Source organism: Anguilla rostrata, chromosome 5 (assembly GCF_018555375.3).
Source record: "Anguilla rostrata isolate EN2019 chromosome 5, ASM1855537v3, whole genome shotgun sequence".
Lineage (NCBI taxonomy): Eukaryota > Metazoa > Chordata > Actinopteri > Anguilliformes > Anguillidae > Anguilla > Anguilla rostrata.
In genome coordinates, this window is record NC_057937.1 from 52,152,371 (window position 1) to 52,276,564 (window position 124,194).

Here is a 124,194-nt window from a genome sequence, read left to right on the forward strand (position 1 = left end):
AGATACTTGGACAGTAACCAAGCACTTTAGGCAGGGCATCACACAATCAGGCCTGTCAATGGGCCAAAAACAGAACTTCTTCATCTTGCTTGAATCTGACAAACAACCAGACAACTATTTAAAAAAATGTTCACCAGTGTCGAAACAATACATTGAAAAGCATGATAAACATGATTTTTTAAAATCATGGTTTTTAATGTATTCATTAAATCAACAAAGTTTAGAAACCTGTTCTCTTCACTAGTTTGTGCAGCATAAACTACAGACTTAACTATTTTAAAACCTACAGTGGAGGACCTACTCTAGAGAGAGAGAGAAAGAGTGAGAGAGAGAAAGCAGTAAAAATATGAAACTTCCCCCTCTGTGCCTGCAGGGGGCACCATCTCTGCTGTATCCGCAGGGATAATGAGTCTGTGTTCTGAAGGCCATGAGGGACTCTGGGTTTCTCTGGTTGCAGGCAGTCAGACTGGCTGGCACCCTGAATGCTGCTTCTTCATCCCGGAGACAGCTGTTGTCTCCGTGACGACACAAGCAGCCAATGGGAAGAGGGGCTGGCGGTGGGGAAGCCAGTTAGGTGGAGCGACCTCGGATTGGGGCTGTGTTACACGGCCAGTTGGCTCCGGACAGTAAACACCATTCCTAGGCCTGCAGTGACTGGGCCAGCTCTGTCCACTCAAACAGACCCACACACAGAGAGAGTATGTTTCCCCACACTGTCAGTTAACAACAAAACCCACACACAACAGCATAAGACACTGATCTTCATTTCTGGTCTGGGCAGCCTGCAAGGTCTGCTGGTTTTTGTTTTTACCTTAATATCAGCAACTAATTCAGACCCAAGAAACCAGGTGAGGTGAGTTAACTGAGTAATTCACTGTTTTAATTGATCAATTAAGTACCAAGTAACAACAAAAACCAGCAGAACCTGCGGCCCTGCCAGGACCAGGAATGAAGATCAGTGGTATAAACACACCCAGTATGTATCACTCCCCCTGTCCACTTGTACACAAGCTTACACACTCCCAGTGTCACCCCGCTGTTTTAACTAAGGATCCCATCATTTTAGGGGATGCCCATTGTGTGGACACTCACTGTGTGAAGCCTGTGTCCTGCCAGAACTTGATTTCTTAATTTTGCCCTCTCCTTCCCTCAGGTCAGATTTTTTTATACTTCTCAATCATGCATGCATGATTTATGTGTTTGTTTATATGCATTTTTAAATCTAAGTATAAAGTTATCATTAGAAACATAATAAATGAATTAATTAATAATTAATGAATTGTTTAACCAGTGTTACTTGTTATTTAGTAACACTACAGCCCAAAGGAAACACAATGGGTGATGGGTCTGAATATTAAAGCAAATTCACTGTAAATTTGCATGGCAATCTCAGGGGGCCAGAAATACAGACTTAAGGAACGATGCTCGTATCCATGGGACTGAGTGGCTCCAGGGCAAAGGCAGCGCCATGGAAACAGGTGGCGTTAATTGGCAGGAGTGTCACTGTGATAAGCACACACAAATAGGCTGCTGACAGGCCATCTTTACTAGGAAATTGCTCTGGTTATAGAAAACCTGTGGCATTTATTACCTGCTTGTACACTGGTCCGGTCGCAGCCAAGGATGCGAGCAGTTGTGCCAGGGCGATGCTGCACGTGCTCACATCGAGGCACTCACGCTGTCTTTCGAGGTACACAGCACCTCGCGGCTTTCCCACAGAGGCGAGCAACCTGTCTGTGGTGGATTCAGTACTGTCATCCAGCAGGGAACTGCATGTGCTTTCTGAGTGTGAGTGTGTGAATTCATGGAGAGGAGACGAGAGGAGCGGGGAGGAATGCAGATGAGATGAAAGGAGCAGAGAGGAGAGAAGAGGACAGGAATCGAGAGGAGAGTTGAGTGTTGCTGGACACAGAGAAAGGTGCTCCCTCCTTCAGTCACACTCAGAGGCCTCTGGGGCCCAAACAATCCAACTCCACCGGCCATGAAGAGCCAGCAGCAGGTGCACCGAAAGAGAGGGGGAGAGGGGGAGAGAAAAACAAGGGAAAGGAGAAAAGAGACAGAGGACAAGAGAGTCAGAAAGAAAGAATGGGTGGAAGCGAGGGAAGAAGGGAGGGACAAATATGGAGAGGGACAGAGAGCAGCTGTAGCTCTGAACCAGGTCAACCCGATGAGGACTGCTTGGAAAGTGACCGACTGCCATCCAGGACAGAGAGAGGAATGACACCAATGCAGGAAGAGGAAGAGAGAGCTTTGAAGGGACGGACGGCGTGTGCTGAGTCCACGCAGGTACAACATGTTCTGTACCGCACGACCAGGTCACCCTGGTGAAGGAACGCACGCTCCATAAAGCTACTGTCACAACTTCATAAATAAGACATTGTGAGAGCAGCCTGTCTATTTTCATTGCCATTGTCTCCACCTCAGGGTGCTGTCATCCGGGACCCTGTAGCATACTTTATCACACCATACCACTGAAAGGACACGTGTCTAATTCCATGCCTGGAAAACCTTTCTGAATTCTTTGAACCTGTTCTCACACTTGTCTATGTAGGGGAGATCACATCTTTACACATTTTTATATCCATCTGTGGTTGTTATTGATTGTGCCCTTACTCCTTGTTTCCAGCAAAACCCTCTATTTTGTGTAAAATAAAAAGTATGCATCCCAAATAAATAAATAAATAAATGAATAAATAAATAAATAAATAAATAAATAAATAAATAAATAAATAAATAAATAAATAAATAAATATCCCTTTTGATGATCCAGTACTGAACTAGCAGGCAAATATCAAGTTACCTTTGACGGCAGAAAGTGTTTATGTGGAAAAACATCACAGGTTTTTGATTGTGCAAGACCCAGGGTCCTCTCAATAACAGAGCATTTCCCACACTCTCTCAAGTAGGGCCGACTGGCAGTGAGCAGCACTGGGGTTCTGCCAGCGTGGCAGTCCTGGGGTTTGCAGGCCCAGAACAGAGAAAGTGAACCCTTCAACTCCAAAAAAAAGGTTGTTTTCAGCTCATTCATTACCAGTTCTCTTACATTTTATCCTGACTACAATGCGCAACTTGGAAGTTTCATGTGCTGCAAGTACGTTTGCTTGATTTACAGAAACAAAATGGTAGTACTGTACAGGACATAGGCTTGTAACAATGGGTACCACACTGTTAACCTTATAAGATATTAGTACTGTAATAAAAGGCATGTACACCAATTGTTGGGAGTGTTGCTCATGGACAATGAAATTAAAACAACAAAATATACCACTTATACTGCTTGCAGAGTGCTACATTCACCAGGCATATGAAAAAGCAGGGCTGTCTTTTTCAGTTACATCGCATTGCATTAGCAGACACTCTCATCCAGCAAACATAAAATAAGCGCATCCACCAGTCATGTGAGCAACAGTGCCATATCTGGCTAACAACTTGGCCAGACAGCAAGCACACGTGCAACAGTATTAAAGTACTGAATTTAACTTAAGATATGCCAATCATACGAAGATTAATGAAACTAAGCATCTCTAAAAAAAACCACACAGCATGCAACAACAATCTTAAGTAATTACACAACATAAGAAAAGAGTGCTAGGGGATTGGAAAAGGAGTAAAAAACACAGTCTAAAGAGGCAGGTCTTCAGATGTAAGAGTGTGGAAATGTGGTAGCCTACAGCACAAGAGCGAAATGCTCTTGCTAGAGTTGCAAGCCCCAGGAGAGGGGGACACTGGAGACACCCTGGGAGCCTCTCCACAGGCCCACCCTCCCTCTGCACTATACTGACCCTGAGCACTGCACTGTCCATGGACCTCACTGCTGTGCACTATTCTGACCCTGAGCACTGCACTGTCCTTGACTCATCGTGCACTATTCTGACCCTGAGCACTGCACTGTCCATGGATCTCACTGCTGTGCACTATTCTGACCCTGAGCACTGCACTGTCCTTGGACCTCACTTCTGTGCACTATTCTGACCCTGAGCACTGCACTGTCCATGGACCTCACTGCTGTGCACTATTCTGACCCTGAGCACTGCACTGTCCATGGACCTCACTGCTGTGCACTATTCTGACCCTGAGCACTGCACTTTCCATGGACCTCACTGCTGTGCGCTTCCCCACAGTAAACCCATCAATGTCAATTAAGCTCTGCAACTTCAATTTCGGGTCGAGTTTATGGAAGACCCACAGGGAAACGATCTGTCCCGCGAGAGTGAAAGGTGTGGAGCGGGGTGGCCTGACTCCCGGGACTATCGTGACAGCTGTACGGAGCGCACTCCTGCTAGAGCCCATAAATCTCACCGTCACCAGACCGAGGGTACGGCCAGTGGGTATTACGCTTTACCCCAAAATAAAGCCCCCATTTTCTGTTCCTTTAAGAAACCCAAAGACCTTGGAGATTCTGGACAACCACCAAATAATAATAATAATAATAATAATAATAATAAACAAGGAGCACTTTACACTGTAAAGATGATTTAAGTCAAAGCAACAACCAATAAAGTATAAAAGTGGCATAAGCAGGGATAGAATACCAGTATAGTAACAGATCACTTGGGAAACATAGACAACAGAAAACAGAAACAGAAGAGAAGCATAAAGCAGGTTACCGGAGATGAGAGTGGACAGATGAGTTTTTAATAGTGTTTTGAGAAGAGAGAGAATAATCCTTCAAAAATTGAAGACATACTGCATGAAAAAATAAAATAATGCAAAATTATTTATTTAAAGTTCAGATACACTGCATTGAATTATTTTATATTTGCAGTTTCAATTTCAAGTTTTTTTTGTTTGTTGTTGAAATACATTCACTCATCTGGTTTTGAAATCCCCCTTTAATTTTGTTTTGCTTTCCCCCTTCACTTCCTCTGGGTCATTGGCTATTCAAAAAACTCATCAGCATTTCAGTTGCTTCAATCATGTCCTTGTTGTCATTACCTCTTTCACAGGCCTTAAAACTGTGAGAGTAATTTACTGTCGCTATAATTTAGTTTCCAGTGGGCAGGGTGGGAACACTTCCTAATGTCAGAATCATATGAACCCCAAGCCTTTTATGACATCAGCAACTACAGGCAGAGGGGGAGGGGCAAGTGGGGAGGGGGGGTGGGGAAAGTGATTGGCCATGTGACATGACATCAGTGAGAGAGTGCATGACATTTGTCCCCAAACACCTTTTCAGGAAGTGATCCCGAGGTAGATTAAGGGACTTGGGGTTCCTTGTTTGGTCATTTAGCCATCGTCAGCTTAACCTTTGGAACCTCTGGACCAGGAGAAACGCTGATCTGTTTTCAACTGTGGACGGCAGGGTCACTGTTAATATGTTCTCAAGATCCTTCTTCAAAAAGGAGGAAATGGCAACAAAAACAACAAACAAAACAAAATCAAGCAAAGATGCAATCCAAAGTACAATCCATGCTAAAGCGAACTGTATAAATGAATACAGTAATACTCTAACAAATAGTGTAGTTTTAGGGATGTGTTAAATGGTTCAGGTGTCTTTATCAATGTTGCCATAAGGTTACTAATGTGCATTACTTTGAACCTTTATGCTTCTGACAATGACTTCCTCTTTTTAGGAGGGGTGAAATTGGGGAAATCTGCATCATGTGCTGCAAATGGGGTGTAACCTCATCATGTTTAACCTGTTTCAGACAACAGTGAACAAAAAAAGAAAGCAGGGATTTAGCATTTCAGTAAAACAGAACCTCAAACAGCCTGGAGTCTCTGGACTGGATCACAATTGCAGATAATCTGCAATATCCACGCCCCCCCCCCCAACACTGCCCCCCTCCCCCAGACATCTGTATGTCTGTTAAAGTCAGTGTGTGGGAGTCTCATTACCACTTGCTGAGACTATCGGAGCAAATCTGTCAGCGCCACCAGGATTTTAAGGCACAGGAGACTAAAACACAGCCCATCCCACTGGCTGCACATCCTGGGTGCCTCAACCATCCAGTAGTATCACACATCCACCATGGACACAGAAAGCCAACATGATATTGTATAGCCCTCACTGTGGAATAATCATACATTCTATGTTCCACAAAATCAAGTATGAAAAATGGAACATGGAACATAAATACCCTTAAATAAAAGCTGAGAATGCACTTTGGCCACATGTGATTTGTTTTATTACAAATATAAAATCGTGGAGTACAGAGCCAAATCAAGAAATAAATATGTCTTTGTCACTGTACATGTATGTATAATGTATTAATAAATATACACGTATAACTACATATAATTTGGAAATGTATAAAAGATGTATATCTAAATATAATTTAGTCAGTCAAACCCCTGACAAACAAACAGTAAAATTTTTATCTACAAAAACAGATATTGCATTTCATAGGCTGGGATGGAATTGCACCTGGTGGCAAGGATAAAGTTGTTGGCACTCCCTGTGGACATCATGCATGACAGCAAGGCAAAAAACTGAAAGAAAAAAAAGGTGGAGAAAGGGGGGGAGGCGGACACAGCTGACATGAGAGGTGGATGTCCGTGACATTTTCATACCTGTAAAGAAAACCAGCAGGTGTAAGTAATAGCATATTGGGTTGTCTGTAAATTCCTCTCCGTTCCTCTCCTCTCCTCTTTTTTCAAATTCTAATTAGCACATGCTGTAGCCTAGTCTTCATGGACACAATGGTGTTACAATAGGGGCAGGTTTTTTTTTGTTGCCTCGGTGAGCTCATCCACACGGCATGTTAAAAAGCTGGAAGCACGTTATACAGGCAGCTGAATAACCTCAGCCCCAGAGATGGTATGTTTTTTCACGCCGTCAACCGCTGTCCCGTAAATCCATGCCTTTAAGTGACCTCTGACAAGCCAGGACCAAGGAGCTCACTGGGGTTACAGTGAGAGGTACGGTTATTGTGCAGTTACCTAATCTGGGGCGTAAGCCATGGGGCTTCAAAACTGTGGCAAAGTGGCCAGATTTTTTTTTTTTTACAAAATAACTTTTGCACACAGAAAAATAAACAGGTTTCTAAGGCATACTATGCAGGATTTAGGCTTGCTGTGATGCTTTGTTTACAGTCAAATAAGTCTCCTCTTCCAACTTTGACACAGCTCACTTACCTCGAGTATCTTACTTCTGACATTATTTTCTAGGACATTTTATGTGAGCCGCTCCTGTAATATAGAGGGAGAGATTGTGATTGTGGACTGGGGGGTGGGGGGATAGCAATCATAGACCAGGGAGGATGGTTTAGGCCTAGAATGTTACACAAAAAATATTTTCCGGGACGTTTCGACAATTTTCTCATTCGCCAAGACTGCAAAATTGCATCACAAAATTCCCAGGTTTTCCAGGTTTTCCAGGACGTGTGGGAACCCTGGCTGTGCGCTCACTTACTGGATTTCTTCTGAGATGCGTTTAATAAAGCCGATGACAGACACAACTGCAAGTAACCGGCCAGAGATGGACCACCTTTCTCTCTGTGGCGCCCTGAGATTATTTTATTACATTCAAGGGACGTCCAAGACACCAGATCCCCTCCCTGTGCCCTTTGATCTTTAATGAACGATGGGACGATGGATTTCAGAACGCTGCAGCACGCTATAAGACGTCTTGGCAACAGAGTTTTGAAGAGGGTGTCGTAATCTCGCATGAATATGTTTTCATGCTGGTACATGACCCCACAACCAGCTGGTTGCTGACATTGCACCTCTAATTTATCATGGTTTAGTTACGAAGGAAGGAAATAAAAAGGAAATAAAAATCAGGCATATGCACTGCGTTGTTGTGGAGGAAATGCTGCATGCACTGCAAAACAAACAAACAAACCATGGACCTCAGTAGCAAGTGTGTTAAGCACTGAGATGTAATTTTTTCAAAATAAAAAGGGGAAATATTTTGTATTCAACATTTAAAATGGAACAAGCAGTGTAAAACAAATATAAACAAACATAAGCTCACAGCTATATTTGGGTGTACTATGTGCATATTGAATACGAAGAACAAATATGAAAATTCACTGCACAACAGGAACAAAATGCAATATTAGGAGGCGATGTCTGTTCATTAGAAAGCTTCCCCCAATGTAGTACTTATTAGCAACATTTACAACTTGAGTTTTTTTCTGATGAGGTGTCCTGTGACCTGAGATTTGGACCACAGATTGAATGTCACTGATTGATTTTACGCTTAACCTACAGTTTTAAAACAAAAGTTTGTGAACTTTACTAGGAATTTGGGAAGGTTCACTTCTAGACCCTTTTACAAGTGTACTGTATTTATCTATGAAAGTTATTCATTGTATTTTATTGCAATGTTTATCTCTCTATACAGGTATTGTTACTCTTGTATATGCAGTGCTTTTTCTTTTGTAAGTGCTATGATCGAAACGTGTTTTTAATTTTTGGATGTAGAGCAAATTGAGTCGAGATCAACTCGACGGACTGTCTGCAGAAGTTGAAAAGTTTTAATATTCTGCCATTTCAGATCCTGAGGTATTGCTTTTACCAGATGAGCTGCCACTCCTGGGTCTTTATATTTATCACCTTTTCGCCAGCTCATCCCATAAAACTCAGACCTTTTTCACGGTGCAATTACACGGGCAGCGTGCCCCCCACGGTGCCCTGGCTTCCTGGTCAAAGAGTCATTTGTCAGCATTAACATGGATCAGGCAGAAAAACCACCCATCCACGTTAGGTTTAAGCACAGCAGTTGGGTAAATAAAGAGCACGCTCTGGCCTGCATATCGATTACTGTAAGACACAGGGCTACTGTTCTTACCTGAACGTGTAAACATTTAACCCACCAAACAGAAGGCATTTAGAAATTATAAAAAGGTATTATATCTCTTGTGTATAGATAGGTATTTGGCAGCTTAAATGAATATGTACAGTACATGTCTTCTTAAAGAAGAGAAGACTGTATGAAATTAAAAGCATAGGTATTGAGCCATATTGTTTGCTCAAAAAAGAGAAAAGTTATTTTGTACTAATAATAATACTTATTTCTCAGAGTAAAATATTGTATTTCACGAGTAATGTTTTCTCCAGTAGTTTGCCATCAGTAGAAAGATACATTTTAGAAAGATGGTATACCTATGATTAAATATGGTGGTGGATCTTTGATGTTATGGAGTGTTAATTGCATCTACTCATCCTGGTGATCTTGTTAAAATAAATGGAATGACATTTTATGTATTACTCTTAAACAACTTCTTTTTCTCTGAGCAGTTGCATTAGTATAAAGTAACATAGTCCCGACCTACCTGTAATGCTTATTTAATGCTGCCTACATTTCTCATGTTTTTCAAGAGTTGTAAATACAAACACACACACACACACACACTCACATACACACGCACGTACACACACACACGCATATACTTCACCCAGGTACCGTACTCTCTTTATTAACGTAACAACATCATATTGCATTCCATTTATGGTAGCTAATACTGTACACAAAATAATTTCCCAACAAGCGATCCTCCAAAAGCCAGGCCTGAAGCCTAAACTGAGAATATTATAACGATCAGCCAGCGTTTCATCCATTACCCTGGGCTGATCATCAAATCTTCCCTTACATGTGATCTGTTTGACAAACAAATCCCAGAAACAAATTCATTATTCTTATGTCCCTCAGCTAAGCCGTGTAATGAGAAATCCTCGCTCAGTTTTTCAACACGGTGCCTGGAAAGGCTTCCCCTCGTCTCAGTCTCGGGGTATCATCAGTGCTCGGCTATTTACCTTCAGATTATGGGGGATTGGCAGCCCTCGTCTCTGTCTGGAGCTCAGTGTATAGTCTGACCCCACCGCCCCGTTTCTGAACCTGCCCTTCAGCACCTCCACCACCAGAGATATTTGTGCTATGTGCAAATGGCCGCTCCCGTTGTTATTTTAGCATATTGCTATTAATCAAACAACTCAATGCAGGGGATGACCTGATCCTTGCGATCGCAAATCCTCCAACCCTCCCCCCCCCCCACGCCCCCCAACTGGGTAACATGAATCCAGGTTAACTCACATGTCACCCCCTCACGCCAACTGGATACACACGCTTCCCAAATGACCATGAACTGGTGCAGACTGGGATAGTTTTTCTTTTAGTTTTCCCTGTTCTCCTACCCCAAAGGATCAGTTTACCTGAGTAAAATAAAGACCAGGTATTAAAGTTCTGTGGAGATGTCTCCTGTGCTGTGCTGGAACAGAACAGTAGATCAGTTGTATATCTAGTAAAAAGAATATTACAGAGAAACATAAAAAACTTAAATATTAAAATAAAATCCAATAAAATCTGACTCTTCGGTGTTTTGTTATTCAGACCATCGAAGTCTGAGAGAATGAATAAGTGGACAATCTGAAACTATGAGTGCAGTGTCTCTCAAGCTAACCTGGCCTGCAGTGTTTTGAGGAAACGTTCACCGGCAAGTGGGTTGCAATACCACAGCAGAACCGTTTGCACAATAGCCCTCTGCACTTCCTGCATGAAGACCTCCATGTCTCCAAATTCATGAGAATTTGGTCCTTATCACTCTAGAACAGAACTCTAGAGTCTGCTGGTTTTTGTTTTTGTTTTCACCTTAAATACCACAATCACTGTAAACCCTAGAAACCAGGTGAGGTGAGTTAACTGCGTAATCAACTGCTTTAATTGATCGATTAAGTAGCAAGTAACAACGAAACATTTACCGAGGACATATTTATACTACTTTCCTCTCCCTCTGAAGGGAACGTATCTTTTCCACATCTTTGCCAAGTGTTAAAAGAGTCCAGTTTAAAAATTGAGTCCCCCCCCCCAGACTGGCCCCTCTTTTTAAATGCTGTTTTCATCAACTTCCAGCGAAATCACTCCCCTTACGGCAGGGCATTCCACGATGGGGCAGCTCGGCCGATGACAGCCCAGGAAGATCTTTGGTTTTCTGTTATGAGCAGAAATTACTGCCATTGATAGCTACTGGTTAATTAGTGCACGGACTGTTCAATGTCACGGCTTTCTGAGTGCTGGTGGGGGGTTCTATTGAGACTATGGGTAAAAGGGGTCACTGGCCTACAAATGAGGGTACACTCAATAGAAGCCATATGTGCTGGTGAACGTCGTAATGGGGGCTGAGCCATCCATGGAAGGTATGAGAATTCCCAGTGGAAAAAATGCGACTTTCATAAGCATTTTGCACTGGGGTGTCTCTAACATCAACAATGGCAAGAGTAATAGTGATAAAAGTCGTCTGCCAGAGCTGTGTGTAACTGCTTTGTGCACAGTCCACTATATGAACAACACAATTAATAAGAATGTATTCATTGCTCTGCGGCAGGCAAAGGGAACCAGAATATTATTGGGCATAAGCATTGCTGCTAAATTAAGTTCTAGGCTGTAATCATAGAAGTTACATTGCATTACGTTCAAGTAGCAGGCACCATTGTCCAGCTTGACATTGGAAAGAAAATGCAGAAGGGCTTTCCTCTAGGATACAAGGGTAATAGGCACACATTATTGAGTCAGTTACTGTACTAGACTCAATAGAGTTCTTGGTCAACTAACCTGGTAAACGTATTCAAAATATTCAACATATTCAAAGCATTCAGCTATTCTAACTATTCAAAATGCTCTTTGCACCATGCTAAAAGCATCCTATTTTAACAGTATGAGATATTCAGATTCATATTCATATGCGGATATACATTTTCAGATGCAGTTCATATTTTGATATATAAATGTATCAAATGGACAATGCCTCAAGTTGGCGATGACCTCTGCTCTGGGGTCACTGAATCGAGAGAAGCACGTGCGTGAATTTTTCACAAGGAGAGTGCAATGGGGCCCAGAGCTGCAGTTTTTTTGGTATGGCGGTGCATTGCTTTCTATTTTTACTGGGCTGCCTGGAATACAACAGCCAGACAGGATTCCGGCACGAGTCTGAGCTGCTCTGCTCCAGCGTGACGACTAAGATGAACTGGCCTCCCAATCGTCACTTGGAAATGGGCTGGCCTCCGCTGAGGTCTTCATTTTGTATTTCAGTTTTAAACCTGTATTCACATTGCAGAGTGCTGGGTAATTATTTGGTTTTAGAACAGGATATTTTTGACACAATGGTTCCATGGGCCTCTCAGTGACCTGATGTGGTACTCCACATCAGACAGGTAATGCCTACAGGTAATGCTCACCTATTTCTCGACCTATTAATGCTAAGTAATATTACTTTTCAAATTAATGGCAATAAAAAAACACCCTTTTTAGAGTTTATCAGTAATTCTATAAATTTGTACGTGAAATTGAAAGAATGCCACAGATTCTCAAAGACATTTCTCTCTCCAATTTAATCTACATCAAAGCAGCCAACTTTTCCAGAGCAGCTCAGTGGAACATTTCTGTGCATCTTCTGCGTTCTGTACTTTTAGAAAGAAATTTAGCAAATGTAAACTTGGCGGTCCAGGAAGTGGGGGTAAAAGGGACATGCAATGGGTCTGCTGGATGGCATAGACAAGGGCCCACATGGGGCCTTGCAGTAGTGGTTTTGTATCTGGACTAAGCTGGAAGCTGGTGTTGACTGTGGCAGCCATGATGGGCGATGCATGATGCACAGTAGTATAGCCCGGGGATGGGAGCGTTCCAGCGGGCTGGGATGATAGCATCTCATTGCTTGCCAGAAACTGTCGCTAGCCAGTCGGATGCTTACAACTGCACCTGTTAAGCAGCACGTGAAGGGACTCCCTCTGACTCATGTCTGTGCGAGGCTGAAATACTACCTGCAGTGCGATAAGAAGCGTCTGCTGACATCACATGCTTCGGGGGGAGAGCGCACGCTTGTCTGTGCTTTCCCAAATCGATAGCACAGTTTGCGTCATTGAGCACGATGTCTGGCCATTCAAAATTGGTGAGATGAAGGTGGAAAATCATCTGTGACTAAAGTGACAAACAAACCCCCAGACCTTCTGCATGCCCTCTTTTGCACTAGGGATCTCCCATACTGGTTACTCCAATTATGTTCTGTGTTGACAGGACAGGGGTTCCCCAAACCTGTTACATACCCTGTTCTGTGCTGACAGGACAGGGGATCCCCAAATCTGTTACATACCCTGTTCTGTGCGGAGACGACTAGGGATCCCCCAGACCTCTTACATACCCTGTTCTGTGCGGAGACGACTGGGGATCCCCCAGACCTGTTACATACCCTGTTCTGTGCTGACAGGACAGGGGATCCCCCAAACATGTTACATACCCTGTTCTGTGCTGACAGGACAGGGGAGTCTCCAAACCTGCAGGACTGGGCAGGATAAAAAAGAACGCGGACCTGTTTGTCCGACAGTGCACCGGAGGGTCCCTGCGAGTGAATGAAAAGCAGATTTCAAGCAGGACGGGTGTGAAAAGCAAAGGGCCGCGAGCGCAGCTCGGCAGAAAATAGCCGCGTGTAACACTAATCCCCAGGACACGGCCGAAAAATCTCTGCTATGAGTGTGTCTTACCAGCGAAGCACACCATCGCCCAGATTCCTGCTAAGAATAGCCCCCACGCAGGCCAAAGGACAGAGAGGATATCCAGTAAAGCGGTGATTCATGGGACCAATCGGCTGGCTGAGGGGCTGCAGATCACTATTAAGTTCTGATGATTCAATTCTTCAGTTACTGGTTGCCCCATCCCAATGCTACTGATCATGGTCGACATTTGCTAATAGCATTTTCAGATGTGTCCAGGTGGCAGTTGACTGCACAACACTCTACTTCAGTATCTGTATTATTCATTTACGTTAGTGATCAGTACGACTCTTCCACTACTGTTTAATAGTGATCTAAAAGCATTTATTGGGCTCTAATTTAATGATTTAATTTATTGGCCAGATCTAATTTAATGATGCCTGATTCTTTGGAACACAGCTACAAAGAGAAAAATGACCAAAGATTTTACAATATATTACATAGTCAAACTGAAGGTACCATACAATACAATACGTTTCCTCCTCACTGCCTCAGTTTCCTTGCCCGCATCATCCAGTGCAGTGCATAAGTACTTGGACAGTGATACAAGTTGTTTTAGTACAGAACATAGGTTTTGAAATTAAATGATGAATGTAAGGGTGTACTACTGTTATCTTAACATTTGAGGTCATTTATATCTGTATTAAGTGAACAGTGTATGAATTACAGTTCATTTTCCAAGACCAAATGTAATTGGAAAATTGGCTGCTAAGCTGTTTTTTTGGCCAACTGTGTGACTTTACATCATTAGGTCGGGCACAAGAAAGCTAACAGATGGGCTAGAGTTGGTTCTAGGTGTGACATCTGCATTTTCAGTCGATTGATGATGACTCTCAACATGAGAACCAAAGAAGTGTCAAAAACAGAATGAATCAATCAGAGACTAAATCAAACTCAACTGTTTGACACAATGTCAAGAAGCAAGAACGCAATGGTGAGCTCATCAATTGCAAACAACCTAGCACCTGGGACAACCTGGAATACCATAGAGGCCCACTGCAGTGGATGACCAAAGAATACTTTAAGAAGTGAAGAAAAACTGTTCTTGTGTCTGTGAAACATGAAAGAGGTAGTGTTATTGTTTTGGGCATGCCTGGCTATAACTGGAGCTGGCTCATTTGTCTTTATTGATGATGTGACTGCTAAAAGGAGCAACAGGATGAATTCTGAAGTGTACAGAAATAGCTTTGATTCAACCAAATGCCTCATCGGACAGTGCTTCACCTTGCAGCAGGACAATGACCATAAACATACTGCAAAAGCAATCAAGGGGTTTTCAAGACCAAAAGAGGAATGCTCTTGACTTGCAAAGTAAATCACCCACCATGAATCCAAGTGACAAGACTGAAGGAAAAAAGCCCCCTAAACAAACTGGAACTGTAGAAGGCCACAAGACAGGCCTGGCAGGGAAGATATCTAGCATCTGGTGATGTAATGGGTTTCAGGATTTCAAGCAGTCATTGAATGTAAGGGATTTGCAACCAAGTATTAAATATGAAAAGTTTAGTTAAGATTAAATAAAGTCTAATTATGCTCTCTCAATGGGCAACCCTATATCATCTTTGCATTGGTGTGGGCAAGAAAAAATTATGGTACATTGTTGTTTCAGTAAAAGGAACAGGAGATGGAGAAATGTATTTTTGCTCATTTAAGCTTGAGCAATACTTGGCACATGGCACTTCTGTTCCACATCTGGCTCTCTAAATCTAGGCTCCACATCATCTCCCCTTGCAGCTGAATAGCCACACAAACCCTTGAATTCTCGGCAGTATTTATTTCCTGTTATAAAATTCAATGCCACACAAAGTGCAAAACACACAAAAAACAAACTGCAACCATCTCCCTTCTCCTCTTCAACAAAAACATTGGACTTCTATGAAGAATATGGAGACATAGCTCTAGTATTTAATGATAGAGCGGACTTCTATAAGCAGTGTATTTTCTATAAGTACAGATACAGTCTTGCGTTCCGTGATACGGTGGACTTATCCCGTAAAGGCATCAGAGACAGGAAGAATGTCGGGGAGGGAAAAGCTCCACGTCTCAGGCTGTTGACAGAGGGAGATGGTGGCTGTGGGACGCGGCACAGCGCGAGGAGGAGTCAAACGAGGGGCAGAGGACGGAGGAGCCGGAGCTGGCTGCGGTCCGCTGGTAACCCAACCTGCCGCGCAGTTGGAGCGCTGCAGCGTGATAATTGGGGAATTACAGCTGTTAGTCACACAAAATACATTACAGTTTTTTGGGTCAGGAAACCCAGGGTCGCGGCACAGGAAGCAAACTTGTAATTTAGAGGCTGCGAGTGCCAAATTCAGACCCCTTTTCTTGCACTGAGGGAAACACTCCACCTGTCGACAGTGCCAGTGCCAATGAAGACTAAACACAATCAAAAGCTAATTAATATCAATTAATTTCCCCTTTCCGTTGTGCAGTGTTCGCCTTCGAAAGAAGATTAATTCGCAGAAAGCTCTGCATTGCTTCATAGTTTAAAAATGTTTTAAATATGCGCACAACTTTTATCCTGTGCTCCTTAGCCCAGTGGTGGGGAAAACAGAATCACAGTATAGCACCAGATTGAAATGGTCAATCTCACAAGCTCTCAATTAAACCTAATTGTGCCTCAAGAAAAGCCTGTGTGGTCAAATTGCAAAGTCACGCCTCATATTGGACACAGTAATACGATAAGCCCACCTCTGAGTAAGTATTAACATTGATATGGAGTTTTAACTATGATTTATTATAACTGTCTAAATGCAACTCAATACATTTCAAGCACATACATTTTAAAACTTAGGAATACATTTCAACCACACTGATGCAACCAGGTTTGCTCTTTAGAAACTTGAGGATCCTATTATTCTAACTTATGTGATACCATTTTCTTTTTATGAAACACTCACAAAATTAAACACTGCCCTTAGCAAAAATATTCATATCAAGCAATGACTTCATACCAGCAATAACTACATGCTATCTAACACTAATTTTTCAAATATGCAAGCCGTCTTTAAAATCCTCTCTGATATGCAGCGCACATGTAAAAATTAAAAGGCAAGATAATACTAACTGACAGATGTTATGACCTGATTATCAGAAGTAGATAATCAGAGAGATGTTCTTGTGTGCTGTTATTCAGTCTCGGGCTAATTACATGAGGTAACCACCTGTACTCATCCAAAGCACTATTCACAATACAGCAGACATGGCCAAGTATTACCTGTCACTTTTCTGGAAAAAGAAACAACCATCCAATGAGCATAATTACACTTCTGTGGGGTTTCACTGTAATCAGGGGGATAGGTACATTGATGTTTTGCTTCCAAGCAATTTTTTTAACCATGATTTCTAAATTTCCAAAAAATATGCATGATGCCTTACCAAAGCTGGGGAAAAGGTAATGAGAAAAAAAGCAAAAAAAAATAAATAAAAAGATTTATTTGTTGATATATACTGGTCAAGCTCCCATAGGAAAGTGAAGCTGAGTGAAGAAGCAGGCTTGGCTAACAGGAGCAGTGTGTGGGGAGAGTACCCTGTTCATCTGGAATCCACATCACCTGTGCCCCCCTGCTGGGGCTGGCCTGAGTGGGGACAGTTTAACATGATTAAGACCACTGTGAGAACCGCATGTCACAACATGCCCGCAATACTCCACCCAATACACACTCTCACACACACACTCACACACACACACACACACACACGCACACACACACACAGACACAGACACACACACACACAATCCCACTCCTCAACACTCCACCCAATACACACTCTCACACACACACTCACACACACTCACGCGCACACACACACACACACACACGCACACACTCTCACACGCACACACTCTCACACACACGCTCACACACACACACACACACACGCACACACGCTCACACACACACACACACACACACACACACCCCCACACTCTCACACACACGCTCACACACACTCTCACACACACACTCACACTCACGCGCACACACACACACACACACTCTCACACACACACACACACGCACACACTCTCACACACACGCTCACACACACACACACACACGCACACACGCTCACACACACACACACACACGCGCACACACACGCAGACACACACACACACAATCCCACTCCTCAACACTCCACCCAATAGTCTCTCTCTCCCGCTTACACACACACACACACACACATAGTTCCACTCCTCAATACTCCACCCAATACAAACTCTCTCTCTCACACACACACACACACACACAATCCCACTCCTCAACACTCCACCCAATACTCTCTCTCTCTCACACACACACAAACAATCCCACTCATCAACACTTCACCCAAAACACACTCTCTCCCTCCAGACACACACACACACGCACATGCCCACTCCTCAATGGTCCACCCAATACTCTCTCTCTCCCTCTCTCTCTCTCACACACACACATACAATCCCACTCCTCAATAGTCCACCCAATACTCTCTCTTTTATCTATCCTTATAATGATGTTATGAAAGATAGATAGTGTTGCATGCACATACATAGTGAAATATGCATTACATTTTTAAAATGCAGCCTGTCTTACCCGTGAGAACTAATAAAAGCACTCAGGACAGAATAGTTGATCCCAAGTAAACTAAAATAGCGAGACTGCATAAAAACCTAATGCGAATAGCCTGGTTTTTCTCCAGTGAAACACAATCCATCCACCGTATCACGAACAGACGGAAATGGAATTAAAGCTTTGGTTCCGTTTTTTTCTCCCATTAACACAGGCAGAGGAGGAAATAAACAGAGGTGTTTGTGGGAATCTCTCAGGAGACGGGAGGGGTTGTAAAGTATTTGAGCTGCCCGGGGAAAATCCCACCAACACTCACAACCCGACACCCAGAGACCCCTTTGCTTGAGCCCACTCAGGCCAGGCCCTCAAATACATTTTTTTTGTCCAAGGTTTATTATTTTCATTGAACTGACTTTTGTGGGTGAAACAAACAGCTGGTTCCTGTGGAAGCAATGAATTAGCGAAGGCCTTAGAGAACCATTGAGAGGCACCAGCCAATCAGAGGCCTCGCTGGAAAATCTAAATATACCTGGGTATGGGTACAATTATTCACAGACACTCAAATTCCCTCCGAGCTGGGGCACTACCAAATTACTAAGCCCCTTAGGTGCAGTGAACACACAATACTGCTGCCCAATGTTAAATATGATACTTGATGAATGCCACTGCCGTGTTTACATGGAACGGTAAGGCAATCTGGTGCAGGAAAATGCTGTTTTAAAATAAGCCCCAGTGATATGGTGCTCTATATTCACCTGTGGTGTGCATCTTCCACATAAATGCTTACTATGAACAAAAATAAATAGCAGTCAGATCCACTTTTTGGTTGGTCTTATGCACACATCAATGCTCTCAGACAAAATATTTATATATTTCCCCTCCCCCCAAATCTCTCCCAACCTTTGACCCAATTTGGAATCATCAGTTCCACTGAGGCGGCTGGAATGCATGCACTTCAGAAATATACTCAATTGCAAACCAGTGACAGCTGGACAGTATGATGGCACACAGTGTTGTACTGTCAGTAGCTACCTTTTTCATTAGAATGCCACAACAAATATACTGTACATTGGAATGCTAAAAACAGCCTCTTTTACTTGTGCACAAAACATGCACCAACATGTCTTCACATCAAACAAGCACGGTGATCAGCTTCTCATACACATTGGCCTGTCCATTGCAATGTTACAGTACACAGAAACTGGTTTATGGGATTTAGTTCATCATTAAATTACAGTGAATAGTGTGAGTAAGCAACACAAAATGACAGATGTACTAGCCTTCTGTGATGAGTACTGCATCGGTATATATTTGGCACTGTTAATGTCCAGCGTGAATGAAATTCCGTTTGTAAGCTCACAGACTGTGTGTTGGCGTGGGTAGCAATGAGAGGCATCACAGTGAGGCACTGCTGCTCACAGCTAAAAAAGCTTTTCAGTAAGAGGTAGAATACATATAGAACCACCTGAGCCAATACATGTAAATTTCATATTTTCTATGGTAAGGGTCCCATCCTGTTGTGCAAATGGTGCCGCATAGCTGGACGGAGCCCCTAAATGAGGTGCGATAAAGGCAGCGCTGACAGTTGGCGCTACAGGCTGGGCCTGGAGGGCGAAGGAGACCCCCTCCGGAGCGCTGCGGCCCCCAGCCCCGTTGCGTCTGTCATCGTCGGGGCCTGATTGTCCCGGCCCGCGCTTTGTTCGCCCAGAGTGGGCATGCTTTGTTTTACGAGGTCGGTGCCAATAAACCACCTGGCGTGGTGCCCGCGGTAAGTGCCGTGCAGGCAGGACGGCGCCTCCGATACTTAAAACAATATTTAATGTTTTACATCACTGGGGGACCGTGGATTATTCGCCGGAGTTCCTCTAAATCCGGGGAGCAGGAAGGAGCCCAGCATGTGGTTTTCCAATACCGAGCCAGAGAGAGCGATCCTGGGGATTACGCCCAGCGATAAAGGGGCTGGGTGGCGGTGACCCCAACACCTGATGCTCTCTGGAAATGAGCAGCGTGAACCCACAGCACTCTGTTAGCGTCGGATATCTGATAAAACCGGGGATGAAAGATGTGAAAGACGTTTCTATTAATTTTCATCTTTAAAAAGGTTTTTGAAAGTGATATTATTGCTCAGTGAAAGCCATGGCAATGGCACTAATGAGGGTCTCATGCATGCTGTTTTGAAAGAAAAGGAAATGACACGGACCAAATGGAGCCTGTCATGAGGAAGGCCCTTTTGCTTGTTCCAGAAAAGAATCTCACATCCTTAAAAAAAAAAAAAAACTTTTAAAATATTAAATAAAAAACCGTAAAGTCATAATAACAAATGGTACAGTGCTAAGCACAGTTTTTTAATAGGGCCTATGACCCCTGGATATAACTTCATGTTTTCCCGCAACATAACGATAATCACATTTTTCCCCCCTTTTTTACGAAAAGGTTAAATCATTTTGTTTTAAGAAAACAATGGTAGATCTTTCAATTTACAATGCCATGCCAATTCTGTTAATGCAGCACATTTGCTTTTATGTGCCAGCATCATTTCAAACTACCGTTCCTGAGAAGACCGTGTGTAATTGTGACCAGTCGGGGGAGATTTGGCAGGCCGGTCAGGTGATGACAGGGATATACCCCATGATGCAGCTCATGCACGCCAACCTTTTTCATTCAAATACGCTGCTGTGAAGCTCAAAGTTTTTATGTGGGAAACTGAACATTTGGACGCGATTCGGTTCAGTGACAAAGTCGGGATCTTTGCCCATTTCTCCATTTTTTCCCCCTAGAACCTTACATCACCGGTATCTGATTTGAGCCGGCTGTTTCTCTAATAGACTCTGAAATTCCTCAAAAAGAGCTTTATACTCCAGGGATTTCCTAACCTTGTTCGACCATGACCCAGCTGAAGAGCAAACACATTTCCGAATCTAACCGCAGACAACTGTGTTCAGGTAAGGAAATACAATGTTTTAACGGACATCAAAACAACCGAATGCACATCGCAACTAGCGCAGTGCTTGTAACAAGTGCATTGCTAATTTAAATTTGGAACATGTGTCTCACGACCATTCTCAAACGCTCTCACCACTGGGTCCTGTCCCACTGTTCCACTGATTCATGTTTTAAATTCAGTTGGACCGTGTAACTTTCATGCAGCTCGGAGACTGGCCGAGTAGAATATATAGGAATGTAAACAGAACATGCTAACACTTGAGGAAGAGAGGGTATAAAATCACGGAGCCCCTGTCTTGAAAAATAATCAGCAGTTGAATTGGAATGCACTTGTCTTCATAACCCGAAGAAATTGAGGTGTATCCTGCAAATGCACAAAACCCCATGCTCAAGTTTCACAAGGATTTGTGCGGTCGGAATTGACAGGGAGACTTTATTGCACTGCTAGCTATAAACACAGAGGCTGTCTTTTTTCTCTTTCCAACAATACGTGCCTGTGGCTGACTTTATCACGGCCACGCTTGAAACTGAATTTAGTAAATCTGGAAAATTTAAACAACACATTATTTCATGTATTGAGGCGAGACATCTCAAGCACTCAATGTAAAATGTCTGATGAGTTGAAATGTTGTAAATTATAATGTGTGCCTATGTTCGTGCCATAGAACAGTAGTTCAAACCTTAATCTGTATATATCATACAACAATTACCCACCATAAGCACAACTGTATTATCAAAGCTCAGCCTAGGGGCCAAAGAGGCTGTATCATATATTACCAGTACATGCATAAAAATAAGGGATAAATATCACTGCCTGCATATGCCTATGATGACTAGGTTTGGGTTTCACAATATAAAAATTGTGAAATTTCATAATTACTTTTTCTTGTGTCCATGATTTCACAAAAATATGGCAAAGCATTAACATCCTCTGGGAACAGCACAGTGGCAGTCATTCTGTGGGGTAGCCACTTTACATGGCAGAGTAAGATGTTTTAAGTGTACACTTCAAATTTACCTTTATTCAGTGCATCATACTGTAAGTATGCATCAGAAATAAGCAGTACCACAGAAACAAACAGCACAAAATATATTTATCTCATTGAGTATCATTCATTATAGGTTAGGAGATAGACACAGGTTGTTCTTCAAGTCCTATGTCATCAGCAGAGTTTGACTAATGGGGATTTGGCACTTAGTGTGACATTTGACATTTATGTGTGAAATCTGTTGATACGTTCTTAATGTCCCCTTCATCACCCGATAGACATGGATGCTAGAGATAGCTCAACAAGCATTTTGATTCAGATCAATTCTCCTGTAATGCATACATTTGCAATGTCCTCTCCCTGCCTCATTAAAGAATTGAATTGCCTCTTTCTCCTCTGATGCCTGATGAATGATTTACCAAATTGTCTGTAAGGGAGCCTCCCCAAAGTTGGTAAGGCCCCCCACTTACCGCTAACTGGCTGGCATAGGCTCACACAGAGAAGGAATTCCACCCATGAGCTACAGATTGCTACATCAAATGGGAACCTTCTTGTTTTGTTGATATTTACCGGCATCTAAAACAAGCCTGGTTACTTTAGCCATTTGTACACAACAAAAATGTAGCTAAATAGACCACCAGGAGAGGGGGGTAGGGGGAGGAGCTTTGTTTACCACCCATGAAACAGACATTTTGCATGCCTACCAGTGCCCCAAACTTTAACCACCTGAGCCAAATTTAGCTCAGCCAGAGTGTCCCCTGCATCACGTTCACACCTGCTGCACCCCTAATCCCCCAGAGACGTCCCGCTTCTGCGGGTTCGGACAGTTTAACGCCCCGTCTAACCCGCTCGCGCATCTGCGTGGGTGTCCTGCTCGCCTCCGCCAGAGACTCCGTGTGACACTGGCAGTTTAAAGGCCACTGTTTACAAAAAATATTGCATCACTGTGATCACAGAAAAGACCACAGCACTGGCCCCATTCCGTTGTTCTGTGACCACAGCGTCCTGCCCTACAGTCCCTTACGATTAATCTCAGGATGATTCAAGACCAGTGCTACGCTCTGTGATCTACTGTTTGTAAAAACTGTGATTTATCTGTTTAAAAGCTTTTATCACAGTACTGTCCTTCAACTTGTAATAGGTTTGAGGCAATGTCTTTTTGTTTTACAATTTGCCTTTTAACCCAGAAAGTTACTGCCTCACATCAAATAAGCTCCTGACTCCACACATACCAGCACTTAGCATCTGTGTTGCTCAAACATTCCCATTTTTACTACTAATTAATAGTGCGATCTCGGAATAACACTAAGATATAATTTCATTAATTGCTTTGAAAAAAAATAACTAAAATCACTCCAGAGAAATGGATGCTCCGACAGAGTTGAAACAGATGGTGGAAAAAGCAGATTAAACCCTGTGAGACAATTACGCAAAAAAAAACGGCTTAATAGTTTGGTGCAGAAAACAACGCGGCGCATAATGGAGATGAATGGAGAGCGGTGAACGCTGAGCGGTGTGAGCCGAGGTTCAGCGTAATTACGCCCAGGGAAAAGGTCACTGCGCAGCCCGGGAAGCGCCGTATCCCTGGGTTATGAGGGGAGGCCCCCGATTACTCCTCCATTTGGGCTCTCGGTAATGTCCGCTCCGGGTGTGCGGCCCAGCCCGACTGCGCTGGGGGATGGGTGGGGGGAGACCACACAGGAAGCCCAATTACACTCTCTGGTTTTTCCCCCGTTGTGTGTGTAACCCGGGGTGTAATAAAGCTCGTGAGGATCTCTCTCGCTCGTTTTTGAAGGTGAGGGTCGGATCCGTGAGGGCAGAGAGCAAACGTACACGCACGCAAAAAGGGGAATGCTCCAGCTTTGTACTGCAATGTAATGGTTGTGACAGAGAGTAATCTCTCGACTGTCCATCCATAACTATGCACTATGCACATTGCCAAAGAGGGAACCCTTTGTCTCTTTGGAGGAAGAGAATTCGTAGTATGGCTAGCACAGAAACAGGAGCGAAACAAATCAGTGGGAATCAAACTTTGGTTGCTCTCTAGAAGACATGCTACAGGCAGGTGAAATGAACATGAACATGAAATATGGTAAAATGCCTAACAAACAGTGCTACTGTCCTAATTCAACACAGCCCTCTTTTATCAGAAGGGAAGAAGAGAGGATGAGCCCTTCACAACTCATGGGCTTATCAAAAAGATCCACCTTTCCCCTTATGATATGACATTTATTAGAAATGAACTGAGCTGGGGTCAGTGTTTGTGCTCTGAGGTCTGAGGGCAGAAGTCGTGTTCAGTGTTAGCGGACTGGGGTCAAATTTGGTTTTAGTGATGGTTGTTTCTGCCGGACTCTGGGTGGGCTGTCGGGTGGAGTGCCCCCGTGTTTGTGTTGTCTTAGGGGCTCCTCTTAAAAGTGTATGTCGGGGGGTAAGGGTGGGGCCTCTCCAAGCCCCCCCCACCCCCAACAGACCGAACCTCGCTGTCAGGAGAGGAATGGCCCCCTCTGATCTACTGCCGGGCCTTGGTTACTCAGGTGGAGGGTTCTGGGGATGGGGAGGGGGCGGGGGGCTGGATCACAGCAATCCCATGGTGCTCCAGAGCAACCACCAACCGCTGAGAGAGAGGCGCTTAAGTAGTGTTTGGTTTCCTCTGCGTATCTCATAGAATTACATTGGCCTTTAAATGGCTGGATGTCTCCCTCCAGACCCCTTCCCCTGTCCTCATTGCCCTCCACCCCTGAAGGGGTCTTCCTGTGTTGCCCTGGCCTCTTCACGGGGTTGTCTGCTATCCTGTGACACACTGCGGGGATCGCGTTGCAAACACAACACAGGGGCACCTGCTACCTGCTTGTTCTCAGCTCCTGCATGACCAAATCCTGCATGACCAAACCAACACCAGTAGCCGATCTGGGCATTGCGTGTGTGTGTGTTTGCATGTGTGTGTGTGTGTGTGTGTGTGCACGCGTGTGTGCATGTGTGTGTGAGTATGTGTATGTGCAGGTATGCATATTAGTGTTTATGAGGACATGCTTGAATGCTTTCTATGTGTGTGCACTTTTCTGAAAACGTGTGTTTACACAGGTTTGCATGCGTGCATGAGTATGTGAGAGCGATTGTGAGAGGTCTGTGTGCATGAAGAGACAGTCTGTGTGTTTAATAGGTGCATGCATGTGTGTGTTCACATGTATATGTGTGTGAATATGCACATGTTTGTGCAAGCGTATGTGGCTGTGTGTACAGTGTGTGTATGATAGCCTGTTTTATTAGCATCGCCTCATCAGCTGAGTGTGGGAAGGCAATAGCAATCAAACTATTGCTCTGCAGCTGCATCGCAGGAACCAAAGCAGATGAAATAATGGAATAAGCATTTTTACAAAAAGCCAGTGAATAAAGCCAGAATATGTTTTATGGTAATATTTTAATTGTGATAAGGCTCATTTTATGTGATCCCAGCACTTTAGGTGAATTTGAGAACGCTGGCTCATTATACCCCTTTCCCACTGTAGAGCTATAACCAGGCTGGCTCATTATACCCCTTTCCCACTGTAGAGCTGGAACCAGGCTGGCTCGTTATACCCCTTTCCCACCGTAGAGCTGGAACCAGGCTGGCTCATTATATCATTTTTCTATCTTCTGGATAGCTGATTTTCATTTCACATTCTGAGGATTGAATTGGTTTAGTAAGCCACATTGATACATTTTCCGTTGTATGATGAAGGCTCGTTGGCTGGCTAGTCAAAATTAACCAATCAATGATCTCTCGTCATCAGTACATTCAGTGTAGGCCTGCTCAAGATTTGAGCAGTGTTTATACCTAAGCAAAGAGAACTGCAGAGTTTTCCACACAATGAAAGTTCAGCGTAAGGAAATATGAGATATAGCAGATGAATTGTGTGTGCTTGAAGAAAAATAATTTGGAAATGTATTCACTAAGTAATACAGGGGTGTAATACAGGGGTGGAAAAACACACATTGCTAGTGATCATGACTCTGCTCACTTTCGCAGGCATCGAGTTTATTTATCACTGTTTACAGAATTTGAAACAGAAGTGAAACCCCATCCACCGAAAAATCCTGCTGATATCGACACTCGGGCCTCAGGGCTCAGCTCACAGGCATTCACACCTCAGACCTGCAGGAGAGACATCTCCTCTGTCTGAGATGCTCGCGCTAGAAACATGACTATGGAACATTTCATCAAAGGGAGGGTTTTAATGTCCTTCCCCCCGCTCGGCGCTTGGCAGCACGCACGGTTCACCCTTCATCGCCGGCTCTTTTGCAGCCAATCAGTCGGCAGCAAACAAAGAGGGAAAACAACTAAATATAAACTGGTTGCTAATCCTTTTTGTATGGAGCTCGGGCAGACAGTGACGCTTCGAGTAATGGTTGATCCATTTCTGCCGCATAACACGGCAAATTGCATTAGACGCTGAAATAAGGCGGACTATATTTGTCTGCTTTTAATGAGGAATGAAGAGCGAGCTTAGCAGTGGCGTAGTTTTTTTGATTACGGAGTCTGGCAGAAAGGCATTGTGGGCTGTTACTAGTTACTACTTTGCACACACGTTTTTACCGGTCAGTGTCAGCATTTTTAAGAGTTTATGTATTTGATAAAAAGGTGTATCTAAACTGTCAGAAGTATAACAGCCCCTCTCACAGATCTACTAAACTGTCATGAAATGCCGGAGAGCAGCCCTCCAAACGTGACACAGCTATAAAACTGCACTATAAAACGGCAGCCAACTCCGGAGCAGAAGGCCTGTGGCGTCAGGTACCTGCAAGTGAAACGGGAAGGTCCGCAAAGCGAGCCCTCGGCCGTTCTGATCATTAATTGTATTTTCCCTGCTCCGTCCTCCCTGTCCTCAGCACAATTAGCAGAACTCAGATCTGGGTTCGAGGTCTGTTGATGACATTACAGAGCATCCTCATTAGACAGCTGTCGGCCTCGAGGGAGGGGGGCGGGGGGCTGGTGGGAGGGGGAGGGGGGGGGGAGCGGGATACGCTGATACGTTTCCCAGCTGTGCCGTCAACCGCAGGCGGCCTTCTTAGTATCGTCATTAAACAGGACCTGTCACTGCAGGACAACTTTCATCATTCGGCTTTAACCCAAAACACCGCTCCTGCAAGGGAAAGGGCTACAGACAAATAAAAATAACAAAGATTAAAGAATATAATCTCACGGGAGGGGTAGCAGGGTCTTTTTTTAATCAGATGAGTTTACTGCTTCACACATTTATAAACGGGGGATGTCAGCTCTTAATGCACGTTTCTCCTCTCTTTTTATCCACTCTGCCTGTTTCCTGCTCTCTGCGCTTTTAGTTTCAGTTTTCAAAGCAGTTCAATTTAGAGTTTTCAACCCACACTTAGCAGGCTCTGCACCCTCGCAGTTTCAGCGAAAAAACTAAAGGCCGCTCTGACCAGCAGATGTCTTTTGCTTTAATCTCTCCCGAATACGATCGGATTTCACGCTCCAGAACGAGCGGACATCGCCAAGGCGCTTCGCAGTGGCGTGCCCACGGTCGGCGGCGCACAGCTCAACCGCTGCACAGCCTCAACCGCTCAACCGCTGCACAGCCTCATGTGCGGCAGAGAGGAGTCGCGATCGCACAACGTTACAGGGAATGAATACAGGGCTCCCAGTACATCCACACAAAGTTAGCACAGGGGCACAAACCACCATTTTAACTGCCAGCACGCACCGAATCTGTGCCACAACGTGACCATGGGTATTTCCTAACTGAGAAAAAAAATTCATAAGCTTTTTACAAAAATGTTCAATTTTTATTGTTTATTGAAAATGTTCCGTATGAGAATACATTTCAACTTTGGGGCCTTCACCAGTGTCACATGGTGTCTTTACAGTTTTTCTTGAACAGGTCACAGGTACTACAATAAGTGAAGAGACAGGTGGTAAATATTGATGATTTTCCTCTTTAGAGTCCATCTCTGCCACTCTAAAAAGAGCAAGTCACTTAGAGCCCATCTCTACCACTTGAAACACTGTTTCAAGACTCCAGAGCTGTTAAATAAGGGCACTGTTTTGAGCTACATGGTTCTTTTTGCACACACTGTGTTTGACAACATATTATCACCACTCAACTTTTGGTGTTTAGTTTCATTCAGCCACTGAAATGTTTTCTGTGTGAATTTTATACTTTAAGCTTGCATAACGAAGGATGCGAAAGCATGTGCGGGACACCAAGACCTATTTCGGGTCTTGTGAAACAAAACAAACAAACAAAAACGGAGTACTTGGTTTCCTCGGCGTATCTCATAGAATTACATTGGCCTTTAAATGGCTGGATGTCTCCCTCCAGACCCCTTCCCCTGTCCTCATTGCCCTCCACCCCTGAAGGGGAAACAGAGTAAGGATCTGGGGCCAAATTATCAGGCATTGACATAGCACTAAAATCAGAATTCCCATTGCGGTTGTTGATCACCAGTGGTTAAAAAAAAAAAAAAGTATATATGTGTATGTGTTTGTGTGTGTGCGTCTATATGATGGTTCACACTTAATCTGGGACAAAAAAATGTTGATAGGGTTCAGTCTGGCCAAGATAGGCCAGGCTCAATCATAGTGGATTCACTGCATACAGGGTTATTTTAGTCGAATGGTATACAGTAGTTGGTTGGAGCGGTGATTGGAGTGGACACAGTCAGGGGTCTCTGCAGGGATCACCCATGCTGCTGCGGCTGGAGGCGTGCTCGAGCGCTCACGCCCAGCTCCCTGGGTCCCCAGCGTCCACGCTTCTGGAGGGGTGGAGGTAACCCAAGCCGTAATCTCTGTGTAATGTAATCCACAGCGGGACGGTGTCGCTGCACAATGCCCGTGTTGTAGTGGCGGGCCGAGGAGGACGCCTGCAGTCATTACACTCCGGAGCAGGTGTGAGGGGAGACACCCTGCCTGTTATACGCAAAGCGCCTCACAGTGTGTGTGTGTGTGTGTGTGTGTATTCATGCATGCATGAGCATTTTAAGATAAGGTAAGTCGTGTAAACCTTTTTTTCTCTTCTACACATTTACATTTCATAACCTTTATGAAATGATTATGAAGATGTACGTATTAAAAATATCACTGTAAATATGATTTTTGGTCCAAAATGAAAAACCTCAAAATGGCTGTGGACATATGAAAGACCTTTTAGGCCTGGATTCCATTAATTTTTTTCCTTAACTTTTCTCACAAAAGGGCATTTTCATTGTTTCCTTCAGAAACACAGAGTGGAAAATAAACTATGCGTACAGTATAATTGCAGTGAGTTGTGTTGTCTTGATTTCTTAGTGAATGAACTGCAGTCTTTGAAAAGTGTTCATTTTCATTATTAACATAGGTGGTCATTTTCTGAGATGCAGATGGGTAATTTGATTGTTATTGATGTATGGGATCATCAATCCACCCCTGAACATTTGTCCTCTGCATTGAAATGTGACAAGTAAGTGTGCTGAATACACATTTCCTTTCACATAAATTAATTTCTGACACCCAGTCCAGTCTGGGTAATTATCTCCATGCCCCCAGGGCCTCTGGGTCATGTCGGGGTGCAGGTTCTGTTGACCCCCCACTTGAGCCCGGGCCTGGTGTACCGCTTTTGTACCACCAGACAGCGGCCGTCCCTCAGGAGCCCTCAGCCCCTCCTGTCTGTCATCTCAGACAGAGCGAACAGACATGCAGGTCACCATGGAAACCTGAGAGTTGTTCTGGTGGTGGACACTGAGCCCCAATGACGCAGCCACTGACAGCACTATGGCAGGTCATCGCTCTCTATACCCGTGTATTACGTGGTAGAATGGCTTCACATGCCGCGAGCGCTGCAATGTCCTCGTGTGGCGTGTACAACGGCTGCTTGTGACATTCCCGTTGGGACATCGGCGTGTGGCATGTCGAACAGCTTCACACGCCATGAGAACTGTGATATCCATGTGTGATGCTGGAGAACGTGTTGTGTGCGTACTGGCGTGTCCAGTATCCATGTGTAGCCTAGTGTGTACAAGGACTTTGTCTGCTCGTTAGTTCCGGAGAATCTCACAAGCAGCTTTTGCACTGATATGCGGTGCAAGGTGTTTTGTCTAAATTTTAATAAATATGCTCAGACGTGTTCAGTTACATTCTCAAGACTTTTGTAACATGAGTCCTGGGGGCAGTTTTCTTTCAGTCAGTCTTCCAGAAAAAAACTTGTTTATTTGAGAAAATTAAGCTCTTTTAATATACGTCATTTTTTCCATGGCAATGGAAAAAAAATGTTTACGCCGTGAAATTGAACTTATTAACGTAGGCCTAATAAAACATCCGCATCCTAATAAAATATCCAGATTTGCTCAAACTATATGCAGGTTAGGCCTATGGGGCATATATGCCACTCCAGAACACTAGAAATTGACAGCAACATGCTACAGCAGTAATTTTTCGGATTTGGAGGACTTGGTTGACGCTTTACGTGCTTTGCATGTAAGTAGGCCCACAAGTTTATCTATTAGCGCAAATACGCAGACACAGAGAAGACCTTCCAGTAGGATTTTGACGTAAAAGTGATTAAACGTTCTACGTTTCTAAACTTATGCCTACTGCAAATAATATGAGAACAAAGCGCGCAGGTAAATAGTATACATGAAAATGAAAACTGAGACCGAGTAGTGAAAAATTAACAAGGCCAGCGAAACTCTGGAGTGATGTGAAACGTACTTGACCGCACGTTTCTGCGGCCTTGCTATCAGTCAAAAATATTTTACTCAAAGACTTGCCAGGCAGCTAACAGCATAATTATGGGAATGGTAAAACACGATGTTCATTTAAAGCATCAATTAAAAGCTCTGTATCGTCTAAACCGTTAAACGGGCTATCAAATTAATATTTAATATAGAAATGAACAGACACCAAATCAATAAAATTTAAATAAAAAAAAAATCAGATTATGGTGCTCGATAGCCTAAAACAAGCGAGACACCAGAACAAAAAATTTATCGTGAGAACTGGCTGTCCCTATGGCTGGCCGTATTGCTTACTGTACGCTACAGTGTCGATATCGCTTGTCAGCGCCAGCTAGGGGCTCTGCGTCCAAACGATCTTGCTGTGAGACTGTCTTCTTCCCCGTGTAATCTACTCCTACACCTATAGTACAGTGTTAAAATACTCTATATATAGTAGAATGTTGACGGGTATCGTGCTAGACTGAAATTTGGCTGTACTGCAAATTTTAAAAGTTCGACGTGTAACGATGGACGTGCATATGAGTCATTTATTAAATACGGCAAGAAAGCCCTCAAGAAAGATCCTCTTTTTCCCCCTCATGTTCCTATGTGGTCAACATTTGCATCTAAACAGGAGCACGTGCGTGTAAGTTGCAGGGCAAAGCTTTCTTCTCAAGGTTCATCACAAAATAATCATGTTAATAGAGAGACCTGCAAGTATGACGCCAATAGGTGGAATTTAGGTGGTCTGAATATTGTGCAGTGTCAGTACGGAAAAAAGCTAGTCTTTATTATCTGTGTGCCCATCGGCAGGTGAGGTCTATAGATGCAAGTGAATGGCACTGCAGGAGACAGTTTTTTTTTTTTGTAGAATTGGAGGAGCTGAAGCAGACGAGGCTGTACATCTACCTGTGCTGGGGATTTTAGGGTTAAAGATGCCCATGTCATATTGCAGGCACCAGTGTGACCTGAACTTGCTGCCAGTCTCTCCTGGTGAGACACCCACTTTCACCCTGTGTCTTTGCCAACTATGCAAACCAATCATAACTCTCACTCGTCAGTCTCAAATATTTTCCCTAAATACAATACTTTATGAGGCGTTCTTCGCATATAAATGCTAAACCCATCAACTTTAAATGTATGATGTGTTGCAAGCTGTCGCTGGTCCAGATTTTGTATTATTATTATTATTATTAAATAATAATATGGAATGGAAACAAATTAAGATATGTCCATTTTTAAACATTTTTAAACATCCTGTTTAGATGCAACATTTGCATCTAAACAGGAGCACGTGCGTGTAAGTTGCAGGGCAAAGCTTTCTTCTCAGTTTTCATCACAGAAATAGATTCATGTTAATAGGCATGGGAGGCCTGCAGTTATTGACGCGGAATAGGTGGGGAATTTAGGTGGTCTGCGTGTAATGTATTGCTGCAGTGTCAGTACCTGGGGGAAAAAAGCTAGTCTTTATTATCTGTGTGACCATTTCTGGCAGGTGGAGAGATCTGATTAGGATGGCATATGAAATGGCACTGCAGGGAGTGACAATGTTTTTTTTTTTTTTTTGGTCAGGAATTGGAGGGGAGCTGAAAGCAGACAGAGGCTGTATCAGTCTACCTGTGTGTGGGGGGATTTTAGGGTTAAAGATGCCCCCATGTCATATTGCAGGGCACCAGATGTGACCTGAACTTGCCTGGCCAGGCTCTCCTGGTGAAGACACACCACACCTCACCCTGCCCTGTTCTTTGCCAGACTGATGCAAAAACACAATCTGATTAATCTCTCACTCGCTCAGTCTCATATTTTTTTCCTAAAATACAATACTTTATGAGGCTGTTCTTCCGCATATAAAATGCTATAACACATACAACTTTAAATGTATGATGTGTTTGGCAAAGCTGTCGCCTGCGTCCAGATTTTGTATTATTATTATTATTATTAAATAATAATATGGAATGGAAACAAATTAAGATATGTCCATTTTTAAAATAAATATAATACATATAATATGAATGTTCATTCTTTTTATTTTCCTGCTTTTGGCTGAAGAAAACTGGTTGGGCATCTTGTAGATTTTTACATACCATCTCATTTTCAACATACCACCAAAAATCCCCATTTCAGAGGGATAGAGAGAGAGAGAGAGAGAGAGAGAGAGAGAGAGAACGAGAGAGAGAAGCAGAGAGAGAGAGAGAGAGAGAGAGAGCTGACCTCTTGAATGGACTTGAACGTGAGAGGGAAGTATGCGCGGGGTAAATATAAACCCGGGCTTTACCAGGATCTCTGCTCTAATGCCTGTCAGGGTGTGCATTACCTCTGAGTTCCGGAAAATTGGGGAGATTAATGTAAGAACGGAAGGACAGCGCATTAATTGTACAACCAGATGTACGATGCGGTATTTACTGCCGCACTCGCGTCCTTTTCTTCCCTGCTTTTTATTAGTCATGTTAAATCAATCATGAAGCGCTGCGATAGATCCATCAGCGGCGATGTGGGACGCCTCATTATCCATGAATACATATATGCATAAATAACATACATACATGCAAACATTCACATACATGCATACATACATACACCACATGCATATATACATACATACAGTACATGCATACATACATACATACTTGTATACTCACACACACAGTACTAGCATAAATTATGGAAACACAGCATTTATAAACAGTTTGAGTTTGATGATTAATGCAATATTTTGCAACAATTTATGTTTAACAGAGATAAATATGTAATGAATGTAATATCAATATAAAACAAAAACGAAGAGTGAAAAACAAAAATGAAGTGTCATTTCCATTCCTGGTCAAGAAAATAACTAATTTGAATACATTTTTACAGATGAAAATGGCACAGAGAAACAACTGCCAAAGAAAAGGCACATAACGATTTTAAGAACCTCTTTAAGCATATTATTTATGCCAGTACTGTAAATCTATGCATCTATCACATAAATTTTATGGCATTTTTACATAGTTAATTTTAACTGATCATTAAACATTTCTCCACAAAACACAATTTAGTTTTGTGAAAGAGAATTTGCGGACCAAGTACTTGCAGGCATTTGTGTAAGCAGGCAGGCAGTCCACAGAGGCCCAGAGCTTTTGTGGGTATTTTATTTGGGGCCCCCCTTTTCATTCCATGAGATAGTTGGGATGGGGGGGTTACATTTGCAGACTGGGGGTGGGGACATATTTCAAACAGTAGTTATTAAAAGAAGGAGGCGAGGCCTGTATACACTCAGTGGGTATCTTGCATAAAGAACAACAGCACAGAACTGTGAGGTGGGGGGGGGGGGGGGGGTTAGGATGATCCCAAGGGCCCTGACTGACAGGGGCCCTCAAAAAATATCAGAACATAGGATTAAAAACGTATTATTTGTCAGTTACTGAAGTAACTGGTGGTGGGGCCCAATGTAAGACATTTTTATGGGGTCTAAAATTCCTGGTGGCGTACCTGCATGGAATAAATGTAATTAGATGTGGCTAGTGAGCTTTGGCTTGGGTACTGTCTAGACTCTAGAGTGTATAAGTATATATTTGTTATTATTAGCAATGTGCATAAGCTTTTTGTCAATTTTGCATTTAAATGCCTCTCGAATATAAGGTAACTACTTTATTGCCTTTTCCTAAAATAAAATCAGTTCATAATTGATTCTTCTCAAATAATGATAATACATGTGCTGGACATACAATGAGGAACAGTAGTTTTATTGCATGGAGCTGGTCACAAAAAACATTACTTACACTCTTGTGTGCCTAAAAAGGCAGCTGTGTCAGTTGTGAAGGGACTGGTTCATTGTTTGCTTTTTGTGTTTTGTTTTTGTAATTAGTTCTGAGGTCTGAAATCGCAAGTGTCAATCCTAGAAAGGTGCTGTGAGAAGCTTTGCTCGAGAGTGCCTGTGGAAGTATTCACCAATGCTCTGTGGTTTTTATGTGTTACTCAGAAGGGTCCAGCTATTCCTCATTAAAACAATAGTCTAACAACAATTAACGTTATTCTTATTATTATTATTATTATTATTAATAATAATAATAATAATAATAATAATAATAATAATAATAATAATAATAATAATCATAATAAATAAAAACTGTAATTGTAATTGCTATGGTATTTCTTGCGTTGTTATTGACTAACATATATTCATTTCTCTAATCTGTTTCAGTTAATGACGTCCTTTTTTTCCGAGGCTGCAAATGCAAATTTTGTCATCATCACTCAAATATTCAAATGTCCTAATACTAATACCTCATCGTGATGCTCTGTGATAAGATACTAAGGCAAGCGCATTTTTGTTTTGTCTTTCTGTTTTGTCTGCATGATTGAAACTTTTGTATTGACAATAATTTCATGATTAACTGGAATATCATCTGTTCAAATGTTAGAAATAAAAATTTCTTTACTTCTCTTTTGTGTACATTGACGACGACTTACAAATGTTATTTAAACATATTTTAGCATATTATCTAGGCTACATTAGTGCAGGGGATACCTACCCAGTAAAATGTCCACTGTTAATTCAGCTCTAACAGAGTAGGTTACATATAAATCCAGTGCGGCCCATGTGCATTCTGTAAGGGTTGATTTAACACTGGACAGTTAACTGTGTTCGTAATTTATTTATGTATTCATTTATTTATTAGGACTGCTTGATTACATAGTTCATTGTGGTCATTTTAACGGGAACCCCCTCACACAGAAGCGCTAGATTACGAATTGTAAAGTAAATAAATAACAATTAACTACATTTAGAATTTAAGATTTTTGGAATTTTAAATTTTATTTAAAATAGTCTATATGTGCGCGGCTTTTGGTGCTGCGCAATTTCGGGAAGTTTAGGAAGTGGGCTATTTTGACTCAATATCGCCATCTTTCGTTTCATGATTAGTTTTCCGTCTCTCGTCGCCATAGATGTTGTCAACGATATTAATGATTACATAATTTAAAGTTAATGATACATGTATATTGTGTTCGTCGCCGTATAGGGCTACCTTGCGAAATAGCAAACATTTGAATGCGAATTACCTGTTTTTACAAAAGACCAAATGGTATTACCAAGAGCCGAATGAAAGTCTATATTTAACGAAACGTTTTATTATGTAAAGAAACGTTTTCTTATTTCACTAGGAAATTTCCACGTCTGCTTATTCTAGCCTTGAGAGACTTTGTATATATTTTACTGGAAATAGGCTTTCATGACCCTGCACATCTAAATGCATTATTCAGCAGTACATATTTATTTCAATTTAGTAAAAAATTGTGTTGAAACCAATAAATTATACAGGTTTGAATTGGTTTAAATTAATTGTATGGTATTGTTTTCAGAAGCTTGTTAACCTTGAACTGAGCTAAACTTCATATTTTCAACGTCCTTTTCTGCTGTTTTGACTGCAATTTTCCAAAACAGAAGTAATTTGCTAATTTATTTTGTGGGGAAACTTATGTCTGAATAGACTACGTAAACGGTACAATTGTAATTTATCTATTTGACTATCTCAAGTAAAATTTAAATACTAAACAGCCAAAATGTCAATTTACAATACCTATATCAAATTGTATTCAATAACATAGTATTAATTAATACAAGTATTAATAAGATAGACACAGTGAAATTTTCCGTTAAATGAAATCTCAATATGACATTTGATCCATATTAAAGTCTAACACTTTTTTAAATTTAACACTGTTTTTACTGATTAGGTCTACTTTAACAAACCACCCTAAACTTCCTGTTGGTTCCAATAGGATGATAATGATAATTTATCAGTTTTCATTGATTAATATGGCTAAACTTCACTGTAAAGTTTAATTTTTTTAAATCTCATCTCAAAGGTGCCATGATGGTCATTTAAAGTTCCGTGAAATTGCTCACAGCGTGACGTGCGAGAAGGCTCCGCCTTGCTCACACTCCGTGTCTCGATTGGACAAACAAGAGAACTCTCCGAAACCAAAAACACGCCCCCCGAGTTGCGAGGTAGCATATATACAGCCCAAACATTACAACTGCAATAGGAACCGAGATGGTATATTCCCAGCTGGATTAGGGGCAGACAATTCGAGTCTCTTTTGACAAGTCAGCCTTCTGGGGGAAAAGGACCATTCTATAGATTTTGTTAAAAACCTGTAGTTTAAAGAATAACATATATACAGTGATTAGGTTAGCCATCAAAACTTACAATCCAAAAAGATACAGAACAAGAGACAGCACATCAAATACAAGTTAATCTGGAGTAGCAAACAAAAAGCGATGGAGCTGTCGGATATCCCTTTTCCAATCACCTCTGCAGATGACTTTTACGACGACCCCTGCTTCAACACAAGCGACATGCACTTCTTCGAAGACCTGGACCCAAGGCTGGTTCACGTGGGCCTACTGAAGGCTGACGATCACCATCACAACGAAGACGAACACATCCGCGCTCCAAGCGGGCACCACCAAGCGGGTAGGTGTCTCCTCTGGGCATGCAAAGCCTGCAAAAGGAAAACCACCAACGCTGACCGCCGAAAAGCTGCCACTATGCGGGAGAGAAGGCGGCTCAGCAAAGTCAACGATGCTTTTGAAACCCTGAAACGGTGCACATCCACGAACCCCAACCAGAGGCTGCCCAAAGTGGAGATTCTGAGAAATGCCATCAGCTACATCGAGTCCCTGCAGTCCCTGCTCAGAGGGCAGGACGAGAACTACTACCCGGTGCTGGAGCACTACAGCGGGGACTCGGACGCGTCCAGCCCACGGTCCAATTGCTCAGATGGAATGGTGAGTAATACAGATAACATTAATTAAAAGGTATCTGAACATAAACTCTGTGTTTTCGATGCAATGCGTGCCTCCATTAGTTGATTTTAGGTGGTTACATGATCTGAAATTAAGGGCAAAATATTACGCACTGATTTCTGTATAGCCTATTCATTGAAATAACTTCTAATGTGTATTTGTTTATTCCATAAACATTCCCCCTAGTGCTCATGAATTCTGAAAAAAACAGTACATGAAGCAAACTTGGTGTTGACGGAAAACTAACCAGCTTGTATTTTTCAGATGGACTTTAATGGCCCAACATGCACGTCAAGGAGAAGGAACAGCTACGACAGCACCTACGTTAACGAAACGCCAAATGGTAAGTGTGAACGAAGAACTTAATTGTGACCGCTTACCTACTGTTTAGGCACCAAACGAAAGACGAGCTTCAGTCTTTTCCACAGTTTATGATGTGGGATTTGCTACTGGTGAAAAATGCCCAACAGTTACACGTAACAACGCAACATTACTTACTGACCCTTGACCCACTGCCCATGCGAGTTATTTGAAACTATGAAAGAAAAACTGGTAGAAAATTTGTGAAACAGTTGATTCATTTGTGACTTAATGTATTTATTTTACTTTCCACAGATTCCAGATGTAACAAGAGTTCAATCATTTCCAGCCTGGATTGCCTGTCCAGCATCGTGGAGCGAATTTCGACAGACACCTCCACCTGCCCCGCATTACAAATCCAGGAGAGTTCCGAAGGCAGCCCGTGCTCTCCTCAAGACGGATCCGTCCTGAGCGACCCGGGAGCAACTGTCCCGTCCCCGACCAACTGTTCCCAGCCCCCTCATGATCCAAATCCCATCTATCAGGTGTTATGAAGTGTCCGGGCGGTTCACAAAAAGAAGACACTCGAACTAACAAACATTCTTGAATACAGAAATATTTCTTTAAAAAATGAAAAAGGAAACATGGACTGGGTTACAGAGTTGCTGACTAAAAAGAAGAAACTGCTTAGTTTCCATTATTTTTTTCCAACAATAGAACGGTTTCCAATTCCCTAAAGGCAAAGTATCCCGATTCAAGCCATGTAAACTTGTCTATCCCACACAACGTGTAAAATTTGTAGATCCATGTTATTTATGTTATGTATTTCTGTGTTTCGTGATTATAACAACTTTGGGTGACCGGTATCATGCTATTTGACTTGGCTAGACACGGGTTTCCAAATATGACGTATAAGAAAACCGAAAGAGCATTATTTCTGTGCCTTACACATTGTTCAGTATATTCTATTGGTGGTGGTTAAGGATAAAAAGCCAAAAAAATCTAGAAAACGAGGACCATTTTTGTACATTTGTAAATGAGAACTGCTTAAAAATCAAACAAAATGTTTAAATATTTAATGTTGCTTGTTGATAGAGACGCTTGGTTTGTTGTGCCAGATGTTTAACTTTATATTTATATATCTTTAAAACTGAGTGAATGTTATCGTTTTAATAAAGAAAGCTATGTGGCTATTTATATAAAACATGTGTGTCATTACTGTTCACTTTTTCCTGGAGAATATTTAAATGATTAGACAACTGACTACAAAACCAATAATAATAATAATAATAATAATAATAATAATAATAATAATCTAGAATCTTTTTCAAGGAGGCGACAGAAACATTTTAAATGGCTGATTCGTCTTGTTAAATTTCGGATATGACATTCATCTCGAATTTATCGCACAGTCTTTGTCACAAACTTAAATTGCACATATTCTTTAAGCAGGAAAAACTATGTATATTGCATGTGGAAAAAAAAAACGTAAAAATGAGAAATTCGACGGTAGCATATAAAAGCACACACCGTTTCGTTTTATATTCTAGTTTCAGGTAATCAGGCCTTTGAGATCTTATTTCGATTGTTTTTTTACGTTTTGCCTTTGACTTTGAGAAATAAATGTAAGCATGTAGGCTATTGCATTACTACCTTGTTTATTACATTTTAAAATGTTTATTCATATATTATTCTCACCTATATCCATAAGTTGACTGTCATTGACATAAACATTGTTGAGAATCATGAACATTTTATGATTGTATGAGTACCTAAAATGCACTCATGAAATGCATTCAAAGAATATGAATTAGGCCTATTTGATATTATTTAAGCTAATGAAACGAAGGAATTATGGAAATTCTTAGTGAGCAGGCTGAGAATTTAAATATACCAGTGTAATTTCCAAAAATATTGAATTCTCTATTTTTATAATGTCGTTTGCTTCGTAAAAACAGATTGATTTGATGAGAATTTATTTTAAATGCTTCACAAGTCAATGAGCGGCGCTTTGATACTTTGACAAAACGTTTATTTGTAGCGTTGTTTAATCCCAGTACGAACTTTTTACCAAAAAAAATATATATATATATTCTTCATATATTAAATATGAAATTGGCTATTCCACATAACATCAGGATTATCAGGAAATTATTCTAACATAAGGTGAAAGTAATAGGCCTATTAAAATAATTTCGCATTTATTTTTAGCCCGGCAAATGCCAAAGGTTCTCGCATGGTCCATTTGGACACGGGCTAATTTTCCGCAACGTTCTATGAACATAGACTAAATCTCTTGATTTAGTCTAAGCGATAATACATCTCGCTGATCGAAACATTCTGAAATGCGCGATGTTCACAATCACCAGTTGATCAATTTATGTCTTAATCAGGGCTGAGTCAGTCTGTATGTAGTCTGTTGCACTATGGCAATGATGATGCTGATGATGATGATGATGATGATGATTATTATTATTATTATTATACGGTAAAATATTCAGTGTTAAATTAGCCTAACTCTTACAGAGTATATATGGTCCTGCTATGGTCCAGCACATGCTTCCACTCGTTTCTAAACGCCAAAGACAAAAAGTTATTGTAGTTTGATGGGAGTTGATGTAAATCTAATTTGTGTTCACACAAGCATTTTCCGGTTAATTAACACTTTTCCATTAATCTGACTTCATACATACGCTATTTTGTTCCGAGCCAAAGGGCCATTGAGCCAAAGTAACAAAGCCAAAAGGCTGAGTAACCGTATCCTGCAATAATATGCAGAATATCAAATGACCTTGTTGTTGCGCTTTATGCAATTTACAAGGGATTGCATAAAGGGTATTTTTAAAGGATATCGTTTTAGAGCGCGTGATTCATTGGAAAGTGTAAACTTGCTTCCGAACGTTCTATGACATTCCCTGAATCAAAATGAAACCATAAACTTGTCAGAATAGACTGCCATGAATTGCCGGGTTTAAGTTATATGTCCTTGTATGTTCCATTGTTCCGAATGTAAGAAATGTACCAATGACATATATTTAATGAGCCTACCTGTAGTCATTTCAATTCATAATATTGATAACTTAATATGTTTTATCTATATTATACATATAATGATCTCTTGTTGATAGTATAACTGTATCGTTGATTTAACACATTTTTGTATTTTAGAAAGCGTACCAAATCCATCTTTTCACCGATATGTGCTTTGATGTATGGGGAGGATGGACTGAATTTAATCTGGTGATTTGTGTAAGGGCCACAAGCTGGAAAAGACAACACGAATTTTTACCTGTTGCCAAATGTTATTTCTGTCCAGAAAATTGGCAACAGTCGTTTAGTGGATCAGTAACACCCTCTTGTGGGAAGATGAAGTAGTGCCACTTCGTACCAGCGCAATATGCCTACTTGACCAGTTTTTGTTTGTTTGTTTGTTTGTTTTTTTGCAAAGAACACTTTGCTGTTTTTGTTCTTTTCTGGAACGGGGCATAGTCAAAGAAGAATTACGAATTGTCTAAAGAGGTAGATTTGGAGGGTGTACCAAAAGATGTATAGTCTTTACTGCTGCAGCTCATTTCTGAAGTACTGGAACCAAAACCTGCCATGCAAATTATGATGATGATTATTATTATTAGCCTTTATTTATACAAGGCTGAGCACACATACTCTTTAACAACAATGCCCTGTACACGATATGATCACTAACACTATATGATGAGGCCAGCCAGTTTGTCTCCACGATGTGACCTGCAGGAATTTAAACTTGCATTTCAATGGTTATCCTCCAGGGGTCCCCATAGGCACTCCAACGGTGCAGTCAAGTGGCTAATTGTACAGTTGATTGTCTAATTGAGATATTTATAAAAACACTTAGTTGATCTAATATGAGGAGAGTCAGAATGGAAAGTGAACACGGATGGAAGTTTAAATGCTTCCATCCGTGTGTCTTTGAGGCAGTGGACCTCACTCCTGGTCAAGGAGAGCCACAGGGATCTCTATCTTTCGTTGTTACTCAGCACTTGAGTAGCACAGCAATTGATCAGTTAAAGCAGCTGATTACACAGTTAAATCAGGTCACCAGGTTGCTTGGGTCTGAACTGTTTGCTGATTTTAAGGGAGAAAAAAAACAGCAGACTCTGTGGTTTTCCAGGACCAGGAATGAGTATCAATGAAGTTAAAAGAAAAATGCATCCATTTAAAGGAGAGGTGTTCAAGCTTATTTGAAAAATACTGGTGTAGCTGCAGGTTTTTGTTTTAGCCCAACCCTGAGACACCTAATTCTACTTAAAGTCTTCATTGAAGATCGTGATTAGTCATTTAGTTGAATCACGAATTATTATTTTATTTAACTTTTTTCGTGCAAGTTAATTGTTACAAAACTGCTCTCATTTTTAGTGTGGGTATTTCCCACTGCTTCTAACAAAACCGATCAGCATGTCTACAGCAGTAGGTAATCAAACAGTTTTTTTTAACACAGAAGTGTCGCTTGCAAACATTCCTGTCAATCATCATCTGTGCTTAATTAGTGGCAATTACTTTATCAATTTACATTATTGAGGTGGTACAAATACAATAATTGTTTGAGAAGGGGCTTACCAAAGAGGCTATTGCAACCTCCAGCTGGCGAAGGACTGAAGTACAATGTAAGAAATCGCAGGGAGACAAACTGGTGGCCCTATATATGATCACATGTGGAGGACAAGGTTGTAAAATTATCAAGGCAAGATACAGTAAGGGTAGTTCAGAACTGTCCCAACTAAACTAGTTGACTACCCTGAACTGAGTTTAACAAAAGCATTATGGGAAGATTTTTTTACATGTATATTGTTGTGTGTACTGTATATTCTGTCATAATATGAATTTTCCAGGTGAGTATATCTTTTGGCAAAGTTCAATCAAAAACATTAAAAAGATCCCTCTTCTATCCACCACTCTATTTATTTAGCGGCCTAGAACAAAATAAATCTGGAAAATAATGAGCAACCCTTTTGAAATCTTCACAACAAAATAACCTCTGATAACTGAAACCAGTGATGAATTTTCTAAATCTGGTTATGAGTAAACTTTATTAAAGGTGAAATTTACTGAGTGAACATTTTTACCATTGTTGTAAAATTACCAGAGTTACACACTGATTCACCCCATCTAAATGCTCAATGTACCATACTGCATGTAAGCCAAAAAATGTCTGAACATTTTAGAATTCAGTTGAAGTCAAAGTGATTTAGCAGAATATTGTTGTTTTTTTTTAAAGATGCGTAACTAATCCAAAGTGTATCTGAGTATCATTATCAGAAGGGAGTGGCAACATATCTTAACCATGTTTCCGTATATTTATGATAAATTAATCTCATAGTATGGTTCAAAGTGTATTCATAGGAAGAAGGAATTTTATTGAAATTGAACAAAAACTGATCAGCAGACAATGCAGAAGAGACACACACTTTATTTACAAAAATAATGAGAACCAAACAGCAGTCCAGGGTGAGAAGGCACAATTGAGGCTATCTCTAAGACAACTGCTAATAGCTGTTAAAGCGGACGTAACACCGTAACACCAATTAGACGGAAAGACGTCGAGAACTGTGAGTCGTTTGCGTGCCGTGGTTCTGGTGATAGTCTGGGTCGCCGTGAGGGGCCATTGTCCCTTTCCAAAGTGGTCCGCGCTCCAGGCTGCGGGATGGGGCCACGCTGGGGCTGAGGCCTCTTCAGCAGACGGCCTACTTTCTGCGGCGGGCGGCGGCTCCCTTCTTGCTGCTGTAGTACGGCAAGCACGCAGACACAAGCAGGTGAGACCGACTACGCGAGCCTCTAAGCGCACGTGCAGGCGCTCGTAGGCATTTTACTGCAGCCTTTTTTTGGGGGGGGAGCAATCATACTAATCAGTGTAATGGCTGCGTCTTGCTCTCACTCAAAGGTGGTTTTAGAAAAAAGAGCACTCATGATTCGCTCCTCTGTTCAAACACTTTTAAATAAAGTTATTTGAATTTACTTAAAGTTATTCAAGGTTCCTCTGGTGCAAACACTAAAGCATTAGTTTCATTTTTTTTAGGCCAAACCATAACTGTATGCCTGTCCCACTGCGACAACAATCCCAGTCAGGCAATGCATCGAAGGACTAATTTTCTTGCATAACCAGAGTGGGCAGACTGCTGACTCCCATCTGACAAGGATTTACTAGTGTGTAAACAGGCAGGTGATGCCTTGCCAAATGTGACCCTTCCTCCCTGGCTAACACTATAGCTAATTACATGCCACAGGGGTGAACGGACATGGCTGGTCAGCACTGGAATCACCAGGACTGGGTTCCAGATGGTGGGACATATCACAGTGTTACATTTGACATGGCTGTCATGGCTACACTCTATGTCAGACAGACTTGAGATCCAGTTACCCTGGCTATTCTCCTACAAAGCTAAAGAAGGAAGAAGACTGACAGGTGTTGATAGATCATCTTTTATGAAAAGGTGCTTTCTTGGAGCATTGCTTATTCTGAAGAGCATTTGGACACTCTTTCATGTCATCTGTGCTTAAATGCAAAGAGTTATTAGATAAATAAACTAGCTACCATTATTGATTCATCACTGTTCATCATAATACTATACATGCAGTTAAGCTTCATTTTTTTTTCTCTACTGAAGTTCATTACAGACTTCCGTCAGACAAAATTAAGTTAATAATTGACTTAATTAAAGACAATAACTGAAAGAGATAAAAGAAGACATGCTGGTTCCCCATGCCACATGCAATGCAGCACTTACCGTAATATTTTATCATCAAATTACACAAACTGCTACTCCACTGCTACGCCATAGACCCACGTCTGGCACTATGGAGACTCATGCAATATTTTTCTCCTTGGAAAAAATAAACGTCCCCACACACCTTTTGGCTACCGGCCCTAGGCTGCCCATTTGGAAGCGCACACGCAGATATAAAAGGCCACATAAACAACAGTTAGGAACACCCACTGAGGAGAGTTTATGTGGAACAAAATTGCTACCAGAGTTTACCGAAAGCTTTGCCAGCACTGTATGCTCTTATATTATTAAAAATATGACATTGACCAAATTGAGAGACTTGACTGTAAAAAAAAACTGAGCTGAATAAATATTGTACATGTTCTAAGAATGCACATGGATGTTTTTAACAAGGATAATATTTCTTTGTATTTGCAAGAACTTGAAATTTTGCAGCAAAGCTATCCAAAGCCAATTTTGTTGTATTTTCTCTGCCTTTGACGATGCATGCAAAGACAGCAAAACATAGAGCATGTAGAACACAGTTTCTTGCCATTGCATCACATAATGAGAATGTGATGTAAACGTGTTAGGTACCTACTGCTTGACAGTGTGAATAACACATTTACAGCTTGGATGAGAACAGGTCATCTTGCATTTTAAATCTTTCCTTGTCAGGTTAAGCAGCAGTTGAGGGGTCAAGTATAGAAAAAAATGACTCATTAACATATTTGGTCAATTTACATAGCATAACTCCTTTACAAAAATGTTCTATAAGACTTCTGTGAATCTCACAGAATCCTATAGTAAAATGGCCAGCTGATGATGACATTTTTGTAAGGCCCAGTGAAGCCATTCACACACACTTCAGAGCACCCATGTCAAGTTGTGTAAGTGTACATGGATATGGACGTCAGTTAAGGTTGCTATTTAAAACACTATATGTTAATTTAAATGATGAAAAATGCATTTCTCAGGAAGAGGCTAAAGAGCGTTTCTCTCCGGCCTGGAAATGCACCAGACTGCCATGCTGCTATCTGGATGGGACAGATGGTTGGGTGGTGTGATATGAGCGGGGCTACTTACTGTTTCTGCAGCTCATCAATGCGGTTTCTGAGAGAGATGACCTGTGGACAACACAGGAGCTCGAGTTTAAAAGGAGCGCAGCACATTACCTGGTGGAATCCCGACCCTCACCTGTGAGAGGACCTCTCCGTCTCCCCCCCTCTCTCTCCAAAGGGGGCTGCCTGTGGAGCACGGCCAGGAAACCCAGGCAAAAACACACCCCTTGTGCTCTCAGATTCCTCTCAACTTTTACATGGTAAAAATGATTTGCCTAGATTGGCTAAAAGGCCTGTTCTCAGAAGAATTCTCAAGCCTCATTCTTTTGTCAGACTATGCCAAGTCTGGGATTTTTCATTAAGACTACACAGCAGTATAATACATTTAAATCTAAAACATATATATGTAACTATATTTTCTATGAGAAGCTCTCGTGGGGTGTATTTGGCCTGTGTTTCCATCTGATTGACAGTAGAAGTTTGAGGGGACAGAGACCTCCCCTAGTACCAGAAGACCCGGGGATGTTGAAAGACTGAATACCAGAGGAGTGAAGTCCTTTGCCTTGACCTTCAGGCTGACCAAGTCACTTACCTGTGGAGGCCTAGTGTCTGGGGGCAAAAAAGTCCTACAGTCTATTGTACAGACACCAAAGTGAAGGTGAAAACTGGAGCTACAGTCTGAATCACTGCTGACTAACTCTATCCAATTGAGAAGTTAAACATGAAAAGACAGAGCTGAAGAAGAACAAAAACCCTTCACTTTTTTGAAAATCTTCCGACAGGCGTAACATCAACACTGACGAGTACAGATGCTGCTGTCAGTTCCATCTTCCACGGTTTGACCTTTCACCTCTCATCAGATGCTGCCCCTTTTGCCCCTTTTCCATGGGCCCCTTAAAGTGTCCCATGCAGGCAGACCATGCGCTCCAGACCTCGGGCTCCTGCACCACTTTACTTACAATTTACTCAGCTCCTCCACTCTCTTACGTAGTGTTGTAACCTGAAGGAGATCAAAGCACAGCTGTGTTCATTAATATTAATTAAGCGCACGGTTGCGCGGACATCAGGACTTCTCCCTGATCTTACACAAGAAACTGAAAGCAGACTCCACTTTCTGTTCCACCTGAGAATCTGCTCACAAAAGCACATCCAGTTGGGTAAACTCAGCGGCCTATCTTCATGAAATTCAGAGCTAACACAGGTATTTCAACACAGCTGTGCTCTTGTGTGGAATGTTTAAATTGGAGATGCTTCTCCTACTACTAAAACTGATCTGATTCTTGGATGGATTCTTTGTTTACAACTAAAAATGATTCTTTGATCTCTCATTGTTGTCAGAAATAGTTTTTTTTCCATTTTCCTTTACCGTAACACCCATCATTGTTGCATAAACGTCATTCATTCATTAGGTGTAGTACTCTAGGTAGGTGTCTTCTGTCTTCAGAAAATGGACTTTTCCCAGTCAACTTCTTTTAAATGTCAGGAACGTCAGTAACGAGGGACTATGTTCGACAGAATGGTGGGAAAAAGCTGTAGGGTTTTTACAAATGTACAAAAGGATCATCATTTGGTCAGAAGTACAGAGAGATCATTTTAAAGGTCCGATCGTGACCAGCAGGGGGCAGGCTCACCTCATACTTCTGTCTCTTCAGTTTCTCCATGTGGTCAAACTTCTCAGCTTCCAGAGAATGCATCCAGTCCCACAGCTCCTTGGCCTTTTCCCTGGAACCCAGCAAGGGAGAGGCAGGTGAGCAGAGCTCCCTTTTGTTCGGCTTCCACGCCCTACATTTGCTCAGGAACACAACCAGAGAGGTCTCGGGGAATCTCACTTCAGTTTGTCCTCATTCAGATGGTCAATGTTGAGAGGCTTGCGTCTTTCAGCCAGGATCTTCTTCTTCTTCTCTCTCTCAGTCTGCTTCTTCCCTCTCTTTTGGTCAGCCTGCACTCACCGAGGCAAAGAGGAAGGCGTCACACATTTCTACTTCATGGATCAGCACTATAGCACGCAACTCACATCTGCCTTCACGTTTTTCCTTAATAACTTTTTCATGGCCTACACTGGCTCCAGTGTCTACCGCAGAACTACCGGTGAGTTTGTTAGCTTAATCTATAGACCTAACAGAGGACCGTGAGAGGTTCACCTTCTGAAGATAGCTGCTGTAGTTTGAGCCCATGCTGGTCAGGGCTGACTTCTTCTTGGCATCATCATCAGCCTTCCTCTTAGCATCAGCCTCCTCCCTCTTCAGCCTCTCCTCCTGTGGAAGAGATTTCAACAAGGTCCATCAACAAACAAAGACCATCAACACCGAACAGGTGAGAGGGAGCACTGTGAATGAGGGTGGGGGGGGGGGCGCGGGCAGAGGTTCTCAGACACAGACCTCACGTCTCGCCTGGCGCTCTTTATCCTTCTCAGCCCGGATCCTCTGCTGCTCGGCCCTCTCGGCCCTACGCTTCTCCTGCGGGGAGACGCGCACAAAATTGTGGAGCTGTTACGCCACCACACCACCAGAGGGAGCAGTGCCCCCACGTGCCTTCAGAAGCTGGTCTGTGGAGAACGCGGCCACTCACAATTCTCTCCTTGAGGGCGATAATCTCTTCCTCTTCCTTCTTCCTCTGCTCAAAGTGAGCATCGATCAGCGCCTGCAGCTCGACCAGATCCTTGTTCTGACGCTTCTTCTGGATGTCCTGTTAAGAGCAGAGAGGATCACTGTGTGGTTAAAGAGTTAGCATCAAGGCTACTGGGCCCGCTCTGCCCCACACATTGTGAGACCAAGAACCGTAGCTGTAGTTGAAACGCAGCTTTACTCACATCAAAGTCCACTTTCTCCCCATCTGGGATCTTAGGCGCGCTGGGTCTGTGGAGAATTGAATGACGCCATGTCATACAATCCCCCTTGCTAGCCACACTAACGGATTTTCTATCCATTTATGACTTAAGATTTAAAAAAGCTTGGCAGTGCTAAACACCACATCTGCAACTGCATGGTGTGCATATTACGCATGCACACATGCAAATTCACCAACATAACTTCAAATGTATCTGAAACTGCAGTCAGTTCAAAACAGATGTCAGCTGAAAAAATTACTCACTTGAATTTTGGCTTCTCTTCTGTTGAGTAAGCATAAAATAAAAAAGGGACAGGGAATTGTTACAGGGTTAAAAATCCACATACAGAAAAGACACATTAAGCCTTCAGACAATATAAAATGCAGGTTTTAGTTTAACTGTTGACAATGTTGAGCTTATTTAGTGATTTATTAAATTCAAATCATAATTAGATTTAGAATAATTGTGCTTTGAAACACAGCAAGTAGCAAGATTTAAAAACAGAAATAAACACCAAGTTTTACCTTTAATTTAAAGTTATTGTTATTACATGTTAGTGGTAGAACTCAGGAAAAATCCAAATCTATAAATTTTAATATTAGGCACCTTACAGAAAATTACACACAGGACACATTCATAGGTGCTCATCAGTATATAAGTACTTAATTATTTCCTCGAAGGAAACGCAAACTACCATCTTGTTCTCCCTCCTCGACTGGTTTGGCGCATGTCATGCGGAGGGGAGAAGCAAAGCAACGATGGGCTCTCTGGGCGGGGTCACTGTGCAGTGAAGCATTCATATTCTTTCACCCTTTTTTCCACTTTGTCATGTCTTCATCGGGCAGACATGGGACACCCAGATTGGGGATATCACTCTCTCGCTCTTTTTTTTTTCCTGAACGCAGGTGTTTAATTTAGGTCAGCCAAAATGGCGGTGCTTTCTCCCCCTCAGATTGAGGGAGATACTGGCTGGAAGAGACGGCATTTGACCAACAGCGCAGGCATTCTCTCACAACGGTGAACCCTCAAACGCCTGTGACGGCCCTACCGATCGCAGATGCAAACGAGAAATCGTGGCAACGTACCTTCCTCCTCATAGGCCTCTGCATGCAGCAAGCGTTGAAAGCAAAAGCGGAATAGACATCATTAGTGACACATTCGTGGGGCTTTGTACGCTGACGAGGCACAATTTCAGAGTCCCTCATAAGCACAACACGACTGAGCATTGGCCCAAATTGGGGTGTTTTTATCATCTTTATTTATTACTCTTTTTTTGCTTTGTGCTTTTCAAAGGAAAATCTGAACATCAATTATAAAACTTAAAAATGTAAATTCATAATGATTGTATAACACCCCAATATGAAACACATGAAAAGCAGTCAATCTTCTAATATAAGTTGAAATATAAAATTTTTGTACCAACATAAAAAAGTGTTCAATGAGTTTGGTAACTCAAAGAGGACAGAAAAATGACCAGGTCACACCACTGGCTAATGCCCAATCAGTAATTTCCCAAAAAGGATGAAGGCGAGCAAAGTCAAACTTAAATTTCATTTTAGCCCACCCACACCAATTTACACAGATATGCTTACATTCCATCTGTTCAGACAGCCAATTATTTATACTGAAGCAATTTAGGTTACGTAACTTGCTTAAGGGTACAGCAGCAGTGCCATGGCTGAGGATCAAATCCACAACCAGTTATAAGCCCAGTTCTCAAACCGTGGTTCTACACTGCAGAAATTAACACTGCAGGTGTACCCCAGAGGTTTGCGTGACCCCAGAGACACACAAGGTCATTGCCTTTTGCCTTTTTTATTATTTGTTTGTAATCTTTTTTTTTTGTCCCTTTGAGAATTACCAACACAAAACATTATCAATAACAACATTAAAACATTTATCAGAAGACAGAGTACTGACATTTAATAACACCAGGGCACAAAGGACAACCCACAGATATTCTGAAATCTCCCACAATTATGAAAAGTACACTTTCACGAGGCATGGCCACGCTAAGAGGATTGTAATAACTTTGGTCCTACAATTGCAACTGGACAGGTTTTGCAGGCGTGTTGCATAAAAGTGGGAGATTATGCACAGAGAGGGCCTGGGCATCTCATTAAGACAGAGAGCATGACCAGCGGCAACATCAGGCTCCTCCACAGAGTCTCCAGGAAGTGCATCAAAATCACATTGTGGAAGCAGTTTGTGACCAGTGGCTAAAGTACTCTGTGGAGGAGGGGTGGGGGGAGCGGGCAGAGGGGGGTTGGGGGGGGTCAACATATACACGGTATAAACCAACGACACACTTATAACCGTGTATAGGCTGAGGTTTCTTCATAGTGGCCGTTTATGAAGAGGAGGAACCTCCGGTGGCAGTGCTAATTTAGAGAAGACTACGGGTATGAGAACTGGTTATTGGTCAGACTGTCTGGGGACTGGTTATTGGTCAGACTGTCTGGGGACTGGTTATTGGTCAGACTGTCTGGGGACTGGTTATTGGTCAGTCTGTCTGGGGACTGGTTATTGGTCAGTCTGTCTGGGGACTGGGTATTGGTCAGACTGTCTGGGGACTGGTTATTGGTCAATCTGTCTAGGGACTGGTTATTGGTCAGTCTGTCTGGAGACTGGTTATTGGTCAGTCTGTTTGGAACTGGTTATTGGTCAGTCTGTTTGGAACTGGTTATTGGTCAGTCTGTCTGGGCTGTGACAGGCGGAGTACACTGCTGACTCGGGAAGGATGAATGAATACCCATGCCACATACCTTCCTCATGCACCACTGGCTCTGGCTCTGGCTCAGGCTCAGGCTCGGGCTCTGGCTCTGGCTCGGCCACTGGCTCTGGCTCTGGCTCAGGCTCAGGCTCAGGCTCTGGCTCCGGCTCGGCCTCTGGCTCAGGCTCCGGCTCAGCCTCAGGGGCTGCCTCTGCCTCAGCCTCTTCCTCAGGGGCCACCTCTGGGGCCACCTCTACTTCTACTACCTCCTCGGCTGCGGCTATGGGGTGTCATGCAATGAGCCACCAGGGAAAAGGAAGGCATTTGATTTTTTTTCACAGAGGTTATTGAATGCCATAGAGAGAGAGAGGGGGAGAGAAGAGAAAGATAAAGTCAATGTTAGCACAGGAAAAAAATGAAACATTACTGTTTCTGTTACGAGAAAATGGAGGAAAAAATGGCAGTTAAAGTGACTGTGAGGACAGTTTAAGGGTGGAGAGTGCAGCAAGCAGTGGGGATAAAGAAAAGAGGTCAGTAAATAGTGAGAGAGATATATGCATATCAAACACTGAATGATGGTTTCCTACATACCAGAGATACCTAGGTTGAAAATGCATCACGATAAAAAAATTTTTTTTTTAAATGTCAGGGGTAAAAATCCTGGCAGTCTGATCACAAAGTTTCATAATGTTTTTAGAACCATTATATTCATTTACCCACTCAAGTCAGATATCACCCTTAACTGGCTTGTGTTTGACAGTCAATAAAAAAGAGAGAAACAAAGTTAATGTTAATTTGCTGTTTTGAGCAGAAGGCAGAAACAGGGGAATGGGGTGTTAGATGGTCACTGAGTAATTCTCCACAATGTAGGGTTCATTTATTCCCCTGTGAGAGATTGACACTTGTGTCGTTACATTAATACACAGAAGCAGCAGGGAGTGAAGGGCTTTTTTTTTTTTTTTTAAACTGAGGTTATGACCTTGAGCCACTTTGCTCTGGAGGTTGATCTTTTAAAAGTGTAAGCATGGGTTATTATGGACACAGATGTGAGGTTCACCAAAGAGGACTAAATCATCCAGCAATACAGGAAACCAAAATTAGAATATTCAGCACTAATCAAATGGACACAGTTACAGTCACACACATCACACCATCAAATAGTAGGTTTTAAAGATCACACAGAGGCAGCATGACACGTTTTATGCATTGTTCATTGTGTGGGAAAGCATAACAGTTGTGTATACTGTACAATATTCCTATGAAAGTGTGTCAAACAAAACATAGATTGTTTCTGTTTTCACAAAGCAAGAACAATAAAACCACGGATATTTTAACAAAATTAGTGGACATGCCACATAGTTGGGGAGACAGCATGAGCAAAGCAGGCATCATCGTCAAACACAGTGAGAATTAAGGGTGAAAAAGTTGACAAATTAGTAATAATACAGATGGGCAAAAAATTTTAATTATCAGGGTTTTTTTTACCTTCCTCTTCAACTTCTTCATTTTCCAAAAAAAAGCAGTGAAACATAACAATTAAAACTGAAACAAGCCTATATGTGAACACCACACAGTTTTATCAGATTGGATTAATATGGCCAAGCCCAATACATTGATATAGCATATGATATAGCTGGTGAAATGACATTGAATTAATGGTGCAAAGTTCAAAAGTTAAGTCTTTCAACACGCATCTTACATTCCAGATATAATGTCTGACATATCGCATCTCCATTTCAGAACGGGAGGGCCAAGCACTTTGAACTGGGTATCAGATGTGAGCTACTGTATAGGTCATGCAGTTATTCTGTGAGGACTGCACACAGCCTGGGTGGACAATGTCTAAACCGGCAAATGGGCCTTCAGACAGAGCTGCAGGAGCTACGGCTCAGAAAAATTAACATAAGAAAAGAATCTAAAACCTCCAATATTCCACAAATAATTTCCCTCAAAAATGAATAAATAAATGAGTTCAGTACCAACATCAGGAAAGAATAGTTTAGAAGCTAGCAGAGCTTTAGAAGACAGCAATGTCGTAGAACTACTTGAAGGAGTATTTCATGGAAATAAGCCAAACCTGAATTTGGCCATTCTATATAGAAATGTACATAATGACAATAGCAGTTAAAACACAAAGAAGGATTTGGCATATTATATTTATTGAGATCAAGAGCATTAGAATGTAAATTTGCATTATAAATGTGGTGAATATGACGCTCTGTTGCAATTGATGATTTACCATGATGATGATTTAACCCGGTACAATAAACCAAAGAGGGTTGAGACGATTAATAATCTCAGATACATGTGACTCCATCATCATAAATAGTCTATACTAGTCTACAGTAGTCATAATCTATGATCTATTGTTCATAATACTGAATAGAGAGATTCATTATTGTTAATATTGTAGTAGTAGCCTAAGAATATTAGCCTAAAAAGGTCTCTTACCTTCAACCTGTTCACTGAAAAGTAAAAGATGAAGAAAATAATTTGAATTAGCCTAAAAATCAGGTTTATAGCAGAATTCAAAATGATTAATTACACACATTATAAGTACATTCAGACAACTAAGTCATAAAGACTGACAAGAATTATGGACTGTATTCCAGGAATAGTAACTACTTTAAAGACCACTTGCATCTCCCAATTTCCATCTCGAAACTATAATATAGCCACAGATACAGTGTGCAAAGGCTGACAAATTATTTCCCCAAAGGAAAAACAATAGGCTATATAAATAAAGAAAATGAGGATGATTGAAGGGTAGATACTTACACTTCCTCAGCGTCAGCCATGGTGACAGTGGACTTTGCACCTAGAAACACTAAAGGAAGAGTGAGGGGTTAGTTTTGACAGCTCGGAGCTGAGCGCTAAGTGGTGCACTGCATTTATAGCTGTGGTACCGCTAACCAAAAAAAAAAAAAAACCGGTCTCCTCCCTAGTCCAAAACGATCCTGATAGGTGAACGTTTCAAGCACAGAAACTACGATAGGTTGCTAAAAGATGTTCAATATCATGAGGTAGCCTACTAGTCTGCTCTCGGGATATGTATCAACGCCTTTCTGATGCAGCGCTATTGAGCCTGCGCTATTGACCCTTGGCCTGCAAAAAACGTGGGCCCTTGGAGTTGTAGTGCACCTGTTTCCAAAGCGTCTGCAGTGGCAAGTACTCTGCTCCGACATAAAATATATTTGCTGTCACACAGTAAGAAAGGTCTTCATTTATAATACTTATGAATGTGTAAGGGCAATATTTTCTTTATATACCAGGCGTTACGCCATCAAAATTTTAAAATCTATTGTTCATGACAAAAAATAAAATTTCTCGCAGTTTCCTCTACAAACACGGCTGAGAAAACCAAATTTTTTAAACACATAGGTGCGACTGTTTAAGGTGTCGAATACTCCTTTCCAGGGAACGGAGTGTTTTACCCGTCAACCTGACCGGTTCATTTTCAGTAACGTAGTTCTAATTTAAGCATCCGTGGTTTTTTTTTTTTTTTTTTTTTTTTTTTGTGTGCCTGTATCGCATTTCGCAGTTTTAAGCGTGAATTGTGTTTAATTATGCAACGAAACTGTTCCTTCGGTAATCAAGGACAACGGAAATTGTATATTTTAATTGCACTTAAATGCATAATGAAATGTATAAATCTTTGCTGCACTTTTGAAATGAAATCCACACATAAATGTATCCCCACTCAGACTCAGAAGTATTCCAACACCGACAGCTGTAGATGTCTTTCAGAATTAGTCCATGATCATATTTCTCAGCGTCAGCTCCAGTTCTTTCTGCTGGAATAGCATTCATAAGCCCCATTCCCTTTCCATATCTGGCAATGACTAGCACAGAAAAGAAAGGTGAAAACTACATGGGAGCACACAGATAAACCACTGCAAAAACGATGTATTATTACGTTTACCCCCAATATCGTGTACATGTTTTGCGTATAAATAAAGTTTTGAAATAAATGAATAAAAACTCGGCAAAACGAACGGCGTTTGCAGTTTTCGTTGTGGAAACGAACAGAAACTGCAATTCATATTTTGTAATAAGCTATACTCCGGTGTTCGCATGATAATTTATTATTATAATCTTTGTTAAAGTAAAAACAAAACATCTTTATTTATATTGCACCTTTCATATCATAAAATGCAGCTCAAAGTGCTTTACAAGAGAAACAATAGAAATCAATAATCTATTATAATCACGTTGCTCTGTGCATTCATTTGGATTGACAGAAAAAAGTAGTCGGGTCATTCTTGAGTTCTAAAGGGAACTGCTTCTCTTCCTTGTGCTTAGTAAATCCTGTTCTGTAGTCCTCTGCTTTGTTGCATCATGCAGAGTGAGCAAGGTATTAGCCTGTGGACGCCGTGCATAACTCCCAGCTCTTAGTCTTTGTTATGCAGTAATTGTAATTGTATTATCAGCTGCTGTCTGCTAAGCCAGGATTGGCATTGCCAGCATTGATACAACTTCGCAGAATTGTGACAAGTTTGAGGAACAGATTTGTAAATCCCAGGCTTAAAATACAATGAACATCCTGGACCTGACAAGATACCAAAAGTACGTGCTGCAACCAGTGACCTTGTAACATGCAATTCAAGTGATTCCATTTGGTGTATCCGCCATTGATGGTTGGAGAATGCACAACAGCACGCCCTGGTAGTTTGGAGTGTCAGACAATCAATACACACACACATACACACGCACACATGCATGCACACACACACGCACACACAGACACACACGCACACATACATTCATACTCATGCTCAAATGCACATCAAACAGCTGCAGGTACACAAACTATTTCTATGTGGCTATTGAATAGAGAAGGATCTGCATTATCCCTCAAAAACCAGGTTCAAAATCTATAAACATGCTTCGCAAGTTCACAGTTCACAGCACTACAGATTTTCCTTGCATCAGCTATATTAACAACTTACTTGGCCCTCTCACCCCTAGCTAGGCTGAAAGACATTTTCTCATCACCAGCATGGGAGCCAACCAATCACTCAGCCAATGGCCTGTCTCATTTGAGTTCTTATTAAGATAAGTTGGCTCCCAGCGTAACCAGTCCCATTACATACTTGGCAAAAGCACTACAGACCAGCCTCCGCTTTAAAGCTAGAGTGAGAAAAGGCCACAAAAGTGATGTGCACATGTATCTTGTCATGGGTGGGGGGGGGGGGGTTAGGGGGAAATCTCTGGCCTCAAATTTCCTAGGTTCTCTCCCTCTCTATCTCATTTTCTCTTTCTCTTACCTCAGAAAAGCTGAAAGAAGTGAGCTCCCTGGTGACGGAGACTGGCTGTAAGGTTCTGAAGACTTCCCGGAGCGATTAAGTCTTTCTGTTATAGTGATATTTGATCTCCTGAGGTCTCTTATTGGCTGAGACGGTCTCGGGGGCTGAAGGGGGGGGGGGTGGTCGGGGTCAGCACCTCACACTGAAAAAGGAGATAGGTTATGGTGGTGTGGGGAGACACAAGTTTGGTGAGGTGTAGCTAAGATTCCCTGTTGCTATATTTGTCGTCACTAAGAGAGCAGAATTAGATTAATGATCAAGGGAGTAGGTGGCATACACGCGGCAGGACAAGCAAAGATCAGTCTGCCAATTAGACCCCAGGGGCACAGGGATTTTGAACAGTTTTCAGTCAAAGCATTTAGCCAAAGACTCAGGATTTATGGCTACCTAAATCCTGATGTATGCATGCACATATGCAGTTTTTACGACTGATGTATGCATGCACAGTTCAACAGCATTTTTATTTTATTTTATCTCTTTCTTTACTTGTTGAGCAAAGCTAAGTTAAAACAGATGGCAGTGAAAAGGAGGTGGGTACAATGTTTGATCACAGCTCATATATATATATCAAATGATATCCTAAAATGCTTGCGTCCCATTAAGACCGTACTATGAATGCACAGGTAGTAAGCCAATGGTTTATTTCTACACAGTTACTGTAGAATGGCACACTTTTAAGAACCCTTGATCAGCCCAGACACACCCACCTCAAGGGCTTCCGGCAAATAGGAAGGGCTTCCCTGTAGATCCTAGCTTGGATCGGTCACAGGTTAGCACCCCCTGACCAAGTGGAATTGTGTGGAGTGAGAGAGACCCCCCCCCACCCCCAAGGCCCTAACCTCATAGCTGCCTGTAGGGGATGCTGCTTTTTAAAGAGGGGGGCTGTGGACACGGGGACTCCGGGACTGCGATATCTAAGGTGCTCAACACCCCCCTGCCTAGCTGACGATCCCTGCACACAGTCACGCTGGAGCATGCTTCGAGCGAAGGGCTCTGGTTTTATTTTTGGAGTGGCATGGAGACTGTCCCTTCCATTTGTAGTTAGGGTGTAGTTCAGCACAAGATGAGACTCCCCTTCTGACACTCCAGGCTGGGACTTGCAGGCAGCAGCCAGTGCCCCCCCAAACCAGCACTCACGCAGGTAAACACAACAAAATTCACTTTTTGTGCTTTGGCTTGCATACAAGTTATGCGTTGACTATTGTGACGTGGCTCCACGCTCATACAGATCTGTCTCTGAATCCGGCTTCAGCTCGACTGTTTCAAAATGTTCTTTTCAGAGTGAATTATTTCACTGCAGCATCAAACTTTCATTTAAAAAATAATAAAAAAGCAAAATATGCTTTTGAGAATTTCCTTTTTAATATTTATTATGTGAACGTTGAATGATGTTTATAGGATTGCATTACAATGAGAATGCTTCAGGTTTCTATAACTGAACAAAACTATCATACATAATGATCTTCCTAGTTTATCAATATTTTAACATTATTAAGTCACTTTTATTAGCAGAATCCCATGTTTGCATATTAAGGTTGAAATTAACTTGCATATTAAGGTTTTCTCCTCTTGTTTGGACTTATGTATGGATTTACATTTGGACTTATGTTTTTTCTTTCATTTGAAGGGTATTCAGTCCAAAGTGAGTTTGTCATCTGTGATCACTACTTCCTGGTAAGTTACTCTATGCCAGTTTGTTTTTCAGCTGTGATAAGTGTGTGTTCACTAACTGCCTGCGTCCGCATTCAGGATTTGAATAATTTTCAGGAAAAGGTGGCCGCTCAGAGGCCATTGTGCAGGGGGACAGTTTCATTGCAAAGCTATAATTACCCTTTCCTCTTTTGAACTTGTAGCTTGGAGGTGTCCCAAATATCTGCCCTACCAGGGCCTTAAAAGGATGACCTCTTCTCATATACCAGCTGTTGGTTTCAATGTTTATTGCTGTGGGAGCCCAGCTCCTTTAAAACATTCTTAAAAACGGGCCTGTATTTGAAAAATAAATAGAAAGGGGCAATTACTAGGAGATAACGTTGCGTGATTGCAGGGAAATTCTTGGATGCTTTTCAAAAAGTAGTCATTTGACACAGGTTTAATTTTGACCGTAACTGATCCTTTTCATTCAGGATTACTTGGAGGTAGGGTGGGTGGGGTAAGTGAAATCACAGATGTTGGAATCATTAACCTTTCTCATCTCTCTCTATATGCCTCTATATGTCTGCTCTCACTAGCATACTTTAACATACAATCTGGTGTCAAAGTCTGACAATTGCACCTGCAACCTGTCAAGGATCCAATTGCTCAAGTACTGCTCTAGTGTCTAAGTGTTATGGGAAGGCTTTGTCCCATTTTTATGCTATTATTAAAGAAGCACCATTATTTACAACAGAAAAGACTCAGGCCTGTTGAGTGTTGACTTTAGAGGCCCTGAAAACAAATGCTATGCAGACAGTGTTCATCAGCAAGCCCATCAAATGCAGGATGTTTCAATGAGGATTGCGAATAGTGTATTTATGTGATGTTCATAACTGACAGGCCACACCTATATTATGGCACTCGAGAAGTTTGGCAGACATACTGGCATACTGTTCTCTGTACAACAAGGGAAGACATTAATTCTAAAAACTGACATATGCAGCCAGTCTACCATTCTATTAATATTTGCGTGACACCTTTTATTAACAAATAAATATGGAAAGCAAAGTCAAAACAGCTAACGGTTATTATATCATGGATCTAATAATGATTGCTCCTTACCCAAGTAAATCCAAAAATCCAATTGTAAGTCCATTTCAAATTATCATGGATTGCTTATACAAAGAGAACATTTTGCCCCTAAATTTCACATGTTAAACCTGGGTGGAGTCTTGTTTCTGTGGGTGAAATTTACTCCATTGGCTACGTAGGCCAGTCTGCTACAGGCCTAGCTGAAGGCATTAATTTACAGAGGAGTGAAAGTGATGCACCTTGTAAAGGACAGCACCCTGAGGCTGCGAGCAGGTGACTGTGGTCACTCGATAGCTCGCCCCCTCCTAAAATTAGGCCGAGAAACTTTCCAGCATCCATGTTCCTTTCAGAAAGGAGCGTTAAACCTGATCAGCCAGCTCATTTTCCAAACCTGGGGAGCAGAAAGCCTTTCTATCTGCATGGAATCGATCTGCTATCACAAACTGCGGCTGCGCGTTGCACAATTCACAAGTGTAGCTAAGTCAAAAATGGATTCTTTAAAATTATAGATATACAATTGAGAAAAAATGCTCATAATCTTATCAGTGGAAATATTTATTACTTATCCATTGAAATTCTAAATAGAAAATTAAAAAGAAGAAGAGTCTCTAAACTGTATGCTTTTTTGATGGGTCATAATGCAGCTACAACACAAATGTAATTCAGTCCAAAGTACCATAATCCCACATTTCCATAATTGGACATTTTTCTGTGAATATTTTTAAAATTCTGATTAAAAAGGGGCTATATACAAGCTTTAAATGTAAATCCAAACATTTAATTGCAGCAACATTTATTCAAATAATTGAGGGAAAAAGAACATGCACAGGATTCAAATATAGACAGATTTCTAGGACTATCCAGTTTTAACCAAATATATAATTTCAAATAATATTAAGACGAAAACTCAATAAAGAAATAAAAAATGGGTAGAAGTAAAATTTAAAGCTTTACACATTTCTGTAAAATTCATGACAGTGATGAACAAAGACTGTAATGTGGTGGCAAATCAAACAATTTCTGGTAAACGGCACCAAAGATATGCATTATCCAGATATGCCACAGTAAATGATTACCAGAGGCCTGGAGTGCACGAGAGCAGCATCCAGCATCTCTGACCCATACAATGAGCATCGATAAGACCAACCATTTAAAAAAGAAAAAGCCTGGTTTATTTGTGGCTGTTCATCCCTCAGAGCTCTTCAAGGCTCAGTCCTGCTGAAACACAAAGAAAAAAGAACAAATGTCAGTTACTCGGCTAACAATAAAAAGGCCTATGAATGGAGCTATTTAAAATGCTAATGTATAGCAAGAAACAAAATGTCTTTATGTATGTTTATATGCAGTATAAACACAAAGGCCTCATTTACAAGCTTTTACACAGCCTTGAAATAAACACCAAACTAATAGTAATAATAATCAACATAAAATAATCAAACAGGATCTGAGGCTATGGTTTGCTCAACATTTGTTGATAGAATGTGTTATTTCTTTCCTTCAGCAATTGTCACAGCTTTGTACTGAAAGAAAAACACTTGCAGTTATTTACAAGTTATGGCCAAATGTCAAGTACGGTTGCAGTTTGAGGAATGTCTGTTGCTAATCATAGAGAGCTATTCTCAGTGTTTCTTTCAGAGCTACAGAGACCTGCACAAATGACATGAACATAGCAATAGGACTCCTAACTGTCTACGTGTCTCCTAACCGTTTTATTAATACCTTCATATTTATCATACAAGCATATTTTTGATTGTTTACTCTAGCACAGGGTAATACTTAATGTATGTCTCTTTACTGGTTTCAGGGGGTTGACATGCTGATGGCTGTTAGTTACAGCACTGCCTCCCAGCCAGGCCTGCTGTCCCAGCAGTACCCCCCGCCCTTGCTGCCGAAGCCCAGCAAAGACAATGCCCGGCTCCAGAAGCTGCTCAAGAAGGCCGCCAAGAAAAAAGCTGCCGCGCAGTCTGCGCAGACGCCCGTGCCCTTCCGCTCCAGCCTCTCCCCTGTGAGCGAAGCCAGCCCCGACCTCGAGCACAGCGACCACTCGACTCCGCCCAAGACACCGGAGACGCCCGTCCACGGCGGCACTCTGTATCCCAGGGTCAACGTCAGATCGGTATACCAGCACATGCCGTCTCCTTACCCATATCAGAGGAGCAAAACCTACAGCACAGTAGGAAGGCTTTCCCCACAGTCCTACTCCCCCCAAGTCCTCACCTTTCGCCAGGTGAGCCCACACTTCACATATGCACCACCCTCGCCCTCCCCTACAGCTCCACCGCAGGCTCAACTTCCTGTTCCCACTTCAGCTGAAGCTCCAGTTCCAGCTCCCACCCCATCATCAATATCAATATCAACTGCCACAACTCTGTCGCCTCATGCAATTATTCCTCCTGGTCCAGTTTCAGTACCAGTTCCAGCACCTTCCCCAACACCAGCCTCAGCTCCACAAGCAAAGCATCCTGGGTATACCTATGATGTAGAACCAAGAAGTCCCGATGCTATAACTTCAAAAGTAACAATGGCAAAAGATGTGACGGCCTCTGGATCTGGGGGGTTATCAGGAGGGATTTTCACGGCTGCCAAAACTATCTATCCACAATTGGCCATCTTTGAACTCACAAAGCCCAAAAAACCTATCTTTGAGGTTCCTCAAATCAGGATATACACATCTAAGGAGGTCTCGGTTATTGAGACATCTAAGTCGCCTGTGTATTATAGAATGCCATCTCCTACAATATTCAGGAGTAAAACACCAACATTTGAAATAAAACGAGTGAAAACACCAACTTATGAAATGAGGAGAGGAACAACCCCAACATCTGAAATAAAAAGGGTAGCAACTCCAACATATGAAGTGAAACGAATAGCAACTCCATCATTTGACGTGAAAAGAGGTACAACCCCAACATCGGAAATCAAAATTGATACAACTCCACCATCTGAAGTCAAAAGAGGTGAAACTCCTACATCTGATGTTAAAAGAGGTGCAACTCCTACATCTGAAGTTAAAAGAGCTACAACTCCAATATCTGAAGTCAAAAGAGCTACAACTCCAACATCTGAAGTCAAAAGAGGTACAACACCTACTCATGAGGTTTCCTTGGCACTAACACCTTCAGGCCGACCAAGGACGCCATCGTACTTAACTTCCCGAGCAAAAACACCTGTTTTTGAAATATCGAAACCTAACCCTCTGTTATTTGCTGCCTATTCTCCTGTAACCTCAACCCAGGATGCGCAGGCTACTACAGACAAAGAGAGAAGCAAAACACCCACATCCATTGCTGTTGCTGCTGAAACACCTTTGGCTGATGCTGTAAGCCTGAAACCCTCTGAGTCTGAAGTCACTACTTCAAACAATCAGCTGAAGGTTCCAGAATCTGATGATATAAGTCATACAATTCCAAATGGTCTGCCTCCACTGAATACAACTTCACTGGAAGATTCTATGCATATCACTCTAACACCCAAGAGTGCTTCCAGTGAAGCAACTACACCAACAACCCTGCCTAGCTACCAAAGATCCAAGACTCCAACATATGAAGGACGCCAATCTGTGTCTCCCTCATTTGGATATCAAAGGTCAAGAACACCAACATATGAAGCATATAAACCGAAACCTAAATCAAAGTATTATGGATTGACTCCTGCTGAGTATGCTGCGTATGGGGGAATCCGGACTATTTCACCCACTTTTGGAACGTCTAGGCCTAAGACACCTACTAATGGGGTGTCCGAAGTGTCTCGTCCTTGGAATGACATCTCTGTGCCCGAATCATCCTCTAAAGAACCGGAGAGGCCCAAAACACCTACCAGGGAAACCACAGTTACAGCTCTCACAAATGAGGGTTCAGTACCTCAGATCTCGGTATCCGAAATTACTCCTACAGTCTTAACACCAAAGATGCCAGCTGATGAGGTGAGGCCAGCAGAGATGGCAGAAGTACCAAAAACATCAGTACCTGAAACAGAGGAAGCACACAAAACCCAGACTTATGGAATGCAGAGTGCAACGCCGCCGCCTCCAGAGCTACCAAAAGCTAAAACACCTACTTTGGAGGTGCAAAGACCCAAGACCCCAACCACTCCAGTTACAAAGACCACACCTGAAGCACAAACTGTTGAAATAGCAGCTTTGGATGTGCATGTCACGCCTGCCTCACTATCATCTGAAGGAGAGGTTTCTGGAGCTGAGACGGATGGGGCAAACAAGTTAGCGTCCCCATTTTCCAGGACAAAAACCCCAACTCAGGATGCAAATGCTGCTAAAATGACGACAAGCAACGAACTGCTAAGCGATGCGCAGAAAGACGAGGACAAAGCTTTGACTGTAGAAGCAGCGCATTCGAAAGAGGAAGTCCCTCCAGAGAAAGTCCCTACTAAGGAAGAGACAGCAGCTGTACCATTGACAGCAGAGAAGGAGGCTCGGGAAGATGACTCATCCACCAAAGAACAACTTTTGGGGAAAGTGGTGAAGAAATCACTGGGCATGAAATCCAAGCTCAGCGGCTGGTCACGCCTCAAGAAGCACATGGTTGTGGAAATGGAGGAGCCCAAGTTTCCAGACCCTGAGGCCATTACACAAGTCCCCGATGACAGTCAAGAGCAGAAGCTAGAGGATACACCCTCGGAGGCCAGCGTACAGTCGGACAAGGGAAAAGCCACCCCGAGGGCCACAAAGATGTGGGACGCTGTCCTGTTCCAAATGTTCTCCACCGAGGAGAACATCATTCAGCAGATCAACAATAACCAGCAGGAGGCAGAGAAACCGGAAGTGGTGAAGGAAAAGCCAAAGGACGTCCCAGCGTTTGTCCATCGGCTTCCTCTCCTCCTGTACAGCCCCAGGTTCGATGCCAGGAAGCTTAGGGAAGCTGCCGCTAGGCCCCTCAAGAAAACTTCAACTGTGTTTGAAATGGGGCTGCTGAACCGCAAACACCAGGATGAAGAGCCGAAAGACTTTAACAGAGTTGCAAAAGGGTTTTCTGTCTCAAAAACGACAGATGAATAATTTAGACTATTGAGTTATTCAAATGGGGGTAAACGTTTTGTAATTAAACATAGTGTTTGTCCAACAAATGCACCTGTCCAAATGTGATAGTTATAATGTTACGATTGTATATCCGATCAGACCATAATATTTCAGAATTGAATAGCTCTTGTTAAATACACAACTAGCCAAATCTGTCCAATTGGCAGCTTAGATGGTGTGCCATAGATATCAAGGTACAGTATGACACAAGTGCTTTCAAAATTGCATTGTATCTTACTGTGTTAGCTAAGTGTATTCTGTTTACAGTGGTGAATTGGCCAGTAGTAGAAAACAAGTACTTCAACAGTTTTTACCCAATCTGCCTGTAATGGCATGAAGTTGGGGGTTGTCTGGAGCCCTCAGTTTGAAATGTTAATATTTTAGCATTTATGCTTTAAAAGATATCATGTTTTCTGACATAACTGTGGGACAATTAGATTGAAGATTATAAAGGAGACTTTTTTGGCTGGCAAATTTACACAAATTATTGATAAATTCAAAGGTCCCCCTAAAATAAATGTGAATGTGAAATCACTTCATTTATTTTACCAAACATGAAGAACTTCAATTCTCAGTTTTATCCAAGAAGAAACTAACTGGGGGTTCACTGACACGTGTCCTGATGTGTGTCACAGAATCACATTTTTGGAAATATTTCAAGGGCTATAAGGTTTTACAGAACAGTGGGAACTGTTCCAAATTGAATTTACAATGATCCATCAATGGAGATATATAATGTATGTTCATTGTTAATAAATAAAATGTATAACCCTGAAATTATTTTGGTTAGTTTGGTATTGGCCATTATCATGTTACATTTTTGGAAATTGCTTTTAAAATATTAAAATAACAGTAGTATTTAATGCAAATCTGACAATAGCTTTCATATATAAATTCCAAACTTTTCTTTTTCATTTTTTGCTATTTGTATTCATATTTTTAGATATGTTTTTTATTCTCTTTACAAAATCGACAATATGGTGCTTATTTCTTACCAAACTAAGAATCCAAGACACACTGAATGCCAGGTTTTTACCTGCTATTGCTACTTTTGTAAGTGGTGATATACTTTGTGAGGATGAATCCATCTTTGGCTTAGTTTAGTTCCATTCTCTCTGTGCTTTTAAAAGGTGAATAATGAATATGTAGAGGCTTCACTGTTGGTTCTCCAGATGCATTATGGGTAGGGTAGATACAAAGTATGCACACATGCATGGATTTGCACAAATTCATCCATGCGTGTGTATCTGAACAATGAGGCACACACACAGGCTGCCCCAGATGTCTCACAAGACAGTACGCTTTATGCTTCCTTGGGAGGAAAAAGTGGGTGTGACAGTGGGAGTGAGAGGCGTGGCTAAGATTGTTTTAGGCATGGCAGGAGGTTGGCTGTCTGTGCCAGGTTGGCAGTAGGCCTGAAACACAGAGCTGCTGAGCAGAAAGTCCTTGGAGCAGGCCAGCAAACGGGACTTCTCCTCACACAGACCAGCCGAGGCCCTTTGGGGTGACATTAATGGGATGGATGGCACAGCATGCTGACAGGGCATTTTGTCTCAGGAATGATGCCCATGGTTTGGGAAAGTTAAGGATGTCTTGGAAAAATATGAGCTTGAACCCCATATTGCTATGGAATGTGGGTGTTTTCTTGAAAAAAATTGTTGGTTGTTGGCTGTTGGAAATGCTGGCTTGAAACGTTTCCCAGTGTTACTGCAGACTCTTAAAGTGGGCTTGTGTCAGGTTGAACAGAAATGGAAAATAATGGCAAATAATTTCCAGATATGGGATGGGGAGTGAGTAATGGGAAGGAGTATAGAACGAAAACAGGTTCTTCTGAAGTCAATCCTGATGAGGATAAGACATGAGGATTGCTTTGTCTGATAATATGGAGGGGGGTTTTACTGCTTAAATCATAGAACTGAGCACAATAGTACCTAGCCGATGACAAATATTTTATGTTAAGAGTATCTGCTAAGATATGTGGTTTCACCATAACTGTCTTGATTGCCTACAATTTTGTTTTACTCTGAAAGGAACACTAAAGTTTACAGTTTACAATACCTTCCTCAGTAAAAATATTTCCCACCATCGAAAAAGGAAACAAGAACTGTTTTCACTCGGCATTCAGCCCCAGACAGGAAATACATTTATAGCAGTGGTTGAGAATTTCATTCGCTACCTGTATATAAGATTGTATAGAAATGTTAATTGAGTTTTTGTTAACTGATGTCTGACTGTCTGTAATCCGCATACATTTCTGTAAGTAAATTTCAAACAAAAATTAATCTACTTTGTTCTTTTTCAACACATTTCCTAACACTGCACATGATGAGGTGCTTTGGTCAGTTGTTTTCCTCAAAGGAATGGGTCTCTGTCTGGGGTTTTTTTCTTCAATTTCAAACTTCCAGGCTTACTGCATTACATTACATGTAGACTTCTATTTAATTTAGGCAGCCATGATAAATGTTCAGCATTTATCAGTCCAGCATTAAGCAAGCCTAGATGCAATTTAAACAGCTGTATTTTCATTTATATGTGGATTATCCTTAGTTATAAATAATTATCATCTCTTGTATTCCCAAATTATGTGTTTTCGGAAGGCTTCCTAATCCTGTTTATAAACGAATGCATGTCCCTGCTTGATGAGCTATCAGCATCTTAAGCTTAACTTAAGTTCTATCCACTTAAGTTATTCAGGGATTAGTAAATTCTACTGGAACACAACCCATCAACATGCATCAGCACCCCCCATACTGGAGGAATGTATATGCCGCTCTTTGCACATCAAACACAGACAGATACAAAACTGGCAAACAAATACACATAAATATGTACTGCAAGTAACCCCCACAACACACACACACACACACACACACATACAGATTCAGTGTCAAGCGCATCCACACAGATAGAGATACTGCATCCCAAACATACATAAAAATAATGCAGGCAAAAAATACTGTACACACAGACATTATATGGCACACACATCAACACACAGATATTGCATGTCGCACACACAAATAGATACTCTGCCACACACACATAACACACATGCACGTGCACACACAGAAGTGACACGCACACACTCACACAGACACACACATGCACAAATACACAGACATACACATGCACAAATGCTGTCTGTCACAAAATAAATAATTATGGGTGAGTTGACACTGAATTAGGAAGGTGATAAAAAAGAAAGACAGTTGTAAGTCTCTTACTGGATGTTGCACTCAGTTACTCATGACCACTGCTATTGACTGGCATCTTCTCATATTTCCCATGACCTGTCACAACAAATGTGTATCTTTTACCACAAAGGGAGCCCTAAGAAAAAAGAAAAGGAATGTGAAACATTCAACATTTACATGGCACAACCTGAACTGATATTGTAATTATGATTTGTTTTATCTAGTAATTCATTTGGCTATGTTTGCAGCTAAACTTGTAACTTGAAGCTAACCATGCAATGCAAAATTCATATATAATTATCTATACCTATCAAGTTCTGAATACTGTCCTCAATTTACTGATTTCTTTATAATCCATATGTAGACATTCAATGCAATGATGAGATAGGAAGGTGTTGTGATGATACTGAAATACTGAAAAATTGTTAATAATGTAATGCTAATGCTAATTTCATTTATATACTGCATTATACACTGCATTATGTAAAGTTATGATAGTTTAAGTTTGGGTTGTATATGCAACCTGTGAAAAACTCTGTAAAAAGCACCACACGCTATCACCACTTTCTGCCCATGGTACTACAGACATACAGATTAGGCTGAATGAAAAATGTTGCAATATTAAAGGCACAATTGCAATATTAAATGCATCAATACATGTTGCACACATGGTTACTGGCTAGGATTTCCTCCTCTGTCTCTCCCTTCACATTTGCTGTTGTAGTACAATAGATGGTGCTATTTGCCTCCTAATTTTAGTGAATGATCATAATGTATTTGTTTCATGTTACAGTGAATTAATTCAATATATGTGTACATTTTTAATTGATTTATTAGTTTTTTTGGTTGCAAACGTGGATTATGTCAAACATAACCTGCCTGGAGCATAGATGAGTGAATCTGAGCTTTGCTAATCAACCTTTGAAACCTTAACTACTGAATTTGGCACCTTACACTAGCTTTGGTATGTATATCATATGCTGTTACACTGGCATTGGCATTGCTTCCTCCACTATTCTGGAAGGCTGTACGGGAATGTGTTCACCAGTACTGTCCATCATCCAGGGACCTGTGCATGCTGCATTCATTAAAGTGATGGAAGGTGGTGATTGTTCTGGCAGAACTAATTATGGGACAGAATGTGACTCAGCCATTTGCAGCTTCAGCTGATCATTATCACCACCCACCCACCCACCCATCCAAACATCCCTAGCACCACTTAGCATTATTATTGCCTTTCCTGAACACCAAACCCTATATACCCCCCCTCCCCCCACACGCACAAGAATGCACATGACTCACCTTCTCTGCTGACCCCCCCGAGGAGGAGGCTCTTACAGACTCCCACAGGTTCTTTTTGTTCAGCACATCACCAGCTCGGACACTCTTTTCAGAGAAGACAACATGGAAAGAAAGGAAATACATCTACAACATTTTTAGGAGCAAGTATTGCTTGTGTTGCAATGCTTCATTTTCATCACAAGGGGATAACCTTTGCTGGACACTGTGGCATTGTGTCCAGTCTGACCAGGTCTGGCAAATGTCTTTGAAATCCAAACAAACCACCCACTCACTGGTTTTACTGAGTTCACCAAAATATTTACAAGAATAATGTAACAGTCTAAACATCTCTCTAAAAGTTCAGGAAAACCTGCCTGCAGTATGTAGGGTAATAAAAGCAGAGACAATTATTTAAATTATTTTAAAAAAGGTTACCTTGGAGAGGGAGAGACAGCAGAGAAGAAGAAGGATGAAGGAAGGAAACTGAGGAAGGACCAAAAGGGAAGTATACAGAGGATCATGTGACCTGCACTTTCTGTCAGCAAAGGTAAAGCTACATGAGTCTGCACACCAATTCTCTTTGGTCATGGGCTGTGTAAAGGTGTTTCAGAATGTTTAGCAGATATTTGCAGTTTCTCCCATACAGTAGTCACACTTGGACAGGCTTTAAACAAACCCACTGAAGCAGTTCAGGTAAATGGAAAATTAAGTCTGTATTCCTGGTGGTCACATAAACTCACAGATGGTTTTGAGAGGAACTTTCTGCTGCAGCTCTCAGGATTCTCCTTCACCCAGTGAGAGACCATACCTGCCATGCCCACTTTAAGACCATCTGCATCCTGGAAGACAAATACCATGAGACAACTACTAGGAGTCAGGAAGTAGGTTACACTTGTACTGAAAAATAGACAATGAGAGAGTATCATTTACAGTATAAACACCAAGGTTTGAAAATCTAACTCACTCACTTCTTCCCTCCACCCCTCACTTGCACACTCTCCTTTCACCTTCTCCCTCAATAACTATGTAACCAAGTGGTCCATTCACTTCTTCATTGCCCTGGTCACTCTTTTGCTCCCTACAGAGGGGTCTGTTGTGCACTCTTGCCTTGTGCTGTTGGTTCTTGGTGGTGCCCTGGCTCCAGGCATCCCCAGCCTCAAACAGGCTCTTCTTTGAGGCCACAGGTTCCGGGGAGCGGGGCAGGTCAGTCAGAGTGTGCCGGCCCTCTCTGGATGACGTCTGTAAGCACAGAGCACAGGCCACATGAGCCACACAGGTTCTACAAACAGAGAATCGGTCACCCAAGCTCTGCTCATCATGTGAGTAATATTGCACTGATCAGGCCTTTCTGGCAGATTCACGTCTCCAGGAAGAGCCCTGTATCTGGGTTCGGCTCCTCACCCACTGGTGGTGTGATGTGGTAAATTTGATGTGGGAAATCTGCTGACTTATGGAGTGGGAGACCAAGGTTTTGAGCAAGAAAGTTCTTCACCTCCTCAAAAATGCTGTCAATGTCATAATTTTTATTTCCTCTTTCTAGTGCAAAAAATGAGATAAATGAGAAAGTCAAGGGATGGTCACCTCAAGGGCGTGAGTGTACTGCTTCAGTCTGTCATCGATCGTGGAGACATGGAACGTGGGCAGCGTCTTCACACTGTTACCAAGGAAACAACACTGCAGCATCAGCATCGAGTCTTAACCTGGCCATGGTCCAATGAAAGAATTGTATCTCCTCTTTAAAAAGACCATTCCCATATTGTAAAGATGAAGAGTTCTGACATAATGCTTAATAAATGAAAGACCGGAACAGTTAGCATTCAGACATTACACTGTGGCTCATGTTTCAGCCTATGCCAGAATCACTGTGTCAGCTACATTACCATCTGTTAATGTTGTCTTTCAGCATCTCAGTGACTCTGGCACAAAGCCACTCATAGCATTAATCATGAATTCAGATGGATTTACAGCCTAATAGCACAGTGCACCATTCAAATCATACTGCAGGAGACAATGATCTCAACAAACAGTAAAGAAAAAAGTATCCATGCACAAAAAAATAGAAGCAGGGTTTTTTCTGAATCTAAAAGCAGCAAAGAAAGATGACAAACGAAGATGTTTTATCAGTACCTGTGACAATATATCATCACAGATGGGTATTACAGCCACGCCTCAGCAGTGATAAGTCTCATAATGTTAAACCGTTCAATATCTTAGTAAAAGCCCTATTGTTTCAGTTACATGACTGTGGTCAACATATCTGTATTTGAAGTCATTCCTTAAGGATGATGGACAAATGACTGCAGAGGCAGAATGTATTTGGACTGGGTTAGCAGGATGACATCATTCAGACTCCAACACACATGAAGAGTGACTGGAGGAAGAGGGGGTGTCCTTCATCATTTTTAATCATTTAAGTCCTTATCTAATGCTTCCCTCCCCACTCTCCTTTTTGCATAGAACAGACAGAGAGATTCTCATGTCTCTCCTAATGGAGACATCCCAGGACGTTTCCTCTGTCACCTTAAAATTTTCCAGAGATGACAAACTTAAGACAGGAAAATGCAGGAAAACTTTATCACTCACCCACATACAATTTGAAATTATTTGAATGATTGTTGTTTTTAGCCGTTGATGGCTCTTACATCACATACATTTTGTTGTGTTGGTCTAATGCAATTTTCAGACTGCTGGGAGTTGGCTATAACTGATAATCCAGTACAGCAGACTGGGTGGTGCCGTGCAGCCAAGCATTCAACTTCCCTAAAGACATGAAACTCACTTTTTCTTCAGGGACCGGTTCAAGGATTCTGTCCTTTCAATAATCTATGAAAGAGCACAGTTAAAATGTACAGACACACATAGTTGGGGTCAGCTGCAATACATCTTTAGTACGTCATTTTCAATCAAACAACATCCATACCAGTACACAGAAATATTATGTGTTAAATCAACTCCCTTCTTGGATCCTAAAATAAATTTGGGAAACTCCTCTGCAAAAGGCATGCCCTCTCTCCAGAATGCTATCCTGGCCAGGGAACATAGCTGAGAAAGGGCCCTTTGCTGACAACATATTGCATTCTATTCCATTTCCATTAGGGAAGATTAAGTGATGGATAGGTTTAAGTCAGTCATCTTTTTTGCTTCATACTGTGGACCCGAAAGCTATGTGTTTGCACATGGGAAGCTATGAGGGAGGTGGAATCTAGGTTCAGAAAGTAAAAGTCCTCCCCAGAATTTTGTTCCAATCACCTGGATTTACTAATTGGCACAGTTCCTCAGCCAGGAGGTAGAACTAATTTGTGAAATCAGTTGGCTGAGTTCCGGGGTGGAAGAAACACATGGCAGGACTTTAACTTTCTGACCCCAGGACTTTCCACCTTTGAGAGGAAACCACTCCATGAGTTTCACGTTTCACTCACACACAAACTGTCCCTGGTGGTGCAAGTAGGAACTTCACCTGAGAAACAGCACGAGCCTTTCTGACCCTGACTCACCGAGCTTGTGTTTTCTGCAGTCACCCTCTCCTCTGTCTCATTCTGTAAACACACAGACAGTGTGAATGACAGAAACAGAAAAACCCACAGACTAGACAGGCATTAGACACCAAATTTATATGGTCAAACCTCAAAGTCCCTTTTGTGCTTTAAAATAGCTAGAAGAAAAAGACTTTGTAATTCTACAGGAAATGGAATAAATCATTGTTTTCACACAGGAATTGCCTTCATAATCCTTCATAAGCATGTTTTTATTGAGCTTTTGATTGAGCAATATCAACTGTCTGTAGTTTTTCAGCACAAATCAAAGGATAGTACTAAAGTCATTCCCTTTTAGTATGGCGGCATATTCCTGACTTACAGTAGCATTTACACAATGAAACTCAGTAAAAACAAACATTGAAATACAACATGTAACTGATGCTTTGAAGGAAAATAAGTTTTAAAAAAGAACCGTGTGTAGTGCATAGAAACCCATTAGCTCTCAAAGGGCACTTAAAGTTGTTCTTTCAAACCCAGTTTAAGCAGTGGTTTTGATGAGCCAAAATCAGTCTATTGAGCTAAACAAACCCCATTGTCTGCATTGTAATGACTGTCTACTTAGTGTGTACTGTAGTTGCTATTTCTGCAACAAAATTGGCTGTTTTCATATTTTACTCATCATCCCAACATTTTCATTGTTCTTAATTTTCGTTGTTGCTGTTTCTGGAGGACAACCTTTGGTGCCTTAAAAGAATCACATGCAACACACAGTGCAGTCCATTTTCCACCAAAGACATCACACATACTGCAGCACAAGGAAGGTGGGGGTGATGCCTTTGAAAGAAAAATGAAGAAATGAAGGATAGTTCACACTACAGAATGAGAGAGAAAAGGTGGCATAACCAGTACTAACCCACATGCCTTTCCCACACATCTGAACACTGTGTACTCATGATTGAGTACACAGTGTGCAGGAGAGAAGGCATCCTTAGTAAGAACAACACCATTACCCCACATCACAAAACACAACGTCACACTTACAATAAATTATTCTTTCTAATGGTTCAACTTACAGGGTAAAACTGTATGAGCAGTTTCTGTTGAAATAATACAGAACACTTTAACACTCTTGACAGCTGATAAATGATGACATAATGTCATGACCATACACAAAATAGTGAAAGTGAAAAACAGGAATTTGGTGGGAAAACAAAAATCAGCTTATGGGGAAAAAAGAAGAAAATGATCTCATTGGCACTCCGAGCCAATAATATTGAAGCAGGGATAAGCTGTAAATATGACCAGACCACCTTTCAAAATAATTCATTTCCTGCTATGTGAGATGTGATTGGTGGTTTTGGGTAAAGTGGGTGTGGAAATGTACCTTGAAGGTGGGGCTCTTGGGGATGACTGGGCTGAAAGGCTCCTCCCCCTCATTGATGCTGAGGTTCTTCATCCTCTCTGCCGCTTCCATCCGCCTCCTCTCTATCTCAGCCTTCATTTGCCTCCTGTTCTCCTGTAAGAATCCCAAACCAATCATATCAACTATTACTCACATTAGCCAATATGAGCTACCATTCCACAATTCTTGTTCACTTAAAGCTTCTACATATAATTGTATAATGCCTTATGTGAGTGCATGTAAGCATGTGTGCATGTGTGTGTTGTGTCTACATTCACCTCCTCCTGTATCAGCTGTTGGCGCTTTTCTTCCTCTCTCCTCCGCTCGTCTTCCTCACGGGCCCTTTGTCGCTCCTCTCTCCTCTTCCTCAGCTCCTCCAGCTGCGCCTCAGCCTCCAGCTGCCTCCTCCAGAGCTGTTCCTCCTGCTCTCATCTCCCCTTCCCCCTCTGGCTGCTCCACATCATCTCCCTCTTCACCTCCACCTTGTTTGTATCATTCTCTACCTCCTCCAGCACACTGCGGCTCCTACCCCCCAAACAGGAGGGAGAGAGGGAGAAATGCGATTGGTCTATAGTCCCACTTCCCTCACTGAACAGGCTGGGGATCATGCCTCTGTGGTGCTGCATCTGAAGTTGTTATAATGATGACATTATTATATAAAGATAAAATTCACATTAAATAACCTCAGTGGCACCTGATTTGATGCCAGATGATGATGTTAGAAGCCCTCCAAAGCTAAGACAGAAACCCTCCCATGTCTGTGTCAGTTTCATGCAATGCTGCAAAGTAAATCACAATAGGAGTCAATAAAAATTTACGCTGCCCTACTTTGGTTTTACAAGGTTCAATAAAAGAACATGCAATAACCTGGTGCTGCTACTTTTTGCAATGCAATTTAATTGAGCAGACATGATTTAGATTTTGAATGCACCATTAGCATTCACCTGTGGAGAGAAGCATCATTCTTATTCATGTATATGCACGCTACCTTTGTGTCCTTTTAGTCGTAACTGTGCATGATGTCATTTCCTCTCCTGCTGCATCTCCATTGGAGATTATGCGTCTCTTTTCCTGGTGCAGAAAGATGCTGGACACATATGTTACCTTTGTCTGTTTGTCCTCACCCTGGAAATGCAGAGTTCAGTAAGCATCCTTCCAATCCTCTCACAAAAAGTCCCCAGTAGTCAGCTCTGTGATATGGCACATCCCAACAGTCTCAATCATCTTGTTCTTATGCCTTTGTTTTACATACTGAGAATATGCTGATCCTACAACATCAAATATAGCTGTACAGAGGATCTATTCATGTCATGGTTTAAATGGTAGAAAACAATATTCTCTAGTGAAAAGCACCTTTTCCTCTGTTTTTTGTGTGTCCAGCTCTGCCTTCTTTGAATCTGTCCGTTCCTCCTCCTCGACTTCTTCCCTCTCCCCCTGGTCCTGCTCCCCACTCCTCTCTCTCTCCTTCATCGCATACTCATCCCTGTTCTCCTCCTCTTCTTCTTGCGGTTTAGAAGTCAGGTGTGCTGGGAAGAGGAGGCTCCCATCAGCACTGGGGGCTCCTTCAGGGCTCCGTTGCCCTGGGTGATGCTGATGGCTTCCCCCCGGTTTCAGGGTCCGGTTGCTGAAGCCCTCGTCCTCCTCCAGAGTTGCCTGGCAGCCGGGCTTTAAACCAGCGTCCAGTCTGGAAACAGAGCAGCACAGAGCATCAGCACTAAGAGTCTTTCACTCTTTCCCATTCATTAAAAACCTTGTGAGGAAAGTTTGTTCTTTCTGCTCAGGAATTTCCCAGACAGAATGTCCCCCACATCCCAAGCATGACAGTTTTTCTATGATAGAGCAACAGTGTGCACACAAGCTGGGACTCTCAGATTAAGTACAACAATATTTTCTCAGTATAACCCTTTTGAGAGATAATCCACTGGCATTGTAACATGCTTTAAGCATAGACTCATTCAACATTAAACTTTGATTTACAAATACACCCAAGTGAAATTTATTTTCTGCCTAACAGTTTTCCAAATTAATTTAGCTTATTACTGAAGTTGCTAAACTGCGGTGAATTCATTTAGGTTATTTCTGAATTTACTAAATTGTGCTTGTGAATTAAAAAAACAACAACAATTTACTTGTGAGAAAAAGTGCAAGACAAACATTGGTTGTGTCAAGGTCGTAGTTTTAAACCAAATGTAAAGGCATCGTCTGCTCACCAGCGTCTCAGCCAGTAAAGGTGTCGACTGGAAAACGGTGTGAAGGCATCGAGTGGAACAGATGGAGAAACAAACTCCATCCTGTGGGACAAATATCTGCACACTAGCACATTCTCCCTTCCGTCGGCACAAGTCCTCATTCTCCCCAGATAACTGCGAAGACCTGCCCTGAGCATTTCTACCACAACCACGTCACACGCACACACGCTGACGACAGCGCAGCGATTGCGGCATTGCAGAATCGCAGTCAGCATCCCGGCGCTGTTGATTCCACCTTCCTTAGCATTTCAAGCCCTGCGCTAATGAAGCCAACGGAGACGTGGAACTGCTGAACATGCTAATCTTCTGCATTCACCAGGAACACAACACGAAAACAACCCCCACCCCACCCGCTGTGGCCTCCCACAGAGACAGTTTCACAAAGAGACAATTGGGACGCTCTGGATGATATCAGGTTCAAACTGCCTATTGTCTCCTTGTAATTAACAGAAGCCGTGAGGCCCAGTTGGTCAACGAGTGTTGTTGTGACTTACGCTCTCTCTTTGTTTGCGGGTGCTCGGTCCTCAGATTGGGGCACGCTGTCTTTGAATCGGGGTTCACTGTTCTCAGAATGGGGCACAGATTGGGGCGTACTGCTCTCGGGTTGAGGCACACTGTCCTGCAGGGCCCCCCCACAGTCTGTTCCCCCACCACGGGCGCGTGCCGCCTCCCTCGCCCTCCTGCGGCGCTCTCGCTCGCTCTCCTCTGCATCATCTATGCTGCGTTGCGCCGTCAGTCTGTCAGAGAGGGATCACAAAGCAGCTGGTCAGGAACTTTCCCATTTTAATTTGATCAATCCTCTCAGTTCACTAGCCAAACAACTTGCTATACAGTATAGATTGTAACCTCAGATACACTAATCATTTGGGAATCGGGGGTTTTCGGAACTCTGAAACGTCTGTAAATGTTTGAAAATGAAGACTTAAGTACACCAACTTTAATTTGATTTTTTTATTTGAATGAATACTTGTCTTCCATTAGTCTTATTTTTTAAAGGCTCTCATTTGTAGCTAAACATAATAAAAATCTTGCATTCTCAAAAACATTTCAGACAATTCATTTCATACAGAATGTAGCCAATAATTATTGTTATTATTGTACATCAGAAGACATCATTGTTTTTTTTGCATTGTGTTGGGCCTTTCAGAAACATGCATCCAACATGTTCATTTTAGATGGGCCCAACATGGGGTTTATAGCAGGAGAGGTGCGTTTTATTCTCAGAATCCCAAGCTAACATGACATCACCTGTTTTTCAAATGAGTATCAGTGCCTCTAATACCTTTACAAAGCACACTGTGATGTTCACATTGTGGTCATTAGTGTATCACTGGCCAAGAGTCAAGGTTAATTTACTGTTTGGGCAGAGACACAGCTTTCCAGTGGCTGTGTCAACAGAAAGGACATTGGACACGATGACATCCAGTGGTTTTCTCCTTGTTTTTGCGGACTTCATTTCCTGGATCGCAATCCAAGCCCTGGATTCATTTCCTTGTTTGTTTGCAGATAATAAGTAGGAATATTCCACGTGTGGTGAGTGAGAATTTTCTTCTCAAAACAGATTTCTTGTCTGCAATACTTCTATGAAGCCAAATTCCTAAACTTTTAAAGATTTTTTCATTGCTGGCAGCAAAATTATCTGTGATTCCAAGTACTGGTTTCTTGCATTTTCTTTAAAGAATTTATTTCTCAGATTCATTCTCAGTCCCATCAGACACTTAAAGTAAATGCATGCACTCTTTGGTGATTAAAAGTTGAAGTAATATATAACTGTCTGTTCTGAGATTTGCGACTGAAAGGGTTGTTTGGCAGGGGGGGATGAGGTCATCGCTGTGAAGCGAGTTTCAGTGCAAATAGAAACCACAGAACAAGGCCAAATGTTGGTTTGATGATGCTGTGAAAACACACTCCAAGGACTTTAAACTCAGTCATTGGAATTTTCTGAAACAGGAGCTTTGGCAATAGTACAAAAAAAACTAGATTTTAGGTTCTAGACCATGTCAGGATTGTACGTACATTTACATTTAGACGTTTAGCAGACTCTCTTATCCAGAGTCACTTACATAAGTGGATACATACAGGTTTAACCCTCCTGTTCTGTTCATTTTTTAGGTACAGCAAAAATGTTCCCGGGTGATATAAGCATACAGGGGGGGTTTGCAAATACATGAAATGAACCATTTTCATTTAGAATGTTGATTACACTAATTAAGGCCAGTAGAAGAAGTTTCATACTGAAAAAATAATTTTAAGTATTTTTCCTAGATTTTCAAACTTTAAAAAGGGTCAATTTGACCCGCAACATAACAGGAGGGTTAAGAAATGAACAGTCCTGATTTTGTCATCAGGCTCAAACAAAGAAATCCCCCCAAGATTCCAATGCCTTTCATAACAGCTTATCATGAACAGCAAGGACCTGCATTTTGTTTTGAATTATTTCAGCTTTTTCCACTCCAAAAATTGGTGGGGATTTTTGAAACCACCCAAATTGAGGGGAGCTCCAGGGAGTAAACCCCAGAAATTTCATCCCTGTTTGCTGTCCTGGATCCTGGGGACAATGACCGCTGGAGCAGACGATGGAGGGCTGGATGAGAATTTACTGGCCCACTCACTCAAACAGGGGAATCCCCCCCCCCCCCCACATTCCAGGGCCTCTCATCACACCTTATCAAAGATTGCCACCCCCCCCCCCCCCCCCCACGACCCCTCCCTCCTGCCCCCCGAAACACACCAGCCACACATGTACCCTGCCTGTCTTCTCTAAGAACACACTGCATATATATCTTCCTGTTTTGTGAGTGACAGCATTCTGTATGGTTAGTACTCTGTTTCAGTGCCTCGATCTCTTTACAGAGCGAGGTCTGCAGTGACACCCACACATTAACACCCACTTGCAGCAGGTCATACTGAACAGCAGCCACACTTGTATATGAGGTGCAGGGTCAGTGTGCATGCTTTTTAACCCACCCCCTCCCTGAACAAATGGAGGCAGGAGTGTGAGGTCAGCTTAATGACACTGTAGGCGGAGGGGAGGAAGTGTCACCCCTAATAACATCCATTAGCAGGCTTATTCCCAGGGCCCCAATGATGGGTCCCACCCCACCACACCCCACCACACCATCCTCCAGCAATCAGCATCACAGTGAGACATAATAAACAGCAGACAGAGAGCAGTGCCTGCAGAATCACTTTCTATTCTTTGTTTTTGTGGGAAACGCTATTATTTACTTATTCACTTCTGCGGTTCTGCATCAAACCAAATTTCTTCAAAAGGATTCATAAACAGCATTGGTGGAACAGTTAAAAAAACACACAAACATTGAAAAAATAGTCATGCATTTCAAACAGTTTTTAATATGTCAAAAATTCCCTTGATGCATTTTAGGGATACATCATTTAAACATAAATACGCAGCTAACTTGCACAAGATCAATTGCACTAACATGACTTACTTCATACGTAGTGTATGTGTTGTATGCTTAGCTGTGATACCTCTCACTTATGAGATTTACCTGAATGGCATGCAAACGGCTTATGTCATAACACACGTGTAGCCCTGATGACTGCCGGAGAGCCTCTTCCTATGGGTCTGCTCAGAGCGAAGGGCTCTGACAGAGCTTTGTCTCATCCTATGATCTACTCTACTCCAAACACACTTCTCCAAAAACCAGGGCGGATTTCTAGTGAAGTGCCAGCAGACGCTGGCTGCCGTGTGCCACACTCACCTCAGGAGGTTGTGCAGTCCCTGCTTGCTGGTGTTTCTTCTGATGACACTGCCTGACATGTCTGTTTTCCCTCTGGGCTCTGAGCTTCTGTAAAATCAGCTCTGTCTCTGAACGGAGTTCTACTGAACCTAGCTTCAGTTTGATCACCACACCTGGCTTCAGTCAGGTCCTCACTGTGCAATCCCAAAAGGGTGTGTGATCCCCGGGAGTGACGTGAGCTCTCTCTCTCTCTCTCTCTCTCTCTCTCTCTCTGCTCTTGCAGCTCTCAGATAGGACAGTCCACTGCATGTGAATCTAATTGAGAACTTTAACCCCCCTGGCCCTGTTTCCCTCCCTGCACCCATTCTGCACAGTATGGCTCAATCATGAACCATGTGATTCTCCCCGCAGGGATAGTAACCTGATCCCCCACAACCAATCCACCTGCATCCACAAACAAACAAACACACACACACACACACACACACACACACACACACACACACACACACACATAACAGCAGTAGCAGCAGCAACTTTCCTTTTCAGAACAATTCAATAAGAACAATATGATTAGTCTATAAGGCAATAACAATGCTGCAGAAATAGCAAGATTTTTTTAACAAGAACAGATTTCTGAAGAAAAATTCATGCAGAATTATAGATTATATTATTATTAAGAAATTCATTTGAAGAAAAAAAAAACAGAATAAAGTCTTTCTTCAAGATTTGTGCTGTCTGTCTGCTCCATATACCTGTTATTGCTGCTAGGCAACAAAAAAGCACCAACAAAAAATAAGAGGAGAGCAGCCCATGCAGCTTCTGATTTTTGACACTAGTTACAGAAGACTATTCTGGTCAGTGTTGCCAAATGCCTGTAATTTAAATCCCCAAAATATTAAATCTCCCAAACTGTATCTTCAGTTCCCATGAAAAAGTTCATTTCCTCATACCTCCTTTTAAAATTGCCCATCTACCACTGACAGTTTATATTTAAATGAAACTACCCTCATGAATGTTTCATGGGGTTTGCTTGTTTAATTGTTTTTTTTTTAATTAGATACTGATTCAGACACAAGAAAATAGATGAGTGAACTAACTGTGTAATACACTGCTTTAATCAATGAAGAGTAACAACAAAAAACAGATGTATTGCTCTCTAGGACTCTGGGGGAAATCTCCGGGGCATTGGGGCGCTTCTTTGTCTGTCAGTCCCTAATGAGAGGCTCATCATGGCCAGTAATGGACAGCTGAGCTGCCGATGAAGAGCAGGAGGCAGTAAAATATCCTGTTCACAGGAGCCTGGGTGAAATGGCAAACAAATCTTCAGACTAAAGTAGAATATAGGCAGCATTACAATAATAGCAAAATTTCAATGAGACCTTTGTGCAAAATGATGACAGCATTATACATTATAGCCTTCTGTTCTTATATTTTACTCAATCTAGCTTCAACAAGCAGAACATTTAAATTATTACATGGGCACACACAGGCATAGGGAATCCCTAATAAAACTAGAATAGTTCCAGGGTATACTTGTAAAAATTCAATGGCAGCATCAATCGTACATTTCATAGTAGCAAGCTTACAGGGTGCCAACACTTGAATGAAAGCAATACAGAAACACATAGATAGAGGTTCTCTCTGTGGGCAGAGTCTTGTGCAAACACTCCCCCTACTGACAAAGTTGAGAAGTTGCAGAGTATAACAGGCATTTTGAGAGCACTACCTCAGAAACAGACCTGAACTTGTCCACACCCACTGTAGAAAAGTTTATGCCAAGTTTGTTCATTTTTAAATTGTTTGTAAACGTTGTGTATTTTATCCATGTTTTCTGCTTTTTTGGCATTGTGCAACAGAAACATAAGCATTATTTTTAATAATTGATGTTGATTATAGTAACTTTTGGCTAATAAGGATTGGGTTTCCGTCAGTGCTACACATCCCCTAGACAGTAGGTAAGATCGTGACCCTAGATGTTTCCCTTTTGAACATGTTGGTCTTCATTGCCTACAATCCTGTTCTTCTTACCACATGGTAATGAAATCTGTTATCATTAGGTGAGGGCTGAACTTGCCAGGAAAGAATGAGGAAAAGAGCAAAAGAACACAAGCCCTTGTATTTAATCGTGAATCTAAATTTCTGTTAAATATCGACTGAATCCAGCCCATTTTCACTCACTGCACTATGCTGAAGTCAGCCAGGGAATTAGAATTTGAAACCTTGTTGCCATGGAGCCTCTGCGTTCTTTGATTTGTTTCCTGAGAGATGTGGCCTACCTTAGGAGAGAGCTCTGACCTTTGTGTGGGAGTCAGCTTGGTTACTGAGACTGACATCGGGTCAAGTGGGTCATGCCTGCCATCACCTGGCTATATTTAACTTGGCATCGAACTGAACAGCATATGTAACATGGAATCCGAGCGAGGGGATAGGCCCAGCTAATATTGACATCCTTAGATCCAGATACTATTGGTCCACCCCTAATGTTACAGTCAATTCATTCAACATCTGTCCTTAAATTTGGCTCATGATAAAACAAAAGTGTTCATTTGCTTTTTCTTCACAAAACAGTTTGGCGAGTAGATTTTGGTGATTGCTGAACTCACCAAAGTGTTTTTGAAGAAAACAAGAAAAACCAGCATGTATTTGTGAGTCAAAAGCAAAGACAAATGATGACTGAATCACAGTTAGGTTAAAGTGCATGTCGCCTCGTTGAAACAGTGGTGAATTGGTCACTCCAAAAATAGCGCAGGGACCTTCTTGCACTATGAAATATAGGGTTGGTGGATATAAATAGTGTGCAAGCCTCCTTGCTGGCTTGCACATGAGCTCCTTGGTGTAACTCGAGAGAGACAGACGTGTGTATCACGGGTCCAGGGGGGCAGGCTGCTGGAACCAGGGTCCCCCATCACCATATATGGAATGTCAATGGCTCCGCTCCCACTGACAGCTAACTTCAACAGAAAAGTGCAATTAAGCTCATTACTGTGAACTTGTTTCGCACGTATCTGATGATTCATTCATCTCTTTATATAATTATGTCCGTGTGTGTGTGTGTGTGTGTGGTACAGTATGTACATGTTAGATATAGCCAGACAGTTACCAGTGACTTTTCATCCACAAAGTGCTTGACGGGGGATCTTTATTGCCACTTACAATATAATCCAGTCTTTTAGAGACTCTCATTGGCAAAATTAGATTTTTACGTAAGTAGTTTCTTGAGGCCTATTGGTATTTAAGTGAGTGCGGCCCCTAATCGTAACATTACCTTACCAGTTATCATGCAATAATCAGCGGGCATTTTGAAAGTTCAGGAAACTGATATTAATGTATATTGCCAACAGACGAACAATCTGGTGAAGTTAATTCTTATGCTGTTGGCACTCAAACTGAAGCATGTTCTTATATTAGTGTCCATTAGAGATTAATCAGCCAACTGTAATCAGTGTTAGAGATGGGGAGCCACATTACATGTTGGTACAGAGTTGGTAGTGGCTATTTGACGTAGATTTATTCTTTGCACGATTTAAGGACATGCCAATTTAAATTAGGCTCTTCCATTAGCATGTGATTCCGTTTTTTCATCAAATAAAATATTGTCACCTTAGTGAAACTCACATAAAATAATTTTAGTGCTGAACTTACAAATACCCTCCATACTTAAAGTGGTAAAATGAGCCCACCCCATCACTGCGTTCTTTGTCAGTTCAGGAGGACACACAAGTGCACACGTCCCCAGAAAGCTTGTAGCCAGCTGTCGCTCGCTTACATTCTACAGCCTGAGCTCTGCTGTCAGCTGTTGGATTGACTTGGTTTTTTTTTTTTTTTGTTGTCAAGGTTTGTACATTTCTGAGCTCACTAAGCAGAATTGGGATGAAACACTTCAACATAATGTTAAGAATGGATGTAAATTGAATCCCGGCTATGGCAAATCCCTCAGATTTACATGATGCCTGCTCATTCATGGGTCAACACTGTCTGTTGCCTCAGGATTTTAGTCACATTTTGGTTGAATAATTATATGTGTTTACATTGCAAAACAAACACTAACATGTTCCTATTAAAGGGGATCAGGCATGGAGAACTAGTTAAATAATGAGCAACGCATAAATCAGCTTTATAAAACTATAAAGCTATGAAGCTAATACCCTACATTATCAACTGTCAGAAATATTTGTAAAGGCCTAATTCTGCCAGGTCCACTCACACATACTGCTCAGTTTTCAGCATGCTGGTGCTGCAGGCTGAGGGTGACCAGATTGCTTGTACCATGAACTATTCATGTAAATATGTAATTACTGAAAATTACTTTTTAAATCAAATAATCCCCCAAGATCATCACTGATACTTATAGGTCAGGCATTACCCACAGAATATCAGTTTTACCAAAGATCAAAATCCTCCAAGAACAAGAGTAACAGAATCAAAATATCAATGGAGGCCTGAAGCTATGAATACCTGGTTATATAATCAAATGTGTGTTAACCCAGTGAACATTTTTATGGTGAAACTGGGTGAAATGACACCTAGGCATTCAGGTGAAAACCCAGCACCATAGGGATGAAAAGTGAAAATGTTCTCACCAGCTAGGATGTACAGTAACATAGCCAGGCTATATCTGGGTAAAACCAGAGGTATATCGGGGTTAAGCTAGTCTCTCAGGTTAGATTTCCCCCCCGGTAGATGTCGAGATTCTGGCTTGTGCTCACTGGGACATATCACATGTGTAAAGGCATCTACTACGAGTGCCGGCCGGACAGTGCTATTCCAGCTTTGAATCTGGGCTGCATCCAGATTGCTAGCTATGTCTGTGAGACAGCAGTGGTGGGCCATAGTAAGTTTCATCCTACCAGGGGCACGAGTGGGCTGTAGTTGGTCGGGCTCCTTTGTGTATTAGAGGCCCCCTAGCAGCTAAATGGGGAACTGGTTGTCCAGAATGAAAGATGCATCTCTCCTATCATGTTTCCATGGCAGTTGAGTGGGATAGAGAAACAGAAAAATATGTGGGGGCTAAATACAGATTTCTTTATGCTTCCTGAACAGGACCCATTGGCACAATGGTGTTTGCTGCTCTTTGGCCAGAATGTGAGTCCAGTCTATGGTATGCATTGTGCAGGCCTAATTATTTGGCCTTCATTTAATTTTTTTATTAAATTATGTATTATTTTATTAACCTAATTAATTAGGCTGTGATACATAAGTGCTGTCATTGAGGTTAAGAAGCAAGCAGGCATATCCTCACATCAAACACACCAACCTGCACTTCGACTTACTGGTATGTCTGCTCCAAGACCCAAACTAAGTAGTTGCCTAAGATCTCTGTGTCTTTGATGCATTATCATAGCACACAATTTGGCCTGCTGTTGCATAAGAGGAAATTATATAATAAAAAAACAGGTACAGCTGGCAGGCAGCACATACAGTAAGAGAGAGAAGAGGAAAATGTGTTCAGATATTTTATGTACATGTAACAAGGTGCAATGAACCTGAAAATATTTGCAGCAAGGTATATTTTTAACTGTCTCCAGAAACTATGGGCAAGTGCAAAAGCTGTGATTATTAGGCTATAGGGGTAGTAACAGTGGATTAGTAACAGGGAACACATTGACTGCTGTCTGCTTTAGGCTTTATCTCTAAACTGCTGTCTAAACCATCAAATAATTAAGACAAGTGGAGAGCCAAAATAAATATTATTGTGCGTTTTTCATAAACATCCATCATAAAACAGACTCAGTGGAGAGCACAGTGCTTCTATTTCAATAAGTTCAATGAAATAAACAGTAGCCCAGGAATGGAGGCTAATTTAAGCCTCTGTCTCGAATATCTTCTTCCTGCCGCCCATGCCGGCCTTATCCTCGATGTTCTTACGCCAGTCACCAACAGACTCCTTTTCCTGTAATGTCAAAGTGGAGATGTTATACAATAATTTATTTATTTATTTATTTATTTATAATATTGTTGCTCTGAGGCCAGAAGTGCACCCACCTCCTCTTTGACCTCCTTCTTGACCTGTTTCAGGTTGTTCCTCAGGTCCATGTTGACCTTGTGTTTGGAGCCCAGCAGAGCTTGCAGCATGGCATCGGCAGACATGCGCACTTTCTTCAGAGCTGGCTTCTTGAACTTGCCTTGCAAGTCAACGACTTTAATCTTCAGATCATCAATCTGGGCAGAGAGAGTGATAAATTCAAGAGAATCAGTGAGGCCTGCTCTCACATTTCTTCGACACATAGGTTGAACAGAGGGGATAGAAATGGATGGCAATAAATCAGAAGGGCTGTACCTCCTTGATAGATTTGTTGACTTTTGTTTCAATGTCATATCTCTCCTCATCAACTACATCAATACTCTTGTGAAGTTTCTTGCACAGTTCCTGTGGGTAGGTAAGCAGGATATATCAGTAAAAAAAAACAAAGGTGGAAGTACATGGTTTTATTATTTCCTTACCATGTTATACATTGCATTGTAAGTATACATTATGCTTTTTAAGATACATTGTCCTCACGTACAGTTGTGACTTGGGCATGCTTGGGTAGGGCTGTGTGTAATTGAATACAGATGTGCTGATTGGACAGCTTCACACCTGCAATTCCTGCACAGATGAAGGCAGTTCCAGTGGGGGGCAGTTGTCTTCCATGTACTGAGCCCTTTCCTCTGCTCTCTGTTTCTTCTCATCTTCCAGTAGGCCCTTTGCAATCGAGAGCATCAAGCTCTGGAAAAGAGAGGTCAGAGCATATGTTATTGTTCAGAGACTAAACAAGCATACAGTCCTTGTTCAGTGTTTCTCAAATAGTATGCATCATTACAGGAACATCTTTCTGTTTTCAGATTCCTCTCCTGGGAATGTTTTCAAAAATACGATTACAAGCACACGTGCCTTTGAGCTACTCAGAAGCACACCTCTTTGAACAGAAACATATGCTATCTAACACTTTCATGCCTATAAACGTTTTTTTTTTTTTTGTAAAATCAGAGTGGGCTGTTTACCTTCAGATGGTGCCTACGGCTCGTTGACAACTTTTTCCTGTAGAGAGGAGGTAAAATTTAATATGCAATGAAATGTGACTGGCACTGAGATTTGGTGGGGTTTACTTTTCACCACCTAGTGCCAAAGCTAAGCTAGTATTATGACTCCAGAGAAGCCACAGGTGGTCCAAGTGAATAATTTAATGAACAATTGAAAAAAAACCTTAAACACAAAAAAGACATATCTGTCTTCTCTTACTCATGAATTTTAAATGTGTGCAACTGCATACTTACTCTGACATCTTGGCCTTCTTGGATTTCCTTAAAACCCTATGAAAGAAAATCAGATTATGTTATTAAAAGTTTAAGACATTTCCATGTAATTTTTACAGTATTTTCACACATGTATTTTCTCATGCTGAAATCATATTAATGTTTTTGGCCAGAATTTGCTAGAATATCCTGCATTATTGAATAACAGAGAGAATGACGGTGCGGTGAATACGACTAAAAACAACTTTTCTAAATTTAGGCAGGGTGTGGGAACCCAGCTGTCATGCTGTGTCACTCTTCTTCAGTGGCACTTTCTCTGGGATGTCATTAATACCTGAAAACATGACAGCTGCCCATCCTGAATTATGACATAACATCATTGAATGGGGTTAGATCTGAGTCATAAATTTAATCTTAGGTTCCTTGGCCAAAACTGTACTCTATATTTGGTGTTCTATATATACGTTTAAGTGTTAATTCAAATATTGAGTGCATGTAGTCGTTACAATCTTGTGCACCATAAATTAATCCTTACCCCTCAGACACTTTCACAAAGGCCATTTAAAAATCTAGCAGCTATCCCTTAACGTTCCAATGTTGCCATTGTCAAACAGACAGACAGTGACTGTCCCGACTGTACTGGGGAGCTCATTAAACCACTAGGGGGCAGAGTAGAGAACATGTTATCCAAAAGAGGCTGAAGGCAGACCTCTTGTGATTTTGTGGATGTACAGAATAATTTTCATAATTCTGAACAGCAATATGTACCAAATAAAAGGATCTTGCAAAGCAAAAAAACAATAAAGAGCATATTTTATTTATTTATTTCTACAGGAAAAGTTTAAATCCCAAAAATGACAAGCCCTCTTTGTGAAGATGGATGGAATTTTACAGCTGTAGGGCTGTACAATATAGTATTGAATATATCACGAATGTTTGACATTGGGTATTGCATGTTTCACGCCCTTCTGGGGGATATTGGGACAACTGCATACAAGCATGACCGCTCCTATGTTTAGCCTAAGAAAGAGATGCCCCAGCACACTCGTAGTATTTTAAATTACAACAGCTGAAGATCGTTGATATATTATCCACACTGTTCACTATTCATCCATGTAAAATGGAAATCAACTTCAATGTTACTGTCAGTGTTAAAGCAACCACTTGGATTACTTAAAAAGCAAAACAAATTTATTCTTTCCTCAAACATCCTACTTTGATCATTAGAGAATACATAACATAATTTGATTGGCTACCCACAAGCAGTAATAAAACAGCCAAGCAATATCCATTGCATTTATAAGTGGTTTTTTTCTCTCTCTTTCTCTAAAGGCATGGACATCAGATACAATTGTTTTCTCCAATAAGACAATTAGCTCCTCACAATGAAAGGGTGCATCTCAAGTTTCTTCCTTTTTTCATCATGACCACATTTCATTAAAGAAAATATATTTCATTAATAATTTGCATTGTTATGGCTGATTAGCTTTTTAAAAAAATCCTAGGCGTAATGAACTTTGAAACACCGATGGACAATATTGCTAAGACACAGTGAACATAAAAAATGTATATTTTTTTAAATCATCACAACAGCAAAACAAGACATCTGCATTGTTTCCATAAGTAAGATATTAAACTGAGCTTTCACACACTTTGCAGTTATTGCGATTATTATGGTTATGGTTCTTATCATTTTCATCCTTATTGTCATTGCATATGTCCAGTAAAACCATGGAAAAATATTTTCCAAGTCTGAAATGGTAGAAAGATTAGCGAGAACCTTAACTCATAGGCTATAATTCACACATCCATGCATCTCACATTGCTGGCCAAACTGCATTCACTTCTTCGGATAGGGGTTTGACCTCAATACTATATGATGCCATGATAAATTCTTTTAACAAGCCCCAAATTCATAACAATTACTGTGTGTGCGTGTGTGTGTGGGGGTAGGTGCGCGTGCACATGTATGTGTGTGTGTGTGTAGGTATGTGTTGACTGCAATCAAAGCATCTTTGTTCACAGCCACAAGTTGCCGCTGTTGCGTTTCAGTGCAGATGATTTGTTTTATATAGAAACCCTGGCCAGAGAGAAACCTTTCATCCAAATTTCCCTGTGATGCTACACCCCAGGCAGCATGACAGTCAGACAGGACATGCTGAATGGAACAGAGAAGGGCTCACCTACGGGAGAAGACAGAGATCAGGGCAGATTGGGCGAGGAGACAGGAAGGAGGAAATGCCAGGGGCAGGTGGAATTCTCTGGGAGTTTATACTGCATTCTTTACTGACTCAGCAAAAAGACTGCCGTTCTCTAAATGGAGTGCAATTCAGTCCTGGCCAATGGGCCGGCACTGTCCTAAAATACCCTCTTCGCCCTTCCAGAATGACTCTTTGCCTCACGGCAAGTTGGTGGGCTCTAATTTAATTTTTGCTGAAAAATTATCCTTTTGTCTCTGGAACAAGTCAGTATGACGAAGTCATTGTTTTAATACCTTGGTTATGTTTAAGGTCATCTAAAATAATTGTTTGAACTTCTATAATATCTGAAAAATATTTTCAACTGAAAATTATGGTGTGACTATACAACATATAGAGGAGTTAATACCTCACTTATATTAAATACATTTTTGAATTAATTTAAAAAAGTTTTTAAAGAGTAAATAGTAAAAAAAAAAAAAAGAAAAAGTCTGGGGTTGAAGAGAGGATTAGCACTACTATGTGGCCTGGAGTGGCACAAACACATCTTGGGTATCAAAACAATGGATCATGTTCACAGCTGATGGCAAAGCACAGCCGAATAAGTCGGCTCACAAACGGTTGCACAGATCTTTCCATTTTAACAAATAAAATAACAAATGTCCTTTTTTTCAGAGAAAGAACTGTCTTTAAGGTAGCACAGTAGTATTTTCAGTCATCACCATGTTCCTAGTGCCTTAGAAGTCTCAGTCTTCAGTTTTAATCTGCACATTTGTCATAACCACCTTATCCTCATTGGGCACTATTGCAGTAGTAATTCATTATCACATATACTCACTGCATGTGTCTATTCATTTTCAAGTGAGAATTCAATATATATACCATATAAACCATATACTTGTTCATTAGTAATGTCACAGAAACATTCATCAACGAAAGTAAATAAGTGTTAACATATTTTCCTAATATGTGAAATTGTTATCTCCGTCTGCAGGTGTGGATGCCTTGTGAGCAGCAATAGTGTGCATGATCAGGTAAGCGTGCAACAATCACATCAGAACTTTGGAGGTTCCATCAAAATATTTATTAGCTACAGCTGATTTAGCAGCAGTTCTCTTTTAAGTAATTGTGATGTGACTGTAAATCTGTGGCTCCAGGGTGCTAAAGGGGCAAAAGGAAGTTAAACAAAGACACTTTAGGTTGTCCCACTACACTGTACCTCAATACAAATATGAGCATGTGTAAAAACAAAACAGAGTAATCATAAAAACAGAGAGAGAGAGAGAGAGAGAGAAAGTGAAACACAGTCCCAGAGGAGGAGCAAAAGACCTAAAGCAAAACAAACTATAACTCAGCAAAGAAGACTCATTTAAGCCTCTGTCTCAAATATCTTCTTCCTGCCGTCCATGCCGGCCTTATCCTCGATGTTCTTACGCCAGTCACCAGCGTCCTTTTCCTGTCAGAGCAGAGAAGAGGAGGTCACAAGTGATTACATTTTTTTTTACAAACTCTAAGCAAGTTAGACTACTATTTTAAATGTTAATACTACACAAGCCATTTTTGCTAGTTTCTATGAGTGGTCCTTCATAAAAAATGTATTAATCCTTAAAAGATGCTTCATAAAACCTTCATAAACAGGACAGAATTACTCATAAATCAATACCATGTCAATGACCGCAAATTGGCATAAGATCTGTTATGTTATCACTGATGCAGCAAGAGCCACTACCATGACATACCAAGTGACACACACCACCAGTGCCTATTTCATGTAAATACACACCAGGAAAGGAAAATATGTGGAATATTAACCGGCAGTTCTTACAGAAGCTGCCCTGTATTGTACTAATACTCTCCAGAAGTGCACCCACCTCCTCTTTGACCTCCTTCTTGACCTGTTTCAGGTTGGCCCTCAGGTCCATGTTGACCTTGTGCTTGGAGCCCAGCAGAGCTTGCAGCATGGCATCGGCAGACATGCGCACTTTCTTCAGAGCGGGCTTCTTGAACTTTCCCTTCAGGTCAATGACTTTTATTTTCAGGTCATCAATCTGGGCAGAGATGTGATTCATACAAGAGAGTCAGTGACTCAGAGAGACTTTCTTCAACAGACAGGAAAGGGAAGTGGGAAGCCTAGATCAGAAGGACTCTACCTCCTTATTGCACTTAGAAACTTTGGCGTGTATGTCATATCTCTCCTCATCAACAGCATCAATTTTCTGGTGAAGCTTCTTGCACAGATCCTGCCGAGAGACATTCAGAAAAAAAATTCAGTGACATGCATTTCAATTGTAGTCTATTACTCATTTCCAGCTATATCACCTGTACATACTTCATGGCAATGTGATGATACATAACATACACATTGACACTTTACAAAATTTTTATTAAGTCCAAGTTTAATCTCACAGTTAAGAAATGAGGATCGGATGTGTAAGGTTTGTGGACCCTCTGGAATGAATACGGGCATGCTGATTGGTTGGGACGGTACAGCACCTGCAGTTCCTGCGTGGATCCAGGTAAGGACAGGGAGGGGCAGTTCTCCTCCATGTACCTATCCCTCTCCTGCTCTGTCTCGGCTGCTTCCGCCTCCAGCATGCTCGCCGCGATCGAGAGCATCAGGCTCTGCAAAAACAGGCAAACACGTGCATGATGTCACTCCACCAGACAGACACAAAACTGTTTCCATGCAAAAAAACATGAACTACCAAAAAAAGGGCACCAGCCTGAAAACTGTCTGAAATAATATTTCAATAAAAAGCATTTTTTATACTGGAATATGTTTTCATAAATGTATCCCAGGCTATTAAATCTATTCTACAAAAATATTTTTTTTTTACTTTGTTCCTTTTTGAAAAAAAAAATGGATATCAAAAAAATATAAAGATAATGATATTTATGCAATAACGTAATATACACTGCTGATATTAAAAATAGGTGAGGGGAAAAGTCGTGAACAAGTCAAGTAAAGAACAATTTTGAAGAACATTTTATGGGATGCTGGAAGGGACGACAACCCATAATAGCACACACACACACACACACACGCACAAACACACCTACATGCATAAATAGACAGACACAAACTCACACACACACACACACACACACACAATGTTTGTAATTAAGTAAGACAGCAGAGTAAGCCCATGTGAGAATGAGAAGAGGAAGTGGCAGAGCTGGATTTGAACTCAGGAATCCCTACCTTCAGATGATGCTTTCGACTGTTTGTCATCTTTTTCCTGTTGAAAGACAAGGAAACCATTACATGTAATACAATTCATTCCATTTATGAAGAATGGAAATGGCACTCACAGAAAAACTACTCAAATTAAGCTGCCGCTTCAGTAAGGCAACCCTGATATCAGAACCAGGCTACATTTGAACACCATATAATAGGTATCTCAAATTCCAATCCTAGGAGAATGCAGCACCTTCAGGTTTTTGTAGTTTCCTTTTCACATTTTGAATGTGCTGAAGTAAACATTCTTTATTTTACTCAGTTTGATTTCTTAAATAAAAAAACTGGCCATTATTGCCGTGTTGCCCAATAAAAAATGGCAAACTAAAGAGGAAAATGAAAGGTCAGACATAAAGATGAGCTGAATTAATGAACTAGCCTGCCGGACAGAAATAGCTCAAAGTTTGGGCGGCTTGATTTAACAGGGGGCAGGTGGGTCAGGGGGTATTTTTGGGGTTTTGAAAGTGACCAACCCCAGCACAGTGTCACACATGTTTGCCTACGGGTGGTTTATGGTCCTCCTCTTAAAGATTGGGAAGAATGAACCAAATTCTAAATGGGGTTGAAACTGGAGCACGGAATGTGCAGTGACTGTGATTTGTCTAAGCTAACCTGTGGTTGGGAGCTGAGTTGATGGGAGATGAAAAGCTGGCACTCAGAGGGTGTTATTTGGGTGATTCTTTTAGATGACAATAGTCACTCTGCCGTATTAAATATTAATTTAGCCTGCTATAAATGGTCATATAACAGATTTGTTTAATTTAAGATCACAGCAAAAACTGATAGTATGCAAGCACTCATTTGCTTCTTATTTATTTATTGTACCATATTTTGTGATATTTAATGTTTGTGAAGTATTGTCAGACAGATTGTTTTTGCTTGCTTGCCAGACATGTTGCTACTGTACCTTGAGCAGTGCCTCCTTTTTATTGTAATTGGGAACCCCAATTAAATAAAAGGTTATATAAAATAAAGAAACTCCATTCAAACAAAAGTATAAGTTTCAATAATAGATTCACTTCCAGTCTGATTGTGGATTACAGGGGAAAACTATGACAGCAAGGTAATTTCAGCTGAGAAATCAGCTGAGCTTTGAAAGTGACAGATGGTGTTTAAATTACATGATAATTGTTAATATTGTTATTACATATTATTTTGAGACAGATTGACACTCACTCAGACATCTTGTCAGGCTGTTTGTTTCACACCCTGCAAAAAAAGAAGAAAAAAAAACATTGTCATAAGTTAATTTATATGCATCTATAAGAAGCTGTGTGTCCCAGTGCAAAAGATCTGACCTAAAAATGAAAGCAATTACACTACAGAATACTATTTAAATATTTAGGACTGGCTTTTGTTTTTGCAGGGCAGAATAGACGGTAGCAATTTGCATCGTCAGAGGAAATACAATCCCCAAAACAAGAGGTGCGTCTATATTTAGGGATGAATGGGAGGCCCCAGCTGTCCCGCTTCACTCCAGCAGTGCACATTTTTCTCTGAGTCGATGCAACAGCCCAAAATCTCCAGAATTACACATTTCAACAGGCCTTTCTCCTACAGGAGATTCAGCTGATAATGATAGGAGCTTCTCATTCTAATAAATACATGCAGTGTCGTCACTCATTTGTCCATAACAGAAATGTACGGTCAGTTTTCTTTAAAGAAATACAAATAAAAAAATTTAAAAAGCAAATGGACCCTTACAATTAAAATCATTTAAATACAGAAATATTCCAAATGGCATTTAACAAACCAGACTTAAATGTGAATTGGCAACACTAATATTAGACACATGTAATCGTGTATCATCAAGAATTATATTATTCTTAGATTTACAAACTACAAAGGAACATAATACTCTATAAGATTCTCAATCTCCACATACTTCAAAGTGTACCATACCAATTTTTTTTAGCAATTACTGCCACAGTGTTACTTCAGAACATATCTATACATCTCCTGTTCGTGTAAAATGTTCTAAAATTCTCCTGTATGATCACACAAAAAGCCAATGAATGAAAGCCAAATGATTTATAATAAACATAATAATCAGGCTGTCCAACCACTGAAAAAATCTTGTTTGCTCTGAACTCAAACAGGGTGTTTTCAAGTTGCCAATGACTGTTTACAGCATTGACACATTGCATGAACAATCCATTGCATGGAATCAAATGTTTGGGCTCCTCTGTATTTCTTTACCATGACAGCTTTTCCAACGTTTTGCATCATTTATCGATGTGCTGTATAATTTTTCATTTAAACATATCAAAGTTCTTGCGATTCAGCTTTTTATTTTGTCACACAAAGTACACAGAAGAGCAGGGGGATGAATAAGTCATCTTTGTGAATAAAGGAACAGCTGAATAAGAACATCAACAGTTACTTTAAAAGACGGATGAGTCTGACTCAACTTTGGCATCGCAGCACTTGAGATAAGTGTGTGCATAGAATAAGTGTGGAATTGGCAGCAGAGAGACAGTTCATCAGCACACAGTAAAGCAGGTAGAATGAAACAAAAAGGTTCTCACCAGCAGGAGGAAGACAGGAGTGTGCAGGCCTGGACGAGGGCTGGACGGGTTAGACGAGGACAGCTGAACAGCCAAGGTGTATATATGACTGCAGGCCTTCTGTTGTGGCCCAGGACGCCCTCTCTTTAAGGAAGAAACTCAACAGTTCAAAGGTCACCGAAATGCCTGAAATAACCATTTCTTCCCAGGTCCTCAATTATAAATAACCCTTTAAGACAATGAATAATTCCCCCAAGGTATCTTCAAAGACACTAACTCAGAAACCATATTTTTCATCACGGAAATTAATATTGTTTACTGATTAATGTATTAAGGTGAGGTGGGGTGGGGTGGAGAGACTAATTTGGGGACTTGGATTTTCTTGAAGAAGCTTATAATTCATGATTTTATTTTAAGTGGTGTGTGGTTTTTGGGTATATGAATTGTTGGAAGCCATTTTTTTTAGATGAATCTTTTTTTTTGCATGTTTGAGGGCAACAGTGGTGCTGGAGGGTTGGATGTATTTATTTTTCTGTCTGTAATTGTAGAAAAATTTACTACATAAAATAAATACATAAGAAACTAATAAAACACGTATTAAAAAAATTCCATTATCTGAAAAAGAACAAATGAGGAGAAACGCAGCACCACCTCAAAACAACATGTACTATATTTTACAAAGACATATCTTTAAAATTACATTTAGGCTGGCCTTAGTCTCTTCTACAGTGACTCAATTAGCCAAATAAACAAAGGCAACAAGATTCCCATAATAGCTTATGCAATACCCTTCTGCAAATGATCGTTCTTGCCTACCTGGCCATGTGTGTGTGTCAGAAGTCCTCTCCTGTAATGAAGTGCACCCTCTCCTTCCCATTTCACAGATAATCATTTTTGCATTGACAGTTAGACCAAACAAATGCAAGTCTCATTTCATTCTCCAGTTTTCATTTCTGAAGTCATAAAGTGTTGCTTACCTCAAAAGCTGAGGAGAGTAACCATCGCTGAAATCCACCAAGTTTACAGTTGAAGCAAATCGTCCTATTTTAGAAAGATAAAGTAGTAAATAAGACGATGTGTGTGCAGATTTTTCCTGTTAAACACCTTCAGTATTCAGAACCCATCCCGAAGTGGATAGCTCGTTATCGCCACCCTGTGGTAAAATACTGAAAATTGCATGAAGTTTTGAAGTATTCAAGCAAAAATTCATTTGGGTGCTGAAAAAGTAATTCCACTACGCAACCATTATAACCCATTATATTATTAACTATCGCAATTAAAAAATGCGAAACGTACAATCTTTCAACCATCAATTACCTCCATTTTTTATTTTTTGTCATAAGCAACATTGGTCATCTGCTGGTTGGATTATGGATTATGGACATTTACTCCATGTTTCCATGTTTTCTTCTGGAAAGGCCTTAGTGTTTACCTGTGAATGTGAATGACCACTGGCCCCTCTCAACCTTGGCAGGAGTGTTGAGTAGAAAGAGACTTTTGCTATCACATGTATTGTACAGGGATCTTAGCTGGAGCTCCTATTAATATCACAACAGCCCACCAGGAGAGTGATGACCAGGTCAAATGATTTCCTGGCCAGGTTTTCTGTCTATGAGATTTTGACCATTCATCCGAGATCTGAAACTGTATACTGAAAACATCAGTAACAAGGAATGTAAGAAAAATTAAGCCATAAAACTGCAGGTTGTCTTACGGTTGTTTATTTAGTAGTAATTCTCAGCGAAATACAAAATTTACTTTCCCCACCAAATAGTTCTGGTAAAAATGTCTGACCTGAATCTATTGGAGAGGAAAAGTATAGATTTGCAAAATCTCACTGGTTACATACATCTGCCTTTTGTGCTACTCAACTGTATAAGCCACAGGAAATAAATAAAGCTAAAATTGAGGGACATCTGGCCAGCAGGAATCCAAAAATTCCAACAATCCAAAACAATCCAGCAACCAATAGCCCAGCAAAGGAAGCTAATTTAGGCATCTGATTCAAACATTTTCTTCCTGCCGCCCATGCCGGCCTTATCCTCGATGTTCTTACGCCAGTCACCAGCGTCCTTTTCCTGTCAGAGCAGAGAAGAGGAGGTCACAAGTGATTACATTTTTTTTTACAAACTCTAAGCAAGTTAGACTACTATTTTAAATGTTAATACTACACAAGCCATTTTTGCTAGTTTCTATGAGTGGTCCTTCATAAAAAATGTATTAATCCTTCAACAGAATCCTTTTCCTGTCAGGAAAGAGCATGTGAAGTAGTGATTCAGCATTTAAAAATGTGAGTCCTTTATCTTGTGAATGTCTTCATTTTTCAAAAAGTTCCAAGACTGCATTATACAAACACACACACACAAACGTGGTGTGTGTGTGTGGTGTGTGTCATGCAACCTTGCAACATCTCACACCAAAAACCCATCTTCTAAAAAGGATAACACTTCGCACATCAAGCACAGACATTAGTGGCTCATGATAGCACAATTAAAAAGCTGCAAATGATTATGGGAACACATTTTTTGGGTTAATTGAATGAAGACACTTGATATGTGATTGCTGCATATTCCACTTACACTTTGCAGTTTGGCTAAAGCAACACGGCAAAGGTCACAATAACAAAATAATAATCTTCAGAGGGATCAGCCATTTTACAGCTAAAATAGCATGCATGTAATCGCCCTGGGCTATGCAGGGGGTGTAATTACACACTGTGTGGAAGGACACCCACCTCCTCTTTGACCTCCTTCTTGACCTGTTTCAGGTTGGCTCTCAGGTCCATGTTGACCTTGTGCTTGGAGCCCAGCAGAGCTTGCAGCATGGCATCGGCAGACATGCGCACTTTCCTCAGAGCAGGCTTCTTGAACTTTCCCTTCAGGTCCTGCACTTTCATTTTTAGATCCTCAATCTGGACAGTAGCAGAGCGCAAATATCAGTGACGTACCTGTATTTTCACATATTGGATATCATATGGTGTAGGGTAATAGACGTAAAGAGAACATAACAGAAGTTGATTGTTGGGAAGGTAATAAATGGAAAAGTAACGGCCGGGAAGGTGACGGTGAAGGTTGGGCAGGTAATAGTTGGGAAGGTAACAGTTGAGAAGGTAAAGTCCAGAAAGGTGAAGCTGGTGGTTAGGCAGGTAAGGGCTGGGAAAGACATGGTTGGGAAGGTGATGGTGACAGTTGTGAAGGTAACGGTTGGGAAGGTAGTGCATGGAAAAGTGATGCGGATGGTTGGGCAGGTAACGGTTGGGAATGATACGATTGGGAAGGTGGTGGTGACAGTTGGGAAGGTAATGGTTGGGTAGGTAACAGGTGGGAAGGTGATAGATAGGATGATGATGGGGGAGACAGACTCTACCTCCTTGTCACACTTGCTGACTTTGCCCTCCATGTCGTATCTCTGTTCATCGACCGCATCGATCTTCTGATGGAGCTTTTTGCAGAGTTCCTGAAGATATACTTTCCAAATAAGCCAGTGCGTGACTGCATACATTGAGGATATTTCTCATATATTCTGCATTACTACGGTCCTCAGTCAGACTCAGAAACCAATGAGACTGTCTAGTGTAATGTAGCGGTGCAAAATTCTGAGAGCAGGTATATATCCTCCTAAGACCCAGCTATTCTATTCTTGTCCTCTGTAGGGGACATGAGTCTCTGGTCTTAATCTCAAGTTTGAGCCATGCTCAAACTTACACTACAAGAGACCTTCAATAAAAGTTAAATAAATAATATTTTTGCAGAAATTTTCACTGCAACGTGTTTTTTCATCCTAGGCATGTGTATTATGTCAATGTAGAAAAGGATGGTCTCAGGAAGATAAGCAGCCTTTATAGTTTGGTCAGCGTCATACCTGCAGTTCCTGTGTGGAGCCAGGTAAGGACAGGGCGGGGCAGTTCTCCTCCATGTACCTCTTCCTCTCCTCCTCTGCCTCGGCTGCTTCAGCCTCCAGCAGGTCTTTGGCAATCGCCAGCATTAAGCTCTGGAGACAGAGGGAGGACTGTGTGTTATTAACAGATCCACCCAGCTAGACCAATGTCCTTATAAACCTGTAAGAACTTACTTTTAAAATTCAATTTACATTTTTGTGTTTATGTGGGTTTTCGGTCAACCGTGTTAGAGATTCATTGTTTTGACTCCAGCGCCAGGACAGGATAATACTATAGCCCAAATTCAATAAAACAATGTCTGTCATACAGTTCCCAGAAACAGTGTTAAGTGCTTTAACACCTGAGCCACACAGAAGCCAGGATCAGTAGTGCTTTAATAGTGAGATAACATGGTCTGACTCTCTGCAGGTGTGCAAAATTGTAAAAGAACAGCATCTCTGTATGAGACAGGAGTTATTTACCTTCAGATGATGCCTCCGACTTGATGTCATTTTTTTCCTGTTTGGATAAGGACAAGAAAAAAATGTGTTGGCAAAGCAATCACGTGCATGTTCGTGAAGATTCTGACTGAGTGCTGTATTTGTAGTGCCAAGGGAAATTGTTCAGTAGGGATAATACATTCAGCTGTCTATTCCAAGATTAATAACTTTAATTATTTTCCGGTACCAATTCTAGGAGGGAAGACGGACTTGTGTTGGGGTGGCCAGGTAGACTGTCCACATGGGGGCAGCATTGGACCAATTATTAGGTTTCGAACGTCAAGCGAAACCAAACACATTTCGATGTAGTGTCTAAGTCGAATTAGGGGAATTGGACCACACGGTCTATCAGAAGGAGTCATTGAAGTAATTTAGGAAGTGGCAAACTACTGTGTCTGTACTGTCTGCATAAAAGCTTTCCTTGTTTGACAAAGAACAGACAGTGAAATACTGTATGATCACTTTGCATGCTAACAAGCCGCTAAAGTACTCATTGCAATACTGTAGTTTCCCTTCTTTATTTAACACCTCTTAAAGTCATGCAGTAATTTGTATCATAATCTGGGATTCAGAATTTCAAGCAGAGCAGCTGAGTATAGTACTTACTCAGACATGTTGGCTTTTTATTTGTTTCACTCTCTGTGGAAAGAAAACAGGAGGAGACCGTTTAATTTAATTCAAGCATGTCAGATCTTTTGGCACACAGCTTCATTGTAGGAGCTGCTGAAGTGAGAAAACTCTCAAACTGTCATCTTTATAAGTAGTTAAAGAAAAAAAAAGGACAAAACACAGCTTTAAGGGTATTCAATCGCCTGAGCAAATTTACAAGATAGCAGCAACATGTTCTCTGCATAAGAAAGAACACTTTCAGTTTTTTTGAACAGCAGTAAGGTAAGAGTAGTTTTTATTAATTATCCTTTGCATTTTAACGGTTATTGTTGTTGGATAAGTTATTAGCTAAGCATGATAGTAGCACTGGGAGAGTGGCCATTTGTCAAATCTGAGAGGTCACATTATCCACGTCTCGACTGAAGCCCAACATATTTTGCTGAAAGAAAACACAGCGCTAAACTTGGGCGACACACTGGAGGCGCAGCTGTCATCTTGGGTTGCTGTTGTGACTGGCTTGTCTTGTTTGCAGGCATGCAAGGCTGGGGAACATGTCTGAAACACTGTCGCCAAGGCGATGGGGGCTGCACTCACCATACACCATTAAATATGAGAAGTACGAGAAACTGCTATTCTTGAACACAGAATGTTGACAATATCCCAAGGCTTACAAATGATCACACATAAGTTTAAGAGCTTAGTAAAAGGAGACTTAAAGTAGAGGCGATTTGACTGAGGCTTTTAAATTCAGTGAAGGCATAAACAAAGTGAACAACAAGAGATTCTTCAGATTTAGTTCTGTTAGTAGAACGAGTGGACATAAATGGAAATGAGCAAGAGGTAAATTCTGCACAGATGTTAGGAAGTATTTTTTTACACAGAGAGTAGTCACTATGTGGAATAGCTTGCCTGCAAGAGCTCATGTAGTAGAGGCAGAAACTCTGGGGATTTTCAAGACCAGGCTTGATATGGTGATGGATACTACATAGTTTGTAGGTTAAGCAAGCATTAGATACATTTTAGTGGTAGGAAAATGGCGAGCTTTTTTGGGCTGAATGGCCTGTTCTCGTCATTAAGTTAAGTTATTATCATTCAATATCCAAAACTCATTATTAGTCAGTGAATTAATTGATTTCAGTTGGACTGAAAAGGTGTATGCCCACACATTTGCACAAACAGTACAGCATGATACAAATAACAATTAACAAGATCTTTTAAAATCTATAAATATTCATAATAACAGAATTGCATTTTACATATACAATTACATATATAGAGATTATATTTTGCTCAATCAATGTTTGGTGGTCATGCTCTGTAATTCCATATCAATAAACAGCTCCAGCACATCACACCATCAAAGCAATGTCTACTGTGATTTTGACTTCAACTTTGACCTTTGGTACAGATCTCCATCTCGCTTTCCACTGGTATCTAAGCACAACCTGCCTCACAATGAATGCTACTGCAGCTCCTGTTTCATGGTATTTTGGAAGCAAGCCCATCATCACACTCAGGTAAAAATGGTAGGCAAATGGGATTAAATAAAAGAAAAATTAGGAAACTGATCATCTGGCACCCAGGGAATCTCACGAGAAAAGCTTACAGAATGACACATTATATTGTGAATGCACCACCAACCTGTTTCATTATTACTTTGTTTACTTTGTTTATCAAATAAGTTATACATGTATAACTTATTTCACACAGCATTATTGTGATTATTTAAACTACAATATGTTATGTTAATTATGAAAGACAGAAATGGGTTCATATTTTTGGTCATTAACAATAATTCTGAACTTCATTTCATGATAGATCAAGTCAGTATCAGTATATTGCTATCATTTGTATCTATCATATGTTTTTGGTTTTGATTTGATTGATGGCAATCAAAAAATCTGAGTACAAATTGTCTTGACGTAAAGAGTTGTCTTGAATTTACAGAAGAGAAGTTAGTAATGGTAATAGTTAATTAATATTAAATTTTAAAAATTGTTTTGTTTTATCACTACATAAAACAAAGATGTTCCAAAGATGTACACACTCAAACACACACAGGCAGATCCCTGACACACACGGAACTCAGAACAGTTCCTCACCTCAAGTGAATAAACATGCTATAATATATACCATAATACAAATATGGTGCAAATATACCTGCACTGACATCAGATACTCATACACCAGTGCCTGTGCCTGTACCCGTATCGCTGCTACAGACCTGCCAGGCTGTTAGCCATTAATCTCAGAGATGCTATAGCACACCGGCTAAGTTTGAAGAGTCACAGCAGGACACAGGCGGTGGTGGGACGGGGCCAGAAAAACAGAAAAGTTCTCACCTACCACAGACGACAGCAACAAGCAGGACGACCCCGGGGACTGGTACAGGCCATTGACATGCCAGGAAGATTTTAATGGTATTCAGTGATGGCTCAGCAAAACTCTATGGCTCTGTTTAAGGAACTGGGTTCCTCTTCTGACCAATGGGGTCAGGAGCCTCGGAAACATTATCCACCTCCCCCTGCCCCCTCCCATTATAAATAACCCTTCCTTCAACTCTGTTATTCTTATTTTATTACTTATTTATTTAGCAGACACCTTTAAGCCTGAAAGCAGGATGAGTTACACAAGACAATGACCTCTTCATTAAGGAGTCTTTAAATCATTGCTTCGAATTAGCATCGGTTTGTCGTTGAGGTGCAGATGTCATTGTGATTGAATTTTGTTTTATTGGTAAAACATCCTGCAATTCAGTGAATTTTATCCTAAAGCATGAAAAGTGGCTCTTCACAATGTTGGGAATTTTCTTGGCAAAAAAAAGACAAGATTGAGACCTCACAATAATATAACATAAATATTACATGATTTATATAATAATAATTTATTATTATTTATTTCCAACAGATGCTGTACACTTACTGACCTTTTAAATGCATGACAAGGCCTTTGTGGTCTAGGATGGTGTTCACATTTTCAGCTCTTGAAAACATGACTTGAAAAAGATTAAAACAAATGGTTCTGACTAAATTAAATGAATGCTTGTATTACAGTAATGACCTTATAGTATTTCTATCAATTATGTTGTGGCTGGCTGGAGATATAGGGTGATAGAATTCTTCAAGTCAATGATGTGGCAGGTAACACATGTTGTGTTGAGTTAATTCAACTAGTACCAGTGCAGTAGAGAGTAGTATCTGTAGTATCAGGCATGTGCAGGGGTGGAGGTGAGGTGCTGCTGCAGCTGCCCAAGCACCTGCACCTTTTGCCCTAAGTGCCCAACATGCCTCTTTGATGTGATTTTTTTTTAAAATCTATATTTGCATTATAACAGTTGCCATCATTCATTTTGATAACATATATAACATTTTTTGTACAATAACAGGGTGTCGCGGGGTGTTTTTTCTCCAGGCTGGAGTTCCCTTTTCTCACTTTGAGCACCTGCCCCCAAGAGGTCTCTGCATGGTCCAGCGTAGGATTTACACTAGCGCGTTAGCATAAAGCATGTGTATTCAGAATGCCAACGCTGTGGCCCAATTAAATATGCTACTCTGCGTAGCGGGCAGCTGCAGTTGGCACTGGCACACTCTGGATACAATACCACAGGGGGGTGCATACGCATATGGAAATAATGTCTTGTTAGGATGAGACAGCCAGCTCTCATACATTAAGTTAGGCCTTCTTAACTTCAGCATTTTCTTCTTTTACAAATATTTGCGGTAAGAGGGGAGAGTCAATTAAGAGGCAAAAACTACTAAATGAACAACCAATGAAACAGCCTTGCTGGCACTGAGGCAAAAAGACCCAGCACAGTCAAATAAGCACTAGTTGTTGACTACTGAAATTAGTAAATACAAAGTAACTACACATTACGCTTGAAATTCAGGGTGTGTTCACAGACTGTTCATATGTATTTACTGACACCCACAGATTCAGCTGCACCAGGTAACAGATTGACAGGCCTATTTGTTATCCTTTAAAGGTCTGTATATTCTTTACACCCACCTCCTCTTTGACCTCCTTCTTCACGTGCTTCAGGGTAGCCCTCAGATCCATGTTGCCCCCATGCTTGGAGCCCAGTAAGACTTGAGTTACATTCCTTCAGGGCTGTTGTGCTCAGGAGCTTTAGGGGGGAGAAATGTACATCTTTGAGTACAGTAATGTCAGGGGACTGAGTATTTACAATGGGTTGACATGTGAGCTGGCTGGTCTCAGAGTAACAGAGTAATTGCTTAATGGGTCAAGATGGAGTTGGGTAGTTGAAAGGTGGGAGTGCACCATTTACAAAGGGTTTACCCAGGTGTAATTATTGTGATTGGTGCTTGATTTTGATTTTTGTTTGATTTTATGGAGTGTAGGTGTGTCTGATCGCGGAGTATACAACTTCCTATACACTATTCATAAAACAAGAAACCGTCTGGAATCAACTGCAGATCTAACAACCTGGTTGGTCTTATGATCTGGATGTTCATTTTAATTTCACAATGAAAATCTAATTAAGTTTTATTTGCATTTAGTAAGTAATTAAAGCTTTAGTCATTACATTACATTACAGGCATTTGGCAGACGCTCTTATCCAGAGCGATGTACAACAAAGTGTATAACCATAACCAGGAACAAGTATGACGAAAACCCTAGAGAGAAGTACCGGTCCAAGTGCAGGGAACAACCGCATAGTTCAACTTGGGCCCTGAAGGTTAAACTGTTTAACACTAACACAAACGAGAACAGCAACAACACAGTCTATGCAAAAATACAAGCAGTAGTTAAGACAGGTGCATTAACTAAGTCACCTACAAAACAGCTACCTAGTTACAACCCTAAGCTTACAGTCATTTACATGGGGGGTAGGGAGGGATGGGGAGAGGTGCAGCCTGAAGAGGTGAGTCTTCAGTCGTCGCTTGAAGTGGGTCAGTGTCTCAGCTGTTCTGACCTCAACGGGCAGGTCATTCCACCATCGTGGGGCCAGAACAGACAGGAGACGTGTTCGGGAAGCGCAGGTGCGAAGAGGGGGAGGTGCCAGGCGTCCTGAGGTAGCAGAACGGAGGGATCTGGCTGGCATGTAGGGTTTGAATATCTTGTGGAGGTATGCTGGGGCTGATCCCTTGACTGCCTGGTATGCTAGGACCAATGTTTTAAATTTGATGCGAGCTATAACAGGCAGCCAGTGGAGGGTAGTCAATTATGTATGTATGTAGGTCTTACTTCAGTATATTGGCTGTACAAATAAAAGTATGATTTATTGATTTTCCTAAGTTTTATTTGTGAGAAATGTTACTCCGTGGCATGTCATCCATCTGTAATTTTAGAAGACTGTTTCTTCCTCACTAAAATTTTAGTAACTCCTGTTTTAGACCTAGTGGAAAAAATGATTAGCATTTAATGTATTTTTTAAAGATCACACCCATTTTAAAATAGGAAATATGCATCTGTGTAAAATATGATACTGGAAGGATGAAACCATTTTTTATAGCCTTAAAAAATACAATAATATTTTTATGTGAGACACAAAGTATCATTCAGAAACCACAGCCTTGCAGTCTTTATCTCTGACAATTCACATGTTACATCAAGCAGATCATAATGGAAATTTGTATGAAGAAGTTAATTGACATTAACTCAAATATTTGACTCCCTAAACATTTAAAAATGCAAGTATAGTGTGTCTTAACTTGGACTGTGGGTCTGTTGTGTATTGGAGGCGGGTGAAGGAGGGGGTGGTGGTGCTATCTATCTTGAGTCCCGGTGCTTTGAAAGCATTCTGTCAGAAGATCACTGAAACCAAACACTGCATGACACCCTTAGCCCTGCCTTCTGGAACATACTTCAAATGGCCAAGACATTACAACACGTCTCAGAAGTAACTGGTGGCCTGCCGGGACAATACGAGCATGCACGCATTTCATAAATGGAATCGAATAAGCGCCTTTCATAAAAATTGACCGTTTAATAAAAATCACACAGAAGCCAATGTTTTCAACCACAATTAGTGACTGCCCATATTTAAGAATAGCAAAAGAAATGTGACTATATTGAGATAATAAACAGGGGCGGCAAGGTTACACAGCAGATATGAGCCGGCCAAAATTTAAATCTGTCTTATTCCACATTAATATCCTAGTGAATAGTGTAAAACATTGATATCCAGATATTTTCAAATGCAGAGGCAGATCCTGACTAGTTGTTGCGAGTTCTGGTTAGTTTATTGTACTTTCAGAAAATGGCTACATATGGAGGATTTCAATATGGTTTCACAAATACTGATTAATGAAAAAAACGGTTGGTTGACCATGACATATTTAATTAAAGAAAGACCATGTAATTTAAGCAGTGTGGACACTGTAATTTGAAGGTAATATCTACATTTGACTCTTAGTGTTGACAGGAAGGAATTTCTGGAAGATCACTTACTGATTTATTGCTAGTAGAGGTTTTCCATTTTAACATGGCAAATCATCGGACTGTATATCACACAGTCATGACTGCAGCCACTACAAGCCACACTTCACACTTCTCAAACAGTTTTTTTCTTGAAATATGCATTATTCCTTCTGTGTCAAATATTGCAAGCAGCATGACATTTAGCCACAGCAGTTTGGGAAGATGGCTTGCTGATTTACTATGCAAAATATATTATTTTGGAAATAAAGTAATGCGCATTTCAAATCAATATTATTTAAAAAAAACATCACAACCTTTATGCAAAATGCTTGTAAAAGGACATGATGTTACATTCTGCTGCCACAAGAAAGAAAAAAACATTAACATTTATAATTATATACTTCAAATTAATTTTATTCAGATGGTATAATCCACTTCATAAATTCACTAGCATCCTCCATTAGCATCCTCCAGCAATGCCAGTAGCAATCAAATGGCATTTATATGTGGCCAGCCATGGGGATTAGATAACATAAGCTAAAATTAAAAAATAATTTACTTCTACTCCTTACATACATAAAATCCAGGATGCAGAAGTTTGAGGGGTCCATAGCCTTGGCAATGAGAAAGCATGGAGGTCAGATTGGGAGGAAAGACAGGTTGTTTTCCACCTGTGAGCAGAGGCAATGAGACCTACAGACTGCGTAGAGACAGGAGCGAGGGAGGGATGGAGGAGGGGATGGGAACGAGGGAGGGATGGAGGAAGGACCAGAGGCCACGGGTGGGCACAGAGCTCAAGAGCTGAAATACATCTTTCTACAGGACAGTAGATCCTGACTGCTGTCGGACTGATGAGCTAACAAGGTTGTGAAATGTAGCACTATCCCATTCCCTCAGTTTATATAACCCAAGATATGCTGCCTCTTTACTATTTATTTAGCAGATGCAAACATGTAAGGTGATCACTGGTTTTGACATTTTGCTTCAGCTTTGCAGTTACGGTCAAGAAAATAATCACTGTTAACATTATTTTTCAAGGAGGACATCTTTTCTTGTGGATCTAGCTCAAGTCATCTGAATGTCTTATCTGTGATTGCTTTATGTTCTGGTACTGTAATTACTGTAAAAGGCACTTACCACTGTGAAATCAAAATGACTGAAGTCTGTAGCTTAGCTGCTTCTTTGCATTTCTGTTGTCTGATGTCAAGACAGTCCATTCTGCAAAAAACAAATAAAATAAAATTACATAAATAAATAAATAAATAAATAAATAAATAAATAGATGAAAATGGTTAGGGACATAACATATTTAATTCAATTTAATTCTGGATTCTGAATCTACGTCTTAAAATGTTCTTCTTTCTAAAAGAGTCTTCTTTCTAGCTCACCAAAAAGCTTGGACAGAAAAGGTCTTGAAAGCACTCTGGGTCCTCAGTGTTCAGCACTTCAGTTTCATTGTGGGGGCTGACACACAACCATGGCGCTGTAAGCATGGAGAACAAAAGGCTTTACACAACTCTCCAAATAACTACAAATCTCAAAAAACAAAAAAACAAACAGCTTTACAATAACTGTACAGATAACTTTACAAACACAAAAATGCTTTCACAGAACTCCCCAAATAACTTTACAGACTTCAAAATACAAATACCTTTACAGAAACCTTGGCCAGCAAAAAAAAAGTTTTAATTTCCCATTAATTACCATATGCTAATGCAAAGTTGCAACTTTGTGAAAATGAAAGCTAGGTTTCTTTACTGTTTCAATCCAGAGGGAGTAAAGAGTGACGTTCGACATCTTTGGAACCTTACCTTATCTTGTTAGCCTATCCAAAAGCAAACACTGGAACTGTAGAGTTGTGTACAGTCCAGGACACACCTAGTCCTCTTTCACTTCGACACCCAGTGGAAACATGCAGCAAATATTGGTATTGGCATAAGACTGAAAGACACCTACTTCTCTCAGTGTAACAGAACTACTGTGTAAAAACACTACTAATATTGTATACTATGAATGCTGCAATAACAACTGCTGGTTGTATCACCATGGCATTTGTAAATTTAAAGAGATGAGAAAGTGGCTGCCAACAAATTCATGCATGTTTGTTCTTGTCATATTTTTATTGGATGTAATTAGTTAGTTCTGAGCTTTCGTTCTGTCTAATTTCAGAAATAAGCTTGCTCAATAGTCCATATTCTATCCATCAATATTAATCTTAACAAACATAACATGGCCTTAAATTTTTAGAATCAGACCTATGTAACACAACCGTGTTTGAAAAATGCCAAGTTAATGTGAACAAGTGTGGAAGGATTAAATATGGCACATCTTAGAAAAATCAAAAGAAACAAGGAGTTTCCTTTAAATAATTTATTTTCACAATACAATTTGAAGCAGAAATACATTTCTTTTAGAAAACTATCCATCCATCCATCTATTATCTATACCCGCTTATTCCTGGGCATTCCTGGGTGCTGGAGCCTATCCCAGCGTGCATTGGGCAAGAGGCAGGAATACACCCTGGACAGGCCGCCAATCTATCACAGGGCATACACCATTTACTCACCTTTCACTTACATATTCATGCCTATGGGCAATTTAGAGTCTTCAATTAGCCTACATGCCTGTCTTTGGACTGTGGGAGGAAACCAAACTCCACATAGAAAGGTTTGGGCCAGGATTTGAACCTAGGACCTACTTGCTGTGAGGAGACAATGCAACCCATGCCACCCCAGAAAATGAAATTTAAAAAAAAATTGTAATCCAAAGTCCTATGGGATTTTAGCTGTGATGGTAAAAGACAGGAAACTTTCAGGCAGAGGCCTGCCTGCTGGTCTTCTAATCCACTATACCCTACCCTAAAAATAGAGAGCAATAATTAAGACAGAGAGATGGAGAGCAGTGTGCTATGACTTCGGTTTATGGGGTAAACAAACCGCAGCCAAGTTATCAAATGCGTTTTAAGACTCAGTCTCAAACATCTTCTTCCTGCCGTCCATGCCAGCCTTGTCCTCGAGTTTCTTACGCCAGTCGCCGACATCACGTAATTCCTTATCCTGCGAAGGCAGAGGAGTACAAAGGGTACATAGGTGAGAATACAATATTATTAAGGATTGTAACACACTTACATACCCCATACACACATGCACATGCACACGCACACGTACACGCACATGCGCACACGCACACGTATACACACACACACACATACACGTACACCCACAGGTCTTTCTCTTGCTTTCTCTTTCTCTCTCATACACACACACAAACACAGCATACTCTAATTACACAACACTCGTGAGTGACAAAGGTGTCTGGGTAATGCAATGTGCTCTCTGCATTGTAATGTTGTAGTTTTATAGCGCTGCCCAGTGTTGTAATTCTGCTCTTTGTCGTATTGTTGCTCTAGGTCCAGAAGTGCACCCACCTCCTCTTTGACCTCCTTCTTGACCTGTTTCAGGTTGGCCCTCAGGTCCATGTTGACCTTGTGCTTGGAGCCCAGCAGAGCTTGCAGCATGGCATCGGCAGACATGCGCACTTTCCTCAGAGCTGGCTTCTTGAACTTTCCCTTCAGGTCCTGAATTTTAATCTTCATATCCTGGATCTGGGCAGGAGCAGAAGAAGACACAGAGTACAATCAACGATTTAAATACTTGCATGCAGACAAAGTGAAGGAGATCCAAACTGAAAATAATGGATTGGAAGTTAATGAGAAGGTTATGAGAAGGATTCTACCTCAATTTCACTCTTTTGCACTTTTCTTTCTAAATCATATCTCTCCTCATCCACTGTGTCAATCTTATGGTGGAGCTGTTTGACAAATTCCTGAAAAGAGATGTTCAAAGAAAAAATGTCAATAAAGCATAATCCTTAATAAAGGAAGATTGTTTCTCAGAATTTTCCAAATGATAATTCAACCAATGGTGACTGATTTTTTCACTCTATTGAACTAGAACTGTCTGCAGTAAAATTGTCTACTATTTTCCCCATTACATCTTTGTCATCTATGGTTACTTGTTGCTAGGCACGTCATGGCATGGGTTTGTCATGGTATGATTCCCTTATAATAAATTCTGTTATAACCATGGTTATATGTCATCAATGATTAACTTAAATGCATGCCTAAAAATTAATAGAATTGATACAAATTTTGCAATCACATGCCCCAGTGTTTTCTTATTATGAATAAATGTCTTAATGTTACGACTTTGCAATATATTTAGAGAAACCGTAAAACTTATATTTTTAAACCAAACTACCAAACCTTAGTGCACAAAACACAATATATCATCTGTAGTGCATTGCCCAAACTGAAAAAATCTTGATATGATTTTGTTTTGGACACATGGCCCAATGCACTACATTGATTACCTTTAATTCGGATTCTCAGAATTGGGTTTATAGACAGAACTGAAGACTGTTGCGTTAACTTGTGAAAAGCTATGAAAACTGTGAAGTCTACAGGCCCATTTAAAATGTGCATGGATAGTTGGCATCTTGGCATCTCACCTGTAGTTCCTGCGTAGACCCGGGAAGGGACAGAGGGGGGCAGATCTCTTCCATGTATCTAATCCTCTCTTGTGCTTTCTCTTGCGTTTCTGTTTCCAGTAAGCCCTTTGCAATCGTAAGCATCGCACTCTGGGGAACAGTGATAGGAAGCATAGCCCATGTCACCATGAGTTCAAACAAGCACAGTCCTTTATGAATGTACAAAGGAAATGTGTATTTTTAGAGTTTCATATGCCTATTGTCAGGTCTACAGCCCTGTCTGCTCTTGAATCAGTCATTTAAAATGAGCACGTGTCACTTCAGTCACAGGGAAAGAAGCATGTTCTGTACCTTCAGGTGATGCTTTCGACTGGCCGACATCTTTTTGCTGCCAGATGATGGAATGAAAAACACACCAGTTCATGAGATCATTATAGATTCATTGGACACAGAGATGGAAAATCCAGTTTGAGTATTTCGTTCCAATCACCTGGATTTGCTAATTAATGCAATTCCTCAGCCAGGTTTCTCACTGGTTTCCCTTTTAGTGATGCACAGCTAATGCACCCTCACATCTGAAGCCCCACATCTCACCTTGGTCTCCACCAGTTCACCCTTGTCCATCACCTGTTCACCTGCTTCACCTTCTGTCATTTAAACTCAGGATGGACTTAAACCACACCTCCCCCCAGTATATCATCCCCATCTACTGGCCAGTTTATGCCCTGCTCTCCTTTACAGCAGACCACCTACACTGACTCTGTGTTTATTCCCAGCCATGGCCCCCTAGTGGTGAGATGAGCTCCTATCTCTTGTTAGGTTACAGTAGAAGCCTGAAACTTAAGCGTCTCTATAGCACATATGTTCCTGGCAGGGAATATGGTTGCCATTTAATGCATGATGAATACATGTAAATATAGTCCACTCCTCCAATGAACAAGAAATACAAGAACATTAACCACTGCCAATTACAACCATAATTCATTAAAACATTTTCCAAGGATGTTTCCCAGTGTGACATGATAAAATTTGTAATAAAAATGAAAGATTAAAACATCATCAAACCAACATGCACGATAATACTTTAAACATGATTGTTAGTAATTCAAACAGAATGCTGTACTGTACGTACTCCGTCATCTTGCTTGTTTATGTGTTTCCGAACCTGTGAAAAGACATAAATCAGCGTTTTATTAAATATCAGTTTTTCTATCCTAAAATAAAGGCACACGGTCAGCCAGGTTTCAGTTATATGAACCTTATCCCTTTACCTCATTTAATTAGAGATGTGAGGCTTTAAACATATTTCTCTAAACCTTTATACCTGACATACATATTTAGGTATCAGGTATTCCCTAATACCTAAATATGTATGGCAGTAGATATTTATTACCAGTAATGAATTCAGACTAAATGATGAATTCAGACTAACTGGGTGATTTGATACATCCCCAGGTGATAATGGACATACAAAACTGAGACTAACGGTGGTGAAATCCTGCCATCTACTACCCCATGATGACTATTAAAGTACATCTTCGAGGGACATCACATAATAATAAACACACTGTTAGCCCATCTCCGTGGGTCACACCAACCAGTTTAGTCCACCTGAATCATAACAACCTAATTAGCAAGGTAGTATTTACATCCAGAATCAGGGCCTATGGCCATTATAACTATGTTAACTACTGAAATACATTCAGCTATCATTGACAGCTAGTTGCAAACTAACATTTTAGACAATGTTTAAATAAGCTTTTTCAGGCCAGTTCACTGTTAAATAAAGTAGTTGGTACTAGCAAACCCATACCTTTTGTTTACCTAAAATTCAAATACCTGATTCTTTCTTAGAAGGAAATGGCAAGTGGTATGGTTTCAAGTTCTTTGCCACATGGTTTATCTTTTAATTTTGTTTATTTATTATTTACTTTATCACCATGAATATTGTTAATACACTACAGTGTGAGCAGAATTAATACAATACTCAACATACAGACATCCAGAGTTTATCCTAATATATACGAGTGAATTACTTATGTATGAAGGTCATGTTTCCTGGCAAAAATCAGATATACCCTCAACTCTAATCAGTTAATTTGTGTTCCACATCATACTGTACATCCATACTGAATGAGATGCAGGTGAAACTCAACCAGCTAGGCAAGGTTTCAAAGGCGCCTGGCAATTTTTGCAGTAAAGTTTTATTGATATCAAAATAAACACCACAGTATCATTTTCAGAGTCTGTGGCTTTCAGAAAGCCCTTCCTCACCAAGGTGTTATTTTCTATTATATACTGTTGAAATAATTTATTCAAACGCGCAATCTAGACACAACAACACAAAAGAGGCAGGAAACTTTAAATGACCATCTTAATGAATTGGCAATATACATCAGCAATGGTGATGCAAGCCATATACAACATACAAAAAAATTATAAAATAAAAATAATTAATAATCTGATTAATCTTTCAGACTTTAATCCACATTTTTACATCCAGCTCACGACAGGAAAGAGGACAGCAGAGCAGCTCAGGTAGAAAAGGAATGATTCTCACCTGTGAGAAGAGAAGACCAGGACAGACCCTGAAGGATGGGAGAGGCTAACTAACACCAGCAGCTGAAATGTTAGGGGGGGGTATATATTGTGTTATCTGATATAAAAGGAAACCCCCCCTCTCTGCTTATGGTAGTGGATTCCGCTGCAGACCAATTGGCTGCCATTTAAATGAAAGACTATATCCCCCTCCTTGCGTCTTTATTATAAATAACCCTTCCTTTACCAATGTGACTATTATGATGCTATTTATTCATTCAGATGGTGGACTTGACTAGTGGGTGAAGACCTTTGAGATGGCAATGGGGTGTGTAACTCAGTGAAGGGAACCAACATGCATTTGTTGGGGTCTCCATAGGTCTTAAAAAAGTTGAAATCGTTGATTTTGTACAGACCGCAAGGAAATTTTTGATTTTCGGATGTTTCCAATAAGATACACATTTCATACAAATAAAACTCAAACCTTTGTAAATTCAGTGACAGCAGTGTTCTGTTTACCACATCATGCAATCTTCCATATTACAGAACGAAGGTGTGATTTTTAATGAAAATGTGGAAGGGAATAGAGAAAGCTGGATGAGCAGCCAATGCCTGGATGAAGTGAAGGAAAAGCATGACTAGCTCACCAGGGAGTGTGCCAGCAGTTGTTTACACGCTCACATGAAACTCTGAAACAGGCACATAACATAAAGGAGGTAATGGGATACCAGACATGTAAGGTAAAAGGCAAATGGGAGTAGAGGGAAGATCCATTTAACGTGTAGCTCAAAATCACATATACATATTTCAGAGCACCACGTGTAGCTCAGCATTGATTACAGAACATTCAGTCATCTGGAAGAGAGCTAATGTTCCATGGGTTAGTGTCCTGGGGAAAGTGTTCCATCTGGGAGTGGGTTTCAGTGCTCTACCAGGGAGTGGGTCAATTTATCATTCACAGTGAGTTTCAGTGTTCTACCAGGGAGTGGGTCAATTTATCACTCACAGTGGGTTTCAGTGCTCTACCTCTCTGCGGGTCAATTCATCACTCACAGTGGGTTTCAGTGCTCTACCTGTCTGTGGGTCAATTCATCACTCACTGTGGGTTTCAGTGCTCTTCCTGTCTGTGGGTCAATTCATCACTCACAGTGGGTTTCAGTGCTCTACCTGCCTGTGGGTTAATTTATCACTCACAGTGCATTTCAACGTTTCCCTGAGAGTAGGTCAGCACTGCAGTGGTTTCCTGGAGGTCCTGGAATAGCAGAGCTCACAGTAAGATACAGGACTTTAGACCAGGCGAGGGGGAACTGCAGTTGCCAGAATCACATCCATGCGCTGACAGAGGGAAGCATCTCAAGGGGCTAAACTGCTAATCCCCAGGGGTAAAACAAAGGAATGTGTTTTAAATGGGTTGACACAGCGGACTGGGAAAGATAGAGTGGAAAGTAGTTTGGATTTCATCTACTTAATTTCTGTCAATCCCAACATAGCTCTGACTGATTGGAAACGGGAGAGCAGCCAAGCCTGGCCGGGAGCCTCAGGGGGAGGGGCAGGGCGTTGCTGGTATGGGACGGATGGATGATCAGGAAAATATTACAGAACAGAAATGAAATATGGGAATGATAATCATTAACTGCAAGCAGAATTTCATTGCGAATCATTTAATGGTCTTACCAGTATCTGTATGGAACACAAATGGGACAAACTAGTGTTTCCTCCATATCAAGAACGTGAATATGCAAATAACCCTGCTGTGAATAATTCCTTTAGAATAAATTGTTTCTCTCAGCCAGTGGGAAGAAATGAAGAGTCAAATATTCAGCTTTAGTTGAGAGTGCATAATTGAAGGTTCAAGTATTGTCAATGAACCTTCCTCACAGACTTGAAGAGTGGGAATGCTGATGAAGACAGAGACAGTAAATAATTTATAATTAGTCACAATTTTAGGCATGTAACTCACCCTTTTAATAAGCCAATATCACATTATTTTATGGTATCTTCCTTCTCTGGTCTGAACCTTTGTATGCCTCCCAGGAACTGAAGGCAGACAGCAGTTGAAGAAAACACTGAAAATGAAAATTAAATAATAGCACCCCAGTAAAATCAACATAAACAAATATAAGTCAGATACAATCTTGAGGGAGAGAGAACGGAATAGATAGATAAGAGGTGCAGAGCAGGAACCAGCAGTGTGAAAATAAATGTTACGTGAAGGGGGGAGTAGTAAGGGAAGATGAGCCGGTACTGGCAGAAACAGACTAACAGCTGTAAGACGAGGGGTATGCGGTAAGAAGGTCAGCTAAGGAGGTCTGGTCCAAGTACAAGTACAAGATGGTGCTAACAGCTAAACAAGACGACGGCTGCACAGAAATAGTTCGCATATGACTTGATGTCGGGGGGGGTAACAGCTGGTTGTAAAAAGCTCCGCACGGTCTGCTTTGATAGGAACACAAGCTCAGCGCTCAAGTTTTTAATGGCCTTTCACAGGCCGGACTCCCTGAGTCTGATGGCCCCACGCTTCCTGACGTGAACGCACACACGCACATTACATTACATTACATTACATTATAGGCATTTAGCAGACGCTCTTATCCAGAGCGACTTACACAACTTTTACTTAGCACTTTACATTGTATCCATTTATACAGCTGGATATATACTGAAGCAATGCAGGTTAAGTACCTTGCTCAAGGGTACAACGGCAGTGTCCTTACCCGGGATTCGAACCTGCGACCTTTCGGTTACAAGCGCAGTTCCTTACCCACTGCGCCACACTCCGTCCGCACGCATGCTCTCTCTCACACGCTCCTGCTCACACACACAAACAGAAGAAATAGATGACAAACGTCATGCTATCATGGATACAGACACGACCATTCCACATAATAGTGAAGAGAATAAAGGAAAAACAAAAAAACACCATGTAGAACACCACTCACTCCATGTACAGAGAGGGGGAGGGTGGCGAGAGATGGTGGGGAGCCTCACACAAATGCCCAAACTGTGAGTGTGGAACACCGGTGCTTCACCACAGACATTCCAGATTCTAACCAGACATTCCACGCACATGCTCTCCGGTCCTCTTTTTTATTCTAGAATATGTCAGTGTGGCTTGTGATGTGAATGTTCCATTTGTAAAGAAAAAAATGAGGTTTGAATAGCTGGTTGGTTTGTACAACAAATATATGAATTTTGACCACCCCTCACCCCTTTAATATACCATACACAACCCCTAATTTCATATGCGTATACAACCTCAGACACAAATTCTGTACATGTGAACTGGGGAACTTAATACAGCTCACAGCCCATTTTTCCAGTATTCTACCTAGACTTGTGCAGATGAACTAAATTGGATGTCAGTTCTCAACCTAAAGGCATACTATGCACTATGCTATAAAATATAAAATAACCACAATCAGCCATATCTATGATGCCCTGGCACTCTCTCTCAGGCTCTCCACACATTTGCCGGACCAGTGCTTCTCTACCTGTATTTCTTCTCGTCAAATGTTTTTGGGTCCTTTCTGGGTGTGAAGCTCTTTTCTGTGTGGGGAGGGGTAGGTGTGGCTACAGAGCCGGTGGGGTGGCATCAGGTTTCAGCTGAGCGTTTGTAGCTAGTTACTGCAATGGTGGAGGGGATGAAGCACAAGTACTGTGAAGTGAAACGGCAAGGCAACAGGGCCCGTTCAAGAATGAGTAAACCATGAAATTGCTTCTCCTTGATGGCGATAGCTATCGAAAAAGTGAAGATATAAAAATAAATATGGATATAAAATATAAAAATGGAGGTGAGTGGGCAGGGTTGAGGACTGAGGAATCTATAATTGTAAACACAGGACCACAGTAAGGTTAAAAATCCTGCATAGTATGCCTTTAAACCCTGTGGTTAAAGAAACAGGTGATAACTCATCCGTACGACAGTCCTAATGTACCTTATGCTCATAGAGGACATTTTATTGTTATGTATCACCTTATCAATGTCTACAATGATGAAATCTCAAAAGGCCAACCAGCAATGTTCTAGAAGAGCTGCTTTGAAGAGCGATAGTCTGTCAATGCCACAAAAGCCAAACTTGATTACAAACACCATCAGACCAGCTGACTGCTAGTTAAACATGTATGCTATTGTGCAAGTAAAGCATTCAGCAGATGATTTTGGATGACTCCAGTTTATCAAACATTAAATCTAAAAACAGGGACTATGTGGTCTTTAGAGAGAAGAATAATAGTTGGCTTGCAGATGAGTGCATCTGAGGAGTGCACCCCCACTTCAGTTTCCTGCAGTTCTCCTGCTATGCTGAAGGGTAGGGGGCCATTAGACCATAAAAGAGTCCCTTTTGGATCACCGATCTGCACTATAACACTAAACACTGAGCCAGTCAGGTCCAGGCCACTCTGCGGGAGATGGCCTGTTTGCAGCTCTCTGGGTCCACGCTGGCAGCAGGCCACAGGGCTTTCTCCAGCCCGATCAGCAGGTTCTGGTGGCTCTCGGTGATGTTGACGGGGTGCCGGGCCCTGAGCAGCTCGTAGGCGGCGACGAGCCTCATGTTGTGCCGGACCATGAGGTACTGGATGACGCAGGTCGGGGCGAGGGAGTAGCCGTCGCGGCAGTGCACCAGGACACGCCGCCTCTTCTCGGCGGACGCCGTGATGCACTCGTTGATGTCCTCGAAGCTGCACCGCTCCAGGGCGGGGTCTCGGTCCCCGAGGTCCACCTTCAGGCGGGACCAGGTGTGCCGCGCCCGGCGGGAGCAGGTGCAGGGGACCAGGCAGAGGCTGCTCTCCCCCGGAAGGCTGCTCATGTCCACCACGCTGTCGATGTTGTTCCGGCACAGCGTGCGGCCACTGTAGGCCGCGTTGACGTTCCCCACGTAGATGTAGTCCGTCACCTTGGAGATGACCGGCTCAGAGTGCTGGAACTGCTCCGTGCCGCCCTGCTTGGGTTCTGTGGCCTCTTCCCCTCTGCCCCCAGCACCGCCCACTCCCACCCCGGCCCCGCCCCCAGCTCTGCCCCTTCGGCTGCGGTTGCGCCATTTCTTGGAACTGGAGCGAGAGGGAGGGTTGGAGTCCGATTCTGAGCTGCTGTTCCAGGGGGGAGAGAAACGAGAGAAGGCGCTGGAGGACTTGTTCTTGGAGAGGGAGAGTGGCTCCACGGGACTGGAGAGGCCCGAACTGGAGGCTGTGGTGGACCCTGACGCACAGAACAACGACGCCCTCTCCAGGGAGCCAGTACTGCTGGCAGCTCCTGCACTGTGGGCCTGCTCCATCTGAACGTAGGTATACAGACGCACACAGATACAGTCAGACGCACACAGACACACAGATACAGACAGATACAGACACAGCCAAGGTAACATTGAGAAGACTACTAATTAAAATACTGAGAGTAGAGGAAAAACACTAGCCATAATGAAAATCTAGAGCTGATTTTGGAACTATATATATATATAGGCCTGTGTCAAGCAATGGCCTAGACTGCAGACATGCTAGTGGCATTAAAAAAAGAATTCAAGGCTTTTTGAGCCTTTTTTTCAGCATTTTTAAATGTTTTTTTCACTGTCCACTGATCAAGTTGACTCTTTTTGACATGACAGGCAGATTTAAGCAGAATCAAACCACCTTTACAGAACAAGATAAAAATCAAATGCTGCTACTAAACAGTCAGACAAGGAGGTACTGTTGAGTTTGCACAGCTGGATTACAATTACAGATGAGGAGAGAGCCAATGGGCAACCAAATATTTACCTGGGATAACAGCACGAGCTGCGGGTCAGCAACATACCTGTCTTACCTGGGTAATGAGGTGCCATGTGCAGAGCAGGTGAGTAGCTCACCTGGGCTTTGAAGTTGTTCTTCCACTCCTGCGTCTCCAGGGCCTTGAGGGAGACGCTGCTGTCAGAGGAGACGGAGAGGCAAAGCGGCCGGTTGGCACGGGGAGGCAGCTGGGGGGAGAGCGCCATGGCGACCTGCCGCTGCTCTGGCTGTTCCTGCCTGCTCATGAGGAGGTTTGGACAGGAGCCTGATGCACGCACACAGAGGGGACAGTCAACACCGGGGTCATCGGGGCAGGCCAATGCCACGCTTTTTCCACCTCAGTGAATTAATGAAAATTACTGTATGGTTTTAGTGAACTGCCATTAGTTCAAAACATGGCTTCCTTGGGGCTGCTGGATGGCTCCTTTGGTTAAGGCACCGTGCTGTGGTGCGTGGGCGAGCCTCACGGCCTCGGATGGAATCTGGACAGTGCCAGAGCCAACTGTGGCTGGTAGCTCAATAGGGAGGTATGCAATTGGCACCTGTGTTGCCCAGGGAATGGTAGGGTTCAGTCAGATAGGGTTTCTCGTGCATCGCTGTATTGTGATCACCGTGGGTCGATGATAGATTGACAGTAGGCTGCAGTCAAAGCCACATATGAAAGGTCTTCCTCCTACGCCACTATACGTCTGCAGTGTGAAAAGAAGCATCTGGCGACACCACGTGTTTCGGAAGTTGTCTACACTCTCGCGAATGCTCAGCCGCATTTCGGGCAATATTGCCATTTTCAGTTTTACATCCTGAATGAAACTTTGCTTAAACTTCCTTTCCTTTATAATGCACCTTCACCACAACGCTACAGAATTTCTCCATGACTTTTGAAATCACATCATTTTTATCAATATGCGTGCAAAAGGGGTAAACTTTATTACCTTATATTTTTTTGACTTGACCCCCCCCCCCCCCGACTTACCATTGCTCCTCATAACCTGAATGCTCTCATTCTTAAAAATTGTGCTGCATTGCATATGGCTGTGTGTTTCCCAAATAGCAAGTGTCAAACAGTATCCAAGGTCCCACAGCTCAGCAAATGGACCATCGTCCCCAAAGTTAAACATTAACATAGGAAACGCCAGCGAGCTGCTGCCGTTCTAGATTAACAATGCTCCAGGAAAATGTCATTATTTGCATATGTCACTAAAGCTAGCTAATTAGCACTGATAAGCTGTCTTTCCTATATGACAGAGTACAGTAAAAGCATGAAGTTTTGAATCGATTTACAGTTCTGACACGGTTGTACAGACCTGCTTCAATAAAGCAGTACTGCTGCAAATTTCAAACAAGTTTAATCACACACTTCCACTACAAATGCCTAGAATTAGCCCTGTCTTCCCAAACAGAGCAATTACAATAAGACAACTTACCAGTAGCACATTCTGATCGTGTTATGGCTGACTGTAAACCACCATGGATCTTGAAAGTATTTTGAAGATGTTTGCCTATAAAACAAGAGAACACTACAGATGTTGGACCTTCTGTGAAATAATTAAGACACAGATTCATTCAAATTAACAAAATATAACACTCGAAAAAAATGAAGACATATAGAGGATTTATTCTGGGCTTTTAAAAACAGAACGGTACTTTCCAGGAAGGAACTGCAGTGTCAGATACAAACAGAACCCCACAAAGATCCCACAAAAGAGGTAGACATAATAAGATTTTGTAAATAAATGACTAAATAAACAAAATAATGATAATGGTTAAATAACAGAATGTGTACGTTACAGAACATGCAAGAGAAAATTTCCATAATGATAAGAGAATGACAATATCTACTGTGATAAAGAACACTGATGAACTGATTTTGTGATAGACGTGACAGACATTTTACATTAGTATTATTAAGGGGTGTCCAATCTTAATCTGAAAGGGCCGGTGTGGGTGCGGGTTTTTGTTTCACCCTAGCACTACAATACCCGATTTAACTATTTAACTTCATCGATTTAACTATCGATGAAGATCTTGATAAGTAGAATCGGGGGTCTTAGTGTTGGGCTAAAACAAAAATCTGCACCCACAACGGCCCTTTTCGTATAAGCCTGTACACACCCCTAAATTACATGATGTAGCCTATATTTGTAATAGACATTTCTATATTTGTAATAGACGTTTTGCATCAAATTTTTTCTAAAAGACTTTTGAAAATAGTATTTACCTGTCCGGCCGTTCCTTTTGGAATTCAGTTTCTTATCCAGCAGCCTAAGTGCAATAAAGTCTTTATTCCATTTGTCTATCGACTCCATTTTCTGGAATGTTGCGGAGAGAAATTTAATTAGCAACATTTATATCAATTGCTAAAATCCATCTAACCAAAGAAATAACGCTACCGATTAACAACCTAAATAACTTGGCTAGATATCTATCCCTTCATTTTGGATGACTTTAATGCCGTTGCCCAGCCATTTGAAACTTGTAGACAACTAGTTTGCAGTCACAGCAAATCGACGTCGGGAAGTTGGCCAACTTCAATGATCACGCATTCTGATGACAACCTAGAGCAAATATACCATTTATAAAGATAAGCTGCATATGAAATACATCACAACGCCATCAAAAAATAAGGAAACTTACATTCTTTCGCCATTCATCCACTCATTCTATGCAGCAGTGTGGCACACACGAGTAAGAGAAGCTCACGTGCCGAGAAAGGGATTGTGGTAAGTGTAGTCCGATATGAGTCGAAATAACTAAAGGCTGGCTCGGCAAACCCGCTTCCACTATCATTTTGTTAATATTCACAGAAATGTACGATAATGCTTGGTGTGATGATTTTATGCATGTTATAATCATGACCAACAACATTAACTAAAAGAGAGATAAACATAAAAAACAGTGACCCAAGTAAAAGTGGGGTTCATTTTATACATTTGTTGTAAGAACCCACACATCGTGGAATTTGTCATTTATAAATTGGCAGGCTGTATACTTATTGACGCTGTTTGCTATAATTAGTTTCATGCATTTTTCATTTAAAAGATATATAGACAAATGTGTTGTCAGGCGTGGCTGCTTCTTAAACAATCACCATCAGTTTTATAGCTGTACTTTGTCACCGTTTTGGTGGTTGGTTGAAAATGGCAAATGGTTGGTTCAGCTAGCAGGACAACAGTCTGGGTAAATGAAATCAGTTAAATGTACGTTTACAAAGAAATCCATGTTAAAATCAATAAATTCTGGTTTCATAAATAAAGGATTAAAAAAGAGAATTAATGAAATGTTACATGACGGAAGTCTTCCCAATAATGTGTCATGCTGAAGCTACTGATTGGCTGCAGATTTCAGCTTGAAACACCCAGTACCTCTGTGATCTATGATAGGACAAACTCTCAACAGACTCTCAACATGCTGCAGTTCCCTTGTTCACCATCATCCAAAGATAGAGGAACCCTGTTGAGGGTAGTTATAGCCACCAATCTGAACATATTATATTTTACTGTTTTAATCTTCTGAATACGCCAATAAGTGCATTTTCAGTTTCAGGTGAATTATTATTTTGCCAATGATCAAGTTCCAGCCTTGGACAGTAAGCCACACATTCAAAATCTGTCTTACCTTTGTCTTACCTTGGAACAGAGCACTGAAATAAAATGATGGATGCCTAGTTTACCCTTCTTCTCCAGCTATACGGATCCTGCTAGTTTCCTCGAGTTTGCTCTGTACCACTACTCCTCATGCAGCCACGCAGAAGGGAAGAGACATTAAGTGCAAACATTTACGTAGCGGCCGCACGACTCCCTGTAATTGGACAGATTCACCGCTCTCCAGGTATCCTGGTAACGCAGGCTAAATGGTGATGTCACCTGGATGCGAGCAAGATAAGCACAAGAGGCACTCGAGCCATTGGCCCTACACGAGTGAAGTGCGCACCATGCTTCTCGTGCGAGCAACGGGTGTCCATTTTAAGAAAACAATCACTGTTCTCTGGACTTGCCTCGTCTTGTGTTTCCCTGTTTAAGACAGGGGAAACTAACGATGATCTGATTCTTGGAACTGCATGCATGTTGCCATATAAAGGCAATGCTGTAAGCATAAATTAGTTTGATGCATATTGCAAATCCCTGTTTTTTTGTGTGCAGGATATAGCCTTTATTAGAAGCCTGTAGAGCCTTACGACGCTGAGAGAAAAGAGATAATGTGAAGAAAGAGCGCAACTAAAATTAAGCTGCTGTGCAGCTAAAACACATTGATGTGAAGCATAATTACGAATTGATGTGATACCTGATTATAAAATATCTGAGACATCTGGTGGTTGAATAAGGAGTCTGGCCATTATGGATGCTCGCTTATGCATGGAGATGGAGAAGGAGCACGGTTCGGGTGGGTGGCCAGCAGCCAGATTAGCATTTCAAACTGCTCCCGCCCCCCCTCCCCCCAGCCCTTTCATCCAGAGGGATCGCTTTTCACCAGCACCAGTGCACATCTGCCCAGGCAGACCAGACCAGACCACACTGTTACCACGGTGCTGTTCCCCCAGCTTCACTCCTCTCTTAAGTGGCCATTGTCTTTGCGCCTGGTTGAGGTTGTTTTACATACGCTCCCCAAACCCTGTGAGCGCGCAAATTTACGAGGTAGGAGGGGGACAGAGCCGTGCATGTGGGGCAGACGAGGGGTGAATCTGAATTTAATGCCCTTTGATGGACAGACCCACATAAATTTGCATTTGAAGTGAGCAGAGTGATCGTATTGGTTTGCTTCCTACTTTGGTGGTTTCAGGGACTCTTTTCAAAGGTCTGTAGTCTTTCAATGGACATGTACGGCTCTTTTGCTGTGGATAGAAAATTCAGTTGATTGATTGGTTCATACAAGTTAGGGCTTGACAGAATTCAGTGGCTCCACCTACTATGGCATTACTTGTTTTCTTTTTACATCTAATCTCTTATTTTCTTCCAAATCTGAAATGCCCAGCCAAATTTGTAGGCCGGTCCCATTCTGACAACATCTGTAATCAGTATGACTGAGTTCAGAATTGTCCACATTTGCATGCAGCTAACTTTTTTCCCGGCAAGGTTGCATTTAATCCACAGTTCATGCAGCCAAACTGAAGGCACCAGATTGACCAGATGATCCACCAATGTGTGCTGAGGTGGGCAAAGTGGCTGAGTAAAGGTTTGGCTTTGCAGGTGTACCCAACCCACTGAACAGGCCTAATGTGCAACAGATCTGCTTAGTAACAGGCAACCATCTATCTGCATATTTAATTAAAACAAATACAAGTTTAAAATATGTCAACCATTGGCCTTCTCAGATTTGCAGATGTATAACTTTTGGATTTAATAAGAAAGAAAATACAGAATAAGAAAACCACACCTACTGTACGAACAACATGTCTCACAATTGAAATCTATTATCATTGATCTGTCAGCATAAACATCAGCAGCTGTCCCTCAGGGTTACTGTACTCCAATTAC

General features: G+C 41.4%; 10 protein-coding genes and 1 long non-coding RNA gene across 24 annotated transcripts; 3 read left to right on the forward strand and 8 right to left on the reverse strand.

Moving 5' to 3' along the window:
• The first annotated feature begins 36,600 nt into the window (after positions 1-36,600).
• On the forward strand, positions 36,601-38,892 carry LOC135255629 (myoblast determination protein 1 homolog 2-like). The gene is made up of 3 exons (XM_064337061.1): positions 36,601-37,370; positions 37,653-37,731; positions 38,004-38,892. The coding sequence occupies exons 1-3, from the start codon at positions 36,861-36,863 to the stop codon at positions 38,240-38,242; spliced, it is 828 nt and encodes a 275-aa protein (XP_064193131.1). The 5' UTR covers positions 36,601-36,860; the 3' UTR covers positions 38,243-38,892.
• A 4,221-nt stretch (positions 38,893-43,113) lies between these two features.
• On the reverse strand, positions 43,114-56,450 carry LOC135255630 (troponin T, fast skeletal muscle isoforms-like). 7 transcript variants are annotated; one of them, XM_064337062.1, is made up of 15 exons: positions 56,294-56,450; positions 53,805-53,853; positions 53,478-53,491; positions 52,512-52,526; positions 51,079-51,306; positions 49,399-49,416; positions 48,577-48,595; positions 48,296-48,341; positions 48,055-48,171; positions 47,865-47,942; positions 47,628-47,741; positions 47,316-47,425; positions 47,118-47,208; positions 45,512-45,552; positions 43,114-43,442 (listed from the first exon to the last, which is right to left on the reverse strand). In XM_064337062.1, exons 2-15 carry the CDS (start codon positions 53,822-53,824, stop codon positions 43,406-43,408), a joined length of 948 nt encoding a protein of 315 aa, XP_064193132.1. In that variant the 5' UTR covers positions 53,825-53,853; positions 56,294-56,450; the 3' UTR covers positions 43,114-43,405. The 7 variants fall into 7 exon arrangements, with proteins under 7 accessions (XP_064193132.1, XP_064193133.1, XP_064193134.1 ...); XM_064337063.1 differs by lacking the exon at positions 45,512-45,552 and adding an exon at positions 46,446-46,486; XM_064337064.1 differs by lacking the exon at positions 52,512-52,526.
• A 765-nt stretch (positions 56,451-57,215) lies between these two features.
• On the forward strand, positions 57,216-66,366 carry LOC135255631 (mucin-2-like). The gene is made up of 3 exons (XM_064337069.1): positions 57,216-57,473; positions 57,960-58,006; positions 60,861-66,366. The coding sequence occupies exon 3, from the start codon at positions 60,870-60,872 to the stop codon at positions 64,065-64,067; it is 3,198 nt and encodes a 1,065-aa protein (XP_064193139.1). The 5' UTR covers positions 57,216-57,473; positions 57,960-58,006; positions 60,861-60,869; the 3' UTR covers positions 64,068-66,366.
• Positions 59,594-73,851, reverse strand: LOC135255633 (lymphocyte-specific protein 1-like). Of its 2 annotated transcripts, none has more exons than XM_064337073.1 (10): positions 73,720-73,851; positions 73,424-73,555; positions 72,058-72,099; positions 71,343-71,386; positions 70,145-70,217; positions 69,671-69,802; positions 69,304-69,402; positions 68,585-68,668; positions 67,313-67,418; positions 59,594-60,271 (listed from the first exon to the last, which is right to left on the reverse strand). In XM_064337073.1, the coding sequence occupies exons 2-9, from the start codon at positions 73,538-73,540 to the stop codon at positions 67,329-67,331; spliced, it is 681 nt and encodes a 226-aa protein (XP_064193143.1). In that variant the 5' UTR covers positions 73,541-73,555; positions 73,720-73,851; the 3' UTR covers positions 59,594-60,271; positions 67,313-67,328. The 2 variants fall into 2 exon arrangements, with proteins under 2 accessions (XP_064193143.1, XP_064193142.1); XM_064337072.1 differs by having other exon boundaries at positions 59,594-60,274.
• LOC135255632 (cilia- and flagella-associated protein 251-like) lies at positions 73,832-79,677 on the reverse strand. Of its 3 annotated transcripts, none has more exons than XR_010330226.1 (6): positions 79,416-79,677; positions 76,185-76,427; positions 74,795-75,125; positions 74,430-74,566; positions 74,136-74,220; positions 73,873-73,966 (listed from the first exon to the last, which is right to left on the reverse strand). XR_010330226.1 is itself a non-coding variant. In XM_064337071.1 (5 exons), exons 1-5 carry the CDS (start codon positions 79,472-79,474, stop codon positions 73,870-73,872), a joined length of 867 nt encoding a protein of 288 aa, XP_064193141.1. In that variant the 5' UTR covers positions 79,475-79,673; the 3' UTR covers positions 73,832-73,869. The 3 variants fall into 3 exon arrangements, 1 of the variants encoding a protein (XP_064193141.1); XR_010330225.1 differs by having other exon boundaries at positions 73,886-73,966; positions 74,125-74,220; XM_064337071.1 differs by lacking the exon at positions 74,136-74,220 and having other exon boundaries at positions 73,832-73,966; positions 79,416-79,673.
• A 5,160-nt stretch (positions 79,678-84,837) lies between these two features.
• On the reverse strand, positions 84,838-88,935 carry LOC135255636 (troponin I, fast skeletal muscle-like). 2 transcript variants are annotated; one of them, XM_064337077.1, is made up of 7 exons: positions 88,814-88,935; positions 86,652-86,687; positions 86,379-86,415; positions 85,975-86,103; positions 85,675-85,764; positions 85,380-85,556; positions 84,838-85,287 (listed from the first exon to the last, which is right to left on the reverse strand). In XM_064337077.1, exons 2-7 carry the CDS (start codon positions 86,657-86,659, stop codon positions 85,198-85,200), a joined length of 531 nt encoding a protein of 176 aa, XP_064193147.1. In that variant the 5' UTR covers positions 86,660-86,687; positions 88,814-88,935; the 3' UTR covers positions 84,838-85,197. The 2 variants fall into 2 exon arrangements, with proteins under 2 accessions (XP_064193147.1, XP_064193149.1); XM_064337079.1 differs by having other exon boundaries at positions 88,818-88,878.
• Positions 88,936-89,889: 954 nt separating this feature from the next.
• LOC135255637 (troponin I, fast skeletal muscle-like) lies at positions 89,890-94,666 on the reverse strand. Its single transcript, XM_064337080.1, has 7 exons — positions 94,595-94,666; positions 93,243-93,275; positions 92,031-92,067; positions 91,322-91,450; positions 90,979-91,068; positions 90,700-90,876; positions 89,890-90,284 (listed from the first exon to the last, which is right to left on the reverse strand). Exons 2-7 carry the CDS (start codon positions 93,248-93,250, stop codon positions 90,198-90,200), a joined length of 528 nt encoding a protein of 175 aa, XP_064193150.1. The 5' UTR covers positions 93,251-93,275; positions 94,595-94,666; the 3' UTR covers positions 89,890-90,197.
• LOC135255638 (troponin I, fast skeletal muscle-like) lies at positions 93,242-103,656 on the reverse strand. 3 transcript variants are annotated; one of them, XM_064337083.1, is made up of 9 exons: positions 103,565-103,656; positions 99,557-99,589; positions 98,933-98,969; positions 98,435-98,563; positions 97,940-98,029; positions 97,308-97,484; positions 95,551-96,651; positions 94,595-94,717; positions 93,242-93,275 (listed from the first exon to the last, which is right to left on the reverse strand). In XM_064337083.1, the coding sequence occupies exons 2-7, from the start codon at positions 99,562-99,564 to the stop codon at positions 96,565-96,567; spliced, it is 528 nt and encodes a 175-aa protein (XP_064193153.1). In that variant the 5' UTR covers positions 99,565-99,589; positions 103,565-103,656; the 3' UTR covers positions 93,242-93,275; positions 94,595-94,717; positions 95,551-96,564. The 3 variants fall into 3 exon arrangements, with proteins under 3 accessions (XP_064193153.1, XP_064193151.1, XP_064193152.1); XM_064337081.1 differs by lacking the exon at positions 103,565-103,656 and adding an exon at positions 101,902-101,991; XM_064337082.1 differs by lacking the exon at positions 103,565-103,656 and adding an exon at positions 101,906-101,974.
• LOC135255639 (uncharacterized) lies at positions 99,555-101,686 on the forward strand. Its single transcript, XR_010330227.1, has 3 exons — positions 99,555-99,841; positions 100,092-100,175; positions 100,968-101,686. It is a non-coding gene; the product is annotated as an uncharacterized LOC135255639 (long non-coding RNA).
• A 4,639-nt stretch (positions 103,657-108,295) lies between the features above and the next one.
• On the reverse strand, positions 108,296-113,072 carry LOC135255635 (troponin I, fast skeletal muscle-like). Its single transcript, XM_064337076.1, has 7 exons — positions 112,989-113,072; positions 111,561-111,593; positions 110,780-110,816; positions 110,450-110,578; positions 109,676-109,765; positions 109,368-109,544; positions 108,296-108,996 (listed from the first exon to the last, which is right to left on the reverse strand). Exons 2-7 carry the CDS (start codon positions 111,566-111,568, stop codon positions 108,901-108,903), a joined length of 537 nt encoding a protein of 178 aa, XP_064193146.1. The 5' UTR covers positions 111,569-111,593; positions 112,989-113,072; the 3' UTR covers positions 108,296-108,900.
• A 2,960-nt stretch (positions 113,073-116,032) lies between these two features.
• Positions 116,033-121,505, reverse strand: LOC135255634 (uncharacterized). Of its 2 annotated transcripts, none has more exons than XM_064337074.1 (5): positions 121,358-121,505; positions 120,942-121,032; positions 120,148-120,222; positions 118,804-118,988; positions 116,033-118,236 (listed from the first exon to the last, which is right to left on the reverse strand). In XM_064337074.1, the coding sequence occupies exons 2-5, from the start codon at positions 121,027-121,029 to the stop codon at positions 117,349-117,351; spliced, it is 1,236 nt and encodes a 411-aa protein (XP_064193144.1). In that variant the 5' UTR covers positions 121,030-121,032; positions 121,358-121,505; the 3' UTR covers positions 116,033-117,348. The 2 variants fall into 2 exon arrangements, with proteins under 2 accessions (XP_064193144.1, XP_064193145.1); XM_064337075.1 differs by lacking the exon at positions 121,358-121,505 and adding an exon at positions 121,125-121,278.
• Positions 121,506-124,194: the final 2,689 nt, after the last annotated feature.

Coding starts and splice junctions, on each gene's coding strand:
- LOC135255633 (XM_064337073.1), bottom strand. CDS start 73,540: ATGAAGGCTGAGATAGAGAGGAGGCGGATGGAAGCGGCAGAGAGGATG. Junction 70,218..71,342: donor AACCGGTCCCTGAAGAAAAA/GTGAGTTTCATG, acceptor CCTTGGTAACAG/TGTGAAGACGCTGCCCACGT. Junction 69,803..70,144: donor AGTACACTCACGCCCTTGAG/GTGACCATCCCT, acceptor CTGTGCTTACAG/ACGTCATCCAGAGAGGGCCG.
- LOC135255631 (XM_064337069.1), top strand. CDS start 60,870: ATGCTGATGGCTGTTAGTTACAGCACTGCCTCCCAGCCAGGCCTGCTG.
- LOC135255634 (XM_064337074.1), bottom strand. CDS start 121,029: ATGGAGTCGATAGACAAATGGAATAAAGACTTTATTGCACTTAGGCTG. Junction 120,223..120,941: donor CAAAAGGAACGGCCGGACAG/GTAAATACTATT, acceptor CTTGTTTTATAG/GCAAACATCTTCAAAATACT. Junction 118,237..118,803: donor AGAACAACTTCAAAGCCCAG/GTGAGCTACTCA, acceptor ACCTACGTTCAG/ATGGAGCAGGCCCACAGTGC.
- LOC135255638 (XM_064337083.1), bottom strand. Junction 97,485..97,939: donor TCAGCAAGTGTGACAAGGAG/GTAGAGTCTGTC, acceptor GCTACTGTCCAG/ATTGAGGATCTAAAAATGAA. Junction 96,652..97,307: donor AGAAGGAGGTCAAAGAGGAG/GTGGGTGTCCTT, acceptor CTGCTCTGACAG/GAAAAGGACGCTGGTGACTG.
- LOC135255637 (XM_064337080.1), bottom strand. Junction 91,451..92,030: donor GTCGAAAGCATCATCTGAAG/GTAGGGATTCCT, acceptor CTGTTTTTGCAG/AGCCTGATGCTCTCGATCGC. Junction 91,069..91,321: donor GATCCACGCAGGAACTGCAG/GTGCTGTACCGT, acceptor GTCTCTCGGCAG/GATCTGTGCAAGAAGCTTCA.
- LOC135255630 (XM_064337062.1), bottom strand. CDS start 53,824: ATGGCTGACGCTGAGGAAGT. Junction 47,742..47,864: donor AGCGCCAGGCGAGACGTGAG/GTCTGTGTCTGA, acceptor TCTCTTCCACAG/GAGGAGAGGCTGAAGAGGGA. Junction 47,209..47,315: donor CTGAATGAGGACAAACTGAA/GTGAGATTCCCC, acceptor GCTGGGTTCCAG/GGAAAAGGCCAAGGAGCTGT.
- LOC135255629 (XM_064337061.1), top strand. CDS start 36,861: ATGGAGCTGTCGGATATCCCTTTTCCAATCACCTCTGCAGATGACTTT. Junction 37,371..37,652: donor CCAATTGCTCAGATGGAATG/GTGAGTAATACA, acceptor TGTATTTTTCAG/ATGGACTTTAATGGCCCAAC. Junction 37,732..38,003: donor CGTTAACGAAACGCCAAATG/GTAAGTGTGAAC, acceptor TACTTTCCACAG/ATTCCAGATGTAACAAGAGT.
- LOC135255632 (XM_064337071.1), bottom strand. CDS start 79,474: ATGTCAGGCAGTGTCATCAGAAGAAACACCAGCAAGCAGGGACTGCAC. Junction 75,126..76,184: donor CCCGCAAACAAAGAGAGAGC/GTAAGTCACAAC, acceptor CTCTGTTTCCAG/ACTGGACGCTGGTTTAAAGC. Junction 73,967..74,429: donor ACGACTAAAAGGACACAAAG/GTAGCGTGCATA, acceptor TTTGGGGGGTAG/GAGCCGCAGTGTGCTGGAGG.
- LOC135255635 (XM_064337076.1), bottom strand. Junction 110,579..110,779: donor GTCGAAAGCATCACCTGAAG/GTACAGAACATG, acceptor ACTGTTCCCCAG/AGTGCGATGCTTACGATTGC. Junction 109,766..110,449: donor GGTCTACGCAGGAACTACAG/GTGAGATGCCAA, acceptor ATCTCTTTTCAG/GAATTTGTCAAACAGCTCCA.
- LOC135255636 (XM_064337077.1), bottom strand. Junction 86,104..86,378: donor GCCGTAGGCACCATCTGAAG/GTAAACAGCCCA, acceptor TCTCTTTTCCAG/AGCTTGATGCTCTCGATTGC. Junction 85,288..85,379: donor AGAAGGAGGTCAAAGAGGAG/GTGGGTGCACTT, acceptor TTGACATTACAG/GAAAAGGAGTCTGTTGGTGA.